General features: G+C 41.1%; 5 protein-coding genes across 5 annotated transcripts; all 5 read right to left on the bottom strand.

Moving 5' to 3' along the window:
* Window positions 1-26,486: 26,486 nt before the first annotated feature.
* Window positions 26,487-76,013, bottom strand: LOC148024876 (E3 ubiquitin-protein ligase BIG BROTHER-like). The gene is made up of 7 exons (XM_087694546.1): window positions 75,872-76,013; window positions 75,708-75,789; window positions 75,585-75,622; window positions 28,282-28,314; window positions 27,494-27,621; window positions 27,087-27,195; window positions 26,487-26,950 (listed from the first exon to the last, which is right to left on the bottom strand). Exons 1-7 carry the CDS (start codon window positions 76,007-76,009, stop codon window positions 26,903-26,905), a joined length of 576 nt encoding a protein of 191 aa, XP_087550672.1. The 5' UTR covers window positions 76,010-76,013; the 3' UTR covers window positions 26,487-26,902.
* Window positions 76,014-108,734: 32,721 nt separating this feature from the next.
* On the bottom strand, window positions 108,735-109,196 carry LOC148024875 (pentatricopeptide repeat-containing protein At2g03880, mitochondrial-like). Its single transcript, XM_087693626.1, has one exon. It carries the CDS (start codon window positions 109,194-109,196, stop codon window positions 108,735-108,737), a length of 462 nt encoding a protein of 153 aa, XP_087549752.1.
* A 315-nt stretch (window positions 109,197-109,511) lies between these two features.
* LOC148024874 (pentatricopeptide repeat-containing protein At5g56310-like) lies at window positions 109,512-110,451 on the bottom strand. Its single transcript, XM_087693625.1, has 2 exons — window positions 110,241-110,451; window positions 109,512-110,065 (listed from the first exon to the last, which is right to left on the bottom strand). The coding sequence occupies exons 1-2, from the start codon at window positions 110,449-110,451 to the stop codon at window positions 109,512-109,514; spliced, it is 765 nt and encodes a 254-aa protein (XP_087549751.1).
* A 12,740-nt stretch (window positions 110,452-123,191) lies between these two features.
* Window positions 123,192-127,672, bottom strand: LOC148024872 (pentatricopeptide repeat-containing protein At2g33760-like). The gene is made up of 3 exons (XM_087694545.1): window positions 127,083-127,672; window positions 124,028-126,522; window positions 123,192-123,934 (listed from the first exon to the last, which is right to left on the bottom strand). Exons 1-2 carry the CDS (start codon window positions 127,102-127,104, stop codon window positions 126,212-126,214), a joined length of 333 nt encoding a protein of 110 aa, XP_087550671.1. The 5' UTR covers window positions 127,105-127,672; the 3' UTR covers window positions 123,192-123,934; window positions 124,028-126,211.
* On the bottom strand, window positions 124,207-124,581 carry LOC148024873 (pentatricopeptide repeat-containing protein At1g08070, chloroplastic-like). The gene has a single exon (XM_087693624.1). It carries the CDS (start codon window positions 124,579-124,581, stop codon window positions 124,207-124,209), a length of 375 nt encoding a protein of 124 aa, XP_087549750.1.
* Window positions 127,673-144,179: the final 16,507 nt, after the last annotated feature.

Below are 144,179 nucleotides of genomic sequence, written 5' to 3'. Positions count from 1 at the left end.
GTTAACTCCAGTGCATGACAATAAAAAGAAAAGCAAAAATAAATCCAAGAAAATTCTGAAATGTGGACCCAATGAAGTCAACAAGAAGGAGAAAAGGCAAAAGGCACAAAGACAACCTCAGAAAAATGCAAAAGACAGAAGGTGCATTTTTAAATGAAAGACATCCCTAAACTTTTGTAAAAGAGCACCATGCTCCCTCCTATGCAAATTGTAAAATCTAGATAGGCATAGGTGAAGGGATAAGGTAAATAGAAGGGAATAGGAAAAGAGGACCTTGGCAAGATGCCCAGTTATGTAAAAAAGGGGATGGGTGCCCAAAGGATTTAGGGCTTGTATATAAACTCAAAAAGTAAATGGGAAGCTCATTCTTGGTGGGTGGCAAAAGTAGTTCTCTTCTTCATTTCTTCTCTTCCTCTTGCTTGTGCGAGAGGGAGTGTGAGAGTCTGAGGGTGAGGGACCATGGTGGAGAAGCTCTCCATCTTCTCCTCTCTTCTTTTCATCTCTTGTCTTGCGTGCACGACTATGGTGGATGCTTAAAGGTAGAGGTTGATCTTTCTTGAGCTCACATCAGAGATCGTGGGGCTATCGGAGTGCTTGAGGGAGGAGGCTACTCATTATGGCATCAAGGTAAGCTCACTACACTCGTAGGATCGGAAGTCTATTAGCTAGGTGAGAGATAGCCGTTAGAGTCGCTTGAAATGCTTGAAACAATAAGTAGTCCGTGGGTCTCCGCAGTCAAGTGTGAGCTTCCATTTCATTTTGGCTCCGTGCCGAGACCAATGGATTCAAGCTTGAGCACTTGCACACTTCAAATCGAGCCTCAAAGTAGGGTTTCATCCCCGAACTAGTGCTTGATGTAGGTAGGAGATTTGGGAGTTTAATCTTCGAAACAAGTAAGTATTTTGAGTTTTTAACGATTAGGCAAGTAGGATAAATCATTTTAGTACTTGAGCTTTGATTTTTGTTGCATTTAGAGTAGGATAGGACCAAGAAAATGAAGCGAATCGCTTTAGGGTTTCTACTGTAAACATGCCCAAAATAGGGCAAAAACAAGGGGAAAAAGGGGCGGGAATCCATTGACAAGGCAAAAGCACGAACGGGGCAACATTGGGGCACTAGAATGAGGGTTTAAAACCCAAGGAAGTGGGGGTAAAGGCTCAATTTCAGTTGTAGCAGAGTGTGAGTGAGAGAGAGAGAGAGAGATATTAAGAGAGTCCTAGGGAAAATCACAGATCGATTGTCACGTATGGGTGTTTTCCAGCCATGCGAGGTATATACGAACCTTGCCCCTTGTTTATTCTTGCATTCTAGAAGTTTGTGTAGTCTTGCACGCCCAAAATCATTGCCATCAATTCGATTTTCATCTTGTCTGGAACCACGACTGTCGAAATCGGATGTGCCTGACAGAGTTTGATTCTCAAAATTGGACTCGGACGTCCATTTTTGGATAATTGAACGATCTAATTTTGGAAATTGGACCACTCCCGACTTGTTTGATCGGACATGTGACTTGTCTGATTCAGACAATCGGATGATTGAGAATTGGACAATTGGACCAACCCACATTTGGACATGCAAGCAATTAGATTCAAACCTTCATAATCAAACACATTAGGATCAGAACACCCATAATTGGACCACTCGGACTCAGACCGTCTGAGTGGGCCACGATTGGACAAATCGAACAATTTGATTCTAATAATCGGATGCATGCAAATCAGACACCTGTAAGCTGACATGAAAAATTTGCCAGATTTAGCACATCTCAGGCTAGGATAGAGCACCTCTCACAGTAGGGAAACCTTCCAACACTCTTCTAGATGCATCAGATGGCTCATAGAGCCTTCTGACTGTGGAAAGTGCGATTTGACGACCTAACAATGACAATTACCAAACCTTTAGCTATCCGCCCATTTAGAGCCCTAAATTGACCCACAGATCTTGATTACACCCTGACCAAGCTAAGAGATGCAATAGAGGCCCTAGTGAACCCATAAGAGTGGCCAACAATTGCGCTTAGAGCCATATTTGGCCAAAAATGGAATGAGGGGAGAGCGACAACTGCATTCATCATCCTGCATTCACACCCCACATTGTTTGTCACTTGAAATGCACTTGAAAGCTGAAAGCTTGATTTCACACTGTATACAAAAAGATCACCACGCACACATTGAGTGAACGTAAGTCGAGGGTTGTTTGTAATAAGAAGGAACACACTCACATAATAAGTGGAACAAACCCACTAATAGGAGACGACCCTCAGACTTAAACAAATGATTGAGAACCCAGCCAGTAGGACCAAGAGAGAGGCAACACAGAATGCCAGAGGCATTGAAGGACTGACACCATTGGAGGCACAAAACTGCCCAACCTAATCATCCTCATTGATAGCCTAGTGGAGTAAGAAGCTGTAGAGATGTTAGGATCCAGCTCCAACCGTACGAATGACAAGCTTGACTTAGGATATTTCCCAGTCCACATCCAATAGATGGTGAATACATATGACTTACAAACTAGGATGGACCACCACGGTAAGCCATCTAAAGACATCATAGTAGACCTCGAGAAGGAGAGGATATTAGCATGGCAAGTGCTACAAAAGATAATAGCTTACAACCACAAGCAGTAGACTAGGAAGTTGCAACAAGAATTGAGATGTGGGAAGTCTAGCGTGTTTTAGCTCTAGCCAATAGGAATCATACAGGACCTAACACAGAAAGAGAGAGAGCGCTAGAGGTAGACTTGACAATGAGCAAGCTTCTCTTGAAGCAGATCATAGACAATACGTCTACAGAGAGCAAAGTGCAACAACCCTAGCAACCTCGTTGCTTGCAGGGTTAGGAGTCACCCAGGGCTCCAAGAGCCAGTCAAAAATTCGTGTAGTCGTCGCAAAGCAGCTAGACAAATACCAGTCAGGCAATGACCCATACAGTTTTGTAGAGCAGTTTGGGCAAGTCTATGAGGCTAATGGCCTCAAAGATCTTGCCCAATGCTTGCAAGCCTTTGGCCTTTGCCTAGGTGACAAGAGTAGGACATGGTGCACCCCTAGCTTAGATGCGGCACAATGCAACAACTTCAACAACCTCAAGAATCTCTTCATCAAGAGGTTCTCCGAGGCTAGATATTTCAACAATCTCATAGTTAGGATGATGAACACCAAGCAGAAGGACAAGGAGGACATCAGGGATTACATTAACCGCGTGTAGAGTCTCTTTAAGAGAATCCCGACTTATGAATGACCCACTGAGAGAGCGGTCTCCACAATCTTTATACACAAGATTCGCACAGTGAGGAACTCTACAAGGCCTTGGCAGGCAACTCGAGCTTGCGGAGAGACATACTAGCTAGGGTCTTCGAAGAGGCCCTACGAGTGGATGATTAGCTCAAAGAGAGAAGCTCTAGGAACTCAAACCAAGACAATGCTAACTCGAGATCCTTAGAGAGAGCCACAACATCTAGTGAATTGTCAGTGTCCCAGGCATCCAAGATAAAGGGAAAAGCGTGGACCAAAGCTAAGAGCTAGCAGAGATGAAGATGGAGCCAGCAAGGTTGCAAAAGATAGTGAGGTGACCTACATGCCCACATGTCCAATGCATACATTGCGGTGGAAATCACCTTCCAATAGAATGTTAAGACCCTAGGTCCCGATCTTGCACCAATTGCGGTAGGTTTGGCCATGACACAATGCATTGCAATCTACCAAGGAGGCTTCCATACTTGCAACTATACAACCAGCCATACCTAGGGAATAGACCGCCAAACTTCTTCAGAAGGGGAGGCCCATTGGCTCTTCCAACACCTAATGACGTAAAACTAGCAATCCCTAGAATGGAGATTAATCCCATAGGCATCCCTAGGCCACCTAGACCTTTTGTAACCCACCCACCGAGCAATGCTCTAGTCCATTACGTGGAGGAACCAAATGATGAGGAGACATATATAAACCCTTACATTTCATATGATGAAAAGGACAACCCCATTCTCATGGACTATCGACCATTGTTATCGGTGATGGCATTTGGCAGAGTTAGAGGTAGAGGCCTAGGAGGGTAGAACCAATAGCTAATCCAATGTTGGACTTGTGGTCACCTAGGGCACATTTCTTCGTTGCACTAAGAGGGAGCAAGCCAATAGAGAGAAGGCTAACCTTAGATGCCCAGAGTGTGGAATCACCCATATGTTTGTCGATATACCTAGAAGGAAACCATCCTCTAGTTTGGCAATCATGCCATCAATTCCATTGGAACTATTCGGAGTTGAAACACTAAACGAAGAGGCTACATCCATCCCATTGCATGTTATGACTCGAGCACAGATGAAGCAAGCCGGCATATCATTTCCAAGGTCTAGTAACCTAGATGCAACCTCAATAGGAAAAACGAGCCGTAGGGTGAAAACACAATATTAGTGAGTTTGCGAATCTCCCAATTCCCATTTTTTGAATACTAAAAAGGTGGCACCCGGATAACATGCCCATAAAATTCTCAAAACCATATGATGTGACCTATCATTGGAAAGTGCTTGAAAAATGGAATCTATTGAGCTATAGAGCGCTTGATTTGGAGTTATAGTGTTCAAGTTATGACAAATCCGAAGATTTGACCACATGTCCCAAACTTATGGGAATTTCCCATATTTTCCAATATGGTGTTTGAAGGAAGAAGAGAATTGAGGCAAAGGTCATGCTTAAGATGGAGAGTGCTACGACACTATCCAGAGGAAAAAGAGTCACGATTGCAGAGGCAGAAGCATCTACTCCAAAGACTGTAGAAAAAGGGAGTGCTAAGGTTAGGGAGTACCCTAACCTAAAGCACCAGCTTGAAGCCATAGATAAGGTCAAGGAGTGGATGAGAGAAGCCCAAGAGCACTTAAAGGACATATAGCCTATCTTAGAAGATGAAATTGATGAGCTCTCTAGTGTGAGCACATCAGTCTTAGCGACTAGATTGAAGTCAAGAGATGCATTTGCACCATGAGTAGTACGCATAGACAAAGCTTAAGCACCACAACCCAGCAAACTAGCCAAGACCATTGGCCAAGAAGCATGAAATTAGGAGGGAAGCAGGCAGTTGACAACCTTCTTACAATGCCACTATCAACCCTTGTGACTTTACGATTAGGAGACCTGCTTAGGCAGCACCCAACGCTGTGACAAGAGTTGAAGCAATGGGTAGAAGGACCAATTGAGTAGGGGGCAGCTGACCTGCATGACCTCGATGCAATGACTCACTTATTGAGCTTGATGCTGCACTGAGTACCCAAGTCCTTACATGTTAATGCTTTTAGGCACTGAGATGCATGCAGTCTTGCCCATCTTAGTGCTAGGAGATGCTATAAGGAAAGGAATCGTAGACATGGGGGCAGGAGTCAGTGTACTTAGCCACACAGTGTTCCAGGCTTCGGGTAACCCGCCTATCGAGAATGCTAGGTTCAATGTCACACTGTCAACACCTAGATAAACTCGACACAATCTTTGAACAATGCAAATTGTATTGTCTCTCGTTAACCCTCTTAAGTACCAATTTTGGGTGAAGCAGGGATGCATCCTAGGGCAGTGGCGTCCAAGAATGGCATTGCCACCAACTTCTTGAAAGTCAAGGTTATTGTCAACCTTCTATTGCCAACCAACTGCTGCAAGGGAGTTTAGTGCTTCCTAGGACATACCGGATACTATCTACAATTCGTGTTGAACTATGTGTTCGCTAGACCACTCTGCAAATTGCTGATAATATTCAAATGGACCGAGGAATGCCAACATGCATATGAAAAGTTGAAAAAGGATCTGACAACTGCACCCATTCTATGAGCCCCAGAAGAGTGGACCATCACCTTCCACATACACATTGACTCCTGGAAGTTTGCCATGGGAGCTATTTTGTGTCAACCTGGAGAACACAACTTAGGCTATCTTGCAAGTTTTGCTAGCAGACAGCTCACAGATATACTAAGATGAACAATTCCACGATTGAGAGAGAGGGTTAGGCCATCGTTTTTTTTTTGTAAAGAAATTTTGATATTATCTTCTGGCTACGCCTTTCACCTTCTTTGTTGACCATCAAGCCTTGCTTTATCTTGTGAATGAACCTTGCGCTATAGGATTCTTTGCTTGATGGTTACTTCTGCTTTTATAATTTGACTTCTCTGTGGTTATACGCAAAGGGAAGTAGCACTACATGGCTGATCACATGTTCCACATACCCACAGGAGAAGCCGCTGTGGATAGGGTATAGTAGACGACTTACCAGATGCATATCTTTCCAACCTATCTAGCAAAAAGGACTTGTTTAGAGCTGGCTTGATGCCATATTAGGAAGATGACATAGTCCAAGTACTAGAGCATAGACTATCTGAAAGACCTATTGAGAGAAGGCTGGCTAAGGCGACTTGTCCTCAAGTTACAACCCTATCAGTTGATAGCCGGTCAACTCTATAGGTTAGGACATGATGGCTTACTATACGATGATGTGTGTGCAAACATGAGATGCATGATGTAGTTGTAGAGGCACATTGCGGAATTGTGAGAGGACACTTTAGCAGAGACATGATAACATGCAAGGTGCTGCAGTCTCAACTCTGGTGACCCACATTTTTTCGTGATGTAGCACGATTCATGAAGCACTTTGATGAGTGCCAATGAACCAAGGTCCTTGTTTGCAAAAGGACAAGATGAATCTCACCCCAATCATGGCAAGACAACCGTTCAAAAAATAGGGGATTGACTTCATTGGGCTGATTAGTCCTGCAGCACAATACTCTTAGAGGCCAAGTACATCATAGTCGCCATAGACTACCTCACAAAGTGGGCTGAAGCATGAGCCACTAGAAAAAATGATGCTAGGACAATGGCCAAGTTCCTTTGGGAGCAAGTAATCTCAGGATTCAGCTGCCCCATTAAACTAGTCAGTGATCAAGGGATGCACTTCATCAACAAAGTTATTGCCTATCTCATGTCTATCTTCCTGATCATCCATAGGAAATCTTCATCCTACTAATCTCAAGCTAACGGTCAGAATGAATTCAAAAATTAGATCTTAGTGAATGTCTTGACCAAGGTAGTCTTTGCTTCTTGCAACGACTAGGACAACAAGCTGATGGCAGCTTTATGGGCCTATTGAATAGCCTATAGAACGACTGTGGGGGTAGACTCTCTTTAAGCTGACTTATGTAATTGAAGCCATTCTATCGGTAGAATTATTTATCCCTTAGCCTGAGAATGGCCATCCAAGAGAGATGGGATGGAAAGGAGGCATGGATATAACGCCTAATTGAGCTAGAACCCCTATAAGAGAATTCTAGCCACCCATGCACTGATTTGCAAAAAGGCATGATGTAAGAGCTAGTTTAACAAGCATGTCAAGGAGCGAGACTTTGACCATGGCAACCTAGTGTTGTTATACTCAATGAAAGGCCATAAACATAGAAGATGAAGTTTAGGGGATTAGGGCCTTTCAAAGTCTGCACCATCAGCCAAACTGACAATGTAGAGCTCGAGACCCTAGACGGAGAGGGCATATGCTTCTTCAACGATAGCCGAATAAAGAAGTACTACCCTCCTACGCATCCATTGCATGAACCTCTGATGTTAGAGTCCCCACCAATGATGAACGTACGGGTTACCACAATCACAGAGATTGAGGATGAAGATGAGGAAGCAATAGCACCTGCTTACCTATGCATAATGGTCACTGCTCAACGCAAATGATGTGGTAAGGAATCGCTGTTAGGATGCACATTTAAGAAGAAAACACATTAAATGTTGATTACAAGTCACAACAGATTCACTTGCCATCGATAATGTATGCATATAGTGATAGCTTTCAGCAAGGCAATGTTGACACACCAAAGCCCACAAAGCCATCGATAGAGAAACCTACAATCAAGACTAAGGAGGGGGGTCGTGACTTGTCACAACCCACTAAGTCTCAATGCCAACACGTGAGCGAGAGTGCAACCAAAGCCAATAATCCCAAATTCAAATGTGTACCTAAACACTGAGGACTACCACCTAAAAATAAGTAGACAGGATTTCACAATGCTAGAAACTCATACTTAAGACCTAGGAGGTAAAAAAGGCACTATAGGAATTGATGCAGGTCAAGTCGCGATGGGTTCCCAAAACCCTATTGCAAGCACAAGGCTAATATGAGGAAAATGCATGGATATGGGTGCCTAAAGCCAAGATTGCCAAGGACACTACTCAAGCGCAACCCTTGAACTTGGCTAAATAGGATATCACAACAGTTAAGGAGCTGAAGCCACATATAAGACTCAAGCTGTGAAGCCCATAGAGTCCAAATCTAGTAAGCTTGTAGAGCCTCAACAAGTCTATCAACCAAACATGTAGCGTGCTGCCTCCAAATCACCTCAATCTAGCACTGTTAGCATTCCAAGAGCCTCACAAGCATCTAGCAGCACAACAACAAAATTGCAAACCATGCCTATCACACAAGAATCTAAACCGACCCCTCTAGATCCACAGAAGTCGCGCACATCAGCTGTGCTACTGCTGAGCATTATACTCTAGTCAAACCCCAACCTCTTGCAGGCCTTAAACCCTCTTACGAGCGGTAATCTATCCTTGCCTTGGCCTTAGACTTAGTTGAGAATATGGGGGATGACTTGGTCACTTGCATTTGATTCTTAGATGCTACAATCACCATGCTTGCTAAAAGCTATGATTGATTAGGCTTAGGTATTTTAGAAGAGCCTTTAGCAATTGAAGTGCGTATGCTACCTTGCTCTTGGGAGGAATTTGAATTCGCATTCATTAAGGCTCCCACAATAGCTTGAAGTGTCAAAAGCCCTAACCAACACTAAGTCTACATTCTTACGTAAATGATATGCTCTCCGACTCCAATGGGAACAAGAGGGCTACCACATTATGACCAACACCGGCCAAAGATGTGCAATCAAAACCTAAGAGTATGATCCAACTTATGCGGCTCCTACCTCATTCAGAGTCTTAGCCATCACTCGTAGTCGGACTTTAGATGATCATGAACTTGCCCATCCCTACCTAGACGGCATCGTGATTGAGGAGGAACTACATATTGTTAGTTGGATCACCTCTGGTGACTTTCTAACGGATGTCCTAACATACATAACACACGTCGACATTCGATCTTTTGACATGGACTACCACACCTACTTGGAATACAACCTACAATTCTACACTTGGCTTATACAGAAGTAAAGCACCATGAATGTGCACAAACTGCCCTTAACCCTTCAACCTCTAATCCTAGGAAGGATTCTTCTCATTTCCAAGGGGGGAGGGGTAAGGTGGAAAAACATACTTTAAGGAAAATTGGAAAACCATACTTTAAGGGAAATTTTCATGGATTGTGTGGATTGCTTCTTGAAGAAAAATTCTCTTTCTATACTTAAGCATTTCATTTTTCTATAAACGCACAATCATTCTCTACTCAACTTCCTATAAGGAACTATCTTAAGAAAACTAATGGTAAGCTGTGGTATTATGACAGGGACCCACAATAATAGGTAAGGAGAAAATCAACAAAATTCCATTCTCAGAATAGGAATAAGAAAAGTATGGGCTATTAGTAGAGACAAGGGCCTTCAATCAGTTCAAGTTTAGGCACATCCTGAACTTGGAAGATGTAGCCATGGAAGAACGTGCCGTGAAACAGATTGTGGAACAATGCAATCTACAAAATTATGTGGAGAAAGTCGGGCAAGCAGTGGACTATGGAAAGTGTGCAGAATTCCTTCGAACCTTTAACAAGAACTAGGGCACTATAACTATGCAGCAAGGAGAGGAAACCCACCATGAGCTAGGCCCCGAGTTGGTGGAGAGAGCATTGGGTCTGGCCAACAAAGTCGAGAGATGGCCCAAAAGGGATGTGTATAACATGTTGGGAATGGACAAGATTCTGGTCCACACCAATGATGGAATCAGCCTTGCTAATATCCCAGATTAGGAAGTTAAGCTAAAAGCAAAGAAGGTGTATGCCTTGTTCTCGAGTCAAAGGTACAATGTACTAATGAGATTGATCAATGTACTGATGTTGGAAAGCGTTGTAGTTAAATCCATAGACGAAGTGAACTTGAATGACTTCATGCGAAAAACAATTGAAACCTTAGCAAAAGCATTGGCCATAGGTGGATGCCCAACAAGTGGAGAGTCCTCGACCTTCAAGGCCTCAACCATAGGATTTGGTGGGGTATTGATAGCCATCATCCAGGAGGCAGTAGGAGAGGTGCAAGGAAAAGAACAAGTTGGAGAGACACCCAACATGTCACCTTTCCATGAGTAGGAATAATCTAGCGAGAGAACTATGAGTGAGAAAGGAGAGCAGGAGCCAACCAAGGAGGGGCTAGGAAGCAAAAGAAGAAGACTCCCAAAAGAAGGCTGAAGAAGAGAGAAGGAAGAAAGAAAAAACAGACTTGCTAAAGGTGCAAAAAGAGTCAAAGAAGACTGAAGAAGAAAGAAGGAAGAAGAAAAAAGTTGAATTGGAGAAGATAGAAGAGGAGTCCAAGAGAGGCGAAGAGGAGAGAAAAAGAAAGGCATATGAAGAGGCCAAAGAGCTTAGGAAGAAAGAAGATAGGGACATGGCTAGTGCCATCCGCATGTAGAGCAACGCTCCAGGGAGGAGGAGTTGGCTTCCATGCGCCCTTTTAGAGGAGAAGGCCCAGGAACTAGTGCTCAAGTGCTAGACATCATACCATCCCCAGTGATGATAGAAGGCAAGGGCAAGGGCTTGCTTCATCCAATCTCACCCGCTCTCATGTCGACTACCCCAGCTACCAAAACTATCCAAAGCACTACACCCAAGGTAGATGCTAGCAATCTCATGGCTTGGGTGTAGTTCTTGGTGGACAGGCATAGGAGAGAGCCCTGGATATAAGAGCAGGAACCCCACTGACTGGAACTAAGAGACCATTGGCTTTAGATGCCGATTTGAGACAATATCCCAAAAGGAAATATATAGAGGCCTCTTCCACTTCCATCCCACCGTCGGCCGCCTTCCATAGGATATGATAAATACATCAAATATCTTCTCTCATAGCTAGAGAAAGCAAAGGATGATAATAAGATAGCAGTAGCCAAGTTAAAGGTTGAGAAGGAGACACTAGTAGCCTACCAACTCGAGAGAACTCGCCAAGTGACTGCTGGCTATCAAAAAGAGATAAGTGAGATGAAGGCAAAGCTCAACGCGAAAGAAGGAGAAGAAGATAAGTGGTGAGAAAGGCTTGAGGAAGAGCATTAAGGACTGATTGGCCTACAAAGACAGTACAAACTCCTCATTGTGCAAAATGAAGAGCTAACAAGCCATATGGATAGAATCCAAGAAGCCATGGATCAACTCATAGTAGAAGAAGCAGAGAAAGCTCAAGAAGGAGAAGAGTATCAAAGACATATAGATGATTGATAGGTAGGCTATTGATGGAGATGGAAGAGCAAGGGAGATTAGAGAGAGAGATTGAATGCTTGGAGAAGGAGAAGGAGAAAATAAATAAAAAGTGGAAAGAGCAAGAACCAACAATAGTGGACTTAGCTCAAAGACAGAATGAAAGCTTAGAGGAAATGAAATAGAGAGCCAAAGAATGGGTGACGAAGAGTGAAAGGAGAGTAAAAGACCTGGCTAGCCGCTTGGCCCTTGTAGAAGGGAACAAAGTGTTAGCAGAAAGCAGGGCAGGCAGAGGCCACATGTACAAGATTGGAAGCCCAAGAACATGCATTGCTCAGTACTATCTTGGATGTCACACAATTAGAAGAGGAGGCCGTTGAGACACTAAAGAAAAAGTTGGAGATCACCTGCAAAGCCATAAGGCATGGGTTGTGTGCTCAACCACAAGGAGAAGGGACCAGCATAAGCCAACAAGAACAAATACATTATTTGCTAAGGGTAGGGCTAACGGGCCAAGATGTGGACCTGCTAGGATTCAAGGAAGGAGAACCACAAAAGCCCATGAGAGAAGATGAAATGGAGAGGCCACTTTTAGAAGCAGGACTAGAATTTGAAATGGGGCAGCCAGACGAGGAGCTAGTCCCGCAACCTCCCTCTCCACGACCAGAAACACAGCAAGAGGTGGACACCACTTCCGAGAGAAAAGAAGAGAATGAGGATGTTGGAGCAGGCAAGGAGAAGATTAAAAGCCCAACCAATATTAGTCTTAGAAGCGCCCATTCCACTACAAGAAGATTGTCTTCTAGTGAATTGGAATGCGGAGCTCATAGTGTGGGAGCAGAAAGAGAATGCCCAACTTCACTTTCAAATTCCCCTCTACACTATGCAGAGTACTATCAACCAAAGTGGTGGAGGAGGTGATAAGCATGGAAGGAAAGCTCGGTGATAGATGGAACCAAGAGAGGGAGAAGAATCCAATGCAATGAGGAATGGAAGCACTTGATTATTGGAAAAACAAAGTCATGGAGATGCCCGTGACAATGAAAGGCTACAAGTCCCAACCAAAGTGGAGGAGGAGAATTTGGGATGGCAACATGGATGACTGGATGTCATTTTGCAACACACTACCCTTCGAGAGAAACAACCACACATTCATGCCACATCCGAGAAGGGTAGGGGTGGACATCAACCCCGACACATCCACGGCAGATATGATTTCCCTAGAATATACAATGTAAATGCCACCAAGCTGGATGACGGCTTGACCTTCTCTAAGAATGACTTACAGGATTCGATTTTCCATTGAACCAACTGTTCAACCACTTGATCCAATTTAGAAACTAATTCCATGTGTTTGATAGAATGCCTAGTCTCATGGTTACAAAAAGAGTGGCATTAAGAGTACTATATGTATCATATTTTTGAGAATCTTCATCATCACAACATGCCTTATGTAATGCCTCATGTGCTTTCCTAATTTGTTACTAAACATTATCATTAGGCTTGTTCTTGCCCTTGTTTTCAGCCACTCTACTCACTAGTACAGTGCAGTCCTAGTAGACACCCTGATATAAAAATGGCTATAACTTTTGGCTCCGATATCAAAATCAAAAACTTTTTAATGGAAAACGAAGGTGACAGATATCTCTTCAAGATGAGCTATAATACTAAATTTTATATTCAAAATATAATATTTTAAAAATATTATTTTACTACTATCCAAAATAATCATGCACCCTATAAAAGCACTGTTTTAGTGTATCCGCCTCCCCTAAGTCCAAGATAAGGTCTCCCAACCCTGTGGTACTATGTATATTATTTTTGGGAGCTAAATACAACATGAAATATCTTGTATAGGTCCTAGAAATTATCTGAATTACTTTGTAGCACTTGTAACCAAGTAAAAAGTCTCCCAAAAGTGGTCCCAATTCACTGTTTGAGTAAAATACTCTATGTATGACTTGTAACCAATCTGGGATAACCTATAACACCTATAGATGACTAAGAACTCATCCAAATGAAGGTCTCGATGCCTTGTCACCCCATTGAATACACATGCACCCTACTATAAGGAGTATAATGATTGAAATTTCTCTTATGGTAAACCTGTAACAACTTGTATAATCCCTATAACTAATCAATGGAGTCCTAATCAATGCTATCTAGCTAAAGTCTTTAGATCTTCAATGACTCCACTCATGGTACATGTGGTGAGGGATATAATGGCATGATAGACTCCCTACATGGGCTCCAAATCACTGGGAGGTAGGCAAAGTTTCCCTTGAGTCGGTTGGTTGCACCCCTTCGGGATCTTTAATAGTGGGGATGAATCACCTCTCTATTGTCCCACTATCTTCCCTGACATCCACATTTTTCCTCGGTGGGAATATCAACCCATGCAAGAGCATTCTGATTAAGCAAATAGGAATGAGATCCATAATTGAAAATTTCTTTCAGCCTTCAATGATATGCATGATTGATCAATCATGAAAGATTGGAATCAAGAAATAAAGGTTGACTGAGGGTCTTACCTAATGTAATTCAGTGACTCACTGATTGCAAGTACTTACCCTTTTACAATATTTCTTTCTTAGGCAAAGAGAATCATACAACCAAATCAGGGTTATGCATCAAGACAATCTGAATGATATCCATGATGAAATAGGTCTAAAGTGAATGTTGAATTTCAATAAGAATAAATCAATCAATAATCTCCCACCATCAACAAGTAGACAAACTTTAAAACAAGTGGATATTGAGAGATTTCAAAGATTAAGCAAGTAAAATACCTTGATCAAGCTTGAAGAAGATGATTGATTCACTTGGAATCAAACTTCAATCCAATGGTTGAAGAAACTTCTATAATCCATCATGAAGCTCCAATAATCCATAAAATTCAATCCATACATGCTTGAAGAAGATCAAATTCGTGAAGAATCAAAGCCCCAAGCTTGCTTGAACACTTGAATATGGAAGATTCAAGCTCTTTGAACAAAAGCCCCAAAATATAATTGCATTATGAGCTTCAAGAGGCTCAATGTGCTAAAATCTTTGAAATGTCTTCCATCTTGAAGCCAATCTTGCTCCCAAATGGTAGTAGAGAAGCCTTGGAGGTTGGAAAGAGCTAGATAGTGAAGAAATTGAAGCTTCCAGGTCTGTGGCTATGGTTGCCCTGCTATGTTCTAGGGTCTTTAGAGATCCTTGAGCAATAGAATGAAGATGGAGGTTAAAGATCACTTGCAAGAGGTTGCTACTGACTGTTTGAAGCCTTGAGAAGTTGGAGCCAAAGGATCAATGGTTGGAAAAGGCATTGCAGACATTAGGCCCAACAGTGCATTTTTTGTTGCAAATTGTGGGCCTTCTCCTAGGGCCATTTCAATAAGAATAAATCAATCAATAATCTCCCACCATCAACAAGTAGACAAACTTTAAAACAAGTGGACATTGAGAGATTTCAAAGATTAAGCAAGTAAAATACCTTGATCAAGCTTGAAGAAGATGATTGATTCACTTGGAATCAAACTTCAATCCAATGGTTGAAGAAACTTCTATAATCCATCATGAAGCTCCAATAATCCATAAAATTCAATCCATACATGCTTGAAGAAGATTCAATTCGTGAAGAATCAAAGCCCCAAGCTTGCTTGAACACTTGAATATGGAATATTCAAGCTCTTTGAACAAAAGCCCCAAAATATAACTGCATTATGAGCTTCAAGAGGCTCAATGTGCTAAAATCTTTGAAATGTCTTCCATCTTGAAGCCAATCTTGCTCCCAAATGGTAGTAGAGAAGCCTTGGAGGTTGGAAAGAGCTAGATAGTGAAGAAATTGAAGCTTCCAGGTCTGTGGCTATGATTACCCTGCTATGTTCTAGGGTCTTTAGAGATCCTTGAGCAATAGAATGAAGATGGAGGTTAAAGATCACTTGCAAGAGGTTGCTACTGAACTGTTTGAAGCCTTGAGAAGTTGGAGCCAAACGATCAATGGTTGGAAAAAGCATTGCAGACATTAGGCCCAGCAGTGCATTTTGTGTTGCAAATTGTGGGCCTTCTCCTAGGGCCAATCCTCTGTCAATGGTTGCTATTATGGTGCTCTATTTGTTGCTTAGGAGGTCTAGAATCCTTGTCCCACAGTCAGAGAGTGAGAAGAGATCACTGAAGAGCAAGAGATTGGATTTCTTGGCAGCCACCATGAAAGCTTCGGTCAAAATCTTCAAAGAGAGAGGAAAGAGAAAGCTTGCTTGAAAAATAAATGGACTTCTAACCAAAACTAACTCTATTCTCCCTGTCTTTAACCATTTTACCGCTAAAATGGCTTGTTATGGATGCACGACCTGCTATTTTGTCCGAAATGCCTCCAACTTTGTCTTCAAGTACTCCAGTTAGATCTGACTAGCTATCCTTGGTTTCCTTAGTCATTGCACTTGTCCATAAGTTCCTAAACTGGCAGCCTATCCTTAAGTAACCAGGGAGTTACAAGCTTGTGGAAGAAATCCAAGAAAAAATTGAACCAAATGGATCAAAGACCAATTCTTTGATACCACTTGTCAAGGAAAGGATTGGGAGGTGAGAAAAAGAAGAGTAGAAGAGAGAGAATGAGTGATGAGGAGAGAGAAATACTAGAAAGATAGAAAAGTAGAGAGAAAAGCCATGAAAATTGAGTGGAAGCAGGTGAGATGAGAGACCGTAATTGTATTATGATAAAAGATGTCAAAAATGATATGACTCACACCTTTTATACATATGTTAGTGTGATAATGTATTATTAATGACTCTCTCACTAAAACATGTCTTTCCAACTTTTTATACTTATATGGTTCATTTTATTTTTTTACAAATTATTATCTAATATCGTTTGTTGTTCATTGTTTAATAATCTAAATTTATTAAAATATCATTTTTTAAAGAAAATATGATTTTTCTAAATTTTAGTTAATGAAAAATCTTTAAAATCTATTAGAATATCATACTTTTTCTTGCTTTGTAGTTTTATTTTACTATATATATCTGAATTGAATTCCTCAATTCCTTCATCTGTATAATTTCAATATCTTTTTCATTTTTAGAAGTCTATTTGGAATACTTTTAAAAATTTATTAGTATTAATGGTTTTTTATTATTATATGCATTTCGCCAATTTTCATGTTCTTGTAACTACTCATATTCATAGTTATTAAAAAAATACGAATCCTTATGTTTATTATATTTCCTAAATTTTATTACCCTTTATTTTTTGAAACTTCTTTTCATACTTTATATAAAGTAAGAAATTTAGGAGTATATATTTTGGAAAAATTAAAACATTAAATATATTTATAATTGATTTGTACATTATATTTGTAGAGTAACATGGTAAAATTTGCAAATCTCTTTTAGGTGTCAAAATATAAGTTTGTTGACCAAAAGGAGATGTATTTATAAAAACAAAATTCCTACTTACTTGAGATATTGGTAAACTTAATACTATATAACTAGCTAATTAAGAACTCATTTCTTGTGTATTAAAAAAATAAATTTCAAGATATTTTAATCTTTCATAAACATTAGTTTTTGATTCATATGTTTATCGATAATTTTATTGACTACTATACTTAATGTATTATCATTTTTAATTAAATAAAAAGAGCAATAATAAGTAGCATAAAATGGATTAAGATTGTATTGTATATTTGTACTTTCAAATTAGAACATACTAATTTTTTGGATTGAAGAAATTTGTATATATATCTTTAATTAACTTTTAAAAAAAAGTATATTGTATAATTGAAGGTCTTATTACTAATGTATACTCTGTTTTATTGCATTTTATATATTATTAGCCACTATTTGAAGTTTATATCAGTACTTAATGTTTTTAATTTATTTATGATATCTTAATATCTCAATTTATATTGATGTATTTGAGATGTATTTTTATTTATAAGTTTTGTTAATATAATAGTTTTTCCATAAGTAAATGTGAAAAAGAAAATCTGCAATTTTTAAATTATGCGTATGGCTATATTTATGAGTTTGTACTAGTTTAATATTAAAAGATATTAAATTAGAATTAGAAATAATATTTGGATTACCAAAGAATATATTTTATTATGGTTATTTACATTATATATTGGTACTTCTTTAATCCATATTAATCTATGGTAAAGTTTACTTTCTCTATTTTGATGTTTTATTACAATTTTTTGTATTAGAAATTTATATTTTAAAATAAAAATTATTTAAATAATTAAATTATGATCACAATATATTACACATATTGATGAATTTCATTGTATAAGATTTTTCATGTCTTCATTTATTTTATAATATTTATTGTTTGTTTTTTATATCTTAAACAATTTATTAGAGGTTCTCTGAATCATTCTACACATGAAAAAGTAACAAAAAATATTGGTTGTCCTAATTATCTAATCATTTTAAAAACTTCTTTCTTTAATGATATCTTATAATTTGATGATGTTTGGTTTTTTTCAAAATTTTTGAATCTAATATCCAATTTTAATATTTTGTTTTTATTTGTATTATTTTGAATATCTTTGTCATGAAGAGGACAGGAGAGAGAGAGAGAGAGAGAGAGAGAGAGAGAGAGAGAGAGAGAGAGAGAGAGAGAGAGAGAGAGAGAGAGAGAGTGCAAAAGAGAGAGAAATACTACAAGAAGAGAGAGAGAGAGACTGTGACGAGGAGAGAGAAAGACTAGAAAAGGAGAGACAAAGACAGAAAGAGAGAGAAAGAAGCCATGAAAGCTGGGAGAGAGAGAGAGATGAAGATGAAAGGAGACTTATATTATAATTTGATGCCAAAAATCAAGTCCCTAACACCTTATATACCATACCGATTATTAAATCCCCCTCTCTTACATTCTATCCCCACCTGAAGGTTTTTGCCCTCAAAAACAATTTGGATACTTATGATAACTGGGTAGGAGCAGATCAGAGTACTACTCTATTGCATTATTACAGGGGTATATAAATGAATGAAGAGGTATTATTGCATATGATAGGTCATTGGGGTATGTACGATACATGGGCCTTATTGGGGAATTATAAAAATGAATTTTGACCCAAGTATCTTGAGTAAATGCGGGCTACAGACAGTGGATAACAAATTGTTTACTCCATGGCCATGATGTAGTAAACAATCGGGGTGTGCCATATATCAGGACGGAGCTCTCGAGTAGTACTTTCAGCCCATGTATGATGTCCATTTCTGTAGGAGACTCCGATCGGGGTGTGCCATATATCAAGACAGAGCTCTCGAGTAGTACTTTCAGCCCATGTATGATCAGCCCATGTATGATGTCCATTGCTGTCCATAGTATAGAATAAAATGTGCTTTGAAACAGAGAGATATCTGCAGGTCAATCTGAGAGAAAATAGGGCCATAGTTAGCTAGATTTCAGCCAAATCTGCTTCTGATAGGTATGGAAACTCTTCCAAAACTGAAGCTGGCCTCCAAGAAGCTTCCTCAAGTGGTAAACCTTGCCACTTAATCAAGTATTCCATGATGGAGGGAGAGCAAAGCTTCTTTTCCCTTTGTCCTATGATTTGCTCGGGTATGTATTGAATGATGCCTTCTTCATCTATCGGTGGTAACTCCTCAACATAATCCACTGATGATCCAATGAAGGGCTTCAATTGACTCACATGGAAGACATTATGAATATTTGTGGATGGGGGCAATGCTAACCGATATGCCAAGTCTTCCACTCTTTTGACAATCTGGTATGGCCCATAGAACCTGTGAGCTAACTTATTGCTAGACCCATCCTTAAGGGTGGCATATCTAGACGTGTACCTTCAAAAGCACCAAATCCCCTTCTTGGAATTCAACATACCTTCTTTTGTCATCAGCATAAAGCTTCATTTAATCCTGAGCTTTCTTCAAGTTGACTTTACACTGCTAAAATAAGGCCTGCATTCTATCCATTTCCTCCTTGCTTTGTGGATTTATTTTATCATTGAAGATAATCGTGGGAAGGGGCACCTTATAGCCGTACAATGCCTCAAAGGGTGAAACTCCAATGCTAGAGTGTGTAGAGTTATTATAGGCAAAATCAGCCAAATGCAACCATAAGTCCCAAGCATTTTGCACATCATAACAGAAATGCCTCAAGTAAGTTTCCAGCCACTTGTTAACCCTCTCTGTCTAGCCATTGGTCTGTGGATGGTAAGTAGTGGAAGGGGCTAACTGAGTGCCAATAGAGCTGAAAACTCCCAACCAAAAGTTACTCATACATCCTTCCATAGGCCCTTCCAATGAAAGCTTTTAGCAATCTTGTCATAGGTTTTAAATATGCCCAAGTGACCAGCTGTAGGTGAGGAATGCATCTCTTGCATGATCTTTTGCTTGAATGGAGAAGTGTATGGGATGGAAATCCTGCCTTGAAACCATAAGAGACCATTCTTAAGCTGATATGGAGAGTTTTCTTCTACATACCCTTGCTGTAATTTTTGGAAAATGTGGCTGAAATCAGCATCTAACAAACAGGCCTCGTGAAGCTCTTCTATCCAATCATTATGAAGTTCCATGATGACTCAAACTTTACAAGCCCACATTATAGATAATGAATCAACAACTACGTTGTCTTTTCCCCGCGTATGTGTAATGTCAAAGTCATAGTTCTGCAATGTAGCTACCCATTTGCGTTGTTCGGGGGTAAGATTAGACTAAGAGAGGAAATATTTGAGGACCCTATGGTCGCTCTTGACCCTAAATTTGCTGCTATACAAGTAGTGGTGCCATTTCTTAATGGCATGAAGGATGGCCAGCATTTCTTGGTCATATACATTCATGGTCATCTCATTTTTAGCAAGTTTGCGGCTCTCAAACGCTATAGCCCCATGCTCTTGTAACAATATAGTCCCTATGCCTCTACCACTGGCATCACACTGAATGGTGAATTCTTTCAAAAAATCTGGGCAAACCAAGATGGGCGCTGAGGTAAGCAATTCCTTGAGCTGATTAAAGCTCTTATCAGCTATGGCATCCCAGAAAAAGGCCTCTTTCTTAAGCCTATCCGTCAAGGGAGCTGCAATAGTGGAATAATGCCTAATGAATCTGTGATAGAATGATGAGAGACCAAGAAATCCTCTAAGTGAAGTCATATTTGCAGGTGTGGGCTAGTCTTTTATACACTGCACTTTCTTAGGATCAGCCCTAATTCCATCTTCACTAATAATGTGCCCCAATTATTTCAGCTCCGTCTGCATGAAAGAACATTTTGTCTCCTTGGCAAAGAGTCTATGCTGCCTCAATACATCAAACACCTGCCTCATGTGCCAAAGGTGATCCTTCAGTGATCTACTATAGATGAGGATGTCATCAAAGAAGACCAACACAAATTTGAAAAGAAATGGCTAAAGTATTTTGTTCATTAAGCTCTGAAAGGTGGCCAGTGCATTAGTTAACCCGAAAGACATAACCACGAAATGATAAATCCCCCAATCAGTTCGAAATGCTGTTTTGACCTCATCCCCTATCCTCATGCGGATCTGGTGATAGCCTGACCTCAAATCTATCTTCGTAAAGTACTTAGCCCCCTTGAGTTCATCCAGCAAGTCATCTATGCATGGAATGGGGTACCTGTTCTTCACGGTGATCTTATTAAGATCCCTGTAGTCTATGCACATCCTGAAAGATCCATCCTTCTTTTTGACCAATAGCACAGGGGAAGCATATGGTGAAGAACTGGGCTCAATAAATCCCATGTCCTTTTGACTTGTTTGGCAACTTCTTCTCTTTCACACCTAGACAATCTACAAGGTGGCTTGGTCATAGGCTTTGAATGAGGCTCTAGATCTATGGGATGATCAACTACCCTAGTAGGGGGTAGTACTGTAGGTACTTGGAAGAGGTCCTTGTACTCTTCTAAAAGAGTTCTCAATGCTGAATTATTTACTATTTTAGTGGACTGATCTGAATTTTCTTTATTTAACTACAATACAAAGATTTGGGACCGTTTCTTGAACTCTTTCTTGAGTTGTTTGCTAGTTATGAGCTGAAATTCACTGTTATTTTGAATTCCCTGCAGTGAATGAGCTGTCCCATACTGACAAACTCCATAAACAGCAAGGAAACTTCCATAGTTATAGTGCCCAAAGTTTTCAACCAATCACAACCCAAGACAACATCTATAGGCCCCATTTCCAATGCAATTAAATCCAATTATTGTCCAAAATTTTCAGCAAGCTGAATATAAACAGTAGGGCATACTTGTGTGCTAATTTCTTCATCCCCATTGGCAACTTGCACCTTCAACGGCTATTGTAAATGAATGGGAAAACACTTCAGCCTGTCCATGACTGCTCTGTTAATGAAACTATGAGGGCTACCACTGTCTACAAGTATAAACACATCCTTCCCATGAATTTGGCCCTTAATACACAATGTATTAGGGCTTCTGAATCATGTCCAAGCATCCATAGATATGGTATAAATAGTGACATCATGTATTTCAGCATGTGGTTCATTTCTTTTATCCATATCTCGTAATACATGGCCACTAGGGTCAAAAGGAAAAGAGTCAGCAAGGTCAAAGAACTCTTCTTGACCAAACTCTTCATCAGCATCATCCGTTTTAGCAGTCATCATAAAAGCATGTGTATCCTCTGGGTCCTCCTCTGAGTCCTCAAAAATACCAACATGCTGTGAACACGTACCTTAGCATTTCTAAAAGTGCATTTTGAGGCATGATCAACTGTATACTTCTCACCACACTTAAAACAAAGCCCTTTTTCCTTTCTTTCTTTATACAAATCCATGGGAATGGACTTTGGACTGCCAAAGGCTGAAGTAGTTTTATTTTTGTTGTCCCCTTCCCTATTATCCATTCTTGGATTGTTTGCTGTCCTTAAATTACTTTGTGGTCTTGAGGCATTAAAAGTGTCAAGGAGAGGGACTGGAGAGAGAAAGAAGAGAGAGAAGACAGCAGAGAAGAAGAAGAAGAAGAATAGAAGAGAGAGAAAGACAGATACGAGGAGAGAGAAAGACTAGAAATGGAGAGAGAAAGACATGAAGAAAAAATCCCCCCTCCCCCTCTAAAAACTATATAAGGGACCGGTCATACTCCATGGACTCACCTCGTGCCAGTCTCCCTTTCACTCTTGTCACCTTTGTCTACACTTCTTCTTTCCATTCCCTCAATCCACTCTCTTTGAGGAGTCTTAATGCTCGTGTACCTCGCAACAACGGCCTTGAAGAGGAAGAGTGCAACCATTACAGAGCAACAACAAGAGTGGAGCAAGTGGCCATGACACAACAAGCAATTGCAATGAGTATAGCCCCTCTTCCACCTCCACCGCCAATTTATCAAGTGAATTTAGATAAGTTTTTGTTTCATTAGAAACTCTTCTCCTTCTCTAGATAACCATGGGATTGAATCTACTAGCTTATTAGTCAATCTCTTAGTTTTTTAAAGAAATAACATAGTATGTTTTTGCAGTTGATGAGTATCTAAAATAATGTTTGCTTTATTATCAATTCTATATACATAATTGATAAAATCTTTGTTTAGAAAAAATGTATTCTTTGTCTAGGTATGTTTGCTTTATGTTTGTTCTTGTGAAGTAATAAGAAAGCTAATCATGAATGGAAAGTGGGTGTGATTATCCCCAAGTACATCAAGATGGGTTAGGCCCATAGATAAGAGGCCCCTCCACAAGGTGCAACTAATCATCTAAGACCATGATAACTAGCAAGGCTCTAAAGAGACTTTCATGGGTCCAAGATAGGATCAGTGACTTACAAGCCCGGATGCGTTCCAAAAGGTCCCTACACTAGTTAGAGGACATGATGAAGGCCTAGTACCGATATATCCATTCTAAGGTGATTTGCTTGGTAACAGATGGTCTATCTATATTAATACTTAGTATTGATAGTTCTAGTCTACAGCAGTTTGCTCAATATCAAATGGAATATCTATATTGATTTTTTTGACTCCATACAAAGCAGTTTCTTCTAAAGTTAGTTTTTGTTTACTTGTTTGAAATAAGTGATTGCTAAGACATGTAACAAATATGTACCAAAGGATTAATCAAGGAAGTTGATTTTAAATATCCAAACGAATATGCTAGGATCCTAATTTTAAAAACTAAAGACATTTTGCGTGTATGCGTGAGAAGTGGATAAATGACTTTACCAATAGGAGATGTCATATAACTAGGTAGACTCGATTTGTTGAGTGGCTTCTCAATAACTAGGTTTAGAGCTAAATGTTGGCTTTGGGCTTACAACTCAACATAGTACCATTTTAGGAGGTCGGTGTGAGACTATGCCTTATGGATAGAGAGATCGACATTCTACTCTTCCTCATTTCTCACTCTCATTGAACCAAGTATGGTACTTGTTTGCTTTAAGTTTTAATTGAACACAAATACCTTTCTTAATTTGATGCTAGAACGTTGTTACCGACTATAGTTGAGTCATTAAAAACCTCAAGTCGATCCTCTAGCTCAAGCCGGACACTCCCCTATGAGATAGACCAAAAAAAAATCTATCCATCTAAGCCCCTGTATATATCATGGGATCCACATGGTAACACTTAGGATGAGCAATTGTGCGACTACTTAATGTTACTCCCTAGGATTTCCAAGCGAGTATGTTATAAATTTAGAATAGTATCGATCATATGAATGCATTTGATTGTTTTTGTGAATTAAATGATAGAAATTAAAAAGTAGATGCAAACGAAAATGATAATAAGAAAAAGTTGTCTCAAAATAGCTCTCTAAGTGAGTTGATCAAAATATTTTCTCAAAAAATTAGCACAATAAAATGTTCACAAATAGACTTTAAACTTATCAAAAATTACATTTTTAAAACCTATTCTTCAAGAACTTTTTTGTAATATATAGATTGATGAGATTTGAAAGTGAACCAATGAAGTTACAACCAATATTCATTTTTTTCTATGGAATATTATCATAATGGAAACTTTTAAAATGAAAAAATAATATTTATGAAATCCAACCACGTCTAATCTTGAAACCCCATCCTACTCTGTTTCATCAAAAAGCTCTTAAAAATTAGATTCTAAAAATGCAATATCCAATTAGTTTGATGTTCATTTGTAAAAGACCTTGCTATAAAATATTTTGATTAAGCTCCCTAAGCAAACTATTTCAAGATCTCAAGCTTCCCCTAATGAGATGAAATAATAGCAACAAATTGACTATGAGAAGCAAAACTCAAAGAAAGAAAGCTAAAACAAGAAGTGTCTAATATGTTCTTATATCCACCTCTACGTATGTTAACATAACAAACCAATCCTCTTCAAGAGTGATCACATCGTCCACAAAATAAAGCTTATCTTTTTAATAACCCAATCCAAAATCTTGCATAGATGTAAGAGTTTAAAAAGAAAAAGCGACAAAAGCAAAAACTTGTGTAGCTTGCATTGAAGTTAGTGGATTAAGTTGGAAGAATAATATATACTCAATGTTTTTATCTCCAACTTTGTATGAAGGAAGGGACAAAAGTAAAAACTTGTGTAGCTTGCATTGAAGTTAGTGGATTAAGTTGAAAGAATAATATATACTCGATGTTTTTATCTCCAACTTTGTGTGAAGGAAGGGACAAAAGTAAAAACTTGTGTAGCTTGCATTGAAGTTAGTGAATTAAGTTAGGAGAATAATATATACTAAATGTTTTTATCTCCAACTTTGTGTGAAGGAAGGGAAGGGACACACACACACACACACACACACACACACACACAAACACAAATCCTTGATAGAATCTTTGACGATCTTGCAATAACTTTATATTTATGTATAACATCCAAAAGAAAAAAGTCATATTTACCTTCAATGGCTTGCTAAGCTCGATATATGATAATCAAGTCATATCCAACTTATGAACTCTCAAACGACTGGTAAGAGCTGTGATAGTGAGAGAGTTCTCTTGACAATGTCAAACTCTCACAAACCAACCTATAAAGCCCACTCTAGTTCAATTCTCAACACGAGCTACTTTGGAGACTAAAGTGGAGAGGAAGTGCTTGATGTCATCTTCACTTTGAGAGTTTGTGTCGAATGCGTAACTTTCTAGTCTAGAGCTATGTTTCATCAAAGAGTTCAAGCTCTAATACAATGTAAAGAAATACTCAAACACAAAAGATAAATACAATTGTAAAACAAAGCACAAAGTGATAATAAAACTCAAAGGTGAAAAGTAGCTTAGAGATAACAAACTACAAACTTAGATCCATGTATCTAGATTAGTTTGAACAAGATATAGCAACTCAAAAACAATGATCAACAAGCCATAACTCATGAGAAAAATTAAAGTGATAACTAAGATTGTAGAACCCAACCTTTTGGTTAACCCTAGAAAATAGATGAAAATTATAGATTGCAAAAACAAGTTAAGTGGGAGTTGTATGCAACAAAAGACAAGTGTTTAAAGGCCCAAAGATGAAGGCAACTACTAGTAATCTACAAAGTCAATTGGAAAATAAGTCTCCAACAATAGACATAGCAATCTAGGCTAAAATGACTAATCATTATGAGACGAACATTAGAGCTAACAATACCACAAACTAAGTTAGTTACCACAAAGGGATGTTGAGAACAATGGAAAGAAAGTTTCAAATGATGGATAACCTGCAATTATGAGAATGGACTGAGCGTAAGGACATCCTTCTATTTTTAGATGTGGATCTTCCAATATTAGAATTTGGCTATGAGACACAATCACTCACTAGAAACATATGATAAGCATGTTTTGAGACTTCTTAAAAAGTAGCACAACTTTTAGCTCAACAAATTATTAAGCAAAAAAAATAGTGAAATGTCAACCCCATTGCATCTTAGACTTTAGCAAGACATTGGTTTATGTTTAACGTTTTGCAAGGTAGCCTTTATCAAGAAAACACCTCAAGTTGTACAATATGTTTTCAACCAAATCTTCTTAGCTTCAAAAAGCTTGTGACTATTGTTCATCTCATGCATAGTTTAAAAGACACATTCAATTTGCCTAAATATAGCTAAAAGTAGCTTCGTTTGATTTTAATGCTTTCTACACTAGCTACCAAAAAGTTTTTTTAAAAACTTTTTTATTTGTCAAAATTATAAGTCAAGAATGAAGAAGAGAGAGACAAAAAAGAAGAGGGAGGAGGAAAAGAAAGCAAAAATATATATTGTTAGATTGGTGGATAAAATAACAAACACTATGGCCTTATAGAATAAGGGCAAGTTCTTATTGATCCTGAAAAGTACAGATTAATATAGCATGTAAGTCAATATAAACATCTTGTGATTATGACTTCTATACTCTAGAACTAGTGTACAAAGCTGCTCTGTATCAAGGAATATCTTGTGAGTTATGCTCAACATGATGACTTCTATACTCTAGAACTGGCGTACAAAGCGGCTCCATGCTAGAGTTTATTCAGAGAAAGATCATTATTGTGGTTTCTCATTATGGAGCTTTCATGAGCATCTTCACTTGCATTTTCTACTGGCACAGTCGGTCAATACGCTCTGCATTGTTTGTGCATAGGCTTTGGCACAGCACATCAGCAGCTTACACTGCTACTTGCAAGTTGCAACTTTGACCTCAATGCAGCACACAGGACAGACCTGTAAAATGTAGTTCAAGGCACCTCTCAAGATGCAAAGATTCTTGTAGACTATACACAGTGCTATTCAATGCTTGCACACTTTCTATCTAGCTTAGCTTTCTCAATGGTTGTCTAGCTAATATTGCCCACCTTACCTTACTCATCTCTAGCCACCTTTGGATGCAAAGGGCATGATATGTATGATTACATGGGAGAGTAGTAATGTAGCATCCTCTTTCGTACTCTTCATAGCAGATCACACAGCTGCATGTTTGTTCATAGGAAAAAGTTAGTCAAGTTCATACAGAAAAGTTAAAACACTAAAGCAGTGCATTTAAAGGACAGTAATCAAGCAACAGTGTGACTAAGTTCCATCAGGGTAGCAACAATAATTAAACAAATTAACAGTTTTTGCTTTGACAGAAAACTCTTAGGAATAGGGTCCTTGATTGAAACATCGGGGAATAAATGGAGTGCACTAAACTGTTCGTTTAACACTTGCTTCTGGTTCTCTGAGAACTTAACATTTGCACAAGGGTTATAGAGAAGGAAAAGCTCTCACCGTTGATTTGTTTTTCTGCTTCCAAAACAACACTTTGCTTTATACTTTCTAATTGGCAAGGCGCCAATTTCTTCAGAGCTTAGACCCTTATTTTGAGAGCCTACTGCTTCTTCCAGTTCCAACAAAGCCTAGAAAGTTTTTTGAAGAAAAACCTCAACACCAGTAACATATGAAACACCCTGGTATCCTTAAACAACAGCTTTCATTTAGTGATTTTATGTTTCGAAAGCTTCGAAGTGTAAATTACTCCATCAGAGTGGATGGACGAGTCTGTAAACAACTTCACAAGTACCACTCCTACTCAAGTTCGCTTTGTTTCTGAGTACATTACCTTTTCTAGTAACTAACAGAAATATATAAACAAAACACCAATCATCACCTCAGAAGATCGTGTTAAAACAGCAACCCCAGTAAGGGTAAACCTGCACTTCTTATATGTATCAAAAGAACTCAACTGCTGGATTAACCTCTATTCAAGAAGAAAGTTTATCTTCTGCACTGGCTTATGCTTGGGACAATTAGGACTTCTTCATAGTTTAATAATAAGCTTATCAAGCCACCATTGAACAACATATGTGACTAGAAATTATGCTCTTGTCACTTGTGAATTGTGATGCAGCTGTACTAAGAATTGCTTTAGTAGAGACTATTCAGCATGTGCCTACAACCAATTATTTACCATGTGCCCAGCGCAACCACTCAGGTCATGTCAAGGCAATCAAAATGCTACACAATTTTTTATGTATTGCAAGCAATCAATGCCTAAAGATAGCAGAAAGCAAGCGTACCTCATAAGACATAGAATCTGGGTCAACATCATCCTACAAAGACATCAGAACCTCATTGTGAGATGATGCTACAAAACCCTTAAAAACAATACCCTGTGCTGTATCAAAGACAATCTAAATCATGCATTACTTTTCTGTCAAACAGAAAATAGTGGTACAAAGAGAAACAGTAACTTGAATCATTTGAGTTTTCTTCTTGAATTGTTCCTAACAAAATGTTATTTTACTCCAGAACTACGAATGTGTACAGGCCAAGCTTGTTTAGTAGTGTTCTATAGAAAGATCTCTAATATTAATGTCTTACTGTTGTTTGCAAGAACTCAAGCTTCCAATTATCCAATTTCTGCTGTGCTTAAGTGGGTATAGGTTAGTCAATTCTAGGAAATAAGAGTTGAGGGCAAGATCACAGATCTATGGCAGAGGAAATCCTAAGAGATGGGAGTCAAGGGCATATTGAATGCACAGCTGTTGACATCACAAGCATGGCCTCTCTTGGAAACACTGGTAAAACTGGTGGAGCTTTGAGTACAGAATTATCACTCCTCATAATCCCAACTTACTGAACACAAGCAACTTACATGATAAATAGAATCGAGCAATACTAGCACCTGGGAAAGGCTCTAACAATCTTCATAAAAGCAGAGGAAATTCTAGTAAAAGTCTGGCAAGCCTGGATTCTTGCACATGAAAACAATAATTTTCCAAATCTTTCTAACATGGACCACCAGATCTTCACTCAATGTGATCTTCTTGTCCCAAGCCTTTCCCCAGCCCGCTAGTTCCCAACCATGGCTTCAAAGAACTGCAATGAAATAACTTAGGCCCTTGTAGAGAAAAATTGTGACACCTGCAAGTATTGTCCTCTGGATTTTGGCTTTCACTCTTCCACATCATCGCCAAAATGGTGTGAAATTGAAGGATGAGGACATATAATCCTATGACTAAGGCCCCTTTTCATACAAACCAAGATGCACAACCACTAGCTTTATTCAAACCACCTGATGTGTTAGTCGGAAGTACAACCGTGGTGGTTTATGAGATGAGGAAGTAAATGAATGATTTCAGCACTCGTGTAGAACAAAATTCGTTTTAAGTGCATGTAGCCATCGATGACAATACAGAGTATGATAGATGATGAAACAAATCATATTGAGATCAAGGCTTACCAAAAAACTGGAAACTTTGGTCAAGGAAGAGCCTTCGTGAAGAGATCTGCCACATTTTCTTCAATATGTATGTAAGGCAATTGTATATCTCTAGCTAACATCTATTCACAAACACAATGATAATGGGTTCCACACAGTAGTTAGAAGAACTCTGGCTATCAGTGTAGAGAGGCATTGAAGACATCTAGTGCACATGGAGTTCTGCAAGCAGCTTGCAAAGCCAAACACACTTCACTATGGTTGTGAATGTTGCTCTATATGCAACCTCACAACTGCAAGTAGCAACTAGAGTCCATTTCTTGGTGAACCAAGAAACAGGAGATGTATCCAAGAAGCAATGGTTGCCACTACGAGAGACGCAGGCATTTGAGCATCCAGTCCAATCACTACTCAAATATCCTTGCAAAGAAAGTGAAGGATCAGCCTTATAGGAAAGGCGTATATTCTAGGTGCCTTTAAGATATTGAAAGGCACGCTTCACTACCTACCAATGAAGTAATGAAGGGTTGTGCATAAGCCTACTTAACTGGGAAACAGCAAACTAAAGATTTGGCCCAATGTAACATAACTAAATCAAGCATCCAACAGGCTATTGACATAAAGTAGTATAGAACAATCCACTACCATCATTAGAAGAGAGTATGGAACCATGCTGAAAGGAAGTAGACATGGGCTTGCACTCCTCAAACTCAAAGCCTTGAAGAAGTTGAAACTAGCCTTCAAAGCAAAGACAATTCCTGATTCCATTTAATGTGTCGAGGATCACATGACAATTCGCAAAAGCTTCAATCATTAGACGAAGAACGCGCAAGAATGAGCATGATATTGAGTAAGTTAAGTATCAAAGAGTATGACATGACTTTATATACTAGATAAGTCATGAAGTAACTAGACTAAAAACCACCAGATGAAGTCATTTTAAAAAGAAAAAGACATTTTTGAAAAAATAAGTCAAAATATATGACGTTTTTTATGCCTGGAAAGAGGGAAAGCATTAAATAATCATCCCCATGCCACCATCCAACAGGTAGGCAATCAAAATGAATATTTAATAAAACTCAATTGGCTCTTGACAAGTAGCCAAAAGAATCAGTTAACTGCATACTCCCCCTCATGCCTATAAATACACCCCCGCTCCTTCATAAAAAAAGCAAAAAGGAAGACCTCCTAATGATAGAAAAATTTCTCGACTTCTCTTATCCATTGAAGCTCGAGCCTTGAAAGAGACAAATACCCCCCTTCCATCTCATTTTCATTTTCTCTACCCCGTCTTACGCCTTCGCCCCATAAGACCATATCGCTAAGCGAAACGCTAGCAAAATTTTTCTAGACAAACCTCCAGCTCTCCTTATACCAGGCCAATTTCGTCTGACATCCGATGGCTCCAGAGGTCGCAAAAATTCAAAAAGCACATTTGAAGCAAGGAAAGCAAGAAACGCGGCCGATGGAGAAAATAATGCGATAGGAATTGGCGATGCATAACAGAGAAAATGCAGATGTGCGGTTGATGCTTTGAGCACAAAATTTTGGGGCTTTTGACCGTTCGTGTCAAATTTCATGCCCGTGGATACATGTACAACAGAAATTGCAGCTGAAATTTTGGGATTTCTCATGTAATGTGATGCATATGCCCTTGGAATGGCTATTATCAATTGTGGAATGCTATAGCACATGGTTTGGTGCTTCTTAAAATTTAATTATAGATCTGAAATCTGTGCTTCTACATGGTCACTTATTGCTGATTGGTACTTGTTTATACCTTGGTCACTTGGGTGACAGTTTTGGGCCTGCATTTGCTGTTTTTCTGTCACATTTGGGCTGAAAATCATGGCTGGCAGCAATGACAGCAGTAATCTGATGCACATAAAGAAGCTTAAAGGCGCACATAACTTTGCAATTTGGCAAAAGCAATGTTACAATATCCTGTAGCAAAAGAAGCAGGCAAAGCCGATCAAAACCAAAGGGGCAAAGCCCACGGACATGGAACAGGACGATTGGGATGAGTTAAATGAGCTTGCACACTCAACCATAGAGCTATCGATTTCTAATGCCTTGCTATTCAACATTGAAGGTTTGGATTCTGCATATGCTATATGGACTAGACTGGAAGAACTGTATGCACAAAAGAGTGTTGCAAGCAAAGTGTATTGGCTGAAAAAGTTTATGGATTTGCGTATGAAAGAGGGTACAGCAATGTCTACTCACTTGAGTGAGTTTAACTCCATTTTCAGCCAGCTGGTTGCCTTCAAGTTCATGATTGATGAGGAATTTAAGGCTACTTTCTTGCTTTGCACTCTACCAGAGAGTTGGCATACATTCAGGACTGCTATGAGCAATTCTAATGTAATCCTTTTGTATGCTGATGTAGAGAGTGCTCTACTTATGGAAAAGATGAATCGGCAGAACAATGCATCCAGTAAGTCTTCCAGTGCTTTCCATACTAGGGGCAGATCACAGCAAAAGGGAAAGTATGATAGCAAGGGACGCAATAAATCACGTGGCAAAGATGTTGAATGTCATCATTGTGGCAAGAAAGGTCACTTTAAACGTGATTGCTACAAATGGAAGAAAGAGAAAGGAAAAGGCAAGAAGACAGATGATAGCAAGGAAGAGAAGGACAATCAGCCTGTTAACCGTCAGACGAACAAGGTGGAAAATCTGGAAAAGCTAAAACCAGAAGACAAAGGCCAAGGCAAAGTGAAACGGAAGACAAAGGCGCGCCAAGAAAAATCTAGAAACACAAGAAGCGTAGAAAAGTCCCAAATAAGGGAAAATGCGCACAAAGAAAAGCGCAAGTCAATGCTTTGGTAAAAGAGCGCAAGCGCATCATAATTTAATTTAAGGAGCGTCAAACTCTCACCCCTGCAATTTGTAAATGTAGACGGGCGGTGGAAAGGAAGCTAGAAAGATAGGAGGACAATGGGAAAAAGGGCCTAGGCCACGGCCGGCCATGTAAAAAAGGGAATAAGGGAATGACCGCCCAAAAGGGATTTAGGATTTTGTATATAAAGTTGAAAAGTAAATGAGAAGCTCATTCTTGTGTGTGGCCAAAGCTTCTTCTTCTTCTTCTCTTGTTCCTTGCCTTCTTGCTTGTGCTCGAGTGAGGGATTGAGAGAGTGTGAGGGAGTGAATGTGTGAGAGTGAGGGATCGTGGAGAAGAAGCTCCCCATCTTCTCTCTTCATCTTCTCTTCTTCTCTTCTCTTCTCTTTTCTTATGCGGCTATGGAGGATGGAGCTTGACGGAGAGGGCTTGAGGTTGCTTGAGCTTGCCACAAGGATCGTGGAGCTACCGGAGTGCAAGAGAGAAGAGGGAACTCGATCGAGCATCAAGGTAAGCTCACTACACTCGTAAGGTAGGCATTGCGCGTCGGCTATGTGAGAGGTAGCCACGGCCACTCGGCTTGAAACGCTTGATCAATAAGCGGTCTGTAGGTCTCGGGGTAGAGCTCCGTAGCTTCCCTTCATTTTGGTTCCGTTGCCGGGACGGACGGAATCGAGCCTCGAGCGCCGCACGCATCGAATCGAGCATAGAAGTAGGATTTACAGCCCAAACCGATGCTCGAGATAGTTAGGAGATTTAGAAGGTTTTAATCCTTGGAGCAAGTAAGTATTTTGATTTATTGTTGAATATTAGAGTAGGACCATCCATCTCCATCTCTGTTTTTTATTTTTGTTGCATTAGGTTAAGATTAGGATAGGAAAAAGAGAGAAAACAGAAAGGGTTCTGCTGCTGCTGGAAACAGGGAAATAGGGGCACAAATTCAAATTTCCGGTTGGAAGAGCGTGAGGGATTAGCTTCTGAGGTTACAGCAAGCTGGGATGGGGCAATAAGAGACCCAGGAAACCAAGAAAGACCACATTTGACATTCTGCTTTGTGAGAGAGAGTGAGCTTGAGAGCCAAGGAGAGAGAGACCTGCAAGGAGATCCTTGGAGTGCCGTTTGATTCGAGCACCACAATGATTCCAGGTATGTCTGGCATTTCCTTGTAGTGTTTTGCACCTATCTGGAAGGCACTGGATGATTCCGTGGAGTAGGCGCTGAGCTTGAATCATCACGCGCAATCCACGGGCCGTCGTCTACGTAGCGTGACCAGCCCGTCCAAGTCCCAGAATCGAACCACCCAATTTTCGGACCGTCCGACTGCTAGAATCGGACCCAGTGTCAAAATCGGACCACGTGTCCTAGTCTCAAAATCGAACCACGTGTCCTAGTCTCAAAATCAGATGAACTGCAAGGATCGGACCACTTTTCCTAGTGTGAGAATCGGACCATTGATCCTAGCGCCACAATCGAACCACTCGCAGGAGTCGGACCACCCTATCCGACTAGGAAAATCAGACCAAAGTAGAAATCGGACTGCCCGATTTTCACAATCGGACCAGCCCGTCCGATTCTCAAAATCGGACCAGTCCGTCCGATTCTCAAAATCGAGCCAGCCCGTCCGATTCTCAAAATCGGACCAGCCTGTCCGATTCCCAGAATCGGACCATTAGCCCTTAGAGGCCAGAGACCAGACAGGATAACCGAGGATTCACCCCAAACAGCTAGACACTGAGCGGACCGAATTTAGAACTTGACTTGACTTTCGGTAACCAACCAACCAACCCTGAAGCAGAATAGAGAACGCAGCATGAACTTTCAGTAAGACCTTAGATCAGCCAGAACCTGCGCTTAGAGCCATATCACGCTACAAACGTGAGGGGAAGAGTGGAGTTTGCATTGAGCATTTCCTGCATCCACACCTCATTTTTTATTTTATCACCAAAGGTGCACTACAAGAAAAGAAAAAGCCTATTTTCGCATTGAGCACTAGAAAGCACGAAGCACAACTTGTGAATAAGATTGACAACTGCTTTCAATAACAAGGAACTCATCAGGAGATATAATAACATCAAGGAACCCACTATTAGGAGAAGATCCCAAAACATAGTTGGGTGCCTGAGAGCCCCATTAGCAGGACCTTAAGAGGACACGAAGATCCAGAAGGCGACAACATAGAGGATCAGACGCTGCCGAAGCTACTCAAACTGATCGACGACCTTGTGGGGCTGGAAGTGGGAGCAATGCCAGGATCACGAGGCGGACAAGGAGAGGACCGACTGGACTTGGAAGAATTCCCAGTCTTAGTGCAGGAGTTAGTCAATGAGTACGACTTGTTGACTAGGACGGTAGTTCAGGGCAGACTAGTAGAGGAAGTGGTAGCAAGCCTAGAAGAGGAAAGAAAGGCGATTAGAAAGGCGCTAGAGAGCATAATTGCATATAACCACGAGCAGAAGGCTAGGAAACTCAAACAAGATGTAGACATGTACGAGGCCCGGAGTGTGCTAGCCTTGGCTGGTGCAGCCAAAGCAGGGTCAAATGCAGAGAGAGAACGAGCAACAGAGGCTGACTTATCATTGAGTGAACTCGTAGCCAAGCGGCTCATGGACAATACGTTCGCTGAGCAGAGCGCAACAGCCTTAGCCACCGCATTACTCTCGGGATTAGGGGTCACGCAAGGGGCAAAGGGGCAATCTAGAATTCCTATTGTAGCAAAGCAGCTAGACAAGTATGAATCTAGCAATGACCCATATAGCTTTGTGGAGCAATTTGAACAAGTTTGCGAAGCAAACGGTCTCAACCTTGCACAACGCTCTCAAGCTTTCGGTCTGTGCTTAGATGATAATGGGAGAATTTGGTACACTAGTCTAGATGCAGCTGAGCGCACGAACTTTGCCCATCTTAAGGACCTCTTTATCAAGAGATTCTCTGAGGCAGGGTACTCTGACAATCTCATCGTCCGGTTGATGAATGTCAGTCCGAGGGAAAAGGAAGACGTAAGGGACTATGTCACTCATGTGCGTAGCCTCTTCAAGAGGATCCCTGCAAATGAGCGACCTAACAAGAAGGTTGTGTCTACCGTATTTATAAATGGGATTCGAAAGTGGAGCTCTACAAGGCTTTGGCTAGTAACTCCACTCTACACCGAGACGTGTGGGCTAGAGTCTTTGAAGAGGCAATAAGGGTGGACGATCAGCTTAGGGAGCGAAGCATAAGAAACACCACTCGGGACAGTACAAGTCAGAGAGCTCCAAAGCGGTCAACAGTTTCAGGAGAGAGAGAGAACTCTAGCATACAGGATAAGGGAAAGAGTGTTGACCAAGGCCAGGAGCTGGCTGAGATGAGAATGGAGCTTACACGATTGCAAGACCAAATGAGGAAACCTGTGCGGTCGCATGTGCAGTGTATACACTGTGGCGGTAACCACCCCCCAGCCGAGTGCCAAGATCCTAGATCTAGGCCGTGCTCGAACTGCGGTAGGTTCGATCATGACGCATTACATTGCAGACTACCAAGGAGAGTCCCATATGCGCAGCAATACAACCCTCCATACTTAGGCAACAGGCCACCTAACCTCTTTAGCAGGGGAGCCCAGTTGGCGCTTCCAGCACCAAATGACGCAAGACCGGCCATTCCTAGGCTAGAGATAAACCCAACAGGCATACCCAGACCATCAGGGCCCTATGTAACCCATCCACCGAGTGACGCTCCTGTTCCGTATATGAAAGAACCTAGTGAAGAGGAGACCTACGTGAACCCATACATATCCTATAATGAGGAAGACAATCCAATCCTGATGGACTACCGACCAGTACCGATGATGGCGCTAGGTAGAGGAAGAGATAGAGACTTTGGAGGACCAAGCCAAGATCCAATCTCATGCTGGACTTGCGATCAGGACTTGCGATCATCCAGGCCATGTTTCATCACGCTGCCCGGAAAGGGAACAGGCAAACAAGGACAAAGCTAATCTTCGATGCACCGAGTGTGGAATCACACACCTATTTCCTCACTGTCCTAGACAGAAGCCACAACTAGTTCTGCCAATGTACCCTCAATACCCTTGGGGCTGTTCGGTGTGGAGACCTTTGACAGTGAGGATGCGCCCATCCCACTATATGTCATGACGCAAGCAGAGACAAAACAGGCAGGCATCTCATTGCCTGGGCCAAGTAACCTCGATGCAGCCTCGTTGGGAAAGAAAAGCCAGAGAAGAATGAGAAAGAGAGCAGACGCAAAGATTACCCTTAAGACTGAGGACGCTACAACGCTAGTGACAGGAAAGAGGGTCACTGATGCAAAGGCAGAGACCTCAGCTCCTAAGATAGCAGAACTAGGGAGTGCCAAGGTAGGGGAATACCCCCACCCCAAACGGCAACTTGAGGCTATAGCCAAAGTCAAGGAGTGGGTCGACGCCTAGGAACACCTTAAGAATGTAGAGCCCATACTGGAAGACCAAATTGAAGATCTCTCTAGTGTGAGTACACCTGTTTCACCGCCGCGACCTCAATCGGGAAACGCACCCACACCACATGAGATGCCACAGAGGCAAGAATAGGAAGAAGCATGTCAGCAAGCTAACCAAGACATATGGCCAAAGAGTGCTAACCAAGGAGGAAGGCAACCACCCAACAACCTCCTCACCACTTTAGTAACCACGCCAGTAACCTTGAGCCTAGGAGATCTGCTTTGGCAGCACCCTTCCTTATGGCAAGAATTAAAGCACTAGGTGGAGGAAAAAAAGGAGCACACTGCCGCTGACTTGCAAGGGCAGGACGCAATCACGCAGATTCCAAGCCTGACGCTACACTCAGTTCCAAGGTCACTGCACGTCAATGCTTTCTGAGAAGGCACTGAGATGCATGCAGTCTTACCTATCTTAGTCTTGGGGGATGTAACACGAAAAGGAATCGTAGATATAGGCCCCGGTGTCAGTGTCTTGAGCCACGCAATTCTACAAGCCTGGGGAAACCCACCCGTGGAAACGGCTAGGTTCAATGTCACATTGGTCAACGGAATGAAGGTCAGACCATTCGGAGTCCTAAAGAACTGGCCAGTGAAGGTCGCAGGGGTGCAGTTTTCCGTGAACTTCATTGTCATGAAGGGAGTGGATTACGACATTCTGCTAGGCCAACCCTGAATGAGGAACGCTCGAGTCATTGAAGATTGGGGTAACAATCTCATCTTCTTGGGGAATAGAACAGAAGCGGTAAGGGTTGAGATGGATACCTGGAAAACTACCCCAACCGACCTTGATGCTATCTCAACCATGCTAAAAGGTGATGCACAGGCAAGCACACCGTTCTCAGATGAGGAAGAGCTATATAGACAAGCTGCTAAATCCCCAAGCATGCCAGCAAGGGAGCCCATCGTGCCACTCTGCATGATGGCAAGAAGCTCACGTAACCCAGGGAAACCGGTCTCGTTCCATATCCCCACCAACAAGCTCGAGCTTCAGGAAATCATAGAGTACCTGACCAATAAACTGAAGGGCAACATGGCTGCCAATCTAAAACCCCTAAGTGATCTTCTGGCTAAGCCTGAGTGGAAATGGACCAAAATTCACGATTTGAACCTATTATACAATTGGGCTTTAGTCACTAACGAAAAAGAGACTGGAGAGGAAAGCCTGGGGGATGACGAGCAGTCAGAGGGACAAGACTCTGATGATGAGGAGTACGAGGACTGCCGCTCTATTGGAGACAAGAGTGAAAAAGGGTTAGACACGATAGAATATGACACTGAAGAGAGAATGATCGAACAGATCAAGGCAGACTCTAGGCCTAGAAGGGAAAGGGCAGGCTGGAATGAAAGAGAAGTCATGCGGATGGAGTGCGATAGATCCTGGTTGGAGCACATAGGAGCCATGGATTACAAAGCAAGCAGGAGTGGCACAACCATTGGTAATTCCAGTGCTTAAGACGGATACACCTACTGAATTAAGACCCCCTGGCGAAACTCCTTCCTCAAGCGAGGAATGTGAGTTTAACTCGGAGTCAGAAGTCAGTATGGAGAGTGATCCCGAAATACCTCAACCCTCTAAGGTCAGACGCACCAAAGGGGACTTGCCTGTCCACCTAAGGCGCAGACGGCTAAAGGAGGAGGCCAGGAAGCAAACTAAGGACTCAGAAGCAGAGAGGCAAAAGAAGCCGCAGGATCTCCCCAAACGCTTCACAAAGTTTAAGAAGGGTGATAGAGTGGTGATTCTGCCAGGAGCAAAGAGACAAGGGCAAACAAGTGAGCCAATTGAGGGACCCGCCAAGGTCAAGGAAATCAACTTGGCAGGGGAAGGCGAGAAGCCTTGACCTGTGTTCATTGCTGACGACTTAACCAGGGATGAGGAGGCTAAACTTGTTGCTCTCCTACGAGAGTATGTCGACGCGTTTGCCTGGTCCTTGGAGGAACTTAAAGAAGTCGATCCTAGGGTTGTGACCCATAATATCCCAATGGTTCCAGATGCGGTGCCAACAAAGCAACGACCTTACCCTATGAATCCCAAACACGCTTATGCAGTGAAAGAGGAGATCAATAAGCTCATGAAGACGGGATTTATATATGAGATTAAGCACACGGATTGGGTATCACCTATAGTGATCGTTATGAAAAAGAATGGTAAAATTCGAGTGTGCGTGAATTACAAGAAAGTTAATGCCGCTATGAAGAGGGACAACTACCCCTTACCGTATACCGAGCACATGCTGGAGAGGGTAGCAGGCAAAGAAGCCTACAGCTTCCTGGATGGCTTCTCTGGCTATAATCAAGTGCAAGTGCACCCTGACGACAGGCACAAGACTGCCTTCGCCACGGAGTGGGGTGTATTCGCCTACATCGTTATGCCCTTTGGGCTAATGAATGCGCCTGCGACCTTTCAACATTGATGTGCACCATCTTCAAGAACATGCTTAGACACGAGCTAGAGGTGTTCGTAGACGACTTATGCGTACACTCTAGTTAGGCCGAACACTTAGAAAAGTTGAGAGCTGTCTTTGAACGGTGTAGGTTATACAACCTCTCATTGAACCCCTTAAAGTGCCACTTCTGGGTGAAGCACGGATGTGTCCTAGGGCACGTAGTGTCAAGGAAAGGCATTGCCACTGACTTCTCAAAAGTCAAGGTCATTGTCGACCTACCACCACCCATTAACTACAAGGGCGTTCAGTGTTTCTTAGGCCATACGGGATACTATCGACGCTTTGTACTGAATTACGCACTGATTGCTAGACCATTGTACAAGCTGTTGATCGTATTCGAGTGAACTGAGAAATGCCAGCGTGCATATGAAGAGTTGAAGAAGGTTCTCACCACTGCACCAATCTTACGAGCCCCAAACTGGAGCATAACGTTTCATGTACACATAGATTGTTGGAGCGCGAGGGTAGCGGAAGCGTGAAGATTTGCAGCAGAGGAAGTGAACAGGTGAGTGAGAGTGAGAGTAAGAGTGACGAACAGATTTGGGTGTACCAACAATGTGTTGGTACACAAAGAATAAAATGTATTTATACTTAGGGCCCGTAAGGGTGCATTCACATGTACAACATAACAATACACGTGTAAAATACACGGAGGTGAATAAAGGACCTTTACCTCCCACTTAAAGGTCCGAAGTGAACCTTTAACCAACTCCCACTAGTCGTATGCAATGCTCATGCTGAGCCTTGCCTAGACTTTTAGTGAGAACATCTGCAAGGTTGTCCTGTGTTTTGATCTTGGTCAAATGTGGTTTGCCAGGATTTGACATAAACCTGCTAACTACTCCCACTGCATGAGCAATGTCTGGACGAGTAGCCGCCATAGCATACATAAGAGAGCCACAAGCTGATGCATAAGGGACTCCCTTCATAGCATTGGCTTCCATGTTATCTTTTGGGCTGTTGGCTTTACTAAGCTTAAGGTATGGAGGTAAGGGTACTCCGAGAGGCTTAGCTTCAGCCATGTTAAATCTGTCCAGTACCTTTTCAATGTACTTTTCTTGAGATAAGAATAGCAATTTCTGTGTTCTATCCCTACGAATCCTCATGCCCAATATATGCTCTGCATTCCCTAAATCTTTCATGGAAAAAGCTGATTTCGGCTGATCTTTGAGAGCATCCAAGCTAGTCTTTCTCTTCCCAGCTAGCAACATATCATCCACATACAAAACAAGTATGATAGGGCTGCCATCTGTATCCTTTTTCATATACAAACAATGATCTGCATGGCTGCGTGTAAACCCATGTGAGAGCATAAAAGTGTCAAACTTTTTGCACCACTGCCGTGGTGCTTGTTTCAGCCCATATAAGCTGCGTTTTAGTTTACACACCAACTGCTCTTTTCCAGGAACTACAAAACCCTCGGGTTGTTTCATGTAGATCTCCTCATCAATGTCACCATGCAGAAAAGTTGTTTTCACATCCATTTGGTACAGCTCTAAATCCAATACAGCAGTGAGAGCAAAAAGCACACGTAGTGTGGTCATCTTCACGACAGGTGAGAAGACCTCCTGGAAGTCAATCCCTTCCTTCTGTGCATACCCTTTGGCAACCAATCTTGCCTTGTACTTGGGTTTCCCATCAACTGTCTTTACTTTGTAAACCCATTTGTTTGGAAGAGGCTTTCTTCCTTTGGGCAACGACACAAGATCCCAAGTATCATTAGCATACAGAGATTTAATCTCTTCCTGCATAGCTAGCTCCCACTTATTGCTGAATTTGCATGACTTAGCCTCTTTATATGTCAGAGGCTCACCCTCATCAGTAAGCATCACATAATGCAAAGAGGGGTCATACCTATGTGGCTGCCTTCTTAGGCGTGTAGACCTGCGTACCCAATGATCTACATTCTCAGGAATCGGATCTACATCTGGAGGCATGTTATTTTCAGCATTTATTGGCTGCTGTAAGCCATTTTCAGCATGCTGTTCATGTTGTACAGCACCTTCATTTTCATTTCCAACACCTGCATTTTCATAATCAGCAAGTCTATCTTGCTGTCCATGACCTCCCTGTGCTTCTATTTGCTGTCCATCATCATCTGGCTCAAAGATAACCGGCTGATCATCAGTTTCAGCCTGTGGTACAGCACCATGAGGCTCATCATTTGAAATAATAGGTGGCTGCGAATTCTGAAATTTGACCTTTTTCATGTCTTTATCAGAGGCTAAAGTTCTTTTCAGCAACTTTGCCTCATTAAACACAACATTACAGCTGCGAACAATTTTCTTGGACTAAGGTAGCCACACTCTATAGCCAAATTCACCCTCATCACCATAGCCCATGAAAATGCCTTTGGTGGATTTCGGGTCAAGTTTATTCCTCAGCTCATTTCTAACATGCACAAAAGCATCACAGCCAAATATTCGTAAATGGTCATATGAGGCCGGTTTGCCAGACCAAACCTCCTCAGGAATGCCATTATTTAGGGACCTGTTTGAAGAGCAGTTGCAAATGTGAACTGCAGTTTTAAGTGCCTCTCCCCAAAATTCATGAGGGAGATTAGCAATGGACAGCATGCACCGCACTCTCTCACATAGAGTCCTATTGTATCTTTCAGCCACACCATTTGAAGAAGGGCTGTAAGGGGCTGTAAGCTCCCTCTTGATCCCATGCAAGTCACAAAAGGACTTAAATTCATTAGACGTGAACTCACCCCCATTATCAGTTCTCAAGCATTTCAACTTTCTACCTGTCTGAGTGGTCACGAATGCATGAAAAGTTTTAAAAACAGCAAACACTTCACTTTTCTTTTTCAACAAATAAACCCAAATCTTCCTGGAACAGTCATCAATAAAAGAGGCAAAGTATGCAGCACCACCCAACGATTTCAAAGGCATGCTACATACATCAGAATGCAGTAAGTCCAATACATTTGACTTACGGGAGACACCAGAGTAAAAGGAATTTTTCATTTGCTTTCCAAACTCACAGTCATTACAAAAATCAAGTTTAGAGCCTTTTCCATCAACCCTCTTCAAAGAGGTAAGAACATCAAGACCTTTCTGGCTCATATGGCCTAATCTCTTATGCCATAACTCCAAATGACAGCCAATTTCAGCAACTGCAAGAAACTTGCCATTCAAAGCTTTACAGTGCAGACAATACAAAGTGCCCTTCTTGGTCCCTTTAGCAATCAGCATGGAACCCCTTTTTAATTTCCATAAGCCACCACCAAACAGTGTGGTGTAACCATGCAAGTCAAGCTGTCCAACAAATAGTAAACTCTTCTTGATGCCAGGCACATATCTGACATCTTTCAACACAAGTTCTTGCCCATTATCCAAAGACAAGTGTATGGTGCCAATCCCATCAATGCTGCAAGCATGATTATTTCCAAGGTAAACCTTGCCATAACAGCCTGCATCAAAAGTAGCAAAACACTCCAGGCATGGAGTCACATGGAAAGAGGCACCAGAGTCTACAATCCAAGTCTGAGTGACACAATCATCAACTGACAAAAGTGCATCAATCACATCAGCCTTGGTGATCTGCATATCCTGCATGTGACATACAAGGGCATCATAATCCACTGCACATAATACATCAGCCTCTGCATCTGAGAGCTCCTCTATGACAACACTAGAGGCCACATTGGCATTTTCCTTGCCTTTACCTGCCTCAGATGCATCTGTCTTTTCCTCTTTCTTCTTTTTGTCTCCTGCATTCTTCTTTCTCTCTTGTTCCTTCTTGTAATACCTGCAATCAGGCTTCTTGTGGCCCTTCCGACCACACTGATAGCATGTAACATCACTCTTTTCTTTTCCTTTGCTCTTGCTCCTGCTTCTCTGTCCAGCATTTGCATTTTTCTTTTCAGCCCTGCCTCTAACATTATAAGCTGAGTTGATGCCTTCTCCACTAGACTTACGTCTAATTTCTTCATTCAAGATCGAACCCCTCACACCATCATATGTGAGATTGGGGTTATTGCTGAGAGAAACAACCAAAGTCTCCCAAGAGTCAGGCAATGTCATGATCAAAAAGATCGCCCTCAACTTATCATCAAAATCCAAACTTGCATCCTTGAGCTGATTTAAAATGCCAGTAAATGCACTCAAGTGCTCAGCTGCATGCTTGGACTCATCCAGCCGCATATTCACCAACTTACGCATTAAATGCACCTGATTGACAGGTGTGGTGATCTCATAGGTAGTCTTCAACTTCTCCCATATTGCATGACCAGTGTCTAAACCCTTAATGTTTGTCAAAATGTCATCAGTGACACCTATCTTTATATAAGCCACATCCCTTTTATTGACTTTGGCCCAATCCGCCTCAGACATTTGTGCGGGTTTATCCATTTGCAAAGCATCCTCACAATCCTTTAAGAACAGTATGCCCTGCATACGATCTTTCCAAAGATCAAAGCCCTGACCATCAAATCGCTTGAATTCCATCAAACTTTTAATGTCAGAACTGGAAGAAGTTGCAGCCATTTTTTACCAAGTACAAGTGTAAAAGCACTGAACTGCAAGAGCACAAGCTAAATCAGCAAATACACTGCTGTTATTGCATAACCAGCAATAATCCTCTGCTGTTTTGACATAAACCAGCCACTGCACAGGCAAATAATGCAGAGATTTATGAAATTCTGCACAAAATCCCAAATTTCCAGGTCCAAATGTGCGCAAATGTCAGCCAAACGGACTCAGCTGAGCAAAATTGCATCAATACATGAAAAGCCCCAATTTTCCTTGGTCCAATGCCAAGAAATTTTACTCGGATGAGCAAAATTCCAACAAATTTTGAAAAATCCCCAAATTAATTGAGGTCAATGCGCACAATGTCTGCAATTTCTGACACAGATGTCACTGTCAAGCATAAACAGCATCAAATCTGGGAAAAGCCCCAAATTTCCAGGTTCAAATTTGACCAAATCTGAGAACTGTGCTTGCGCGCGCGAACTCCCGTCAGTGGCAAAGAGGTTGCTTGCATTAGAAAAATGTAAAGATTTCTGGAAGAAAAAATGTGTCGAACTGCAGCCGTTGATTGTCGCACTGCCCGTCAGATGCCACGCAGCCTTGCGTGAGCTGTCGCCTGCTCAGAAAAATGCCAAAACTGCATCACGTGACTGTGCAGCCTGCGCCTGGTGCCACGCAGCCTGTCGCTGCAGTTTTTGTGACCAGCATTGACCTGTGCAGCCTGCGCCTGGCTGCTCGTGACCTGTTCTTGACTGCCTGCCTGGTCAAAAACGACCTGTCCTGGCTGCTCGTGACCTGTTTGACTGCCGCCTGATCAAAAAACGACATGTCCCTGCCTGCCAGGTCAAAAACGACCCGTCGCTTGTCTATCAGGCTGTCGCTTGCACAAAACGTGACCTGCAACACTGTTGCCTGACTGTCCAGCACATACACGTGCCTGGAAACAGTGACGACCTGACCTGTATGAGAGACGACTTACTGATTTCTCGCGAGCGAAGAGCTGGTGTTGTCTCACACGGACTTCGAGGAGCGCGAGCACCTTAACCTCAGCTCTGATACCAGTTGTTGGAGCGCGAGGGTAGCGGAAGCGTGAAGATTTGCAACAGAGGAAGTGAACAGGTAAGTGAGAGTGAGAGTAAGAGTGACGAACAGATTTGGGTATACCAACAATGTGTTGGTACACAAAGAATAAAATGTATTTATACTTAGGGCCCGTAAGGATGCATTCACATGTATTGTTATGTGTAAAATACACGGAGGTGAATAAAGGACCTTTACATCCCAACATAGATGCCTCTAAGTTTGCTATTGGAGCTGTTCTATGCCAGCCTGGTGAGCATAACCTAGATTACCCCGTGAGTTTTGCCAACAGGCAGCTCACTGAAACGGAGATGAACTATTCCACTACAGAAAGGGAAGGGTTAGCCATGGTGTTTGCTGTAAAGAAATTTAGGCATTATCTGTTGGTCACCCCCTTCATCTTTCTTGTTGACCATCAAGCCTTGCTTTATCTCGTGAACAAGCCGTGCGCTACAGGTCGCATAGCTAGATGGTTACTTCTCTTGTTGGAGTTCGATTTCTCTGTGGTTGTACGTAAGGGAAAGCAGCACTACATGGCTGATCACGTGTCCCGCATACCCACAGGAGAAGCTGCTGGACAAGGCATACCTGATGACCTACCGGACGCTCACCTCTTTGGCCTGTCTAGCGAATGGGACTTGTTTAGAGCCGATCTGACGCCATATTGGACCGATGATGTAGTTCAAGTGCTAGAGAACGGTCTACCTGAGAGACCTATTGAGAAAGCCGGGCTAAGGAGACTTATCTTGAAGATCCAGCCATACCAACTCATCGCCGGCCAACTCTATAGGCTATGACAAGACAGTTTGTTGCGTAGATATGTGTGTGAGCACGAGATGCACGATGTATTGAGAGAAGCGCATGGTGGAATAGCTAGAGGACACTTTAGTGGGGATACAACAGCCCGTAAGGTGCTACAATACCAACTATGATGGCCCACCCTATTCCGTGATGCTGCTAAATTTGTAAAACATTGCGATCAGTGCCAGAGGACTAAGGTGTCTGTGCTTAAGGATAAGATGGAGTTGACCCCCGTAATAGCACGACAGCCCTTCGAAAAATGGGGCATTGACTTCATTGGACCTATCAGTCCTGTGGCACAGTACTCCTAGGCACGCTACATCATTGTGGCAACTGATTACCTGACGAAGTGGGCAGAGGCAAGAACCACTAGGAAGAACGACGCTAAAACCACTGCGAAGTTCTTGTGAGAGCACGTCATTTCACGTTTTGGTTGTCCAATTGAACTAGTAAGTGATCAGGGCACGCACTTCATTAATGAAGTGATATCCCACCTGCTCTCGACCTTCCTAATCATTCATAGAAGGTCCTCACCCTACTACCCTCAAGCAAATGGCCAAGTAGAATCCACGAATAAAATCCTAGTCAACGTGCTTACGAAGGTGGTATCCACATCACGAAGTGACTAGGATAACAAATTAATGGCGGCCTTGTGGGCCTATCGTACAGTTTATAAGACGGCTGTAGGACAGACGCCCTTTAGGCTGACTTATGGAACGAAGGCCATTCTACCCTTAGAGTTCTTTGTCCCTAGCTTAAGGATAGCAGCCCAGGAGCGTTGGGAGGGAAGAGAGGCTTGGACCAACCGCTTAGTGGAGTTAGAGCGTCTCACGGAGACTCGACTCTTAGCCGCCCATGCTCTGATTTGTGAGAAGGCACGCAGAAAGATGTGGTTTGACAAGCATGTCAAACAGCGCAACTTTGATCAAGGGGACCTCGTTCTACTATACTCTGTGAAGGGTCACAAACAGAAAATGAAATTTTGAGGACTAGGACCTTTCTGAGTACGTACAATTAGTAGAACAGGCAATGTTGAATTGGAGACGCTCAAAGGTGAGGGAATAGGCTTTTTCAATAGCAATCGCATGAAAAAATACTATGCTTCTTCCCATCCATTGCACGAGCCACCTATGCTTGAAGCCCCTATCAACGTTTGCGTGGCCACTATTACCGAACTGACAGATCCAGATGAAGAAGCAGTAGCACCCACCTACCTACGAATCACGACCACTGCAGAACGGACGTATTCTTTTGATGTCTTGATCGACGAAGGTGCCGACTATAATATCTTGACGCATGACCATTGGACACGCATTGGTCAACCTGAATTACAACCCACAAACGCTAAACTCGGCCCATTTGGAGGCACCACTTACTCACTCTTAGGAAAATGCAAAGTAGCTGTCTCTATCGAGTCTGAAAGTATACCAGTCTTCTTTTATGTGTTGCCAAACACTAAAGGGGCCAATAATAAGTCACTACTAGGTCGCTCTTTTAAAAAGCACACGAACTGCAATGTGGACTATAACCTAGATCGCATCCATCTTGCTATAGGCAATGTGCGCATAGTGACTACTTTCAGCAAGGGTTATCTTGATCCTTCTACAATTGCAAAGCCACTGATAGAGACCCCTATGACCACGCCTATGACCAAGCCTAGGGAGAAGGGCTGTGATATCTCACCCCACGCTCAAACTGCTAGAACCAAGCCCACCAAGGCCATTCACAAGGCCAAGGAGTCCACGCTCATATGGGTGCCAAAACGACAAGGGTCACCTCCTTGTAAACCGCAGAAACGTGCTTCTTAACGCAAAAACTATCAATCACCGCCTAAGAGACAGCTCAGACGCTATCGACATAGACGCACGACCATGCCGCGATGGACCCCCAAAGATCTCTTGCGAGCACAAGGATACTATGAGGGCAACCCCTGGATATGGGTGCCTAAGAGTGGACATTCAAGAGACTCAACTCTAAGCAACCTCACTCCAACTAGAGAGGCTTGCACATACGGAGCCCAGGCTACAAAGCAAGCTGGACCAACACCGATTGTGATCAATGAATCCCAACACATTTATCATCCAAAGCTAGATGCCCTAGAATTATCCAAGTCACAGGAGTTGAGCACCCCCATGCCGGCTCAAATAGAATGCAGCACACCTCCTATGCCACTAGAGCCCCCCTGCAACATCTCAAAGTGCTTCTGAGTGTAAATTCCCATCTATGACGCCATCAATGGAGTCACTACTGTCCAGCCCAATTGCACCATCACCACCAGCAAGTCTTAGGCCTCAGGATCTTGCTGAGACCTCGGGAGATGACATAGTGACATGCATCAAGGAGTTAGATAGCACATTCACCACATTCGCTAGGAGCTATGAGAGGCTTGACCTAGGACTTCTCGATGAACCCCTTGCTTCTAATGTTCGTGCATTGCCATGCACTTGAAAAGACTACGAATTTATAACCGTCAAATTCCCCAAAATTGCCACCGAATTAATCGCTAATGGAGAAATCTCAAAGGAGCAAGCCATTCTCAGAAGACTAATTACCTCGTACCGCAAGCCTGCTTGCTCTACACCTGAACAAGAACTGGAGGAGCTCACACAGCTTGCCAGCTCTAATTCTTTGTTCTTACAACTGTGATATGCCTTGCGACTCCAATGGGAAAAAAAAGGCTGCCACATCATGACTAATGCCGAGCAAAGAAGGGCAATCAAAACAATAGAACACGACCCTACTTATGTGGCACCTCTTTCGTTTAGGGTTTTGGCCATTACATGCAACATACACTTAGATGACCATGTGTTAGCCCACCCTTACATTGACCAATTCCTTACGGAAAAAGAATTGCACGTTGCTAGCTGCCTCAACTCCAGGGACATCTTTCATGATGTCTTGACCTATATCACCCAAGCTTCCATACGACGATGTGAACTTGATCGTCATGCCCAGCTTGAATATAACCCTAACCTCGTTGGCCAAGTAACTCACCTCACAAAGTCCACGTGAGTCCTCATTCTTCCCTTGCTAATCCTAGAAAGGATTCCTTTAAAACTTAAGGAAGAGGGGGGAGCAAAGTGAGAGCCAAGTGATGTAGCAAGGTATAGTGATGGATGAAAATGATCAACTGAATTTAAATAGGAAAGAATGCAAGGAGAAAATAGATGCTACTTTGGAATTATTTCCAAGTTTTATACCTCTGAAGCAGCACGGCAAATTGTCACACGCATTCTTTCTTGGGTTTTTGTTAGTGATGAGTTAATTTTATAACGCTAATATTGGCATGGTGTAATGACAAGCATCTACCATGGCAGGACAAGAAAAGGGGGGTAAACTTCCATTCACTGAAGAGGAGCTGACAAAGTATGGGATCAGTGTTGAGGCACATGGATTTAGCCAGTTCACGTTAAAACATCCCCTGAATTTGGACAAGGCCATCCTGGAAGAGCCGGCAGTGAAGGAGTTGGTGGATAAATGCAAACTCCGAAAGTATGTGGAAAAGGTCGGACAGGCTGTAGATTACAACATGTGCGTTGACTTTTTAAGGAGCTCTGATGAAGGTAGGAGCTGTGGCACGGTCACAGTAAGGACTGGTGACCAGGAAAGAAGGGTGCAAGTGCCCCTTAATGCAGCTATCGTCGAGAAAGTTCTGGGGCTTGTGTCCAAGAAGGAGAGGCGCCCAAGAAGAGATGTATATACCATGATGGGAGTCAAAAAAGATGACATGCACACAGTGGATGAAATCAGTTTGGCTCATATTCCAGACCCCGCAAGAAAGATGCAAGCTAAAATGGTCCACGCCCTTTTCTCAGGACAGAGATACAACGCTTTAATGAATAGAATCGGGGTGCCATTACTAGAGAGCATCGTTGCAAGAGTTCTAGAGGAGGTGGATTGGAACGGTTTTATGCAGAAAACTATCAAGAGTTAGCCGCGCTCCTGGCTCCAGCCGCAACACCAACTAGTGGGGAGTCTCCTACTTCTACTGCACAATCCGCAAGGAAAAAGCCTGTCTCGAAAGCCTCCACAATCAGATATGGCGGTGTCCTGACGGCAATCATCCATGAGGCTATCAAGGATACTGGTGTTCATAAAGAGCAAGCTATGCATCAAAGCTCACCTCACCGCGAGGAAGAAGGCTCGAGTGAAAGGACAATAAGCAACAAAGGAAAGCTGGAGGTACCACCTACTCAAGCGGCTAAACCACGGAAGCAAAAGAAGAGTGACAAGAGCCAAAAGGAAAAGAACGAAAGGCTGAGCAAAGAAGAGCGAGTCGAGATGAAGAGAGCTCAAAGAAAGTCAAGAAGGGTGAAGGAGGAAAAAAAGAAGAGGAAGAACTCGAAAAAATTAGAGAAGAATCAAAGAGGACAGAAAAAGAGAGGCAAAGAAGGGCAGAGGAGGAAGCAGAAGAACTAAGAATGAAAGAACTTGCTGAGTTGGCAGAGGCCACTCGTAGATCTATCGAAGAAACCCATGGGGGAGGAGAGATCGATCCTTTGAGTCCCCGCCATGAAGTTGAAGCAAGTGGCAATGTGAAAACGGCCCCAGTAATTGTAGACAAGGGTAAGTCCCTGCTGCACTCCCTGCCTTCCTCCTTTGTGCCAGAACCAACCGACACCACAACCACAACCACCCCGCAACCCACGCCCTCTCTAGACACGGCCCAATTGATGAACATGATGCAGCTACTTGGCAGTAAAGTGGCTGAAATAATACCAGAAGCGGGGCCATGACAGAAATATGATTCGTAGTAGACGGAGAGGAACACAGCAGTAATACACCGGCTAGCAAGGGTGTAAGGCTCTTGATGATGATGATGATGGTTATTGCAAGATTTGATGATGAAAGCCTCGCGAATGGTTCTTCTCATTTCATGGAGAGAAATACTTCTCTCTCTCCTAGGAAAGTAAAGGTAAGAACAAGAGTGACTCTTTCTTTAGTATAGAGCAAGAGCGAGAGAATAGGTATGATCTCTTTCTATCTAGTAGATGGAGTAGGGACAAGAGTAGAGGTATGACTTCTAACTAGATTGATAGAATAGGATAGAGTTCTTCAATGTCTCCTCTTCTCGGATTAGAGTAGAAGAGGATGAGAGACCTTCAGCATATCCCCTCCTTGGGTTGAATGGAATAATGTCTCCTTGTCTCATAAGTAGAGCCTCCTCCTCTCGAATTGATGGAGTGGAGTCTCCTCGTCTTGAGCAAAAAGGCCCGCTGCCGCAAATGCGGAGTCTAGGCAAGATCCAAAACGACAGAAGCTAGAGGCATCAACCACTACAGCCCCTACTCCCATGCCATCTGGTGCCGACTATGACGCTTATGTGGCTGAGCTTCTAGCACAATTGGACAAGGCAAAAGAAAAAAAGAAGATAGCCCTGGTGGAGTTAGAAAGAAAAAGAAACTTCGGCAACCTTAAGGCTAGAAGTTTCAAAGCAAGGAGCCGACCGAAGAAGGGAAGTGAAAACTCTACAAGATCAGCTGGAAGCAAAGACCAAGGAAGCCTAGGACAATGAGAACCGCCTAAGACAAAGGCTGGAAAATGAAGAGCAAAACCAGGTGGCAGAACAGCGAAGCTTGAAGTTACTAGTGCAGCAGTATGCTGACTTGGAACAGAGAACTGCCGAACTGAAAAGGTACAGACAGATAGAAGCTCAGGAGGGCGAGCCAAGTGAGCAACAAGAAGATGCCATAGCTTTCCGGCTATGGTATGAACTTGAAGAACAAGACAGACTGGAGAGGGAAATAGAGTTCTTAAAACAAGAAAGGCCGAGAGTTCCCGCAGCAGGAGCACAAAGACTGCAGAATGAGGCACAACGACTGCAAGATGCATTGGAGATTACCAAGGGAGACATAGACGCCCTCATGGCCATGGCCTTCACCCAAAGAAGACTGCACTTTGCAGAGATCCAAAGTCACGAGCAGCTTGTGCAAGAAAAGTCAGAGCTATTGACTGAGGCAGAAAAAAGATTTAGCATTGCAAATCAAGCAAAAGAAATGGCTGAAGAACAGCTGGCTCGAAAATCTAGGGAAAGGAATCAACTCTGGTTCTTAACGAATGAGCAGCAGCAAGTTGTGACAACCTTGGCAAGTGAGCTGGAGGAGGGAAGAAAGAAGATGGACGAGAGAGCCAGTGAGTGGGAAAGAAACAATTTCGAAAGAGTTAGGGATTTAACAGAACGCTTGGCGGTGACTGAGTGCGAGAGAGTGCTTACGGAGTCCAGGGCAGAAGCTGCTGATGTATGTGCCAACACACAAAGGCAAGCCTTCCTCAGCACAGTACTACTTGTCACCCAGGCGGAGGGCAATGATTCAGTGGAGAAGGTAAGAAGGAAGCTAGAACTGACCACCCGAGTACTAAAATATGGCCCTCAAGAACGGGAGCTTCCAACAGGCACAGGAATCACAAAAGAGCAACAATTTCACTACCTACGCCGTGCCGGCCTCTCCACTGTTGAGCTTAAGGAACTTCGGTTTGAAGAGCATGAGCAGCCACCACCACCACCACAAGCGGTTCCATCAGTTGTCGAGCAGAATGTCGAAAACGGTCCAGACTTTGAGCAGGATGCTGAAGAAGAGCAACAAAGAATGCCCAGTCCGTCTCTACCAGACCTCCCGCCTAAAGAGCCCGAAGACGCCCAAATGCCCGAGCGCATTGTGGCAGCCAAAAGAAAAAGACAAGAACTAGCAGAGAAAGCCCAACGCAGAGCACGATCACTACCAAGACAATTCCTTGAAAAGCCTGTGCCACTACGAGGGGATCCCCTTCCTGTCGATTAGCCTCAGGAATTGGTCATATGGCGTCAACGGGAGTTTCAGACGAGGCCGTTTGAACTTTCATTTGCTTATCTGCGCTCTCTGGACTGTGCTTTGCCTCTAGGTATTCTAGCCAAGATCAAGGATCTGGCTAATGATCTTGCAAACAGGTGGATAGAGGAAAGAAGCCTCATAATAACCAGATGGAGGCAAGAGCCTGAAGATTACTGGCAAGACAAGGTAAACAAGATTCCCAAAACCGTCAAAGGCTACGAGGCACAGCCGAAGTGGCGGAGGAGGATTTGGAATACTAATTTTTTCGCCTAGACCGCCTTCTGCAGCTTGCTCCCTAAAGAACGCAACGACCCCATCTACATGCCTTATCCCCGTAGGCATGGAGTTGACTACGATCGAAGTATTCATGGGGATTTTGACTTTCATAAGATATATAATGTTAATGCCCGGAGCCCCGAGGAATGCCTAGTCTTTAGGTTAGAGGATCTCCTCCCATCTATCAACCGCTTCCTCGCTGATTTTTCTTCTTGCCCAGATCCAGCCTTCTTAACTACCTGTAATTATCTTAGGCTTATCAAGTTCCTACTGATGCAGAGACCCACAACCGAGAAAGCCCACCTCCCTCCACTCTTTTTTGACATCAACCTAGGGATAGAAAGTAGAGCCATGACTAGACTAATGATGAGGGCAACCCTACTTCCCTCCTTTTGCCTAGAAATCTTAGAGAATATGAGTGATACCCGCTTCACGAGGTGCAATCATCCTTTCTTGTCATCCACACCTCTGAAGGCCGGAGCCGGTATTAAAGAATATCTACAAAGTCGCCCATTCCTATCCCAATGCTTGCGACCGCCTCGTAATCCAGCTGAAGGTGATAGGCATTAGCCAAGACATCTTCCTTGTATGTAATTTTTCAACAAAAAAAAACAAAGAGAAAAAAAAAAGCACGAGAGCTCACTTCACTCGCTACACCTAGGGTTTACACCTAGCCCCTCCCCCACTTCACGCTTAGGACACATCAAGGGCAAGACTTCCAGACCTATCACCCTAAGTTTTGCACTGCACCTCCAACAACACACGAACTGGGTCCTCAAGTGTGGGACATTACCAAGGGCTTACCCAAGGTTAGACCCATCTCCCAATTCCACTACACATGCACTTACACCACACCGTGAGACAGACACACCCCTTAGGGAGTACACAACTTTCTCTTGCAGGCTATGATCGTGAGTCAGTGAATGGCTACCCAGCTAAAGAAGATCATCCGCTAATAACCAGGAATTTTTCCATGAGTCGGACAGGACACCACTACAACAGCTTCAGGAGCTTTTGCATACTCCGATGGTTGGATGGACCAACATGCTTGATATAGCCGACCATCTACCTATTGAGGGCTACCATGACTGAACCAAATCAAGCAGAAGGAAAACTCAGTGATGGACCCACCATTGGCATAGATTTTGGAACCTCATATTCTCCAAATGATTAGAGATGCCGATGCAAAACCTTTATCAGCCGTCGCAGAATGAGAGCTACAACTGTGTGAGAAATGCCGAGCATCTTCATGAAGTCTAAAGCACGCCGGAATCTCTCCCGGTCATCGTAATCACACTCCATCACCTCTCATTCACAACAGCACCTTTTGATTGTGGTTATCTATCCACCAGTTCCACTTAGCAACAACCCCAACTATCCCACTACTCCCCACCACAGCGCCATGGGACTGGCACTCGTCTAGGAGGGGGATAATGTTAACCGTCAGACGAACAAGGTGAAAAATCTGGAAAAGCTAAAGCAGAAGACAAAGGCCAAGGCAAAGTGAAACGGAAGACAAAGGTGCGCCAAGAAAAATCTAGAAACACAGAAAGCGCAGAAAAGTCCCAAATAAGGAAAAAATGCGCACAAGGAAAAGCGCAAGTCAATACTTTGGTAAAAGAGCGCAAGCGCATCATAATTTAATTTAAGGAGCACCGGACTCTCACCCGTGCAATTTGTAAATGTAGACGGGCGGTGGAAATGAAGCTAGGAAGATAGGAGGACAATGGGAAAAAGGGCCTAGGCCACGGCCGGCCATGTAAAAAAGGGGATAAGGGGATGACCACCCAAAAGGGATTTAGGATTTTGTATATAAAGTTGAAAAGTAAATGAGAAGCTCATTCTTGTGTGTGGCCAAAGCTTCTTCTTCTTCTTCTCTTGTTCCTTGCCTTCTTGCTTGTGCTTGAGTGAGGGATTGAGAGAGTGTGAGGGAGCGAGGGAGTGAGTGTGTGAGAGTGAGGGATCGTGGAGAAGAAGCTCCCCATCTTCTCTCTTCATCTTCTCTTCTTCTCTTCTCTTCTCTTTTCTCGTACGGCTATGGAAGATGGAGCTTGACGGAGAGGGCTTGAGGTTGCTTGAGCTTGCCGCAAGGATCGTGGAGCTACCGGAGTGCAAGAGAGAGGAGGGAACTCGATCGAGCATCGAGGTAAGCTCACTATTCTCGTAAGGTAGGCATTGCGCGTCGGCTATGTGAGAGGTAGCCACGGCCACTCGGCTTGAAACGCTTGATCAATAAGCAGTCCGTAGGTCTCGGGGTAGAGCTCCGTAGCTCCCCTTCACAGCCTAAGAAGAGCAATGTAAAAATTGAAGAGGTGAATGTAGTCACTTATGACAGTGATAATGGAAGTGATATACTCTTCGTCTCTTCACATTTTGGTGTACATGCTTTACTTGCAAATACAGATGATGACATACATACATGGATTCTCGATTCATGTGCTTCCTTTCATGCCACCCCTCATCGTGAGTGGTTCACCGCCTATACAAGGGGTCGACATGGTGTTGTCCATCTTGGGGACAACTATACATGTGACATTTCAGGTATTGGCAGTGTGCAATTACAATTTCAGCATGCCTGTCTTTACACTCCAATATGTACGGCATGTATCTCAGCTCAAGAAGAGCTTGATTAACACAAGGCAGCTAGATGATGATGGTTTTTATACCACCTTTGGTGATGGAAAATGAAAGATCTGTAAGGGATCTAGGGTTATTGCCAGAGGTTGCAAAAGTGATACTTTGTATCCATTTCATGTATCTAGTGTGCGTGACCATGTTGTTGTCATGACCGAGCATCCAAGCGTTTCTTTGTGGCATGGCTGGTTGGGACACATGAGTCAAACAGGAATGAAAGTGCTTTCTCCTTTAGGTTACTCACCTTGTCTTCGTTATGCTAATTTTGAGCATTGTAATCATTGTATTTATGGCAAACATGCACAAACGTCTCATAAAAAGTCTCTTTCTTTAAAATCTTCTCCTCTAGAGTTAGTACATTCGGATTATGTCAAATGCCAAGATTATCTTTAGGGGAAAAGAAATATTTTGTCACCTTTGTCGATGATGCTACACGAGAGGTATGGGTTTACCCTATTCATAGCAAGAATAAAGTGCTTAACAAGTTTAAAAAATTATTGGCATTGGCTGAAAATCAAACAGATAAGTCAGTTAAGTGTCTTCGCTCTGACAATGGTGGGGAATATGTGTCCAAGGCCTTTCAGGCATTTTGTGACAGCAAAGGGATAAAGAGGGAGCTCATTGCCCCTCATAATCCGCCCCAAAATGGAATTGCAGAGCGTATGAATCGGACCATACACGATAAGGTCCGTACAATACTATCTCATGCTGCATTACCCCATGGTTTTTGGGCAAAGACTGTTATGACAGCCGTTCACATAATTAATCGGTCACCAAACAGGTCTTTGGGGAGGGAAGTTTCCCAAGAAGCGTGGTCGAGCAAGCCACCTTCATATGCTCATCTGAAAGTGTTTGCCTACAAGGCTTTTGTGCACATTTGTAAAGAAAAACACAGCAAACTTGAGTCAAAGTCCTGTAAATGCATTTTCCTAAGATATGGTGACGAGGGTGAAATGGGGTATAAATTGTGGGATCCCGAGAAAAGGAAAGTAGTACGCAGCAATGACGTTATCTTCCGGGTAGATCGCATGCGCAAATAGCTCGAAAAGACTGAGGAGGTCCGTAGGGTTGTATTCCGGGAAGAAATACCTTTTGGACAACAAAATGTGCCCATTGTATAGCAGCAAATACCTGCTGTAAATGATCCTATAAATGTTGGAAATGATCAGCCAGCTATTGCCCATGAAAATGAGCCATTACATGTGCAGGAACAACAAGGACAGCAAGCTGTTAATGCTGATTTGCAGGCTGAAATGCCAGGACAGCATGCTGAAAATGGAAATTTGCAAAAACAGCGAGCAAACAATGACCATTGGGTTAGGAGATCATCTAGGGCTGCTAGACAACCTGACAAATTTGTTTCCTGGTGCAATTAATGTGGCTAATTATGTCATGTTGACAGACAATGGTGAATCGTCTTGCTTCAAGGAAGCAATGAACAGACAGGACAGCAAGAAATGGTATAAAGCCATGTTGTCAGAGATGGAACTCTTGAAAAAACTAGCACTTGGGACTTGGTGCAATTGCCTAAAGGGCAAAAAAACCCTTCTATGCAAATGGGTTTACAAGACGAAGGTCACTTCTAGTTCCTCACCAAAGTACAAAGTAAGATTGGTTGCAAAGGGATACAAGCAGGAGCATGGAATTGACTTTGATGAGATTTTCTCTCCTGTAGTCAAGATGACTACATTGAGAACCATTTTGGGCTAAGTTGCAGTTGAGGATATGGAGCTAATACAGATGGATGTAAAGACTGCATTTTTACATGGTGATTTGCATGAGGACATATATATGCAGCAGCCTGAAGGGTTTGTTGAACAAGGGAAAGAAAATATGGTATATAAACTCAAAAGGAGTTTGTATGGGCTGAAACAAGCACCAAGAGAATGGTATCATAAGTTTAATACATTCATGCAGTCCCAAGGCTTTCATAGAAGTCAAGTGGATCACTGCTTGTACACCAAGAAGGCAGCAGATGGCAGCCTGATTATCTTGGTTTTGTATGTTGATGACATGCTGATTGCTGGCAGGGATACTCATGCCTTGGATTCATTGAAGCAAAGTCTTCATGGCAGCTTTGACATGAAGGATCTTGGTGATGCAAATTACATTCTTGGCATGTGAATACTCAGAGATAGATCGAAAGGCTTACTCTATCTATCTCAGCAGGAGTATATCTCCAAAGTTCTGCAGCGTTTTAGTATGGAGGGAGGGAAAACAATTGGGGTTCCATTGCCTCCATATGTGAAACTTAGTGCAAAGGACAGCCCTACATCTGATGATGAGAAGGCTGAAATGGCCAAGATACCATATGCTTCAATTGTTGGCAATTTGATGTATGCTATGGTTGCTACTCGTACTGACATTGCCTTTGCAGTGGGAGTGGTTAGCAGATACATGTTAACCCCTAGCAAGAAGCATTGGGATGCAGTGAAAGGTATTATGAGATACCTCAAAGGCACAAAGGAATTGTGCATCTGCTTTGGAAAGTAAAAGGCACCTGTTGTTGGCTTTACAGAAGCAAACTATGCTGGTCATGCGGACTGCAAGAAGTCCACTTCTGGGTATGTGTTTACTTTCATAGGAGGAGCAATCTCTTGGATCTCCACGCTACAAAAGTGTGTTGCATTGTCTACTATAGAGGCAGAGTATGTGACTGCCACTGAGGCATGCAAAGAGGCTTTATGGCTTTCACGCCTGGTAGGAGAGCTTGGCATCTCAGAGTTACCTGTTCTCCATTGTGATAGTCAGAGTGCTATCATGCTAGCACGGAATCCTATCTTTCATGCAAAGACAAAGCACATACAGGTGAAGTACCACTTCATTAGAGATGTACTTGACAGCAAGCTTGTCAAAGTGCATACGGATGATAACCTTGCAGACCTTCTCACGAAGGGTCTTCCAACAGAGCAGTTTGCTCATTGCCGACAGATGATGGGAGTTGGATAGATATATGTATTTCAGCTTTGTACATACCTAGACTTAGCTAATTCTTTTCTCCTCTTAAGCCACATTGCCTTTAGGTGGGAGGTTGTTGGGAATAAAGGCCTCGTGCCTTTTAAATGTGCTCGAATGTGAACACACCCTTAGTACTTGTACTTACACATATATATCTATCTAATCTCTTTGTCTCTCACTACACGTAACGACTGTCTGTCTTGACTTCCGTGCCTAGCCCGTCACTACAAGGTAGAGCCTCCAAACCGACCACTGCGCATGACCCTGCCTCGATAATGAATATCGTGTCATGTATCCTAGCCTCATACAGAAGGTGACGGCCTTGGTTGACTGCTTGCCAACAGAAAGCTCCCCATGAGATACATCCAAGGCTGAGTGCTATGCGGCGAAAGATGCGGCATGCTCCTCTCCACACAAGCTACGCCTCCTCACATGACCAAAGGCAGTGCTTTGGCGTTTCCAGAGGCTGCTGTGTGCAGCGCTTACAACCTCCCTCCTGCTGCATCTAGGCAAGCCAACTTCCCACCGCCAAGCCTCCATGTGCCACCAGCCACAAGAAATACGACACCCTCCTTGGCCTCCAACTATCCCATAAGCGGCGCCAAAAGGTCCGTCGGAAAGGCTCCGTGATGCTGTGCTCTGCCTAATGCCTGCTACATGACAGCGCCCAATCCATATCCTTCTGCATCAATACGTGTCTACCAATTCTAGCAGTGTACTCTAGAAACCTAGGTGGCTTCTTGGTGACCGCAGTGGCCGGCCATAGCCACTCTCCTGGATCCCACTCCAGCTCATCGAGTGGTCTGCCCTCCCAGATCCAAAGGTGCCATTCCCTGAGCTCCGTCCAAAAAGGGGTCTAGTCGCCATGTCTTCCCCTAAAGGCCCACCACTCGAATCCTCCTCCACGAGAGAGCAGCTATCCCCTTATCTTACTGCCCTCTGTCGTCAAGGGCCACACGCCCCCCCTCTTGAACGGCGAAGAAAGACCCTTGCAGGGCACCGCCTACTCTACTTGCCACCTGTAGGGGGAAGCCTGCTAGTGAAAACCTAGCTGCCCATACCTCCCCGAGCTCTATCGGCTCTCGTATCAGGGGAGCAAGGCACTCCAATGGCTGCAACTATCTCCCTTCTCCTCAACTCCACTCCTCTAGCAGCCTAATACTCACTACAACACCTCCTCATCCGCAGTCCTACACAGCTCCCGCCATGTCCTGATGGTACGAGCCAAGCCGGCCTCCCAACCAGCCCATTGGATGTGGTGGCGCTCACCGATCTATACCCCTTCTCAATATTTAACCTGGGGGTTCCAAATCACCGGCTAACGGTCTATCTCCTCCTGGCAGCCTGGGGAGCTCTGGATTAGGGCCTTCCGGAGGCCTTGCCACACGCGGAGTAAGCTATGTAGGAAAGGTGATCTGGGGGGGTGATCTGGGCTGATGTGAAAATCCATCTCAGGGACGGCCTCCACTCATCGTCAAGCCTCGTTCTACAGTCCTGAAGGCCCTCCTGCAATAAGACCTTCCAGGTCTGCCTGCCTGGTGTGAGGCCACAGACAACTAGCTTGCCCAAGAGGGCCATACTCTGATACTCTGGGTCTATGATCCCAAGCCCTCCCTCTGACCGATGCCATATGATGGTCACCCACGCCACCTTGGCCCTGGAATCCCTAGAACCATTTGACCCTGACCAAAGGAAATTCCGCACTAGGCGGAAAAGTTGCACTACGCATAATGAGAAGAAGCACCAATGCGAGGCGATATACCAGGCCGTCGCTAGGAGGACCTGGTTAACCACAAGGGCTCAGCTGGCTAGTGAGAGGCGAGCTGTGCTCTAGTAGGTCAGTTTTCTGCGAATAGAGTCAAGGACAGGAAGAAACTGCTGGGCAGGAGTGATGTCGAGTCCCACCTGGAACCCTAGGTAGCGGACGGTCTGTGCTCACCCATCTAAATCCCAGGTGGACGCCCCACTCCATGCTAGAGTCCAGGTCTGTGAGAAAACCGACTCACTTTCGCTAGTTGATTTTCGCTCCCCCTGCAGAACAGAACACGTCAATAGCCAGTCTCACTCTCTCCAGCATCAACTCATCATCCTCAATGTAGAGTGTTGTATCATCTACATACTCTGAGTCTAACAACTCAATCTCCTCTCTTATTGGAAGTCGAAGGCCGCATAATCCGCTCACATGTGACCTGAGGAAGTGAGACATCGCCTCTGCAAAGAGTAGAAACAGGTATGGGGCCAGGGGGCAGCCCTTTTGAACCAATCTCTCCAGCCGAAACTCCTCCCCTTGCCTTCCACCTATGAGAACCTTGCTGGTGGCCGATCTGTAAAGGGCGGAGACCTCGCGAATCCAAACCTGGGGGAATCCCAACCTCACCATGGTGCCCTCTAGGAAATCCCAGTCCACCCTGTCATAAGCTTTCTCGAAATCCAAGAGTAGTACAGCCAGTCTCTGCCCACTGTGCTGAGCCCACTCTCTCGCCTCAAAGAAGGTAAATACATTGTCTAGGATGCTCCTATCCTGGAGGACAAAGCTTGTCTGTGTGTCATGGATGATGTCTGGAAGCACGGGCGTAGTCTCCTACCAATCATCTTTGCCAATGCCTTATAGGTCACTGACAATAAGGTGATCGGTATCCACTAGAAAAGCTCCAACCGATCTCCTCCTTTGGGGAGAAGACTGATAAGGCCTGCCAAAAGATTCCCTGGCATCTGTCCTGAAGTGAAAATCTCCTGGAAGGCCATCAATAGGAGGTCCTTCACCACTTCCCAGTAGGTAGTAAAAAAGGCCTTAGAGAGGTCATCCTCTCCCGGGCATTTCTGCCCATCCTGTTTATGGAAAACCTCCTCTAGATCCTTCTCTGTGAAGGGGGCTAGGAGGGAGCGTCCCATCTCTGTGACGAGGGACGGGATGCGATCCCAGACCTGCTGTCTACATCTCTATCCTCTAGTTGAAGTTGTCTCCTGCTGGAAAAGGTGCGTGTAATAGTCGGTGGCAATCTCCACCTCGTCTGGGCTAGAATGAGTCCTCCCATACTGATCCCGAAGGCTGCGTATCTGCTCTCCTGTGGTTCAAGGCTAGTGCACCTGGAAGAACTCCCTGCACATCGTGTCCCCCTTCGAAAAGAGACCTCCGAGCGCATGTCCTCTGTGCCAGCAATGGCTGCTCGCACACGCACCTTTTGTGAGTGGAGGGTGGATCCCCTGGTGCCTGCTATAATAATCTCTGCGTGGCTGCAAGGTCTCGCCGCAATGCTCTCTCCTTCTCCCAGCTCAGCTACGTGGCCTGTATGGCTGCCTCTTGGCAAATTCTGCTCGACTCGGCTAGGACCTCTGCAACCTCCTCTGTTATCCAGTCCCTCCTGTCCCACTCTCTGGTTCAAATCTGCTCTATCTGTCTTGTCACCTCCTCCCTCCTATAGATCGAGTCAGGGATCCGACAAGATCATGTGTGTAGGGCGAATGCTGGGGGATCAAGTGTCAGGAGAACCGGGCAAACAACATGGTGCCTGCCAACTGCTCAATCTGGCCTCGACGAGAGCCTCCCAACTCTCCCACATAAAACCTATCCAATCGCTTCAGCAGGACTCCACCTAGCCGCCTGTATCCCCAAGAGAAGTCCAACGACCTCTCCCTCCTGTGGAAGGCAGGGTCTTTCCATGCATCCCGTGCTCCTACTGCCAGCAGAAAAACCTCCCATGCCTTCTCCTCCTCCCCAGACATGCCATAGTAGTTTCTACCTCTGCCTTGCCGGTCCTCCAAAGCCTCTAGGTTGTTGAAGTCACCTCCAACGATCCAAGAATCTACCTCTGGGAGTCCATCCACGATCTCCACCCAAAACCTGCAGCATGCCCTAACCTCCGTAGGGGCATAGACATTGAGGACTCCAAGGCACGAGTCTCCAATATCCAATCTGATCCATAGAACCCTCCCTGCCACTATCATCCCGTGGTCCCGTACACAGGCAATGAGACTCGGGCCAATAGATGTGCATACGCCTCAACTCCTGCCGTGGGCACCTATGGCATGCTCCCAATAAGTGTGCGAGCTACCCGGAAGTACCTTCCCTATCCGCTGGGCCTAGGTAGGGGTGAGCTTGTGCTCCTGTAGAAGTAAGATGTCGATCCGTCCGGCAAGGGCAGGCTGCAGCTCCTGCAGAACAATCAACTTCCTGGAACCACGTGCCCCACTGTAGTGGAGACTATTCACATTCCAGGATGCAAGGTGTAAGCTCATAGGAAAACCTGTGACTGACTGAACAGGCATCTGTTCGGTGTGGAGGCTGCTGATGAGGAGGAGAAACTATGAGGCATACAAGTATGCTTTGCCACCGGTCTAGATGGCGAACTCCAATCCCCCGTGGTGGCCCTCGGCCGGACCAAAAAGGGGTAATAGATGCTCCAGGTGGTACTATCAATGCATCTATCAGCCATGCTGAGAGTCGTGACTCTATACACTAGTAGAAACGGGCCGCTTGTGCCATGGGCCACTCGATCACATCCCTCAAGGCTCTCCACTGTGGAGGGGCTTGAAACATAATGCTCAAGTGTAGGACCTCGGCACCAGCCCACTAGTTAATGTCCATCATGCAACCAGGCCACTATTGTGCAAACAATGCTAGTCCTTCTTCCCCCATCCACTTGGAGATGTGGTCCGCCACCTAACTCTTCAACTCCTCTATCTATGTAGTCATTCACTCCCCTAAGTGAGAGGACTGAAGAAAGAAGGCGTAGTTTGGTCCATTCGGTGGTGCTAGTAGATGGACCTTGCCCCTCCTTGACTTATGAACCACGAAGATCCCCATCTCTAGAGATAGTGGGAACTCTCCACGCTCCGCAACTCTCAGGTAGGACCACGGGCCACTGCGGAAGAACTCCTATGGCAACAACTATGCCTGTCTCGGGAAAGTATGACAGGCAGCAAGGGCAGATGAGCTGGTGGCTATATGGAAGGGGGAAAACTGTTGGTGCGAGAAGGATGTAGGCGTGTGTGGCTCATCACCTCCTGTGGGAGGAGGGAGGGTGGGTCTGAGGTGGATCACCTGAACTGGGTGCAGATCAGGGGGGGTGCTCAGTAGGGGAGATAGTGGGGGGGAAGAGGATTGAGGGATTGTGAGATGGACGGAGGTGCATGGCGGGGGGGTGTGTGTGTGTGTGTGGGGTGCTGGTGGCCTTGGAAAGGGGGGGTGTGGGCCAGGGTGAGTGGGGGGGGGGGGAGGGGTTGGGGGGTTTTTGTGGGGTTGTGGGATCTCAAGTGAGATAGTCTGTGGCGCGGGTGGTGGATGTGGGGGGCTGCGGTCCTGCCTGGTGGGACGGGTAGGGGGGGCTGTGGAGTGCTCTACCGAGGGGGTGTCGCTCGCCCACCTGCTCCCTGTTGTCGAGGCTCGATCTGAGGAGCTGGCTGCGCCCCCCTTGCCGACTCCCTCTCAATTGACTCTGGACCCGTGTGAAGCCGTCAACGTCCACCAGCAGGCCTATCGACGAAGCAGCCTTGGCTCCAAAACACGTACAAATTGCTGCCTAATGCCCAAAATCGTGGCAGCATAAGCACTGCCCTGGTTGCCCAGTCACAATGACCTGCTGCCGAAAGGAGTGCCCGCCCGCCTCAATCTCTAGGAGCTGTGGGATATTCTTGACCTCTTTCACTGCCACCCGTACCTTTGGGACTCCTGCTATTGTCACTGCATCCGCGAAAGACGCGAGAACGACGGTGTTGAAGAGCCGTCCAAAGTCTTTCACCAACTGGCGATACTCTATCGCCATGCCGGGGAAAAGAAGGGTGACCGGGTGCCGAAGAAACCTGTTGTGGAGTGCAAATGCCTCCACAGTAAAGCCACTGTACCAAGGGACCATGTATATAACCCCCTTCGTGGACACATATGGTGAACTGGCAAGTAACTTGCAAGCTGCGTCTACCGAACTGAGCCGAACCATGAAGATCCCTTGGTCCATTAGGACCGCCTCCACGATCTGCGCTGTGCCAATATGCAGCGTGGAGTGAAGCCAGTTCCAAAGCTGAGCCCTGGCTGGGGAATGTCCTACTACCTAACCATAAATCGTTGTTTCCTTTAGCTCCAGCTCCTTAGCTCGAACAGCTAAGAGCTGCTCCTCAGAGAGGACAACGCGCAAGGTGTTTGACTAGGAGGTACTCGCTAAGTGAGCCAGCGCCTGACGAGAGGTTTCCATTGCGCATCCCTTTTGAGAGAACTACCAATCACGTCGCGGTGCTACCTTGGGGGGGGGGGGGGGGGGGGGGGGAGGGAAGCCGTTGTTTTTGGTAGTGGAGGGGAGGGGGGTATTGTACGCTGCGGATGGAGCCAAGATTGCGAACGGAAGCAGCGCTGCGGGGGGGGAGTCTGGAGCGGAGGGTAGCCTAGCAAGGGGGGGGGGAAACAGCAGGGCGCGGGTGGGGGGGAGACAATAGGGCAGGCAAGGGAAGACAGCAGGGCGGGCGGGGAGGGACAACACGGCGGCGGGAGACAGCAAGGCGGGTAGGGGAGGGGACAACAAGGCAGACCAAGGGGGAGGGGCAGCGAGCTGTCTCGGGAGGGGGGGGCGGGGGATCAATCTAGGAAACGGGCGTGATCAGACGGAGCAAGAGGGGAGTTTGCGGCATGACGGGTAGCTTAAGCGGTCTCTCCTTTTAGGAATGGAAATCCCTACATCTGAGTGGCTATTAGTAGATGTCTAAGAGGAGTGGAGGAGGTACCCAACACAACCAACCCAAGATGGCTTTAAACAATTATAAACATATTATAATGAAAATACATATAAACTACCGCTTAGGAAAATAAACTAAGTAATATAATAATTAGCTATTCAATGAAAAGACTCTTTCACTTGGAAAATGATTATATGTCTATCATTAAGAAAATATCTTAATTATGATTTATTTCGCAATATTTATTGTTATTTCATTAATGACGCATGTGATCATAATAACAAAAAAATGGTAGACGTTAGGGAAGGAAATATTTTATATTTTTTCTCTGAAAACAACTATCTCTATTTCATTTTGCTTATGATAAACACACACATATGAATTTTATAAAAATTTGTAAAAAATCATTTAGATAATATCATAAAATAATCAATGCATTAAATCAGCGAAAAATTGCATAGGAAAATATATACTAGACGTGCATAAATTAGGTGCGTGAAAATATAAAAAATTGGTCTTTCTAGATAACGTTGAAAGTTCGACAAATGATCAAACATCGTTGATTAAACCATAGAATATGAGTAGAATAAAATGAAAATTATTTTCTTGCTGAAAACGCATATTAATATTAATGATTATATTAGCGAGTGTCAATATCATGAGTTGACCGACGTATGAATCACCGAGAAAACCTAACCTAAAATATCGAGAATGTTGAAGCGAAAACAACTATGAAATACTCGACAACCCTGAAACTATCAGTATCAAAAATTAAATAAATATTGGAAGTCTGTACGACTTGTTGGACATTGATAAGAATTTGTGGTACAAATTTTGAAGTCTAAACAGACTTGGAAAAGCATTTGAAATTCTGCTAAGCGTGGGTTAGGGCAAGGCAACGCATGAATTGCTTACCATAGGCATAAATGCCCCATATTATCTTTAAGGGCGGAAATAACAAATTTTTCATATGGATAAAATAGACTTCTCACAATTAATCAAATTCACGAAATAACTTACGGATCCCGAAAAAGAGTTACAAGTAGAAAACGGAACCCTAAGAATAAGGTGGGACCTTAAAAGACAAACCCTAGATTTGGGTGGGACAGCTTCCTATGCTAAAAACACTTGCTGCTGTTTCGTTTTTATTTGTGCACGCATTGATAGTTGCACAAGAAAGATTGATTATGCTTATAGCAGTTAGATCTTATTGTAAATATATAATCACGATAATAAGAGGAAGATTGCGCTATGCCTTCCCTATGGCTAAACACGGAACCCTGCTCCAAGGGGGATTGTTTTGTACTGCTGCGAGGAGCTTTGGACCGGCCCCGACGGCGAGAGGTCGCTCGGTGAGGAATCCGTTAGGCAGGAGGAGGCGGCAGTGCCAAGGAAGGCTCTAGCCGTAAATCTCTCAATCGCTCCTACAAACTACCTAACCCTCATACGAATCAAGATGAAATCCTAAAGTCCTCGGTACTAGTGAAGAGACAGAAATCTTGGAGGGTTTCTTTTCTTCTGCGCAGACAGAAGGGATTTTCCGGTGAAGGAAGGTTTATGTTCTACATAGGCAGAAGGGGAAAATCATTGTAAATAACTTTACGAAATAATAAATAAATATGCTTTGCCAAAAGACGATTTTCTCTATCTTTGTGTTGTGCGGTAAAATTATGTGAAGGAATCTGTGATAATGTATTAATTAATGAAGTTGCTTTTATATGCCATAACTTAATGTGATAGGTAATTAGAAAACTAAAGAAAACCAATTATGGGAAGCGGATAGGCGAGATTCCTAACGAATCCGTCCTACGATGGGTGGTCCCAATAAGCAAGGAGCTTCTCTCAAGAGATTGAACGAAACATTAGTTAGGAAAAATTAGGCAGAGCCAAGTGTTGACTTACCTAGGGTCAAGTCTTAAAACCTTGATCATAAATTATCTTAGGGGAGAGGTGCGGAAGCTGTGCCAGAACTCTGTTAAGAATTACTAAGCATTGCACTTCATGAACCAAGGATAACTATGATCGCTCCAGTTGGACGAGAAGCCCTTGTGGGACACCTCTGATGGAGCTAGCTGATGTATTAAGACCTCAGTTGTCAAATTAGGACCTCGAGCTTACAAGTTGATCCTTGTGGGGACGGCCGATACCTTCCATTATGGGGTGGACTCTGGGAAACCTACACGATAGACCCCGTGCATTCTCGCGAGTGCAGGGCAAAACCGTCTAGGATAGTTCCCCGATGAACCACTAAAACGTGCTACCAGGGAATTGTTAGGTAGGCACGTGACAGCCTCTTCCTCGAGCCTCTTCCTAACACCATCACCGGCACTAGTCGATAGTCCATGAGAATTGGAATGCCCTCTTTGTTGTATGAGATGTAGGGTTTCACATAAGGCTCCTCATCGTTTGGTTCCTCCACGTAGTGGACTCGAGCGTCGCTCGGTGGATGGGTCACATAAGGTCCAAGCGGCCTGGGTATGCCTATGGGAATGATCTCTATCCTAGGGATGGCTGGCTTTGCATCGTTAGGTGCTAGGAGGGCCAATGGGGATTCTCTCCCCAAGAAATTTGGAGGCCTATTCCCTAGGTAAGGCTGGTTGTAAGACTGTGAGTATGAGAGTCTTCACAGCAGTCTGTAGTGCATGGCATCGTTGCCAAGAACCTTCCGCAATTAGAGCAAGATAAGGACCTAGGGTCCTGACACTCAGCTGGAAGGTGGTTTCCACCACAATACACACATTGGACGTGTGACCACGTAGGTCTTCTCATCATCTCCTGCAGCTTAGCCAACTCTAACTTCACATCTACCAACTCCTGGTTTTGATCGACATTCTTTCCCTCGTCTTGGGTGCTTTGGTTGGATCCTTCACTAGCAGTCGGAGTTCTTTCTGAGACTCTAGGGATAGTGATATCTCGGGTTGTGGGTCTTAAGCTCCTCTCTTTGAGCAGATCATCCACTCGTATGGCTTCTTTGAAGACCCTAGCTAGCACATCCCTTTGCAGGTTTAAGTTGCTCACCAAGGCTTTGTAAAGCTCTTCACTTCGGATTCCACTTATGAACACAGTGGAGACCGCTCGTTCACTAGGTCTCTCTGCGGCAAGGATTCTCTCTAAGAGACTCTGCACATGGGGGACGTACTCTCGGATATCCTCCTTGTCCTTCTGACTGACATTCATCAATCTAACAATGAGGTTGTCAAAGTATCCCACCTCAAAGAATCTCTTGATGAAGAGACTCTTGAGGGTGTTAAAGTCATTGCATTGAGCATTGTCTAAACTAGTGTACCACATCCATCCTTTGTCTCCTAGGCAAAGTCCAAAAGCTTACGAGCGTTGAGCGAGATTTGTGAGGCCGTTAGCCTCGTAGACCTGCTCGAACTACTCTACAAAACTGTACAAGTCGTTGCTCGGCTGGTACTTATCTAGTTGTTTCGCAACTACAAGGATCCTCAATTGGCTCTTGGAGCCCTGGGTAACTCCTAATCTTGTAAGCACCGATGTTGCTAGTACTACCGCGCTTTGCTCTACCGACGTGTCGTCTATTAGTCGCTTCATGCAAAGCTCGCTCAGCGTTAAGTCTGCCTCTAGCACTCTTTCCCTCTCTGCGTGCGATCCTGTTCGATATTTATTCGCTAGGGCTAGCACGCGTTGGACCTCTCGCATCTCAATCTCCCGCCGCAATCTCCTAGTCATCTACTGCTGGTTGTATGCCACTATGCTCTGCAAGGCCTTCTGCGCCACCTTCCTTTCCTCCTTGAGTTCCACTATGATGTCTTGTGATGGTCTGCCATGGTGATCCAGCTTGGTTTGTAAATCATATTCATTCACCATTCGCTGGATTTTGACCGGAAAATCTCCCAGGTCAAGCCTCCTCGTTTTCGCGGCTTACACTAGGCTCTGCCATATCTACTATCTCCTGATCCACTAAATTGTCAAATGAGGTTGATCAAGTCGAGCAGTGTCGCGCTCCCAATGGTATTGCTCCCTCGATGCATTTGGCCTTCCGTGTTGTCTGTAACTTGGTCCTACCAACTGGGATTGCTTGATTCCCCATCTGGTTTGAGAGTCATCTCCTATTAGTAGGTTCGATCAACCTATCTTATTTTGGGCGCAAGTGTCTTGTTATTTAAGGCAATCCTAAATGTTACGGGCACTCAAATACTAGTGGTGTACGTGGTGCTCTTTTCCATGCACTGTGCGAAATCAGGCTTTCGGTTTTTCCAAGTGCACTTCAAGTGTTGAAAACAATGTGGATGCGAACACAAGATAATGAATGCAACTTCCCCACTCCGGTCTAAGTTCTCGGCCAAATAGGACTTTATACTCAATCACCGGCCGCTCTCTCTGGTCTCTAGGGTTTGTGCTACACTATCAGCTCAATCAGGGTCAAATGAAAGTATGGGGGTCAATTTCACGGCTCTAATAGGAACTAAAAGCTGGCATGACTGTCACGGTCGTGTCTAGCCGTCTGACTGCGATTTCTAGGGTTAATTTCGTCCATAAGGCTTTCGAAGCCTTCCCCGATTGCCGGAGGTGTTTTGCTTCGCCCGGGATGCGCTAGGTTTGTCAATTTCTGCTGTCAGAACTTTGGTCCAATTTGACAATGTCCGATTCTCATAATCGAACGTCCGAGTGAGGATGATTCAATTCTACCAAGTTCAATTTTCGCCGAGTCCGATTTAGACTGATTCAATTCTTTATGTCCGATTCCCAGGTAATCCGATTTTGGGGAGTCCGAGTTGCGTGAATCCGATCTCCGAATCGGACGGGTCACGTGTCTGATCGGACAGGTCAAGTGTCCGATTGGACGGGTTAGGTGATGTCTAAGTGATCCGATTTCCCAAAATCGAACCGTCATTATGATGCGTCCAATTGTGCAAATGGACAAAATCGGCCATCCGATTGTCCGATTATAGGAATGGGACCCAGTGAAACATGTCCGATTCCGGTGGCACACAGACAACGATGACAAAAATTCGATTCGTGGCAACGATTTTGGTCAGACAAACATGCAAGGAGCTCTAGAACCCAAGGATAAATACAAAAAAAGATTTCTACATACTTGATCCGAGCGAAAAACTCCTGTGGAAGCCGATCAATTCGCCCAAAGCTCTCTCTCTCTCTCTCTCTCTCTCTCTCTCTCTCTCTCTCTCTCTCTCTCTCTACTATAGAAGCTAAAAATGAGCCTTCCACCCCCCCTTCCTTGGATCTTAAACCCTTGTCCTAATGCCCAAGTGTTGCCCCGTTAGTGCTTATGCCTTGTCAATGGATTGCAAGCCCATTTTCCCCTTGATTTTGCCCTGTTTTGGGTCTATTTATAGTAGAAACACTCAAATGACTTGCTTTGATTTCTTGATTCTATTCTACTCTAAATGCAGCAAAAATCAAAACCCAAATGCTGAAATGATTTATCCTACTTGTCTACTCATCAAAAACTCCAAATACTTACTTGTTTTGAAGATTAAAAACCCCAAATCTCCTACCTATCTCAAGCACCGGTTCGAGGATGCAACCCTACTTCAACGCTCGATTTGAGGTGTGCAAGTGCTCAAGCTTGAATCCGTTGGTCTTGGCAACGGAACCAAAATGTAGTGGGAGTTCACGCTCAACCGTCAAGTGTAACTAACCTTCCTTCCATGGATGGGTGGTAAATCCCTGATTACAACTTAATTACAGCAGCAAACAATTAATGCAATTCTGAAAAATACAAATTTACCTACTGATCTTGGACAATGCACATCCGATTGGCCCCAAAATTGGTGCACCTTTCGGTATTTCTTTAGTTTTATTGAAGAAAAAGTTGATTTACAATGGGATTCTCCTGATCCCCTTCGCAATCCAAACTCTCCTTGGTATCCAAAGTGACCAACAAGTCTTCAAATTGATTTGCCCCTTGATTCGGACGCTTAATTGGCATTCACCCACTTCATGGACAATGGAACTGCCCCAAATTCAATGGCTAACTAGTCCTCCACCTGAATTTAGATGAAATTCACCTTCAACCCTGAAAAATCCAAGTCTTGGAGCTTCCAACTTCTAGCACGCTTCCCGAGACTGCTGCTAAACCCTAGCTTTTGCTGTAAATTAGGGTTTACAGCAAAGAAATTTGCAATTTCTCAGCCTCCAAGGGTCCAAATGCTGAGATCTTCGAAGCAAGGTTGTGAAATGGCTGGGAAATGAGAGAGAAAGCTGTAGAGAGAGAAAATTCAGAGTTTTGTCGCGAAGAATGACTAAAAATCAGTCAAATGCAGCTGCTGCCCTGCCACAACAGCTTGTAGATGCAAAGAGCCGAAGAAAATCAGTCATTTACTGCTGCTGCCTTGTCTCAACAACCTGTACATGCTGCCACTTGTTGTTGATTGGTTTTCTTCTGCCCCTAGCTACCTCAGAAGCTCCTCCAATGGCTACAAATCAGACCAGCAGCATCTCCTCCCTCTCTCTTGCAGGTTGAATATACTAAAAATGCCTCTCTCCAGCTTCTAAAGACGTTTTTCAGCCTTGCATGGGCATTTTTGACAAGTGGCAACCTTTTCAAATGGTTTTTTCAGCATTATCCATATTTAAATATTAATTTTCAGTCTTTAAATGCTGAAAATTAATCTAATAATTATTTCGATGCTCTGAAAAATAATCTGATTGGCCAATAATTAAATTGGCTAGGCAACTTCCATTCCCAAGTGTCTCTACACCATCTTTGAACATCAGATTGGCGTTAGGTACCATTAAATGCCACTTCTCTAGTGTCGCCAACTGACACTTATGGCCAAATGAATGACCTAGGCTAACAACTAGCACCAAATACCACCAAGTACATGTGCGACAGAACTTAAAGCAACTTTTGCCTTTGATATCCCGTGATTTTCTCGGATCCCGGGCTCATAAATTTACTCTAACCCCAGTTGCACCTCACATGTGCAACATTTACTTAATCATGTGATTAAAAATTGATCCACGTGTTAAGTGAGGTTTCAAAAATACATGTCCTCATGACACCAAGACCCGCGGACCGCTTATTGCTTCAAGCATTTCAAGTGAGCACAAATGGCTATCTCTCACCTAGCCGACGCATCTTCAATCTTACAGAGTGTAGTGAGCTTACCTTGATGCCCGAATGAGTAGCATCCTCCCTCAAGCAAGCCGGTAGCTCCACGATTCAAGATGCAAGCTCAAGCAACCTCAAGCCTCCTCTTTCAAGCTCCATCCTTCATAGCCGCGTGCAAGACAAGAGGAGAAGAAAAGAGAAGAAGAAGAAGAGAGGAGATGATGGACAACTTCTTCTCCAAGATCCCTCACCCTCACATACTCCCTCACTCACTCACACTTTCTCTCAAGCACACACAAGCAAGCAAGAAGAAGAGAAGAAGAGAAGAAGAAAAGAAGAAGAGACCACTTTTGCCACACATCAAGAATGAGCTCCTCATTCACTTTTCAGGTTTATATACAAGCCCTATATCCCTTCGACACCCATCCCCTTTTTTACATGACCGGGCACCTTGCAAAGGTCCTCTTTCCCTATTCCCTTCTACCTTCACCTATGTCCGTTTAGACTTTACAATTTGCACAAGAGGGAGTCTACCGCTCTTATAAAATGAATTATATTGCGCTCCGCACTTTCCTTGTGAGAGCCTTCCAAGGTTCTCCTTGATCCTTGAGAGAGCCCTTGATCCTTGAGGGGACCTTCTTCATCCTTAAGAGAGCCTTGCTAGAATATTCGATGCTCTCCCACCTTTTTTTTTAGCTTGCCTTCTCCTCCACTTTTCCTGCCTTGGTAGAATGAGCTTCTTCATTTACTTTTTGACTTGGGCTTCCTTGGTCTTCTTCTGCTTCTTTTTGGCTACATGGTCGATGTCCATGACATATCTTGTAACAGGCTTCCTCAGGGTAGGAAGATAGTATACAACCAAAACGTAGTATTTAACGAGGCAAAGTTGTTGAAACATGCTACACAAGAAGGTGACCTTGACAAAAAGAAGGTCAAATTTCAGCATGAACAACCAGCCATTAGCTGAAGATTTTGTTTCTTTTGATCCTCAAAATGAGTAGCAACCTATTGTGCTACAGCCAAAAGATAATGGACAGCAAATAGATGCACGGGATGGAATAGGACATCAAGAAGAACATGCTGAAAATAGGTTACAGCAACAAGAAAATGCTGAAAATCAGCCACCAGGTAATGGTGTGCACATACCTAAGGATGTAGGCCCATTGCCTAACAATACAAATCATTGGGTAAGAAGGTCTACATGTGTCAGAAGGCAGCCACAGAGGTTTTAGCCATCTTTGGATTACATTTTATTAACTGATAAAGGTGAGCCTCTGACATCTAGAGAGACACAATCATGTGAAAACAAGAGAAAGTGGAAGCTTGCTATGCAAGAAGAGATGAAGTCTCTGTATGCAAATAACACATGGGAGCTTGTATCTTTCTCCAAGTGATATCTCGAGATCCTAGGTCCCACTGTGAAATAATTGACGTGCGCCTCACATGTGCAAGTCACATTTGCATATTTGATTAACTTGAAATGAAATGCTAAACAAAGCAATGGAATTCCACGTCCTCTTTTAACACTTTTATTGCAACAAATGGCTGAATATTGTTGTTGACTGGTGAAAACAGTCTGAAGATCGTTCACCTACAACCAACTAGAAGCTGTTGCCAAGCAAAATTCTCCTTGCCCAAGTTGTCGTCTACTGCACAAGCACTTGGAACCACTATCGCCAAGGTTGCTGCTCCTACTAGCTGAAAAAGTCTCAAATCAGTTGGCAATGTGCTTCAACAGTCTATTCTCCAACTCGAACCAACCACAATGACTCTTTCTCCTCCACCAACCTCCTCTCACTTGCATGGGCAAGTTCTGCCAAGCAACAGTCTTCTAATTGCATTTCCAGCTACTTTCAGCCAAATTAAATTACTTTTCAAAAATTTAATTCTGAAAATTAATGTAATTATTATTTCTAGTTCAAAAAATTTAATGTATCAATCAAGTTTCAACAATTAAATTGGCTAGGCAAATTATCATCCAAACAATCCTAAGCATTAATTAGCCCTTGAACTAGCATTAATTAATCAATTAATGCCTAGTTCCTAATGTCACCACGCCAAAATATGTCACACAAGCACCACCTAGTACCTAACCCGTACAACCTATTACAACTTTTACCTTTGGCACAAACCGATATCTGAGGGTCCTTGGCCAAACATTTTGAAATGACTAACTTGCACATCACATATGCAGCTCACATTTGCACATTTGATTAACAACTTAATCAAATGCTAGCAAAGCATCAAATTTCACATCCTTGTGATGACTTCACTAATCTTTTTTGGGTGCCTCTCTCCCTTTCCTCCTTGTGGATAAAAGGAGATAAGTTTTACATCCCCATGACAACTCCTTTAATCTTCTTTAGGTGCTTCTCCCCCTCCCCTCCCCCCCCCCCCAACCAAGCATCAATATGTCTGAGCAAGAGGAGGTGCTTACTTCTCCTTTCCATCATCTAATGGTGAGAGGGGTTGGTATCATTCTCTTACTACTTACAAGATCTTGGTCATTGTGTTGACTTACTCATACCTTTGTATCATCATGCATTTGCATCTTAACGATCATTCTTAGCAAAGGACATTTGGGCAAGTGAGCAAATCCCCCACGAGGGCATCGCTCAAGTGGTACCACTCCATGGTGAACAGCATTCGTGTTTTCAGTTTTCAGCTACCATCCTACTGGTTTAGGACTCTACTCAGCTGCCCACATGATCATCTCACTTTGTGACCTGTTCCAGCCTGTGTTTTACTGATTGGAGGTCTTCAACTATCCCCATACATGTGTTTTGCTGCCAGGCAGGCCACCTTGGTGCCGCACAGTCCTTCAAAGCTGGCAAACAGCTGACATCACCATCCCTCCAGCCTAATCTGCATTTACAGCCTTCTGAGTGGACTACACTACTGCCACCTTCTTCATCAAACAAATTCATATTGTTGCTGCATTTCAGGATCCATTTGAGTATGACAGACTTCAACACCCAATCCTTCAGCCACCTCCACCCTGGCCCTAGAGGCAAGGATGTTCAAAGCCCTCACATCAAGCCTGCATCCAAGAGCAAAACCTTGGAGAGGCAAGCATGGCAATAACTTGCAAATCATCCTATTCTATATGCACCATTGAACTCAGGGATTTTCTACTAGTCTTCAGGTCCCATGGACTGTGTCGCATCCCCATGCTACCTATGTCACAAGCATACCACGGTAGACTCCATACAGATGTAACGTGGATAAAATTGCCATACTGGTACATAAGATTCATATGCCACAGGCTAGGCAGGAATTTACTCACAGGCCGGGTGGAAATGAGTCGTAGCGTGCGTTTCATATCACATAGAATTGCAGAGTGAAGAAGGCAGCACGGAAAGCAACACTTAGGTAAATTCAACATACAATAAATCGGCTCCTAAGTAGCCATGGCTAAGAAGAATCGAAATAAAAAGAAACTCTTAGAGAGTTTGAACGCACAATAAATCAGCTGTTAGCAGCCATGCCTCAGGAGAATCAAGGTTCGACTAATAAAGGCAAGCCTATCAATCTTTAAGATGAGGGTGTGACCTTCTGTGAAAACAGGTGCATGCTTAAGCTTCGGTTACTACATCAATCAATGAGAGGTTACGCTTTCGATTCCCCCCCCAAGTATGTAAATATCTGGAAGCATTCTACCACATACCAGTCTAGAGCTGCTTCCTCCCCGGTGCTCCTCCGCCGCTGCAGAATTCAATGGTGAAAATCCCGCTTAGAATTTCGATTATGCCATCGCATAGAATCTACAAGCAGCAACATCATATCTGACCCTTAGAGTCCCGAGAAGTCATCATCGAGATGATTTGTTCTTCATCTTGCAAGGTCCTAGCGAGCACTGCATCTCTTCTCACCTGTGTGGCAAGCAACAAAGGTAAGCCAAGACTGTTGCAGGTCTGGCTTGATAAAAGAGAGAACCGCGAGCAGATTTCTTACCTGCTCTTGCACGGAAGTGTTGCCACCGTCCAGCCACGCATGGTGAGCCATGATAAGCTGCAGACCCCCCGATTCGAAGGCAAAGAACATTTCCTGGTTTATAACCAGTTCATCTTCTGATGAATATGGTCCTGCCATTACGTTTTTAGGATTTTTTTAGATAAATTTATTTTCTTTACAACAATCAAAAAAAAATACTTTGCGCTATTATTTTTAATAAGTTTTTGCAAGTGTATTCTTGAAAACTTTCTCTATCTAGAATAATGATATGTATATCAAACCAATCTTTTGATATTCAATCTTAGAAATTCATGTGTATTTTTCATGGTTTGTAATGATAGTTTATGTTGCAAAGTCTTGAATGTCACAACATGCTATAATGCAAAGCATCGAATCTCAAAAACATATTATGAAGAAAAGATAGATATTAATAGTAAATATGATATCCACCTGATATGCGTTATATAGATATCGAATATAATAAAGCTTTGAAGATTTTAAAGTCTACTAGAAATTTGAACATATATATTTAAGTCTAAGAAACTTTTTGGAGATAGCAAACTTGACATGTATAGATATTAATAATGCATCTATACTAATATCAACCTAGGGGAGGCACGTGGCGCACGCGGAGCCCTTCCCACACTACCCATCCAAGTCACCACATGGTGCACGGTGCGCCTCTTGACTTTTGCATCTGTGCAATATAATATAAATTAATATTAATATACACTACAATATATAGGCCTTATACCGACGTTTAAAGCGACGAAAATGCAAATAACAAAATTTGAAATTATATATTCAAGTCTAAGAAACTTTTTTGAGATAGCAAACTTGACATGTATAGATATTAATAATGCATCTACACTAATATTAACCTAGGGGAGGCACGTGCCGCACGCGGAGCCCTTCCCACACTACCCATCCAAGTCACCACATGGTGCACGGTGCGCCCCTTGACTTTTGCATCTGTGTAAAAGGTAGACATCGATAGTACATTGGTGCTTCAAAGTTTGGTGTGAAGCATCTAACTTAAGCTATTGTGTAGCGCCAACCTTCGCATGAAGTACTAGGAGAAAACTAAGTGCACGGAGCGCCTAGTATTTGGATTATAGAAGCTATTGTAACCTTTACTACATCAAGATTGAAACTTTTATCACATTTCATATTGTAAAATTTACAAATAGTATTCACGGTTTGCAATGATAATTTATACCACAAAGCATAAAATATCACAATATGTTATATTATAAAGCATTAAATCTCACAAATACATTGCAACATAAAAAGTAGACATCAATACTAAATGTAGTAACTACTTGAGCTTTATTATGTACATATGGAATGCAATAAAGCTTCAAATATTTAAAAGTCTATTTGAAAATTGAAAAGATATAGTTGAGTTGGAGGAATGCTTTTGAGATGGTAAAATTGGCATGTATGGGTGTCGATAATACAAAACATTACTATATCAAGATTGAAGCTTTTGTTTATATTTTGTTTCAAAGATCTACAAAAAGATTACATCTATTGGATAATCATTCAAATGAATATCTTTTAGCTGGCAATTTTCAATTTCTTTTTTATCCAACTCATTGAATTCTAGCTTCATAATACTATAGAGGGGAAGAAAGTTGGCTTTAAAGTCTTCAAAATCCATTTGCTTCAAAATTTGTATCGTACTATTATGATAATAATGATAGCTTTTTGAGATCCCAATAGTAAGTTGTAAATATAGTGGTTCATCAACTTTCAATGAGTTGCTAATTAGATGAATAGAAGGTTACCAGTACATTGAGTTTTATCCTTAATTTGAACTTCGATCGACTAGGATTCCTCGAGTTTTTTTCAGTATATCCCATTTTATATTATTTGTTAGTTCTTCAACAAGTGTCAGATCATCCATTATCGATTTTTATAATAAATTGATCGTTTGCATATTTCCTAGTCATATTAGTATATATAATTTCTTGAAGTATCTGTTGATCGCAATAATCCTTAACTATCTATAAACAACATAGAGTTTTTGAAAAATGATTGTAATAAGTAAAAAATATTTTAATTTAAAAATTAGTTACAAATATTTATATTCACATCAATTTTAAAATATAATATTAATTTTATATTACATTTAGAATATCATAATTAAATATATTAAATTTTTATGTATTTATTATTATAGATATATAATTATGAGTTAAAATCAATTATAAAAATTAAATTGATGTTAATAAAAATCTAGAAATATAGTATAATTGTATGTGTGTGTGTGTGTGTGTGTGTGTGTGTGTGTGTGTGTGTGTGTATGTGTGTGTGTGTGTGTGATGAAGGGACCTGAGAGGAGATAGAAGACTGCAAGAACGAGAGAACAAGAGTACAGAGGAGAGAGAAATTCTAGACAAGGAGAGAGAAAGACTAGAAATGGAGAGAGAAAGGGAATAAGAAGAGACATGGATAGAAGCCATGAAAGGATAGGAGCTAGAGAGAGAAGGACGAAGTTGTATTCTTGTGTAAAAATTTGATATCTTGTACATGTGTCATTTGCCCTTATATATGCCCTTGATTCTACTCTTTAAACTCCATCCCCACTGAGATGTTTTTGTCCTCAAAAACAAAAATGGGTCTTATTACAAATTGCCAAGTGGTGGAAAGGGGCAAAGTACTTTGCATGGACTAAAAATAAATTGGCCTAATCTTCAAGGATTTACAAAGGTACAACTAGAGTGTTGAGAATCAAGTATAAAGCATTGATAGCCATTTAGAAATATCAAAATGAAATCTTGGACCAAAATGTTGCCATTAAGAGCTCCTCCCAGATGGAGACTCTATGTTGTCCACTACAGACCTTGCTGTACTAAATCTATAATAACTTTGGATTGGCTTATTTGAATCAAACATGCTATAACTCCAGACGAAGTTCTTTTTAAGTAATTTCAGCCCATATGACTCACGCATCTTTGACATTAATTAGCATTAAAGCTGGCCCAAAACAGAGATCTATTTTGCAAGGAAACAAAGCCCACTAGTTAGGATGATATTGTCTCAAAATTCTGAAAGTAAGGACATCTTTCCCAAAGTAATGCTAGTCCATGCAAAGAGTTAAGTCTAGTCCTTAGCCTCTTAGGTCAAAAGGAAAGGTGACATCCTGTCCATGCATTAAAATCATGACCACCAAATCAGAGATATCATCACTCATGAAATAATATGCATGTACTAATGAATCCACGAAAGCATAAGCAATTGAATCAAATAGAAGCCCATGGTCATGGTCTTCCTCATCGGAAGCTTCACAGGCTGTAGCTTTAAACCCTTTATCTTCCTCTTAATCAACATCAAAATTTTCTTTAGCATGACTTCTTTATCCTCTTCATATGAATATTCAAGTACCACAAATATCCTTGCATTCTTTGCTCTGCACATATCTTTGTGATTAAAATACATCGGTTCAACACATCTATAACATTACCCTTGAGCATGCAATTCTCTAATTTGATCGTTGGTTAGTTGTTGAGCTTTACGGGTTCTAGACACAATGTTGCCCACATCATCACTATATAGATCAGCAATAGAATAATTATATTGTTGTCCAAGGTATTCATGAGAAGCATATGGCTGAGAAGGACATGACTACTACTCATAGTCATATTGATGCCCATATAGATAATGGTATCCATGAGAGGGTGATTGGCTATACTCATTGATGTACATATTTAGCAATGATTGCAATAAGTCTTGTTGAGTTATTGTATCAACCATATCAATTGATACAACCAACATATGCTTTTCATGTACATGCACCAAACCCTCTTGCAAAATAACATTACCATAAAGATTGATGAGAGCTTCCAAGATGCATGGCTGTACCAATTGATCCATATGAGAAACCAAGTATTTGACAAGTGCTCATTCTATTCGGACGGCATCTACTTCAACTGCCATCGTGATTGCATCAAAATCCATGATTGCATATGCCAATACATCAATCATGTCAACCATGTGAACAACTAACTTATTGCATTCCATTTCTCGATTGATACCCATAATATTTCTACTACTCATTTCTTGATTTGTTGGCCCACCCCCAAGTGCAACACCAACTACTGCATCAGGGTATGCAAGACCTTGGAAATTAGTCAATGCCTTAGGGTATGCAAGATCCTAGAAGCCTTGATTCGCTAGGAAATCCCATTTCTGAATGTTGTTGTGCAGGTTACTTTGCATATTATATGCAAGTTGCTCTTTGCACAATATATGAAGAAGAAAGCCTACACCCTCTTAGCTAAGTACCAGTATATGGAGGCATGGCCCCATAGGAGGCTCAGAATATACATCACTTCTCTGACTTCAGTCTTGACTCGCTTTTACTGTTGCTACTATTGCTTGGCTTAGTTAAGCTACTGTTGCTATCTGCTTGACTCAGGTCTCCTCAGATTTACTGTTGTTGTTACATGCTTGACTTAGTTCTACTATTGCTACTGCCACACAACCACACATAATAGCAATTGATTGCTAGAATTTCCTTGCATGACAATGCAGATTCTACTAACAAATCATGGTGCCAAGATTGCTTGAACCCCTTGAACTTAGTGATAATAAGACTAAATTTCAATGGAAGTACATGGACTAATGCATTCAAATGGTCTTATCTTGAATCTGAAGTATTGATGGCTTGCTAGAGGATACAACTCAGCTTGAGTGAATTGGCAAAATAGCTTGACAGCTTATAAATCTACTCCTCTTATATTCAAGAATCTCCCTTTTTTTAAAAGAATCTCAACAAAGATTTGCAACTCCTTTATGATAATCAACAAAGACTTGAATTCCAATAGTTTGTTACTCTCTTTTGAGCAATCTCCTACAAAACATTGACAGAATTTGGGGATTCTTATTCCAAGAGCTGCTCTTATCTAAGAATTGCTAGAATTTGAAATGTTTGACAATGGTAGTTCAACTTTCTTTGGAAGTACATGCCCTTAAGCTTCTACAAAATTCATTTGCCTGTCCTATTTCCTTTGAATGCAGTAAAAGTTGCAACGCTCCATCCTATGTCCTTTGAAAGCAACAAAAATTACAAGGTTGATGAAGAGCTTGGTGCACCAAAGAAGACTGGGTTTACTTTTGGTAGGAAAGCTCACTCTGAGATCCCTATGTGATAATTTTGGGCTTAGGAAGGTGGCTAATCAACTGCAATCTACCATGTGAAATTTGATTAATAGTAAGGTGGTTGATCAATTGCAATCTGCAATGAATTCTGAAATAAATTGCACCATCTTTCTAAATGGTCTAGATTCAATATAAAAGATCTCATGGAACATTGATACTTGATGCTCTATCATCTTTTGGTATAAAGCTCAAACATCTCAATTCAAATTCTATCTCCATAGGCCATGTTGTTGTCATGCTACAACCAATTAGCTAGAATTTGATTATCATTGTAGACGGAGCAAATGTATCCTGTCATAATGGATGCAAGTGATGCAAAAGCACTGATTCATGAGGATCTTCTTTAGTGCATTGTAGTACTCAGTCCAAATGAAAAAAAACTTGCATGTTTAATAGGAACAATAATCGAAATTGTTGATGATGCTATCCATGCTACATATATGGCTCTAATTGCCCTTGATACTACATGTGATGGTGACAAGTTTATTGTTGCATACAGTGTGGCTTTTGTGGAAGGTCAATCATTGTCTAATCACCTCTAGTCTGCAATTGATGCAATATCTCTATGTGTTCGTGAAAAGGAAGCCATCCCAAGCATTATGACATCACTATTAGATTCATCACCCTGCCTCAACAATGTTAAGACTCCCTCAGGCCCTTATGAAAACCTGAAGAAGTCCTTCTCATTGCTAATTTCTACATCAAGTTCTCAACTGTGCTGCAATTATATGTTAGTCTCAATCATTCTTATGCATATGTCATGTCTTGCTCAAGCTCTAAGATCTCTATAATCATGCTCTCAACACGATTTGGATCAACAGAAACTTCTTGATTGTGAGGCATGTCTATGATGAAGCTTGAAGTAGAAGCACAATTTGACCAACTAGACCCTTCAAGATGAACTAGGGTCAATGCTAGTGAAGGTACTGACTGTCAAACTCTTGAAGCCCCCCTTACTTTGCGTCAATAATTGTGTCTTCCTTAGTTATGCTACCACCATGAATATGTGCTCCAATGTTCATACTTTGATAGAGAAAATGCAGACCTAGCTTGTGATGTAGGCCCAGCTTGTGACCACAACTCAAGCTCAACAGCACGGGTTTGTACAACTTCCCTACTCTCTATAGACCTTGCACCCTTAGTAAGGCCCGAGAGAAACAATGTGTATGTGACTTACCAAGCCAAGAACAAGCAGACCATGTATCACATCCATTGCAAAGGCAAATGAGCTTTGAGCTCGCAAAATGTTTGAAGAATCCGTCACAGAAGATCGTGGGAGTCTGTGGCTCTTGCCTCATTGAGCGCCTCTCCCTCCTGACTTCTGTCAATGTCGATTGTCTCGGTTGTCAACCTTCCTCTCCTAATCTTGCAGTAGATGTCTCCAGCTCCGCATAGGTGGAGCACAACAATGGCCATGTCCATCAAGAAATTGCCTATATTCCTCCTCATAATGAAAAAAGAACACCGATTTTGTAGGTAGAGGATTAGGAAAGATTCTGAAATCGCAATGAGGAAGAAATTCAACCAGTTTTGAAGGTGGACCAGAAGAATAGATGAAGTGATCACAATGAAATGAAGAAGAAATTGCACCATCTTTGCAGAGAGGCAGAAGCAGCGATCATAAAAGGAGACATTGCACCAGTTGTGCTGAGAGACAAATGCAACAGTCATAAAGAGGTCGAAATTACACCGGTTCTTTAGAGAGGCATTAGGAGGAAAGAGGGCAAGGCAAAAGGGGAGTAGTAATGAAGGGGAGGAAACAATGAATAAACACAAGAAGAAGAAGAAGAAGATGGAGATGGAGGAGAAGAAGGCACAAACCTGTCTTGGAATGATACCTGGGATGGTTAGAAAGCTTTGACAATGTCCCTTTGACCTTTGGGAGAAGATAGAAGGAAGCATGGGTTGATCTCCTCCTTGTAAGCCTAAGAGGAGCTTGAAAAGAAAGAGAGAAAAAGACTCTCCCCTTAAAGTAACAGTAGCTATTTCCCTTCTAACTCCTATTACCTCTGCTTAAAGAGAAACACCTTAAAAAATGGTATGAAATGACCAATGAGCTGCTAACTTTAGCTTTCTTGCCACAAAACTTGGTCCAAGACTCCATTAATGCTCCAGGCTTGCTATCTTTTAGTCTATGGACCTCTGATCACTTCATTGCAGCTCCTTGTCTATGTTTGTACCTGTGTACCAGAAAGTTTCTTGGATTTGTGTGACTTAAAGGGGAGAACTAAAAGAGATATGACTAACTGGATCAAGAACCTGAGAAGCTCTGATACCACTTGTCATGAAGGGACCTGAGAGGAGAGAGAAGACTACAAGAAAGAGAGAAGAAGAGTGTAGAGGAGAGAGAGAGTCTAGATGAGGAGAGAGAAATACTAGAAATGGAAAAAGAAAGACATGAAAGAAGAAGAGAGATGATTGGAAGCCATGAAAGGACAGGAGGAGCTAGAGAGAGAAGAAGGACAAAGTTGTATTCTTGTGTAAAAAATTGATATCCCATACATGTATCCTTTGCCCTTTTATATGCCCGTGATTCTACTATTTACATGAGAGGAAAGAGAAAGAGGAGAGAGAAGACTGTAGGAAAGAGAAGAAGAGTGCAGAGGAGAGAGAAAGTTTAGACGAGGAGAGAGAAATACTAGAAATGGAGTAAGAAAGACAAGGAAGAAAAGAGAGATGGCTAGAAGCCATGAAAGGTGAAAGGGAGCGAAGGATCGAAGGTTGGACTCGAGAGCTATGGCGGGAGAGCAAGAGCAAGAAAGGGAGAGACTAGAAATGGGAACTCCAACAGTCACAATGTGTGACCGGGCCTTCCTTTATTCAAATTGTCACTAAAAGAATAAAGAATAAAGTGATGGTGACGGACACCCGCCACCTGTAGTGTGCAGTGGCGGTGACTGTCAATGTAGTAATACACGGGCAGCTAGGCAGAGGCGCCTTTACCCCCAACAAAAGGACATGAGCCAGAGAGAGAATAAGAACAAAGTTATATTATTGTGTAAAAAGTTGATATCCTATACATGTGTCCTTTGCCCTTTTATATGTCCCAAATTCTACTCTTTATTGTGTGTGTGTGTGTGTGTGTGTATAATAAATTATTTACTCATATATTCTTATATAGATTATTAACATGTATAAAAGTGTATAATCTTTTTAAATGTATGTATGTGTGTGCTATTTATTTATCATAAATAATTTTATATGTATAAAAGTAAATTATTACATAAATTATTGAACCCATGCATTGGAATTAAACTGATTTTAATCAAGTTTTCATTTATGTTTGTTCATAAAATGATATATTTGTATTAAATATATAATTATTTTTTATGTAATTGATCTAATACTTTATATTTTTTAAATTACAAAAATTAATATCGTATTACTATTGATATGGTCAAATGTTAAATTAATATTTTTAATAAAATAACATTAATTTCAAAATCTTTTGAAAGATAATGATTAAGACCTTAATAAAGTATTGATAAGTTTACACTTAGTTTTTAATATATATTTATTATTTTATAAAGATGATATTTTATTATTTGAATGATTAAATAAATCAAAATTATAAAATCATTATTTGAATATTATATAGTATTTTATATTTTTATTTCTTGAAAAAAATATATCACTATTTATTAAGTAGCAACAACTACTGACTTTTAGTATATGTTTATTTAGTGAACATGTATTCAAAGAACATAATTTTAAATCTATATTTTGTATATCAAAATTTGAAATTTTAAGATTTTATTTTCTTATTTTAAGTAGTTTATCAATGATATATTTATTAATATTAATATTATCATTTTAATTTATGATAATAATATTAAAATGATTACATCTTTTATTCATGATAATACTGTATATTAGATACCATGTCCTTTAATATTATTTGAATCAAATGCAAGTTTATTTATTATTAAACCTTGTGATTGATGTACGATTCAAGTTGCACATGGTCTAATTGGAAAGTGTTTTCTAACAACTTTATGTCGAGGATTATTATTAACTTAAATTTCTTTACTTAGTTGAAAAATTGGCATCTATTATTTATTTATTTCATTCTTATATAAGTTTTTATCTTTACGTCTTGTTATTTTTCCAACCTTATCATTGTTAAATTCTATCCATAAATTTTTTATATTATTGTTAGTATTTATAGTTTTAAAAATCTCATTTGTTCCATTTACATATTATTGTCTATATTAATATTTGTAGCGCAAATTTCACTTCACATATATATATTTAACAAATATTTCTTTTAATAAACCTCTCATTTTTTAAATGGTCTCACCAAGATTAATATTTTTAGGCATATCGAAAGATAGAATATCTTTAGTTTCTAAAACAAAATTTTGTGTTTCTAAACAATCATATACTTTTTGCATTAATATATCATCTTCATTTCGTTCTAATATTTATTTGTCCTTTATATGTCCAATTTGATATAAGTCTCCACATATTCAACACATCACAATACCTCCAAAATGTTGATTGTAATGGTGTTTAATAGATTTCATTTTATTGTTAGTAGAGTTAAATATTCTTTTTTAATTAATGAGATTTTATCAAATAACTCTTTTAAACCTAGTTGATTTAAAGAAGTCATTTCTTTATTGTTTATTAGAATACATAATGTTGAATATATTGTTGTTTCACCAATGTTATAACTAGCTTTTCTAGTATAAGCCATAACTAAACTAAATGGAAGATCAAAATCATATTCTTCTTTAAATATATGTACATAAAATCTTGTTAAAGCTTCAACTAATAGCAATAATAAACGTGTTTTACCAATTCTTGTTAAACCACTTAAAATATATATATATATTGGGCTTATTGTCAAGGAGAGGGCTAATAGGTGAGAGAAAGAAGAGCAAAAGAGTGAAAAAGAGGAGAGAGAAAGACTAGAATGATAGAAAAGAAGAGAGAGAAGCCATGAAAACTGAGTGTAAGCAAGTGAGATGAGAGGCAATAATTGTATTATGATCAAAGATGCCAAATTTTATATGTCTCACACATTTTTTACCTATGTCAATGTGACAAGGTATTATTAATAACTCTTTCTCACTAATACATGTATTTCCAACTTCTTACAATCCATCCTTGCTCAAAGGTTTTTGCCCACAAAAATAAATTTACAATGGCAAAGAAGGATGGATGAAATAGAGTACTACTATGATTTCAGCTATACAAAAAGATGTGATAGAAATCATATAGGGAATACATATTTGCTGAAATAAAGACATAAAGGAAAGCCTCTGCCATATACATTATCTAGATGTCTTCAAAAGGAATTGAAGCCTTCAAATATTCAAGAAATAGCCTATGTAAAGAATAGATAACTTGATGTAAAAAAAAATGTCTGATAGAAGTATCCAAATAGGGCGTGCCACATATCAAAACATATCTATTAAAGAGTAATTTGATCCTATGTAGGTGGTTGAATGCTAAAAATTAGGAAGGGTAAAATCTATTCTAAAATAGGATGCTATCCAGACCATGTTTAGAGTACAACTGTCTCCCATGTGACTATGTCTCAACCACCAATGCATCCCATAGATAGGAAACTTATCCAAAATAGAATTTGGCCTCCAAAGAGCTTCCTCAAGTGGTAAACCCTTCCACTTGATCAAATACTCAATGATGGAGCAAGAGCAAAGCTTCTTTTCACGCTAACCTATACCTCCTCAAGAATGTACTGAATAAGTCCTTTTTCATCTATAGAAGGTAGCTTATCAACTATTTCCACTTGGATACCATAAAAGGGTTTGAGTTAACTAACGTGAAATACATTATGAAAGAGGGAAGTTCCAATCGATATGCCAAGTCTCCAATCCGCTTTAAGATCCTGTAGGGTCCATAAAACACGTGAACAAGTTTATTGCTAGATCCATCCTTTAAAGTAGAATATCGAGACTTGGTACTTTCAATAGAACTAACTCTCCCTCTTAGAACTCCAAGGGGTCTCGCCTCTTCTCATCAGTATATGCCTTCATTTGATCTTGAGCTTTTCTAAGATTCATCTTACATTATTGAAGAAGGACCTACATTCTTTCCAATTCTTCCTTTCCATGAGGATTAATCTTCTCACTGAAAACAATTGTGGGTAGGGGTATCTTGTAGCCATACATAGCCATAAAAAGGGTGAAACTCCAATGCTAGCCATGTAGCCTGTCCACAACTAACTTATTTACAAAACTATGTGTATTGGCACTCTCTATCAGGATAAACATATCCTTTCCATGAATGGTACCCTTCATACAAAGTGTATTAGGGATCTTTGAACCAGTCATCAAATGGAAATCCATCCACAACCTCATAAGACTGACTGTGATCAAGATCCTCATCATGCTCTTTAAATTTATTTTGTGCACTTACTGTTGGTTCATCAATAACCTCATCATCCACATCCTCAAGTACTATCATATTGTAATTCTTAGCCTTGGCATTCTTGAAAGTGCACTTAGATGCATGATCTGTCGTATACGTTTCACCACATTTGAAACATAGACCTGTTTCTTTTCTTTCCTTGAAAAGATCCATAGGTATGAACATGCCATTGTTTGCTTGATTATTTTGGGATCTATTGTCACCTTGCTTAGGCTCCACTTTATGGGGCTGATTGTGGCTTTGAAGCACTTTGTTGTCTTGAAGCATTGAAAGTAGGGTATGTAGGGACTTTGGGACTGCTAAATGAAGTGTTGGATACTCCATAATTGCCACCAAAGTTGCCTTATTTAGCAACAGCTATTTGCTATCCAAAAGAAGCATGCATAGGAATGTTCCTTCTATACTTACGAGTATATCTCTCCACTAGCTCAATGGCATAAAATAGTATAGTGGGTTTTTGGGCCATAACATCAACTGAAAATTTAGGCTCTAGATCATAGATATACTTATGCAACTTTGCATCATTGCTCACACTCTTTACATACATGGTAAAAGTCAAAAATTGATTTGTATACTTTCTAACTAATAGGCTTTTTTTGTCCAACTGATACCATATTCTAGCCAACTTTTCTTTCTCAACGGGAGATACAAACACTTGAGCTATCTTAGCTTTAAATTCCTCCCAACTATCTACCTGCTAATTTTCCCTCTTTATGTACCTTCACCATGTATGAGCAAAGCCCTCAAGGTGAAGTGTAGCAAAATGAATCTTTTGGTCATTTAACCCAAGGAAAATGTCAAAGTAGGACTCTAACTTTGAAGTCCACTCCTCCAGATCAGCCAGTGATAACAAATGGCCACTATATTTGGTTAACACAATCTTATCATAGAGTTCCCTCTCTCAACAAAGCCCTTGCTATTCATTAGTTACTTGGGGTTGCATGTCCATGTAATTGGCATTGGAATTTGAAAGATTAGAGGCACTCCTATGATAGTTGGCTTGAAACTTGCCTGGAGGAATAGGTGGCTAGCTTCTAGTGGTTTGAGGAGGATTTGACCCATGAATGCTCAAAATAGGCTCATCATCCCTAAAAGAAGTCTCCCCAATCTTAGGTGTTGTGTGGTATCCCCTTCTTCCCAATAATACCTAGCTAAGGATTATTATTTGATGACTAAAAGGATTGCTTATCTCTATTGTCTTTGTTTGCCATTTGTGATGCCACTTACCCCCTTTTGATTCCCCAGTTCACGCTTAGGGCACATCAAGGGCAAGACATACCTAGGGAGGTCACAGTTGCCTATGGTTAGACCTATCGCCCTAAGCTTCACCCATTGCACCTCCCTTATGCACAAACTGGGTCCTCAAGTGTGGGACAACACCCACGCTTCCTATGGTTTGACCCAGCTCCTAGTTCCACTAGCACGAGCACATTAGACTACAAAGTAAAGTAGACACACCCCCTAGGCAGCGCACTTTTCTTTTCCTTTCAGGTAAAGACAAAGGTGACCAACCACAGACCTCAGAGGCCCTATCATCCACTCGACATACCCTCGGTGTCCACCACCTCAATCATTCGATAAGCTTCTCTTCCATGACCAATCCCCACAAGGCAAACTAGCTCTCTTCTTCTTTTCTTCTCTTCCTCTTGCTTGTGCTTGTGGTTGTGCTGGTGGAGAGAGGGAGTGTGAGAGTGTGAGGGAGTGAGTGTGTGAGGGTGAGGGACCATGGTGGAGAAGCTCTCCATCTTCTACTCTCTTCTTCTCTTTTCTTCTCTTCTCTTGTCTCGCACGTGTGGCTATAGTGGATGGAGCTTGAAGGTAGAGGGTTGAGCTTGCTTGAGCTCGTATCACAGATTATGGAGCTACTGGAGTGCTTGAGGGAGGAGGCTACTCATTTGCACATTAAGGTAAGCTCACTACACTCATAGGATCGGAAGTGCGTCGCGGCTAGGTGAGAGATAGCAATTAGAAATCACTTGAAACACTTGAAATAATAAGTGGTCCATGGGTCTTGGCGGTCAAGAGCATGAGCTCACACTTCAACAAATAAAAATAACATTTATCACAATAAAACCTAATACCAAGTTTAATAAAAGAAAAGCATTGAGAATGAAATACTTATAATTTGGCAGATGAATTGGAAGACTTGAAGCTCTAGGTTCTAAATGTAACTCTCAATGCATAAATATATGTTGTACTAAAATCTCTTTTATGCTTTTCTTATTTGCTTCAAGCTTGAAACCTTTGATCTTACCCTTCCAAGTAGAGATGAAGGAGCTCTTACATCGATGTCTTTTTCTATATTTTGCTTGTTGCATGGTAATCCAACTACCTTTGCAAATAATGGTAGGAAAAGATCTTCCATTTGTTTGGAATGAATTAAACAGAGATATGGATGTGATTTTAGAGCTTAAGCACCTTGTTGAAAGTTGAATTTTTGTATTCATGGTGGCAGAGATAGGGGAGAGAGAGAAACAATCTACTACCAAGGAAGGAAAGAGATGAGAGCATCGAAACAAGGGAGAGAAAAAATATGAACATTAAGCTTTTTTATAATTTGAATTTAGTTTCAATTTTCATTATTATACAATCCTAGATATGCCATTAATACAAGGTAGTTTTCTCTACATTCTTAAAGGTATTGTTAAGATCTCAAAGCTCCCATAATACATTCTTTTCAATATTAGGCATATTGTTTAATTGAATTTGAGTCAAAAACACTCTCACTTTAAGAGAAAAAGCATAAAATATATTAACACCAAGGCCCTACCATCCTCCTTTGATTAAGAAAACAAAAATCTCTCTCTAATCAAATCTTTATGAGGCCCTCTTAGGTTGATATTTTTTTTCTAATGGTTTAGGTATTCGGGTCTTTGTATTTCAAGCAATCATTTACTTAGGCATGGATTTTTCAAGCATAGGCAAGCTTCTTCATGTTTTGAAAGCTCAAATGTAGGAAAACTTGTCTGAATGTAAATTGAAAATTAACAAGAGGGGAGAGAGGTGAAGAGACCAAGAACACTCACACAAAAATGACTAATATGAAAGTATCACAATGTATATACACTCGATCACTAAGTGTGGATCCACTAAGGAAAGAAGAGATGGCATAATAAATGTGCCATAACCAAGGATGGAACACATGGGTGTGGTTTAGTTATAGAATCATTGACGTATCCTTATGTCGGTCACCTAACATGCTAATGAAGAATATCCTGCCATATCACTAAGATGTGTAGTGGATGCCAGCTCATGTAGAGTTTAACATCTCAACACTCCCCCTTGAGTTCAATATGAGCTCGTGAACTCCAAGCACAATCCTAAAGCATTGAAGTTTCTAAGATCTAAAGCCTTGGTAAAAATGTCAGTAACTTGATCCTCTTTGTTGATGTAAACTAGGTCAATATTACCTATCATAACCTACTCCCGAATCAAATGGTAATGGATCTCTATGTGTTTGGTCCGTGTATGATATACTAGGCTCTTAGCCAATTGAACGCTACTAAGGTTATCAAAGTAAATGATAACCTTATTGTCCACATGCATCTCAAATCACCAAGTAGCTTGCGTAACCAAGTTACCCCATATGCTACAATTGTAGTACCTCTGTACTTTGCCTTTATACTAGATAAGGCAATTGTTAGCTATTTCTTGCTGCTCTAAGTAACAACACAACTGCCAAAGGAAAACATAAAGCCACTGGTAAACCTCTTGTTTGAAATACTACCAACCCAATCTGCATTTGTGTAACCATATAAGTCCAATGGTGTACCTGCACCATAGAATAAGGCATTATCCAATGTAGACGAAACATAGTGCACTACACTCCACGTAGAATCCAAATGTGGCTTCCATAAAAGCTGAGTGAACTGACTCTCTAAAAAAAAATTAGTTTAGATCTAGTCTAATGATCATCAAATAGATAAGGCCACCTACAATCTTTTGATACATAGTGACATCCTCAATCAAGTCACCCTCATGTGCACTAAGCTTAGCATTAACATCCAAATGTGTAGAAATAGGCTTGCAATCATCCATAACATACTTCTGCAACATATCTGATGTATACTATCTTTGTGAAAACCATTCATCCTTGGAGTCTTGGTTATCTCTATGTTGAGAAAATAGCGTAGCTCTCCCAAATCCTTCATCTTAAATTTAGTCTTGAGGAGACCCTTCACATAGTCAATCTCTGTCTCACTATCATCGACAATGATCAAATCATCCACATATAAAGTAATAACCACAATATCTGTATCTCTCATAGACATAAAGTGAGTGATCAGCCTATGCTCTGCAAAATCCACTACTGATAAGGTATTCTTCAATCCTATTATACCATGCCCTAGCTGCTTGTTTTAGCCCATTCAAGGCCTTACGAAGCCTACATACATAATATGGATGATTCTTATCCACATAACTAGGTGGCTACTCCACATAAACTTCCTCTTGCAACTCCCCCTGCAATAAGGAGTTCTTAACATCCATTGGATGCATGATCCAACCTTTTGATGCAGCCACTGCTATGACAATCCTTATAGTGGCCATTTTAGCTATTGGAGCAAAGGTATCTTCATAATCAATACCATGAGTTTACACATACCCTTTGACAACAACCAGTCATGCGTTATAGCACTCAATAGATCCATCTAGCTTATACTTGACATTGTAAACCCATTTGTAGCCAATAGCTTTCTTGCCTTTAGGTAAATACACCAACTCCCATGTGTTATTATCCATAAGTATAGCTATTTCTTCATCCATAGCACAATCCTAATACTCATTACCCAGTGCATCCTCAAAACAAGTGGGTTCCACATCTTGCATAATCTTAGCCATGTATGCATATTGATGAGCTACATAGCTATCATATGTCAATCATTGTATTGGCTTTCTTACTCTACTTGATCTACATGGACCTAGATCACTACTAGGTGCTTTAGCCTCCTCTCGTGCCATTCGCACACTAGGTATTTTAATAGGTAGAATCCCAAACTCCTAATCCAAGCTTTGCTCAAAGCCAATTGAATTCACATCAACATGAGAGAAACTTAATGATACATCTATCATAATAGGTGAGTCCCCAACTTTCTCTTTATCTTTTTTTGACATCTGTGATGTACTTGGTGGAGTAACTTGTGACCTCAATCTACCACTCCAAGGTTTATAAAACAAAACCATGACTAGGAGACTCTTGTGGTCCACTCAATGTCTGTGACTATTGACCTGTTTTTTTCATAGCCATACTATTATGCTCATCAATCCCAACTGCATTTTGCAAATTATTGTACCAACTACTCATTTCATTAAATTCATCCTACGAACTCTCATCTCACATATAATAGGATTATAACATCTATATTCCTTCTGCTAAAGAGAATATCCAACAAATATACATTTTTCTACTTTGGGATATAATTTATTGTGCAACTCATCAAGAATATACACATAAGAAATATATCCAAGTATTCTCAGATGAGATAGATTTGACTTTTTACATGTAAACTTCTCTTTGGTGTCATACCATGTACAACAATAGTGGATGCCCTGTTCATAGTGTATACATCAATAGCAACTGCTTCAGCCCAATAGTAAAGAGGCAAGTTTCTTTCTAACATCAATGCACAAGCCACCTCTACAATATGCTTGTTTTTATGCTTAACAACTCTATTTTACTCCGAGGAGTATATCTACAAGTATACTATCTCTATATACAAATTTTCTACAAAAAATCTCCCCCTCCATCCAACCTTAAGCATTTAATATACAACCATGTCTCCTTATCAACCAACGCCTTAAGGCTTTTGAATTGAGTGAACACCTCACTTTTCTCACGTATAAAGTAAACTCATACTTTGTGAGTATTATCATCAATGAAGAAAACATAATCCTTGTAACCACTCAAAGTTGTGGTCTTTTTAGGACCCCACACATCAATATCTATCCATTCAAGTGGCTTCTAGCATACATGCTTTTCATGTGAAAATGCATACCTTGCTTGCTTCCCATCAATCCTAAACTTGGGCAAGCCATCCACAATCTATTTTGATTACATGTCTTTCAGTCACCACAAATTCACATAACCAATTCTTTTACATCGAATTTCAATATTATCCACCACACTTGAACCTTGTGCAAACATGGTGGCATCCATTTTAGTTAGATTTACATCAAGAGTAAACAATCTACTAACACTTTTTCCTTTTGCAACCAACTTACAATCATTTTTGAGATCTTCTATAAAATAACCATCAGATGTGAACCGAACACGCAATCCTTATTTTACCATCATCTGACCAACAGAAACCAAGTTTTTTGCAATATTTGGTACATACAACACCTTAGCCAAGTACTTGGATTTACCATCCTACATACTCAAAGGAACATTTTTAACATGAGTAATGGGGTGAGATAGATCATCCCCTATCTCCACACAGCTTGGAGACTTTGGACTACACATCTCTCTAAAGTACTCTCCATGAGAAGTCATGTGGTTAGAGACACTTGAGCCTACATGCCATAACCTCTTAGGCTTGTTCTTGCTTTGAGAATAAGAGAAATCCAAGCCAAGGTTCTTCTCCTCAAGTATCAACATTAGAAATTAAGTTTACAAAATTAGGATATCATCCCTTATATTTATAGATGACTTGAACCTCTTGTATTCATCTTTAAGTCCATCTAAGCATGCGTGCACATCATTATCATCAACTACTACACTAACAGATCCAAGAACTTCTACAATACTATTGATCTTCAAGGCATAATCATTAATGGACACATTTCTTTTTTTCACTTGCTTTAGCTTTGACTTGAGCTGCAGCTTTTTGGCCTTTGTGTTTACTTCGAATAGCCTTGTAAGATTCTTTCATGCAATAGAAAGGGTATCAGCAAATAGCCCACCACGTTATCTGTGACACTGTGATAGACATTCAATACATGATTTTACTCTGTGTCTGCTTTCAATCTTTCTTAGCCTTTACTTGTTCTGTAGTAGCATTTTGTATAGAAACTTCAAGTGCTACTACCATGTCTCCTTCAATTTAATTCCAAACGCCTTCATCCTTCAAGAAATTTGTCATCCTGAACTTTCATACAAGATAATTATTCTTATCAAGCTTCTTCTTGACAATCTCATTAAAATTGTCAAATATTTTGACAAAACAGACAACCTTGCAAAAAATACTACAATTTGTAAGTAAACTAATACTATGTGTACTATAACTAAACATGCCACCTTTTTCACTGATTGCACAACAATGACCACAATCTGCAATTTGTATGCAGACGCCTTTTGTGTTTGCAACCTAGCAAATACATGAAATCTTACATGTTTGAGATCTGTAACTTGTCCATATGTAAATGATCGATAAAGCCAAAATTGTAGTATACCCAAAAACTATTGTCTAGACCACTTGCATTTCTAGAATGGAGATCGAAGTAACCTCAAATGCCAAAAATCACAGCAGCAAGACCTAAAGGGCTTATTTGTAGTATATACACTCTTCTCTTTCTTACCAAGTTTCATTGGAATTGGAGGCTGCAACCCTACTAGCCTCAGGAGCCTCATGCGACTATAGCCCAAGGAAAATCGAGCAATGTGGAAGAGCTTCTTATTTGTTACTTGCTTCCTTACTTTCATGCTCCAACACCTTCGACTTAGCCTTCAATCAAGCTCCCTGTAAGCCTAGGGATGGCTCTAATGCCATGAAGACAAATTATAAGACGGGGAGAGAGGTGAAGAGACCAAGAGCACTCACACAAAATAAATGGAGACTTGAGGACACATAGAGATATGCATAAAATCTTCTTCTTCTTCTTTCTTCTTCTTTCACACAAAAGAACTAAGCCTACAACACGATAAAGGACTAATATGAAAGTATCACAACATATATACATGAGGTCACTAAGTGTGAACCTGCTAAGGAAAGAAGAGGTGGCACAATGAATGTGACATAACCAAGGATGGACTATATGGGTGTGGTCCCAACTATAGAATCATTGGTGTATCCTCCTATTGGTCACCTAACATGCCAGTGAATAATATCCTACCACATCATCAAGATGCATAGTGGATGCTAGCTCATGTAGAGCTCGACATCTCAACATAAATAAGTGTTGATGTAGGTAAGCTCAGATGGATAAGTGTAGACTAGATATACTCTTAGGCTATAGTCACAGATAGGTGAAAATGCAACACTTAGGCAAGGGAGAGGGAGAGAGTCTTAGCCTAGTTTGAGCAAGGGATAGATGAGATAATGACAACATAGAATTGATAGACTAGTCATTAATGTATGGTAGATAGCACTTGCAAATTGTTAAGTTGCATGTGAGTCGATTCTACAATCCTTCATTGTTATGATACCTAGTCTCAATCAACAAATGAAGCCATGGAATGGGATTGGAAGAGTGAGAGAGTTAGTATAGGAGAAATAGAGAGGTAGAGAGAAAGAAAACTAAATATACTAATTTTTTTGTTTGTATAGGTTGCTACCACACTTATTGGTATAAGTTATCATATGACAAGTGAGCAAATATGTCACTTCATGGTGGCTAGCATGGATTCCAAGACCACATAACGATTCTTTAATGTGGCATTGGAGTCTTTGTCACAATTGATGTCACATGTAGAGTCATTATAATTGTCTCATTTGGTCCCTTTTTCCATTAGGTCATTGGGCCTCCTCCTATGATGACCTCTCAAAAACCACCTTCACCCACTCTTGTACTAGTGAGAGCAATGTTAGAGACTTGCCTTCGAGATTTGCTAATCAGCACCTTAGATTGAGCTGTTACTCCCCCTCCCCCATTAATGTTTAAACATGTATAAAACCCCATCAAAGTATGCAAACAAATGTGATGCTTATTGTAACAAATCCAAACAATGTACTTAGACTTTATAAAACAACAAATACAATACTGAGCTTTCAATGAAACTAGTTGAAAATAAAAGTGATAGAACAATAACAAATGAATATATTTAAATCCCAATGATAGAAATATTAGTGGCATAACTAAATCTACGTAAGAAACTAAGAATTCTAATGGTATAATTAAATGTATGTCTATATACAAACGAAAAAGTGATCATATCCTTAATCGAAGATCTCATCCTTGTGTAATCCATCCTTCACCCAATGTTGCAAACAAGAAAGAGCAATAGACTATAGGATATCTTGAAGGGAATGTAAAATTCTAGTATGTTACTATATAATATATGAGTACATCTTCTCGCTACAGCTATAGCCTATCCAAGAGTGACATCCCATGGTGTGTCACATAATCCTCATTTTTAGTTATCGAATGATCACTTTTTCATACTAGAAAGACAACAAACACACAATAGATATTAGAGGAAATGGATAGATGATTGAAATGAACTTTAAAATCTAAATTTAGATTTAAAAAAAATGGAGAAACACACTTACAAAGTTGTCTTGAAGAGGCCAACCATCATTGCTAAGATATATATGATAATAAGCCAGTTGCAATTCACTCATGTGCCACTCCTTTGCTACCTCCGCCTATTGCAATTTTCTTGTATTTCTTTTTTATCTTCTTTTAGTGCCTCTAATCAAGCTAGCTAAGTTTTTGTATCCCATTGTTATATTCAATAAGATAGTAGATATGGATAGTAGGGATTTGGCCCCTTGCCCTCCTAAATGTTTTTTTCTCTATAACTATCAATATATCCACTAGTACATATTCCTACAATTGTTGAAATATGTATTAGTATGTATCCCTCCTACTATTAGAATATGTATCAACACAAGTGTTGCTATATAGTGATAGTCATTTTAACATTTATTCCAATTATTATTTCTACATTGTTACTGACGAATACCAAAGTTATTACCATCCCACATTTTGAAGGTGGGGCCTAATATTTCAACACATTTTCACATATATTTTGCCTTAAATTTCATTGCTATACTTGCCATCTATTGTAGTGAAGGTGATGAAATTTAAAGAGAAGTTTAAGAGTTAGAGCTCTAAACTTAAAAATTAGAGAACAAGAGAAAAGGGAAAAAAGGGAGAAAAAATAGTCACATAAAATAAAGCAAGCAATAACTATCAACATAAAAGTTTCATAGAGCAAAATTAGAAAGGAACTCGTAGACTTGTAATTAAGTGATAACACGACTAGTGAGAACTAGGATACAATCTAAAGTTAACCATTCAATTTCTTCTTTTGAGAATTGATTCTTATTGCATGAATAAAGTAAGTGAAGTAGCTTTCTGGTTTATAAGTCATTGTCTTGAAAATAATGACTATTTGATTAGATGTAGCATTGGTTTTGCTAACTTTAGGAGAAGGATTGATATTCTAATTAAATATGTGCTTCCAACCACGAGACAAGAGCAATGAGTGATGCATTTTGCCAAGGGCCTCACTATGGCTCTATCATGTGAAGCCAAAAAGACTGCCTAGAGTGTTGACCAAAGCCTAGAGCAGAGGCTTGGTAAAGGTCCCATAGTGGAAGATTCCTCCTTGTGGTGGTGTAAGGACGAGTGGGGCTCTTGTTAAGAGGGCAGCTCTCACAATTGTTCCTATGATAGGGGAGATGCGCTAAGAGCTCAATGTTGTGGATATTGAAAAGCCCAAGCTAGATAAGGGCAAGGTGTTTCCCTTGGGTGGGATTGGTTTTTCTATTGGTTGTGGCTCTTTTGTGAGTGGTTGAGTAAACCTATGTAAACATTCAATATAACAAAAAACTATTTGGAAAAGATTGATTTTGTGTATGTACCTAAAGGAAGACATGTAATGAACCTTGTTTAAAGGTTAATTAAGGAGGATATTTTTATGTCTGACTCATCCCGAGTAGAATATTTGTTTAGAAAACCAAAGATGATTGGATACATGTGTGGAAAGTGGGTGAGTCTCCCACCTCAGATGGAAACACTATATGACTAGGTGGACCTAATTAGTTAGGTGCTTTCTAGAGGAATGAATAGATAGACATTATGATTGCCTAGGGTGGAGTCTTAGTTTTTCTTGATTAACACCATTATAGGGGGCCAAAAATGTGACTATGCTATGGTAGAGGGGTTGATGCTAAATTGTCCTTCATTGCACATTTCTTTGAACCAAGTGTAGTGTTGGCTTGCTCTCATCCTTGATAGGTTGTGAAGTGACCTATCTTTGTGAGTGTTAGAATACTAATAGAAGATTGTAGAAGTACAAGAAGCTTTAGGTCGATCCTTGTTGATAGAAGCCATGGTGCTTCATTTAAAATAGACTCATTGATAACCCAATAGGTAAGTCTACAAATTCCACAAGATTCAAATGATACTGATTGTGTTAGGGTTCCAAGTGACTACAAATGTTACTCTCCTTGTTGACATTGGCAAAGGGTGTGTACATTACACATCAGGTGAGCAAAATATTTCCAAATGACCAAGTTCCTCAAAATGAGTGCAATGAAAAGTTGTTTCCTTTTGATATTAGTAGTTTTAGGGTTGAAATTGATACTTGTATCTAATGAGCATGAATGCTCTATTATTAGGTGAGTAAAATATATCCAAATGACCTAAGTGGTGAGTTACAAGTTCCTCAAAAGGAGTGCAATGCAAAGTTGTTTCCTTTTGATATTAGTAGTTTTAGGGTTGAAATTTATACTTGTATCTAATGAGCATGAATGCTCTATTATCAGGTGAGTAAAATATTTCCAAATGACCCAAGTGCTGAGTTACAAGTTCCTTGAAGGAGTGTAATGCAAAGTTGTTTCCTTTTGATATTAGTAGCTTTAGGGTTGAAGTTGATACTTGTATCTAATAAGCATGAATGCTCTATTACAATTAAGGGTATCTATCTATGCAAGACTTTCCCCAAATTTTGAAACTCAACTTGCTTTATGGGAGTGCAACTAGAGTTTTGTGCTTTCAATAAGAGAGTGCTCTTTGCTTTTTCTCATGACTAGCAGGGTTTTAATGAGTGTGTTATTTTTGTGAGCTTTCGATGTCATGCTTTTGCAATTGAAACTGAATTTTCCAAATTTTTGAAACAACCTTGAATTTTTTCTACAAATGACAAAAGAAAACCAATACTAAGTTTGGGATGACCCCTCAAAAACCATCACACGTCAAAAATTTTCCTACACGGAGGGTGCAAAAAAGTCGATGTGAACCCAAGTTGGTCCAATACAAATCTATTCCTAGAGATAAGTAATTCCTATGGTAACTTCATAGAATTGACACGTAGCTATTGTGCCAACATAAAAAGGAGACTTGACATTCTCACATAATTGGGTGGATCTTTTGTGGTTGTTCAAGCACAAAGACAATGCTTGTGGATGTGAGTATTGGCTAATGTATGATCATATTCTCATTTGGTTTGAGACCAAGAATGTGCACATACACACAATACATGTGTTTGCAACCAATGAAATATTTTTGTGTACTCTCTCTTTTCTTAAAATCAAGATAGGTGTGCAACTAGGATCTTCTTTAATGTGAACATCATATGAACTCTCTATGAGTACCCGAAAATACTACATGCTATTTGTGTACTTTACATAGCATGGGCTCCTTGTAAACTTGAAAATTTAAAGTTGTTAATAGTCAGACCTATAGCCACCATATCACAATTCTCAATCTCATATATAGGGAATAGAGTATTCTTCCAGGTTGATGCAATCTTCTAGCAATGATTGTGTCCATTTATACTCATATGTGTATGCTGAAACCTTTTAACTATAGACTTGCTAGTTGTATGATATACTTAATTGCTATACTTTAAGCCCAAACACATGGCATGGACCAAATTCCTAATTGGTCTGATGCTCAGTAGGCATACTCATCTTTTAAAGATTTGCTCAGCACAGTTTCGGTGTTGTATTACTATTTTGATGAATCTATGTTGACATGACCTTCCCAAAAGTTTGAGTTTACATAGACGTTGGACATCAAAACATATGCAACTGTGGGATCAATCTCATCTATATCCAACATTACAAAATTAAAAATTTCTTACCAAGATCCACATCACCCCACTTTTGACAAGCCCCAAAAATTGTATTCCATGCAACAGATTATTCAGAAGTTAGTTGCAGACTTTCAGCATTGCAAAAGCTTCACTAAGTTGGCCCACTCGACACATGAGATCAAGCATACAATTGTAATGCTCAACAGATTTCGCAAAGCCATAGCTTTGACAAAGAGTGTCAAAGCATGTCCAGCCTTACTTTATAAGGCTAGCATGGCTACATACTGAGAGCACATTAAGAAACATGATTCCATCAGGTTTTATGCCTTCATGTTTCATGCTTTCAAACAAATTCAAGACTACTGTAGCCTCTCCTTGACAAGTATATCCTGAGATAACTGCAGTATGATACCATATCTCGCACTAACAGATCATAAAAAATGAAATGTGCATCACTGAGTGAGTCAAATTTGGCATACATACTTACCAAAGCATTTCCAACCAACTCCTCCTATTCAAACCCATCCTTAACAATATTAGCATGCAAATCTTAACCTCTGTCTAATGCTCCAGCACTGCCACAAGCTTTTTGATGCCAGGAGGCATATTCCACAGTGGATTCCGTGCCACGGTGGATTCCGTGAGGTTTTACGGTGGATTCCGCAAACTTTGATGACCAGGGCTCATACACAAAGTGGATTCTTTGTGCGAGAAGTTGATGGGGATGCCTGTCCTTTTCGGGCGTTTCATTAATTTAGTGTGTACATGGGTGATTCCATAGCGGGTGATTCCGTAAAATGCATATTAAATTAATAAACGTTTATGAGTTTAGAGTGCGCACTCGTAATAAATTAAGGTTAGGATTTATTTCTAACCAGTTGGTTTATTTATGTAGCTGAAGACTGCTAGATATTCACTTTTGTCAGTTTAATTGTATTATTTTACTAACGATTATGAATGCTTCAGTTGATGTGTAGAGATAGCAGCAGTGGCGGAGGAAAGTATTGGAGGATAGCGAGTATTTGATCTATGGATTATATTTTGATAGGCGCCATGCCTATATTTTGTCATGTCTATTGAGGCATCGATTATTTATTATTATTTTGTATGCGCCCTTGCGCATGGTTATGTTATTTCTATTTGGACATTGTATTGGGCGTGCCAGACTCTATGGGCACCATCCATTAGCTTTATTCCTATTTTTGTAAAAGCAAACTCAAAAGCTAAAAGCTTGATATATTTTTGTAAATTGGGCTATTATTGAGCATGAAGAAGAAATATACATAAAATACATGCTTTGTGAAGCGCTCACATAAGGCATGGGGGGAGATTGCACCCAATTGGTCTCTTGCTCTTGTCGTTCATGCTTTTTACCTTGTAACTTGTGCAAAAAGTAGAGTTCATTGTTCTTGGGGACCTTTCGGCATTCACTATGTGAGCATACAGTGTCCGATCTGTGCACCAGTGGTATCAGAGCGGAGCTGAGATCAAGAGCTTCCAATCGCTACCCATCTCGTGCGAAGGCGGAGCTCCTGGAACGATCGGGCTCTACGGTCAATCTCGTCGCGAACCGTCGATACAGGCAGACTTCTGGCGATCAAGAACCCCTGTTTCTGTCATTGGATCGCGAAGGACCGGGCTATACAGGCGGAGGACCACTCCTTCATCTCCTTCATCAAATCGTGGATAAACAGAGAAAAGAGTAACTCCTCTCTCACCAAGCTTCAAAGCTTAAGGTTAAAAGTTAATAAGCTTGGTTAGAAGCTTAAAGAAGCTTCAATAATCGAATCGTTGCAAAACGGCGTGAGGATCTACTGGGCGGCGAAAATTCCACCGAGGACATACTCATGTCCTCAAAATCCACGGCGGATCAAGAAGCCTAAAGCTTCTTAATCTCCTAAGCCACCTAAAGCTTCCCAATCAATCAAGTTACTACAAACTCCAGGACACACCACAGAAGTCAAGTTCTTCAAGTAATTTCTGATCAAGTTCTGCAAGTTCCTTAAGTCGACTAAGTTCTGCAAGTCTGCAACTCTGCAAGTCACATAAGTCTGCAACTCTGCAAGTCAGACTAGTCAACTGGAGTCAAAACTGACTTGTGCTTAAAACTCCTAGAAGGACTGTTCCTGCGCAGAAACTCCGAACTGCAAAGTTGTTCATTGGAAGGTACTCTACCCATACGCAGGTTTGCTGAAGTATTTTCAGCATATGAAGAAGGATAAATCGCAAAATTTCTGAAGATTGAGAAAGATATATCCCAAAACACATAAGCCTTGTATCCCCGAACTTGAGCTATGCTCATCCCGCTAACCTGATTTTGAGTGAGAAAGGTCTTTTGAGTTTTACAGGATGACGCAACCACATATGGATGATCTTATGGCTGAAGGCGACTTACCTGAGCCTACGATGGAGCAAAAGCTGGACTTAATCATGATGCAATTGGAAGAAGAACGAAGATCTAGGCAAGCATTGCAAGCTCAACTGGCAAATTTACAAAGAGCGTCTATCGACAAAGAAGAACCTCAAGCTGAAGATCTGATTCGACGTACCATCGACGCAACTCTTGAAGCACAAACCATCCGCAAGGAATCCAAGATAAGTAAACGAAGTTTCAAATTCCGTACTTTCAATGGCATACGAGAAGGGAAAACTGTTCTAGCATTCATTAGTCAGTTTGACGACTATTTCCATGAGGAAACCTATGCAGAAAAAGATAAAATCAAGTGTGTTACTAATCATTTAGTAGAAAGAGCATCACTTTGGTGGACTGTAGTACGCAAGAGCATAGATTGTCCTGCTACTTGGGAAGATTTCAAGAAGAAGTTCATGCAGAATTTCCTTCCACCACAATTTCATGAGAAAGCTATCAAGCAATGGGATCTTCTCCAGCAACGGGATCGTGAGCCTATTCCTCAGTATACAAAGCGTTTTTGGAATGCATTACTCCAGCTATGCATGCTTGAAGACGTACCAGAAGCGACACATAAGCACAAGTATATGTCTGGACTTCTTGGACATTACTACGCTGAAGTTAACATGTTCAAGCCTGCTACCCTTGAAGACGCTATTTCACTAGCTCACGACACTGAAGATAAGCTACGCGGTAGAGACAGACGACCACAGCAATTCCAAGCCAATGGTAACTATGGATCTAAACAATTCAATTCCAATTTTAGAAGATTTAATCCAGGTCGTTTCTCTTCATCATCTTTCCGTAAAAATTGGGCAAAACCACCTACATTACCATCCAATGTCAATCAAAAAGCTAAGCCTATTCCACAGCCAAATCCTAATGTACCTAGACTTCCCGCCATTGCAAACAATGTAACCAAAGCCAAGCCAATAGTATGCTATAAATGCCACCAGCCTGGACATCTAGCAGCAAATTGTCATTCAAAGAAGCCACCAGCTCATATCAACTACCTTGGAGCAATGGACGAAGACGAAAATGAAGATATGCCTAACTTCACTGAAGATGAGAACGACACTACTACTACTTCCGATACTTTACCAGGTATGCCTACTCCACATTCATTATTGACTATGAAATGTTTGGTGCATGGAAAGGAAAAGACTATTTTAAATGATGACGGTAGTACTCATGATTTTATTTCAGCAAAATTAGTAAAGGAATTGAAGATACAGACTGTACCTACGCATTATCGCATCAAAGCTGCATTTTTAGGCACTAGGTATAATGGTACACAGGAAGTGCAAGACTTAGAGATTCAAATTGGTCAATACACTGAAGAAAGAAATTTCTTAGTTGTTCCATTACAGTCGAGTGATATTATTTTAGGTATGCCTTGGCGTCACCAGCATAATCCAGATATAGATTATTCCACACACACAATGAATATCAATTTTCAAGGAAAATCTATTACATTATATGGTATGCATGCATCTAATGTTTTTCCACTGCTTTCGCATACTCAAGCTAAACGTGCATTACGCAAGAGTAGTAAATCTTATCTTATTTGGGTGAATGAATTGCAAGTAAAAGAAAATCATATGCACCCTAGGCATAAAGAATTTCTTGCATATTTTAAGGACTGTTTTGCAGAAGACCTACCACCTGGTTTACCTCCTTCACGTCCAGAAGACCATAAGATAGATTTGATCCCTGGCACCCAACCACCTTGCAAAGCACCATATAGGCATAACCAGATAGAGCAAAAAGAAATCCAGAGTCAAGTTGAGGAATTACTAAATAGAGGATTGATTAGACCTAGCAGTTCTCCATTCGGTGCACCTGTTCTGTTAGTCAAGAAAAAGAATAATATCTATCGTATGTGCATTGACTATCGAGCTTTAAATAAGATCACTATAAAGAATAGGTATCCTATTCCTAGAGTTGATGACCTTATGGACAAACTGCAAGGATCTGCTATATTTAGTAAAATTGACCTTAAGTCTGGTTATCATCAGGTGAGACTAGATAAGTTTGACATATTCAAGACTGCATTCAGAACACAGTTTGGTCATTACGAATTTTTAGTCATGCCATTTGGATTGACTAATGCACCTACTACGTTTAGTAGAATGATGAACCGTATCTTTTTGAAATATCAGTATTGTGTAATTGTCTTCTTTGATGATATTTTGGTGTTTAGTCAAAATGAGAAAGAACATTATGAGAATTTGTCATTGGTTTTTCAGTTATTAAAAGAAAATCAACTGTATGCAAATCCTGAAAAGAGTGAATTTTTTAAAACAGAAATTGAGTATTTAGGTCATATTGTATCATCTGATGGAATTAAAGTTGATCCTAAGAAAATTGATGCAATATTGAATTGGCCTCTACCTAAAAACGTGCATGAGTTACGCTCATTCCTTGGTCTTGCTAGTTTCTATAGGAAGTTTGTACGTAATTTTTCATTACTTGCTTTACCATTAACCAAACTTCTGAAGAAAGGAATTGTTTATCATTGGACCGAAAATCAACAGAAATCCTTTGACTTACTGAAACATGCATTAACCCATGCCCCTGTTCTACAGTTGCCTGACTTTAATAGACCATTCTTTCTAGTAGTGATGACTGATGCTAGTGGATCAGGAATAGGAGCTGTACTTATGCAAGACAATCATCCTATAGCCTATTCTAGTTGTAAGCTGAAACCCTCTGAGCTGAAATATTCCACATATGACAAAGAACTATTAGCGGTTGTACAAGCATTAAGACAGTGGAAACACTACTTAATGGGTTCAGAATTTATGATTAAGACCGATCAGCAAAGTATTAGACATTTACTTAGCCAACCCCAAATCTCTGACCGTCATATCAAATGGGCCTCCTTTATTCAAAGTTTTTATCCTATCATTCAATACCAACCTGGAAAAGCAAAATGTAGTGGCTGATGCATTGAGTAGAAGACCTGCCATTCATAATATTTCTGTTATATCTTTTGATTCTTTGATTGCTATGAAAGATACATATCATCAGGATATTACTTTTCATGTTGATTGGAATAAATTAGTTCAAAATAATTTCATTCCTGTTGATTCATTGTCATATAATGATGGATTTATGTTTTATGAAAAGAGATTGTGTGTTACAATTCCATTCCGATCTTTTGTTTTGAATGAAATTCATTGTCCCCCATATCAAGGTCATAGAGGTATCATATCTACCTTACGTACATTAACTGAAGATTTTTATTGGCCGCATATGGATGCTGATGTATCTAACTTTGTTTCTGAATGTTTGATTTGTCAAAGAGTTAAGAGACATCATGGTAAATAGTATGGATTACTTATGCCTTTGTCTATTCCATCTAAACCTTGGGAACAAATTTCTATGGATTTCATTACTGGTTTACGTAATACTAAATCTAACCATGATATGATTTGGACAGTTGTAGATAGATTTAGTAAACAAGCATATTTCATTCCATGTAAGAAAACTTTAACAGCATCACAAGCAGCACAATTGTTTTTGAAAACTGCGCCTCTAAATGGTCTCAATAAACTAATGTGAAATGTGTTGTGGATTTTCCAGTGAGGTGGTAATTCTAACTTGAATGCATTATCATTAATTTTATGAATGATCCTAAATGGTCCATAGAATCTAGGGGCTAATTTGACAACTGGGTGTCTATCTACACTTTGTAGTCTACGTTTTTCTATTCTCAGCCAAACATAATCATCAACTTTGAAATTCATGGCTTGTCTTTTCTTATTGGCTTGTTTAGTATATGATTGCTGGGCTTTAGCAATCATATCTTTAACCTCATCAAAAATACTGTTATGCATACTAGCAATATCATCAGCACTTTGAATTCTATTTGACAAAGATGCAACAGGTGTAGATAATCTATATCCATAAATCACTTTAAACGGTGCTTTTTTTGTAGATGTGTGTGGTGTATTGTTATATGCAAACTGTAATAAATGCAAATGTGTGTCCCATGTCTGTGGTTTAGAAATAGTATATGCACGTAAAAGATCTAGAATTGTGCTGTTAGTGGCTTCTGTTTGTCCATTAGTTTCTGGATGAAATGCAGATGAGAAATCAATCTTTGTGCCTAGGTTAGCAAACAGAGTAATCCAAAAATTGTTACAAAATCTAGAATCACGATCTGAAATAATAACTTTTGGCAATCCATGGTTAGTACTGTACATCCTGTTTATGAAAACCCACCTTTATTAGAGGAAGAGACTGAAATACTTGAACTAGAAGCTATCATAGACACTGACTTTATGACCACTAGAACTGGCCAAAGATATTCTACATATCTAGTTAAATTTAAGAACCATCCTGTAGAGGAAGCACAATGGATGCACGCTAGAGACTTAAATGCTTTCCCCACTCTGTTAGCTCCACATTGAGCTAATAGCAATTGAGGTCAATTGCTATCCCACCCCGGGGGTATGATGCCAGGAGGCATATTCCACGGTGGATTCCATGCCACGGTGGATTCTGTGAGGTTTTACGATGGATTCCGTAAACTTTGATGACCGGGGCTCATACACAAAGTGGATTCTTTGTGGGAGAAGTTGATGGGGATGCCTGTCCTTTTCGGGCGTTTCATTAATTTAGTGTGTACATGGGTGATTCCGTAAAATGCATATTAAATTAATAAACGTTTATGAGTTTAGAGTGCGTACTCGTAATAAATTAAGGTTAGGATTTATTTCTAACCAGTTGATTTATTTATGTAGCTGAAGACTGCTAGGTATTCACTTTTGTCGGTTTAATTGTATTATTTTACTAACGATTGTGAATGCTTCAGTTGATGTGTAGAGATAGCAGCAGTGGCGGAGGAAAGTATTGGAGGATAGCGAGTATTCGATCTATGGATTATATTTTGATAGGCGCCACGCCTATATTTTGTCATGTCTATTGAGGCATCGATTATTTATTATTATTTTGTATGCACCCTTGCGCACGGTTATGTTATTTCTATTTGGACATTGTATTGGGCGTGCCAGACTCTATGGGCACCGTCCATGAGCTTTATTCCTATTTTTGTAAAAGCAAACTCAAAAGCTAAAAGCTTGATATATTTTTGTAAATTGTATTATTGAGCATGAAGAAGAAATATACATAAAATACATGCTTTGTGAAGCGCTCACACAAGGCATGGGGGGTGATTGCACCCAATTGGTCTCTTGCTCTTGTCGTTCATGCTTTTTACCTTGTAACTTGTGCAAAAAGTAGAGTTCATTGTTCTTGGGGACCTTCTGCATTCAGTACGCGAGCATACAGCGTCCGATCTGCGCACTACTTTTAAGATACAAATTCTTGTGACTGCATTTGGATACGTATCCTCCACCTCCATCTCTGAAAGAAGATCTAAAGCTAACTCAGGAAGTCCATTTTCAACAGGCCCTGAAATGAGTGTATTCCACAAGCTAGTTTCTTTGACTGGTTGTTCATAAAAAATGTCTCGTGCTTCCTCAATGAAGCCACATTTTAGGTATAAATTAACCAAAGATTTGACAACCAAAGGATCCAAATCAAACCCTTCTTTAATGATCTGCATGTGAATTTCTTGGCCCTTAGCTATGGCTCCCATTGTGGTACATGTCCCTAAATTGCAAATAAATGTGCAAGAATCTGGAAATATTCATTTTAACAACATTTGATCAAAACAATCCAGTGCTCTTCCACACTGCCCATGTTGACAATACCTTGTGATTAATGCATTCCACGAGACAACTATTTTAACTGCTAGATCATTATGCAATCTCCCAGCTTTTGCAAATAAACTAGCTCTTGCATAAGCATCTACCAGCGCATTGGCAACAAATTCATCTTGCAAAAAGCCCTCTTTTACAATTTCTGTATGTATTTCTTGAACCTAGCATACAGACCCTAACCTTCCACCAACTTTCAAACTACACACATAAGTGACATCATTAAAAGGTACACTCTCAAACTGCATGTGCTTTAAGATAGCCTAAAAGTTCCTCATTTAGGCCTTGTTCCATGTACCCAATAATCAGAGCATTCCGCAAGACAACATCTTGGATGGTTGAGGTGTCAAACACATACTGTGCTTCTAGAATTGAACCTATTTTGGCGTACACATTCACCAAACTGTTGACTATGAAGGGATCACTCTCGAGCTCTTCCTTGACGACCTCTACATCATGTGTGGCATGCACCTTTTGCATGTTTCCTGATATGCTACATACTTTTAGCACACAAATATGTTTAATTATGTTTGAACCCACATCCTCCAGTTGCATCTTATTAAAACACTCTAAAGCTTCCTTTGCAATTCCATGTTCAGCATACCCAAAAATAATTGCAGTCCAATAGACAACATTTCTGAGTGGTAGGTCATCCAACACTTGATGTGCTTCTAGAAGCAGTCCACATTTCACATACATGCTATCAAGCTACTAGCAACACCGAGATTTCTTTCAAGCCCCTCAATAGTAATTTCAGCATGGAAACCTTGGCCCCTACCTTTGGCGCATATGCTTTCACAACATTTTAAAATGGATATGTAAGTAATAGCATTAGGAGAGAGACCACTTTTTATCATCTTTCCAAACAAATCAAGTACTTCCTCACTAAGTCCCTCCTCAGCATAGCCTCCTACTAATATGTTCCATGAAACTACAGATTTAACTATCAAATCATCAAATGCATCATGTGCATCTTCAAGTGAACCACATTTCATATACATATCAATCAAAGCATTACCGACCACATCCTTTCTTCACAATCAAAGCATGGGCTTTATTCCCCTCATCTAAAGCTCTCATGCTACCACAAGATTTAAAAATGCAGACAAATGAGGCACCATCCAACGAAGCATAATCTTGCACCTGCATGGCATTAAAATAATCCAAAGTTTTCTCACTCATGCCATTTTTGACAAAACCTGCAATCACTGCAATCCAAGCAACTACATTTTTAACTAGTAGGTCATCATATGCATCATGTGCTTCTGCAAATGATCCACATTGGGCATATGCATCAATCACACTATTGATAACATACTGATCCCTTCCAAACCCATGTTTCACAATCTCACAATGTACACCTAGAACCCCATCTATTGTTCCCATGATAGAGCAACATTGCAAAGAAGAAATGAAGGTAACCACATTTGGTGAAAAATCGTCCATCTTCATCCATTGCAATGTTTCTAATGCCTCATCCTCTAGACCGTGGTCAATGTATTGTGCAACCAAGGCATTCCATGAGACTGCATCTCGAGTTGGAAGCTCATCAAATACCTCAAGTGCTTCTGCCAAGCGACCCACACTTTGCATACATATCCACCAGTGTATTGCCAATATATAGATATTTTTCAAAGCCATGTTTTATGATTTCATTATGTGATTCCCGACCACTATTTATGGCTCCTATCTTAGCACATTCTTTCAAGCTATAGACATAGGTGACACCATCAATTAATATACCGTGAAGTCGCATATCTGCCAAGCACTTTAGTGTTCCCTCAGCAAGTTCATGCTCCACGTATTCTACAAGCAGAGTTGTCCACATTATAGCATCCCAGTAAGGCAACTCATCCATGAAAGCATGTGCTTCCCCAAAGAGACCACATTTGGCAGACATATCTACTAGCTGAGTACAAACAAAAACATCCTTCTCAAACCCCTCATTGACCATATCCACGTGTAGTTTTTAGCCAATATCAACAAACTTCAGCTTTGCGCAAGCTTGCAATAGTGCCTGAATTGTAAATGGGCTAGGATGGACAGAATCTACTTGCATATTTTGGAACAAAGTGAGAGCACCTTGTATATCACCAGATTCAATGTGCCCTTGCAAAAGAGAAGTCCAAGAATGCTCACTTCGTTGGACTAGCATGTGAAAAAATTGCTTGGCAGTAAATCCAAGTCCGCTTTCTACAAGCACAGGAACCAAATGGTTCCCAAGAACCTCGTGAGACTTGAGTCCATTTTTGTATATGTGCATATTCACAAAAGAAGCATATGCTGGATTCTTCTCAACCCTGAATTGCAATAGATGGGACATAAGATTGTCCATTGAAGGGAGGTTATTCTAGACTTCTAATAAGGAAAGCATGTACAATGCTTCCACACTTGCCATATATGCTTATTAGCATGCTACCAACAAAAACATCCAAAGTGAGCTCCATGTTTGAGGCATCAGCATGTAAAACTTGTACCATATTCAAACACAATATGTTGCTTAATTTCTCTTCAACAAATCCTTCTCCTTCTAAGATAGAACCAAAAGCATGAAGGGTAGTTATAATTTCCTGCTTATTGGGGCTTTCCCCTTCCTCTTGAATTTGCAAGACTACTGATTTGTTATGGTGTCTTTCCTCTAATGTTTGTCCACATTAGCAATTTTTTACCATAAAGCTTGTCAAGTTAATAATAAATAGATGTATAAGAGGTCATCTAGGCAGATGCAAAAGCCATGCACATAGCTAAAAAGACAATCTAAACTTCCATTGTGATACCAAACTCTTCAATGAATCTATAGTTCTACAAACTTGGTCAGTCTTTAATTAGCTCAACCCTTTATGCAGTACACCACCACGTAGACTGCCTGATTGCTTTCCCTTTATGGAGACCATGAAGGAAATTGAGTGGACATGGAGCACTTCAAACACTAGTAGAATGACACTTTTCCAAGAAGGCTATGTGAGAAATAAAATAATGTGCATTGAACATAGTGAGAGATTGTATAAGTGGGTGCCTGGATGTAGGAAACACTCATTGAAGGTATAGGAAATCCTAAAACTGCAAAGCTCTGCAATGGCCAAACATAAACACTACTCAAGAAGAAAAGGCCACCATGGGCAAAAAGAGGCAGGGACACTCCCAGAGGCAAGGGCACTCCAAAACACATCTGATTTATGTTTAACAACATGATTCTATTGAAGAAAAGCATAGCCTTTTCTCTTTGATTGAGTTCAAAGTAGAATTCCAGCATAATACTCCGAGAGACAAGATTGTGCTCTAATAACCCAAAAAATACATTCTCTACATCTACAATGATGCTGCACTTAACATAGAATTTCAGAAGACTGTTACCAATCGCAAGATCCAATCTGAATGCCTTCTTATGAATATCTGGATTCTCAAGCTTGAGGACAAATGTGTAGGCCGCCTTTAGAATATTCAGGGTAGCATACCTCGAGAGTATGGCTGCTACCAAACAATCACAAGATCCAATCTGAATGCACTTAGCATAGAATTTCAGAAGACTGTTACCAATCGCAAGATCTAATCTAAATGCCTTCCTATGAATATCTGCATTCTCAAGCTTGAGGACAAATGTGTATAGCCACCTTCGGAATATTCAGGGTAGCATACCTCCAGAGTCTCTCTCTCTCTCTCTCTCTCTCTCTCTCTCTCTCTCTCTCTCTCTCTCTCTCTCTCTCTCTCTCTCTCTCTCTCTCTCTCTCTCGTCAAGTACAAGTTGTCAAGCCACAGATCCTCCTCCTCATGATCATAGAGCAGCCCGCTCATCTGTGCGTGCGCAGACAACAAGGAAGCTACTACAGTTGTGGGATCCATTTTTGCAAGGTTCATTAGATGGTTCCTCATGTTGCACATTTGTGATGGTTTTGATTAATGATTCCTCATCTTGCACATTCATTGCTCATGTTCCTCATATTCCTCATGTTGCACATTTGTTGCTCATTAATGATTCCTTATGATGTGCTTCTAATTTGCTCCATTCCTACCATGCAGACTCCATGACCTTGCAACTCTACAAACCCAAGAGCCTCGGACCAACAAAATAAAAGGGGGGTGGGAGCCCCCCCATCGTCCGTGTGCACGCAGATGATGGGGGGCTCCTACCCCCCTTGACCTTGCAACTCTACAACCCAAGAGCCCTCTAACCAACAAAATAAATTGCAACTTTACAAACCCAAGAGTCTTAGACCAACAAAATAAAAGGGGGGTGGGAGCGGGACCCCCCCCCATCATCCACGTGATGGGGGGTCTCCCACCCCCCTTTTATTTTGTTGGTCCGAGGCTCTTGGGTTTGTAGAGTTGTAAGGTCATGGGGTCTCATGCGGATGATGGGGGGCTCCCACCTCCCTTTTTTTTTTTGCAAGTTAAGCCTTTTATTGTCACCTGAGACTGATTAAGACACAGACCTATGAGAGGAATCATCTTCCCCTTGCATTATCATCAAACTTCATGGTGATTAAGTCATCGACCTAGGGCTGATCAAGGCGTAGACCCTTACATCATCATCAAACCTTGCATGTTTATATGCCACTTTTACTTCCTCCCTTATCAACATCTGCAATATTTCAATCTTCTTGTTGAGATCTAACAACACATGTAGATTAGGCTATCTTATTATTAATAAATTGGATGTTTTTATATAATTGTGTAGAGACACGGCTACTTCACTTTGCTATCCATCATATGATTCTCCTTTTGATGCTATGTTGTCTATCTATAACATGCAAGATGACAAAGAAATTAGTCACTCCATCTTCTGTATACTTTAAGAATGTAGTCCGTAGTGTATACAAAAAAGTATAGTTTAAGAATGTACTCCACATAAATATGGAGCTATGAAGAAGAAATAAATGTGATTGTCCTTCCTACCAAGTATTGCAACTAGCCACCATTAGGGTTTGCTAGCATGTAGGTGTGCATGTCACCACTCACATTGCTAACATGCTTGCTAGAGGAACATGTGCACTGAATAGTTGAGATCTCCATGCTAGATTTCATATAATGATATTGTGTAGTATATAGATTAGTGGCAAAATTTGTCCACTATCAAATGGGCATACAATTAAGAGCCAATTCTACTACTACAAGTGCCCCATGGTTTGCACAAGAGCTTGCTATATTCTAGTGGTTATTGCTATGTAGTTGAGATATCTACGCGTTATAACACATATTAGTTTAATATAGCACTTGACATGGGTAGACACTTGGGACACATTCTATACCATTATAAGTGCCCCATATTTGTTAAGGGCTCTGCTAAATGCCAAATATAATTTCTTTATAGCTAAGATCTCAATGCTACATAGTAGAGGTTACCACTATATAGCACAAAGTCTATTTATGATATAATGGAAAAAGAGCTTATGAGGTATTGAATAATAGGAAGACTTGACTAATGTCCCATTTCGGCATAGGGTTTTGTGAATTCTTACTTCAGTAGCTTATCCATTTGTGTGTAGAGGAGCTCCTAGGATAACACTTTAGTCCACTATGATTTGGACCTATAGATCACAAGCTACATCATAGTTAAAGCTTTGATAGAAGATGTTTGCATGATGCACAAATGATATAGATTGTTAAGAAGTCACATTAATTCCCAGTTGATTGCAAAAGAACGATAAGGAAAGCTCACAAAAATAAAATCCCCAAATGGATCATGCTTTATTAATTTCATGGCCTTCCTGCTCAATTGTTGACTTGCATTTGGTGATCCGTGAAATTTCAAAAAAAACCATAGTTTACGCATCCTCTCTTTGGCACATTGCCACAGGTTGTGTAAGGTGATCATTTGCTACAATGTGAGATAAAATTGCTACCATGGGTCTCTTTGTTGCTTGCCAATGTCTTCTTTTAGTTTTCCTATTGCCACCAATAGTATATAATTAAAAGACCTATGCAAGTAGTGTCTTGGGATGACCATAAGGGGTTTATGCATTCCATAGTGACCTTCAACTTCCACTATTTTGAGCTACAATACAATAGGTAGATGATTAGATAAAAGACATTCAATATCCACCTCTAGGGCGGTGATTACTAGGAGGGGGCCATGAGTCATGGTCACTACAATGCCACCTATATAGTCAAGCCCAATAATTTTTATGAATGAATGAGTTCTAGGTGAAGGATGGCTAAGATATTTGCAACACCTTTACTATGTCCTCCATCCCCCAACTATGTAATACTTCCTTATAGGAATCAAGCTTAGTATCTAAGCAAACTGAAGATTAGGATGATGCATCACGCTGGTCCATGATCATGTTGAAGTCACCCCCAAAAAGTTCTATTCTTGGTGAGACATCAAGTAGTTGACCCCATTGCTTCCCCTTTGTTGTATTGTCATTAGCTCCATAGACATTGATGATGTTCATTTTTCTCTTTTCTCACCTTATAGAGATAGTCAAAATGCTACCATCTTCAAACCTATAAATGCATTCCGGGTCTCTACTTGATTTGACTATGTCATGCAGTCAAAATTACCATTTTGACTCCCTCAAAGTAGCATGAATACTGCTTGTGCTAGAACTTAGAACTACTCCATCTATGTCACTTGTGTTTCAAAGCGTTAATAACATCAAAGTCATGCTTAGTAATCCATTTCCAAAAAAGAAGTTTCTTCACCTCTCCATTCAATCTAGGCTAATTTTGATATCCCTTATCTCCATATTCATTTTAGGAGTGCTCCTTAAACCTTTTTTTTTCTAATGTCTTCCTCCCAAGCTCTAGAGTTGAGTTGAGACATGAAGCAATCTTGATTCCCTACTCCTTCATGGCAATGCCCATGTGAGGCTACCTTATTTTTGCATCCCAACCTAGAAACTCTATGTTGAGTTATTCTAGTGAAACTCCCTTAAGTTGTGAAAATGCATTGATTTGACCATGACTATCCTTTGAAATGGGAGCTTTATTCCAAATTTTTTAAATCTAAGGTAGGTTCTTAAGCATGCTATCAAGGATTGTTAATTACTTTTGAGAGATTTTCTTATCCTTTTTAGTCACAATTTTCTATCATCCTTTTTGATCCACCCCTTTAGTTGCTTCAACACTTTTATCTTTATCGTTTGCAACATTATTAAGTGTTTCCACAAAAGGTGCTCTAGCTAGCTACTTTTCATGATTATTCTCTACCTCGATTTGTGGGTATTCTTAAAAATACTCATTAATCACAATGGCAACATGAACTAGCAAATCAACTTTAGAAAAGGTTATGTTGCAGTTCTCCCAAAATAGGAATGTTAATGTCGATGAAGTTTGGCTTCTCCTCCATTATGTTCCAAAGAAGAAAATGTAATTTCTCTAAGGGTTAGCAAGAGGGGGAATGTAAAGAGGTCTACTCAAGCCTCAAGAAAAAGATTCCATAAGTAGGCTAGGAGTTCCGAGAATTAGAAGAAGACTCCAATTTTGAGTATTTTTTACATTGCACTCTTATTATTAAATACCACCTTACCCCCTACCCCTATTATAGATCTACTCAACTTGGCATTATAATTTGAGAATCATGTGAAACAAGTTAGCTAAGTCAAGAGCTTTCAAAGCTTTCCTAGTAGAGAAAACCACTAACACTCTTATGTTAAAGTGCAATGCATTGCGATTCACCCTGTTTCCATTCAAGGTGACTCGCTTGATTATGCCATCCATTCTCTTATCCCTATTTTTGTTAAGCATTATTGGAAGGATTTTTGAAACTACTTGGGCATTGGCCTCCAAGTATAGTTTGACGCCTTCTTGTGTGTTGAGTGAGGCACATCTTCCTCCTTGCTAGCCTTGCCAAAGCCTTCAATGCCTTCTACTACTCCTTCGCTCCACTTTCTTTTGTGTGGTAGTGCTAACCATTCTTGATGAGCTCACATCCCCTACATAGTCCTTCATTGCCACATTAGAGCTAGATATTTTGCTTGGTATGGCCTAAGCAAGCTTCCATGTCCCCACTTGCATGGGCACATGCAATGTGGGATAGATACTCTTGTTGCTAATAAAATGTCTTGGTTTTCAATTAAGTTTTTACATTATTAAGCAACATGGCTTTCAAACTTCCAAATCTTATTATCATGATGAATTCCAATCCTTAAATCTTTACCTATCAAACTATGAGCTTTAGGATGGTTGCAAAATGAATATTTGGCTTCCTGCATTAAGAGGGCATGTCCTAGTTAATGATATCAAGAATGAATAGCATATATTTAAATATATAAAATTGTATTCATGTAAGAAAAATATCATGAAACATTGATTGTGATGACTGTGTCATTGTAATAAGAAAAATGATAATAAAATAAAACACCATTCTTCTATGTAGTGATCACTTGTCTTATCATATCTATGGTGCATTTTTTCTACACTCCTTAATCTCCAATATCTCCACCTACCCCCTCTTTCTCTTACTTCTCCTCATTGGCTCCCCGCTCCATTGTTTATGTTATTTCCCTATCACTCCATCCTCATCACATCGTGTCCAAAGCTTTCTCATCATGTAGTGACCCCCCGTTGCCTCCATCACATCCCTACCTCAGGGTAGATGTTAATCAAGTCCTTTTGTCCTATTCACACACCGGAACATGAGGACCCCACTTTGACAAAGCATTGATGAAAACCATTTTCACTCACCCTTCTACTCATGTTTATACTCTCTCAAGGAAGACATTTGTTACATGGAGTGAAGTGGAAACTTACTCTCTCAAAGAAGACATATGTTACTTTGAGTGAAGATAACAAGATCTTCAATACTTGAAGTCCTAATGTGTATTGCCTATTTTCCCTCAATGGGTTGTTAAAAATGCTTAACTCTAGATTTTCTTGTGTATCAACTTGGGATGAGTCATTTTTTCCTCTAGCTATGTGATAGAGTTTGCTAGCGGTCCTACAGGCTCTTAGTGTTTCTTTTTTGTCTTTCCCTTCTTGGCTAGTGTATCTAAGGGTCACTATGCTACATGGATCATTCTAATGGTCTCTCTTGACTTTGGCTCTATTTAGTCTTGTATGCTTAATTGATTTTGTGTCTAAGATCTTGTCTTACATAGCTACCCTTGGAAGGTTCTAGGCAATGTGCAAATGATAGAGTTTCTCAATGCTATCTTAGGGTCAACTATTAGTACTTTGAACTAAATCACTCTATATAATTTTTGAATGGAAAATCAAGTGCTTTTGAATAATAAGACTAGGTGTGACAGTTTCACAAAAACATTAATGGAGCAATTTATGATACATGAGCATATTTATACTTTGACCATGTGCACCTTCTTTACTTGTATTATTTGGTTTTGTGAGTTTCTTTATGCTGCATATATGCACATGCACTTTTCCTAATGCTAAACAGGTGCTAGACCTCACCATTTACTTGTGGCATTACGTGGGTAAGCGAGTATTGTTTTATAACTGAGGGGTTGGTGAGGCCATTGATGTAGTTCACTTTCCAGCAGCTCATCGCAACTATGTGCTAGATGGCTTTGTCTATCCTACGAAGGTGCATGGGATTCCTACCAGGGTTGATGCGGAGAGATTGTTATTTTTTTTACAGGTGATTGTTATTGTTTACGGGGTGCGGTGGTTTGGCATGGGCCAATGCAGAGGAGATGAGACATTACATGTATCTAGAGCTAGATGATGCCCTCTATAGGGAGTGTTTGTCCACCATAGCATGTGGACTGGTACCGCGCTAAGAGGGAGAGTGTTTTTCTTGAGAGACTCTAAACATTTCATTTTGTTGCTACTCTTATATGTTTATTATGTACTTCATCATGTGACTATAGCTTTTTTTATGACTATGCCATGTGACTATGCAGTTATGTTGAGAATATACCATTTTGGTTTTGTTTTCTTGATGTGTGTTCATGTATACCATGTTGCTTTTGTTTTTGTGTTTTTTGGATAGCTTTGATCTAAATGCAAAGTGTCATAGTCTTTTAGTAATAGTGAAGAATTGTTAATCTCTTTTTGTATCCATGAAAATCATGAACTAGGATCTTTTCTATTTTGGTTGATCATGCTATGAATCTATGCATGAAATTCATGCATGACCTAGGATATTTCCATATGGGGGTATGATGCATATATATATATATATATATATATATATATATATATATATAATGGGTACATTGCACGAAAAAGCTTGAAAAAAAAGATTGGTTGCAAAAGAACGAAAAGGAAAGCTCGCAAAAATAAAATCCCCTGACTAGCAGGGTTTTAATTAGAGCCATGGGCATATATATGTGGTATCCTAGGATTTTGGTTTGGTGTAAGGGCAATGGTCAACAATGGTGTTTGATGCTTCATATCTTCAGCTTGGGAGAAAGTGCACCATTGCCAACTTAGATTCTATAGCATAAAGACTTGTTTATCAAGACTATGTTGTTTGATGTTTTGTTAAATATATTTTTTGTGTAGGATACTTGCAATTATAATGTGATTTAAGTGCAATGTGACAAAAAGAGATTGTAGATCTAAATAGAAGTGTTGTTTGCAAGTTTCAAACACTTAACACAATGAGGAAAAAATGTATTTTTCATGTAACTAGATTACATTGTCATTTATTTTTTGATAGATGCATGTGTGTTTGTTTTTTGTTAGAATTGGGTAGCATTAAGAAGTAAGAGAGAACACATACAATTGACAAGAGAAACCTGGCAAAGTTTTTGGCCATGCCATTTGGGTTTAATAGAACATTGAAAGAAATTTCAACATACTTAAGGAATATGTCATGAAAATCCCAATAATGAAATCTCTTGGCTTCACCCAAGTGTTTGAGGTGGTTGTTAATGCAGTTGGACTTACCTTTGTGGAGGAGTCTTGATATAAGAAGGAAGATCCATGGCCTACAATCCTTGGAAGTTAAAACATTCTCTAAAGCTAACTACCTACCTTGAAATTATGGGGACACTCCATTGTCTTGTATTAATTAACATATACTAGCTTAAAGTGAGGATAAATTGCTCTCTCAGATCTCTCTCAATACCTCTCTCACTTCATGTTGTTGTTGTTGTTGTTGGTGCTCATGCTGCTACTTCTTCTTCTTCTTCTCTATACTCCTCAAGTGAAAGATAAGAAAGTTAGATGAAAGCCATGTGTATAAAGTAGACAAAATGATTGATCATTGAAGCTAGAAAAGGGACATGTATACAACATAGAAGAAAATGATTCATCGTAGTGAAAGGTGGAGAGAAAGATGGAACCACAAGCCAAGAAAAGAGCAAGTGCTATGGAGGTTCAAGCAAGAAGAGAGAGATTAGTATGTGGGAACTCTAACAGTCACAATGTGTCACCTACCTTTCCTTATTCTATTGCCACTAAAAGAATAAAGAATAAAGAATAAAGTGATAATAATGGGAGCCTCGCAACCTGCAGCGTACATGTGTGCAGGTCTATATATAAGTGAATGTAAGTAGCTAGCACAAATAACCTTTAATCCCTAACAAACTCCCACTTAAAGGAAAATGTATCTTAGTGAGGAGTAAAAGAAAAAAAAGAGGAAAAAATTACAACATGTATATAGAGTACAATAGGATGAGAAAAGACATCATCTCATTCTACGCCCATAAACTTCCTAAGGAAGGCATACCATTCCACCAAGAAACTTTAACTGAGTAGATTTGTAGGATTCATATTCATAGGAATCTTGATAGGCTCAATGGACTTGTCTTCTACCACCTCTATGATGAAGTGATAGTGCACCTCAATATACTTGGTCTTCACATAGAAGATTGGATTATGGGCAAACTTGAATGGCACTCATCAAATCTGAATGCAATGTGAGAGTCATAGTCATGCCAAGATCTGGAACTTGACAGCCTACTAACCATAGAGCCTCCTTGTAAGCCTCAGTGGTGGCTGCAATGTACTTAGTCTCAATAGTAGATAAGGCTACACATTTTTGTACCTTGGACATCCAAGAGATAGAATCTCCAACAAAAGTAAAGATATACCTAGGGATAGACTTCCTACTGTCTACATATCGTACATAATCTGAGTTAGTGTAATCCACGATTCCTGTCCTGTCTACTATGGAAAATCTATATGCTTGTTTTACCTTTAAGGGGCATCTCATGATACCCTTCACGACATCCCAATCTTGCCTACAGGTGTAGCCATATAACGTGCAACAACTTCCACTTTAAATGCTACGTTAGGATGAGTGGCTATCATGATATATATCAAATTGCCCATTGTAAATGCATATGGAACCTTGGCTATCTTAGCCCTCTCACAATCTAATTGTGGACAATCCACATTACTAACCTTCACATGAGAAGGTAAAGGACAACTAATAGGTTTACCATTCTGCATATGGAATTACTCAAGTACTCTGTGAATGTACTTCTAGGATAAGTAGATAAGTCCCTTAGAGAAATTATGCATAATGTGTATACAAAGTATGTATGAGGTATATCCATGTCCTTCATCTCGAAGCTCTTCTTGAGTTGAGTCTCTAAGGCATCTAGCTCAGCATGAGGATTTTCAGCTATAAACATATCATCAACATAAAACACCAAGATAATAAGGCTACTATATCGGGCCTTCTTCATGTATAAACATAGATTCATATAATGCATGAATACCATGTGAATGCATAACAACATCAAACTTATGGTACCACTCTCTAGGTGACTACTTAAGCCGATAAAGACTCTTCTTCAATTTGTATACTAGGTACTTTGTGCCTCTTTCCACACTTAGATTGTTACATATAAATATCATCATGTAGGTCCCAATGTAGAAAAGTTGTCTTAAAATCCATATGATAAAGTTTCAAATTCAACTGAGTAACCAAGGCCAAGACCATCATAGGGTAGTTATCTTGGTCATATGAGAGAAAATCTCTTCAAAATTAATTCCCTTTTCATGCTTAAATCCCTTAACAACCAATTTGGCCTTATATGCTAACTTAGGGTGACTAGGAGTACTCTTCAATTTGTACATCCACTTGCATGGCTATGCATGCTTTTCATCAAGCAAGGAAACTAAGTTCCATGTATGGTTCTCTTGCAGAGCGAATCAAACTCAAACTGTATAGTCCTCTCCTAAGAATGAGAATCATCTCTGTGCATAGCATCCCCATAAGTAAGTGGCTTAGTAGAGTTTGTCACTATAATGTAATCCATAAAGGGTATATAATGATTTGGTAGACATGAAGCTCTAGCAAAGCATATGAAAACTAGTAGTGGGGCCTGTACAGCCTATTCTCTCTATCCAACATCATGATCTTGCAAAACAGGCGAATCTTGGGTCACTATAGCAAGTTGTCTCACTAGGACTAGCTATATTGTAATATGAGGCTTCTATTGAAAAATTCCCCTATGTATCTCAATTACTTGTTTTGGTCTCATATGCATCTTTTTCTCATGAAAAATAACATCATGGCTATGAACAAATTTCCAAGCATGTAGATCTCAAAGAAGATAGCCCATCTCACCTATATTCCCGTATCCAAGAAAAATGCATTTGATAAACTATAAATCCAAATCATTATGCATATCTTTGGGGATATAATAGAAAGCCTCACATTCAAAGACTCGTAAGTGTGCATACGAGGGAGGTTTACCATACCATAACTCCTTTGCAACTCTACTACCAACAATAGTGCATGGGGATCTATTTATGAGATGTATGGCAATAGTAATTGTGTAGCCCAAAAGTACTTTGTAACACACACACACACACACACACACACACACACACACACACACACACACACACACGATTGGCTTTTTATTTTTACAAAGCAAAAAGTACAAGATGCAAATTACATAAGTTAGATACATAACTACAATATGCCAAACCATAAGGACATCGGACCTAGATACCATGATTAGTGCAAGTATAAAAAAAGCCTTGTAATGTGGTGTAGCAAGTGAGCTTGGGACACTATAAAGTAGAAAGCACAAGCTATAAATCACTTAAGTCAAATGCATGACTACAGTAATGATGGCATCCCTTTAGTGCCAATCCACAAGGATGTGAGATCCAAACACCATGCTTAGTGTAGGCATAAGAAAAGCCTTGTATCATTGTGTGCTAAGGAAGCCTGAGACACTGACACAAAGTGAAAAGCACAAGCTATAAACCACTTAAGTCAAATTTCATGACTATACTAATCGTGGTGTCCCTTCAGTGCCAATCAATGAGAATATGGGACCTAGACACCATGCTTAGTATAAGTATGTGTGCCAAGCAAGCTTGGAACACCAACACAAAGTAGAAAGCACAAGCTATTACTACTTAAGTCAAATGCATAACTACACCAATCGTGGTGTCCCTTCAGTGCCAAGCCATGAGAACGTGGGACCCAAACACCAGGCTTAATGTAAGCATAAGGAAAGCATTGTATCATTGTGTGCCAAGCGAGCTTCTGACAGCAACACAAAGTGGAAGGTACAAGCGACAAATCACTTAAACACGTGATTGCATCAATCCATGGTGTCGTTCCTTTAGTGCCACGCCATGAGGATGTGGGACCTAGACACCATGCCTAGTGTAGGCATAAGGAAAGCCTTGTAAGGATATTGACACCAAGTAGAAAGCACAAGTTACAAATCACTCAAGTCAGATACATGACTACACTAATCATGATATCCGTTCAGTGCCAAGCCACAAGGATGTGAGGCCCTAGATACAATGCTTAGCCAAGCCACAATGATGTGGGCCCCAGACACAATGCTTAGTGCAAGCATAAGGAAAGCCTTGTATCTTTGTGCCCCAAGCGAGCCTGACATAAAGTGAAAAGTACAAGCTAAAATCCACTTAAGTTAGATGCATGAATTCTACACTAATCCATGATATCCCTTTAGTACCAAGCCATGAGGACATGGGACCTATACACCATGCTTAGTGCAAGCATAAGGAAAGCCTTATATCTTTATGTGTCAAGCGAGCTTGGGAAACCGACACAAAGTGAACTCCTTGATGGGATCGACAAGAGGTCTCACTTGAAAAAAGTAGCTAAAGGAGAAAAAAATTGCTACAAGAATCAAGAACCAAAAACCTATGTATTGTCGTTTGTCACCAATGCGTTCTCACAAGCCACAAGCCATAGAGTACCTGGTTTGGAACCACCATGTCATAACACAGAAGATGTGTAGTTATGATTTTTGAACAAAGTTCCTTACCCATGGGAGGATGCAAAGGAAAAGGGCAAGCATCTTAAGCAAGATGAAGTCTGCTACTATCTCCAGAAAGTGAAAAAGCCTTAATTTAGCTTCAGTCGACCGTCGCTTGTCTACCATGATAATCCCTTTCTTACTCTTCCCATTGATGAAATCAGGGCCTTTTTTGATAAGCTGATGCGCAAGGGTATCCTTGAGATAAACATCTTGGACTTCTTCTCCTACTTATTCTCTTGTGATCATCGCACATTGGCATCATTTCCATCCTCTTCTTCAATGTCATCGAAGAACCTGGTCTCTTGTGAGTAGATGGAAGGGTCCCTGTTCTTGATTTTGCCCAGTGCTTTGAAGAACCGAGCCTCAGTTTGGGTGGGGAGGAGGCCATTGTCATCATCATCATCAGAGGATTTATACAAGGAGGCCACCATCCTCTGCTTTTTAAGCTGTTGCAGCCTGTGCAGAGCCTTTTGTTTCTTGATATGCTCAAGTTTGGCTGCATCTCTTACGATCATGGTCCATAATATGACATCTATGGCCTGTTTTATTTGACAAGCATGTAGTTTCATGGCATGCTAAACATAAATAATTTTCTTTTACAAATTCAACACATGGCACTTGTCCTCAAATAGGACATGACCAAAAAGCACATCTAAATATGGCACATAGTCTTCACTCTTCATGTGTAAGCCCACACTTTCTGACAATTTAATAGTGTTTTTGCTTTTATTGGCACCAACAACATACTGCTGTAACATTTTGTTAAACTTAGTAGATGCAATTCCAAGCTTTTTCTTTGCTCCAAAATTGTTTCTCAATTTCTCTAATCTGCTTCCATTATTCCACCTGCCTACACTGACATAAATATCTGCCATCAATAGGTAAGCAGATGCATTTTCTTGGTTTGCCTCCACAAGTTGCTGAGAGCATAATTGTTGTAATTCCACATTTCCATAAACTTTATAGGCCATGAGCAAAGGTATTACAACTACCCTAGATGAAGGATGCTATGAAACATCAATGAATTTCACAGCCTCATAAACATTCCCTGACCTCACAAAAAGGTCAACCATTAACCAAAGCTACTAAGGTTTCACTCATTGGAGGACATTGCATAGCTACAACAAATTTCCCTACCTCATATACTTCTCCTCATCTTGGCAAAAAGATAAACCATACAAACACAATGATCTACATCAAGTTTGATTCTATGTATATCTGTCATCACTTTGAAATACTCTTGGCCGTTGGGAATCAAATTGGCATGGTTGCATGCAGTAAGAAGACAACTGAAGGTGATTGAACTTTGCTTTACACTTTGCTGTTGCATTTTCTCAAAACATTGTATAGCCATGTAACCTTCATGGTTTTCACTGTATGTCTTGATCATTATGTTTCAAGCTGACCCACATTTGCCATACATGTCTATCAACATGTCCCCCACACAATGTTCTTTTTCTAAACCTGATTTTTTAGCATGAACATGTATCTCTTGCCCTTTTTCTAATGCTCCAATGTTTCTACAAGCTCTCAAACAGAGAATGAACGTGACAACATTTGTAGATACACCTTCAAAACTCATCATTTCAAAGCAGTTGAGCACTTTTGATCAAGGTCGTGGTCAACGTATCCTGAAATCAGTGTAGTTTAGGAGAATGCATTTCTGGCACGCAGCTTATCAAATATGCAATGAGCCTCTGCAAGTGAGGAGAATTTCCAAAACAAATCAACCAACATAGTTCCTACACTTCCAGATTGCCTATATTGCCACAGGCTTTCAAGCATGTGATGAACATAACGGTGTCTATATACACACCTTCTGGCTGCATTTCTCTGAAACATTGGAGTATATTCTCATCACATCCGTGTTGAGCATAGAAAGCAAAGAGTGCAGTCCACGAGATGGTATTTTGAATTGGCAACTTATCAAACACTTGTTTGGTTCCTACAATTAGTTTGCATTTGCTGTACATATACACAAGAGCTCTACCCACCATAAAAAGCTCTGTTTCTAATGCCTTTTTGGTTATTTCATGATGCATTGTCCATCCTCTATCCAAGGTTTCCAACTTTCCACAAGCTTTCAAATTGCAAGAATATGAGATATGACCAGGGGTCTTCAAGCTACATTTGTTGCAAACAAATTTCTGTTTCCTTAGCAAGCCCACATTCAGCATAACCTACTCTCAATGTGTTCCACACATGTATGTCTTGATCTGGAAGCAAGTTAACACTTTCTCACCTGCTGCAACCAAACCACATTTACACATCTACTAGTATACAGCTCACATGAAGGTCTGTTTCTAACCCTACTTCTCTATCCAGACATGTAATCTCTTGTCTATTTCTAAAGCTCCTCTGGTTGTGCAAGCTTTCAAACATGCAAGCAATGTCCTCTACATTTGGTTTGATTTGATATTGTTCTATCATTGCCTTGAAATACTCCTATCCCTTGCAGACCAAGCTAGCATGACTGCATGCAGCAAGGAGACAAGTGAATGTAACAACATTTGGCTTCACATCCTGATGTTGCATATTCTCAAAGCATTCTATAACCATGTTAACCCCATGGTTCTTACCATATGTATTAATCATTTCATCCTAAGATACCACATCTTGAACATGCAAGTTGTCAAAAACTTCAGATCCTTTAGCAATCGAGCCACACCTACCATACATATTTACCAAAATGTTACCTAGATAAAAATCTCTTTCTAAACCAAATTTATTGATCTCAGCATGTATCACCCGGCCTAATTCCAATTCTCTGGCCATGCTGTAAGCTTTCAAGTAGACTGCAAAAGTGACAGTATCTGGAAACACCCCTTTCAGCTGCATCTCCTTTAAATGGTTCAGCATTTCATCATCCAGGTTTTCTTGAGCATATCCTTCAATAAGAGCATTCCATGTAACTGCATCAAGAAATGGCAGTTGGTCGAATACCTTGCATGCTTCACCAAGATAGTCACATTTCATATACAAATCTACCAATTGCAATACCCATATAAAGCTTTCTTTCCAATCCTCATTTAATGCTTTCATCATGTATTTCAACCCCCCTCTCTACATCGATTATTGAAGCACAAGCCTTTAAGGCATAGACATATGCAGCATGGTTAGTAGTGTCCTGAAGATGCATTTGTTTTGAAAGCAGACTCTTGCTTCCTCTCACGAAGCCTATTTTCAGCATATCCTGAGATTAAAGAAGCTAGCACTGCATCTTTAACTGAGATTCAGTCAAAAACATGGTGCACTTCCAAAAGATGCCCACATTTGATGTGCATATCCACCAGTGTGCTTGCCACACATAGATCTGCTTCTAGTCCTCTTTTGACTATTTCCCCATGCAAGATTTGCCCTGTTTCGGAAATCCCTTGATGCAGAAGAGCAGGCTTTCAAGTTGCAAAGGAATGTAATAAAGCTAGGAGCTATAACTTTGTGTTGCATTTGATAAAACAAGATTTCCACTTACTTAGCAAGCCTATGCTCAGCATATCTGGAAGTTAATCCATTCTACGACACAGCGTTTTGGATGGGCAACCTGTCAAAAGCATGGTGTGTTTTGGCAAGCAAACCACATTTGCCATATGAGTCCATCAGACTATTCCCCACAAGACGACTACTAGTAAACAGATCCTTTTCTGAGGCCCTGCTGAGTGATCTCATGGTGCACTTCAAGGCCTTGCTCTGCTTCTCTGAGGCGCAAGCAAGCATTGAGCAAGGCCAAATACGTGCATCAGTTGGGTTGGGTGAGATTATTGTGCGCCATCATGCGGCAAGTCATCAGAGTCAAGATAGGTAGAGATGCGGCATGTCGAGGAGTGCTCGTTGTGGTTAGCCTGCCTGTCGATTGTTTTGCGTGCATCGAGGAGGCTACTGCAATCAGCGAGGAGGAGGACAAGATGCTTGCTAAGGATGGGGAGGGTTTCCAGCTGGTGCTCACAGTAGGCCAGCAAGATCTTTAACCCAAACTGGTAGTTTGTCAAACACGTCTAAATTGGATGCCTGCTGCTTTCACACTTGACGGACGGCGGACAGTTTATGAATGCATGAGTTCCACCTTTTATCATCGGTGGCGGATTGGCTTGATGGTTAAGGCTCCAATATAACATGATTGTTGGTGAGATTGGATCTTGGATTCCACGGTCATGCCGGATTACACACATTGACTCCACAAACCTGTAGTGAAGCTCTGTCCCGACTAGTATGAAACCTACTTCAGTTATTGGCCCACGACTTGAAGACCTTGTTGGTTTATGCTAGCTCTATATGTGTGTGTGTGTGTGTGTGTGTGTGTGTGTGTTCTAGTTGTACTCGAATTCCTAGGACGAACGAATCATTTGCCTCACCCGTATGGGGGGAGGGGCGTCTTGGCACTTGAAAAATACATCACATTGCAAAAAAATTCTCAGCTTGAGGTAGCCTGGTCTTTCACAAAAGAGCATAGCCCCTCTCCTCCACTTCTTCTTTGTAACCCAAGACAATGGACATGGAACCCCCTTCTTAGAACTTGTTCCCACCATCAAAAAGTTCCCGACCAGCTCATGCACTGGTTGAGAGCTCATAGAGCCTTGTCACCACATGTGTGAGCTTACCGACTAATAAGAAAGTAAATCAAAATTAATATCTCAAAAGCATCAAGTATTGTGTTGATCAATAGGAAAATGAGGAAACATTATGAAAAACATTTACGCATGTTAGCTGGCTTCAAACCTTTTCAAATAATTTTCTCTCATGTGGCTCATCTTGGTTATGGATTCACCTGACTTGCAAACTCAATGCCATAGGAACTTGTGGGTGCACTAAAGAGTTTCCATCTTGGTTGCTATCCAATGCCTGGTGGAAACAGGTCCTTAGTCCATTGATTGCTAAAATATGGAACTTAGTAGAGCTTGAATACCAAATCTTTAGGCTCAAGCTCTATAGACATGCACATGTACATGCATTAGAGAGAGTGTGTGCATGAGTGAGAGAACACCCTTTTTTCTTTAATTTTTAAACTAAATTGTTCTTTCTCAAAAAGCAAGGTATCCATTAATTTCAAAACTAAGTGGGCCACTTAATTGAAGTCAACAGTGGGCAATTTTTTTGGGATTTGCAGCACCCTGTCACTGCACCATTGTATAAGCATACACCCTAAAGGGCAATGCCACACATTTCAAGGCTAAGTGAGTAATTTGTTGGGGCCTACACCACCTCATCACATCACCATTGTATAAGTATATGCCCTAAAAGGCAATGCTAATAAATAATGGGAGATACTTTGAGATCATTCTTAGATACCTTTTGAACTAGAAGATCCACTCTTTTGGGATCTTTTGGATAGTGCCAAGAGGTAAACATATCCCAAGCTAAGGCATATCCAAGGATTCCATGTATTGCACCTTTTGAAGAGAGAGAAGTCTAGTTGCACTTGTAAAGGTGACCGCTAGAATTTAGAAATAAGGACATCCTTTGGATTAGAACATTACTATACCCCTCCAATCACCTAAGTTTTATTAGAGCCTTACATCTCCAAGAACATATGGGGTCTCTTGTGGGAGCACCATGTTGGTCCAAGGAACTCTCTTGGTGCATGCAACGATCTTGTGGAGGCCAACACCATGCAACCATACTAGATAGGAGAATCGTACTTCTAGAAGCACCATGGATGTTATTGCAATGAGGAGAATATCAAGTGAAGTATATCATTATACAACAAGTAATCTGAGATAGACACAACTATAGCTATGAAGGCTACCTTGTACTCAACTTCACAACTAGAGTGGCAATGATAAACTTAGTTTTGCTTAACCAAGATATACCTAAATCACCAAGGTGAAAGTAAAACTTGATATGAAAGACCCCAACTCGACCCTAAATGAGCTGAGTGGGATAGCGCAACGAAAAACCCGAGAAGCCAGCGAGAATAGCTACTAACACATGACCCTATCAAGCCAACCCGTAGACAAGGGCGCCGGAGCTGCACATACTTTATTTTCTCACTCACTCTAACTTCTAGCACTTGAAACACACTTGAGGAGAGCAAAAAGCCTGGTTATGCATAGTGCACTGAAAAGAATACACCTGCACACACACGCACGTAGTGAGGATAAGTTGAGAACTAGTTGCAATTAACAAGGAACTCACTTAGACATAAAACTTTGAAGAAACCCACCAATAGGAGAAGACCCCGTTACATAGAAGGGTGATCAAATCCCCAAAAGTAGGACAAAGCGAAGAACACAACCACAAAGCCAGACGCAACAAGGACATGCACTATCGTGAAAGTGGATCTACCCGGCCTTATCAACTTGATCGACAACTTGGCAGAACAGGAAGCTTGGGACATGGAAGAGGGCAGGCCATAGAAGCAATGAAGAGCTGGACCTATGCGATTTTCCTTAGGCCGTCCAACAATTAGTGCACAAATACAATGTTCAAACCCGGCTAGAACACCGCGATAGACCTATAGAGGACATCATAGCAGATCTCGAGGAAGAGAGGAAGCTAGCTCGTAGGGCTTTGCAAGGCCTAACTGCGTACAACCAGGACCAACAAACTAGGAGCTTGGGCTAGAGTTTGGAATGTGAGAGATCCAGAGAGTGCTAGCCCTAGCAGGCAAAAATCGATCGGAGAGTGAGAGAGCGCTAGAGGGAGACCTCACATTGAGCAAGCTTCTAATGAAGCGACTGCTAGATAACACGACAACATACCAAAGTGATGCAGTATTAGCAACACCATTGCTAGCAGGGTTAGGGGTTAACCAAGGCTCTAAGAGCCAATCGAAAATCCCTTTGGTGGCAAAGCAGCTGGACAAATACCAAGCAAATGACGATCCGTACAACTTTGTGGAACAGTTCAATTAGGTCTTAGATACATCCTAAACTGAATAACCTAAGTATGGCTTGATTGTTAGGCACCTTTTGCACCTACGAATGTTGACATGCAAGAGAAAAAATTCCTTCTCAAGCAGATTAAGCCACCCGAGTTTGGTGGAGAAGGGATAGACGTCACAGTAGAGGCGGAGATATGGATCGAGTCAATGGATGATTATTTCTCTGCTTCAGGAATAACTTTCTCCAATCAAGCAATGACAACTAATTAGCCAGGTTCATATATGGTGGAAGCAATGGTGCAAAGATCAAGGTGTTTCTGAAGCTGCCGTTACTTGGGCTCAATTGAACTTTATGCTGTACGTGGATGATACCTTCCGGCAACCTACCAGACTTTGAGGATGAATGAATTCTTCAAGGTAAAGCAGCTAGAATTAACCTTGGAAGCCTACTACTCAAAGTTTGTAACCCTACTAGAATATGCACCACCTATGGATATTGCGCAACAAGTATCCAAGTTTTGTCATGGCCTGAACACTCCTGTGAACCACCATCTTGAAGCAATGCATCCAACAGACTCGTAAGATGCATTACTTCGAGCGAAACCAATCCGCCGGAGATGTCCCTACCATCAATGCTTCCACTGCAATGAGCTAGGGCTCGTCCAAGTAGACTGCTCGAAGATATGGAGCCTCCAAGGAAACGAAGCTACACAAGTGCAGTCTTCATATATATAGAGGAATCAGATGAAGACGAAGACCTAGAACCTAAAAAACCTCTTCAGGATGATTAGAAATCTTGGAAATTTTATCGACATGAAATACAACTTGTATTGGAATAAACTTTACTCTTGTAACTATAGTTAACCTGAGCAATATGAGTTGCATCTATTTTGAGCTTAGAACTTACAGTGATTAGAGATACTTTAACAAGGATGACAGTTATAACTTGCAATAGATTTCTCTTAAATTGTTCTTCTCAACTAATATAGATTGGGTCTTACGAGAATGTCGAAGCTTGGAAGTATTCTTTAGTGCTACAAGCGAAGCCGATTGTCCATGAAGCTTAGTCCTGAACTAAGGAAATGACAATTTGGAAACAGAATCTTCGAGATAGAGGACCACTTCAGTCTACTGAAAGGATCCTATGACAATTTGGTTTAAAGAAGAAAATCCTGTCAAGGATGATTAGGAATCTTGTGACTCCAAGTGATAAAGCTTCGCACTATTTTTAGTTAGGTCATTTCAAAAGGGGATGTCCAAAGCACCCTAAACACCGATGCTCGGAGTGCCACAACATTGGACATAACTACGTCAACTGTCCCAACAGAACTCAACGAGAGCTTGAACCTACAAGGAATGAAATTGTACAAGCTCTAGTGATCCAGAATATACTAGATACATAGGAAAAACTTAGAAGATATTCATGTGATGTAACTACAATAAACTCTTCTCTTGTAATCCAAACTTGGATAGATCTAATACAATAAGATGTTGTTTCAAAAGACCGCATGCCCATGAGTGATCAGAGTAGCGTACTAGAAGTGTGGTGGGTCCTAACCCATAGGTCCTAAGCCCCACTAATGCTTGTCTTCCCCAGTTCTTTTGAGATGAGGACATTTCGAGCTCTTTAAGGGGGAGAGGATGTAATATCCCCTGCGAACCACAGAAGCCCCCCCTTTTAAATTAATTGATTTCCCCCCCTCTTCCATCGGCGACAGGTGACGAGGGGGAAGAAATTGACGTGGTGAAGGAAGAACGTGATGATGCTGGTGATAATGAGGAGGAAGACAACAGCTATGTCGATGGTGATGAAAGGGAGAAGACGAAGTGTGGAAGAAGGGAAGTCACGGCGATGTCATCAAGGTGGAGGCCACATGGACAAACATCCCCCCTAACTCCTCGATCAGTCCCCCATGTGGTGGGATAGGTGGTGGGTGGGAAGATCGCACCACCACTCCATGTTTCCCCCTCCCAAACCCCTATATAAACTCCCCCATCACAAAAGGGGGCATAGGGAGACCTTGAAGGGCTCGATGTTGCATAGGTAGAGGTACCACCTCTTGCCACCCCCTTGCTCCCGTGGGTGAGAGAGAGAGAGCCCTTTGCTAGGCCTTTGCTGCCATGAGAGAAAGAGAGCCTTGATACCAAGGTACGCTGAAGGAGAGCAAGAGGGAGGCTTGACACACAGAATAACACGTTGAAGGGAGAGGGAGAGGGTGAGAGAAGAAGAAGAAGAAGAAGAAGAAGAAGAAGAAGAAGAAGAAGAAGAAGAAGAAGAAGAAGAAGAAGAGGGAGAGTGAGAGTGAGAGGAAGAGAGAGGCTAAGAGAGAGAAAGGAGAGGGGAGATACTATTTCATTTTCCCCCCTTGCTCCCAGCTAAAGCAGAGAGAGAGAAGTGACAGAAAGAGAGGGAGAGAGAGAGAGAGGAAGAGAGAGGGAGAGAGATAGAGAAAGAGAGAAGGAGAGAACCTTCTAGAACGTTCCTTCCTCTTTCCCTCCTTAGAGGAGGTGGCCACATGCATTTCCCCTTCCTTCTTCCCCGAGTTTATTCCCTTTCCCACAAACTTAATCCCTATATTGCAAGCTTTTCCGCCCCCCCTTCTCAAGAGGCTGCTAAAATTCATGCGAAAATTACACTTAAAGCAAGGAAGATCGGGAATGGCCCCCAAGCGAAGAATGTCGAGTGCGGGTGGCAATCCCTCAACGAGCAACGGAGCCTCAGCCAAGGGTATCACCACCTATCCAACTGTGATACCGGTCGTAAGTAATGTACTTTCAATTTGATGAATGTTTCCTTGAATTCCCACATGAGATGCATTAGATCCACATTATGTCGCACAAGAAAGAAACACTGAAAGGGATAAATTTCATCTCAAGTATTTGAAAGATGGAGTTTGCAAAGTGCATGTGTGAAACATACATCGATGGTACACAAATTGATCTTGCATTAAAATCTTGCTAATATCACAAGCTATTAGCTCATTGGGATCTTGAAGTTATGCGTAGCTGGTGCAAACAACAATCATTAGGATTATAACTATGATGCCTCGAGATCCTGTCGTCTGATAGCGACTATATTTACCAATCCTATTCAGGGATTGGAATAGATACAAACAACTCTGGGCCTCAAAGGCAATTAGAGAGCTCAAGGGTTTAGGAAAACCCGAGGCAAAGGAAAGACCGATGCTCTTGTACTTGTTGGGAAGAAGTCTGGGTTATCGATCAATGTAAATGATTAATAGAACTTATGTCTTGTACAATGTTTGAAACCTTAATATAAAATCTTGCTAATATCACAAGCTATTAGTTCATTGGGATCTTGAAGTTATGCGTAGCTGGTGCAAACAACAATCATTAGGATTATAACTATGATGCCTCAAGATCCTGTCGTCTGATAGCGACTATATTTACCAATCCTATTCAGGGATTGGAATAGATACAAACAACTCTGGGCCTCAAAGGCAATTAGAGAGCTCAAGGGTTTAGGAAAACCCGAGGCAAAGGAAAGACCGATGCTCTTGTACTTGTTGGGAAGAAGTCTGGGTTATCGATCAATGTAAATGATTAATAGAACTTATGTCTTGTACAATGTTTGAAACCTTAATATATGCCTTAGTCAAAAAAAGGGTGTGTTAAGTAAATTTTACATGGAACCGCTCTTGATCCCAAGGGGGAGAGCAAATGCGCGATGGAAAGGTTATCGCGACTGTTCTTGCAATGTTGGAAAAGGATGTCATTGTTTTGCTGATTTTTCTAACATCGTCTTAAATGCTTTTTGCATTAAACTATTTGTTGGGATGTGATTTGGATGATTATTCCAAGTGCTTGTGCTTGATGGTAAATGCGTGGCAGGGGTCAGTGATGACAAGTTGCCATGGGAAAATAAAGGAATGTTTTCTTGGAAGATGATATTAGGCTGATTGCCTTGATTGTGCTTGATTCTTAATTGGATTAATTAAGGAATAATATTTTGCGTGGGTGGATCATCTCCGAGGTCACACCGCATTTCAACCCGAGAGGGCATTGCTCAATTCACAGGCCAAAGGTCGAGTGGTGAAAAGGCCAACCACGAAAGTTTTGTCTCAGTCCTAGGTCGCTTGGGGTCAGTGGAGCTCTGGACATCCCTTGCGTGGAGTTGTATATTGCTGTGAACCTAACGTCTGGGGCATTGGAAGATCCTAATTTAGAGAAAGGATATAAATTATGGTGCCATGTGATTTGGAATGGGTACTTCTTTTGGACAGAAGGGAATACACAATTTCTCCTGTATGGACAAAGATTAACTTGAAGATAAGTTAAGGAACTTGTTTGTCAAAAGGACTACTTGTTTTGTTTTTGTGTCAGTATTGTAAATTACGCGAATGACCCCTATTCCCTAAAAGGCTTAATTAAGAAAGCTGGTTCTAAATGTCACATATAATTGTGGTAGGACCTAATTAGAAAACTAAAGCTATCAAGGGAAGTGGATGGCCAGAACCCCCGACGGGTCTGTCTCCTACGGCAGTTTGGTCCCAGAGAACTAGGAGGCTTCTCACAAGGTTTTACCGTCGTTCGACCTTTAGGTAGTGCTAGGTTAGAACCTGATTCATGCCGTTTTAGGGGACTGGAATGGGACTATGCCCTACGGGCAAAGAGGTTGAGCGACACATCCCTCTCGTTTCCCATTCTTTTTGAACTAAGTGTGGTATGGATCTGCTTTGGATTGGGCATCTTTGCATAAAGTAGGATGTTCAGGACCCGACGCTAGAATGCTATCAAGAGACCTTGACCACTAGGGACTCAATTTTGAGGTCGATCCTAATGGGTTCGCGTGAATATTCCATTGCGAGGCGGACTTGGGAAACCCTAGGTGACAAACACTGTGACATTCCATGGGAGTGTTGGGCGGTGATGCTTAGATTCGTTTCTCGATGGACCGCTAAAATGTGTTTGGACAACAAATAGGCAGGCACGTTACACATGCCTAGCCCTGCCATGTGACGCAATCCTAGGAATATATTGCATTCAATTAGGTGGGGGAGGGACACCTAGAACTTAAAACAAATTCAAACTATTAAAAAAAGCCAAAAATCAAGTAGTTCATGAAATGAAAAACTAGACTTTAGTAGAAGTCAAAGAAAGCTTTTTGTAGATAAGCTAAATTTAAATTAGTTATATTAACTAAAAAATACATTTTCCTTGATATCTCACTATCATGTCATGTGTTAGGTTCTTTGAAATGGAAAATAATGAGAAAAGGTTGTTCAAGAGTGGATCATCAATTCCCAAGTGCTATTTATGAAGACCAAGCCAAATATAGTTTGAGAATGGAAATACTAGCTATTAGAAGACCAATGGAGCAACCAACAAGGGCCAAAGGAGTAGCACTCATGGGCCCTAATCTCAAAATTTTCAGAGAAGTAGACACTAGCAAAGGTGCAAGCCTGAATGCATTAGCAATCCCATAGCTTCCATCCCAATGATAGGCAAAGACAAGGCTCCTTAGGAACCCTCAACTTCCATACCTCTACTTTTTCAAAGTCCTTTCATAAGATTTTGAAGGCCTACTAAAAGAACTAGAGAATTGGGAGAGGATCAAAGTGATCAATTAGATGAGGAAAAGAAGGCCACCTTAGCTGCACTCGAAAAAAGAAAAACTAACTCATCTACCATAGCAAAAATGAAAAATTAGGATGTCTTTTAGCTTGAAATAAATAATTAACAACACAAATATTAAATCTAGGGAAGGTAAATGAAAAAGGTATGAATAACTTCATGAACAATGTGGTGGAGAGAGAGTTGGGTGTAGTTAGTGAGCCAATTTGTAATTGCCAACAAAGAGAAGGTGACTGTAAGTAGAGCTAAAATACAATGACACAAATACAACAACAATTAAAAAGGGAATTAGAGGAAGCAAAGAAAGTAAAGAACGAGGCAAAACATGGAAACAAAAATGTGGTGGAGTTGGCCAATGAAGTTACAAGGATGATAAAGGAGGATTATGTGATGCGAATATGGGAAGTGGGGCTCTCCACAAAGGACATAAGAGTGATTGGCATCCTACCTAAGGGATCATTCCTAGCCACCACAAAAGAACCTTTTCCTTCCCCTCCAATGCTTGAGGCTAGAGAATGGGAGCCAACAAAGATTAAGGGATCAAGCTCACAAGAGCTTGAATGCATGGAAGCATCCACTTCCTTGGAATTGATGATAGAATCCAAGCAAAGAAGAAAGGAAAGAATGGAGAAAATCAAAGAGTTTGTTGTATCACCCCAGGAAGTGCTAGATATACTCTTTCCACAAATGCAAGAGCCTATTCTTATGAATTGGGATAGCAAGATTTATGGTCTAGAACAATGGGGGTCCTAGGAGTCACCTATGCAATTTGCTTTCCTCTCTAAAAAAGGGACTCTAAAAAGTACTTCCTATTGGGGTAGCATAGGAAATCATTAAAAGCCATTAGATTACTAGCATGACAAGTTTAAGATGCCCAAATTAGTGCAAGGCTATGAATCCCAAATCAAAGTAGAGAAGAACCTTGAAAAATCTTTGAAGCCCCTTTGTCTAACAACATGAAATAGGGGAAAAATAGAACAAAAATAAACTAATCAATAGTCATATTTATCTTCTAAGCAATCTAACAACGGTCATCATTTAGGGACATTTGCAAGCATGTTTGGGACCAAAAAGGCAAGACCCAAAAAGGTGCATAAATGGTCAATGTAACTCATAACATCATGCTCACAAAAAGATACATGACAACTAAGAACTTAATTGACAAGCAATCATTAGTTATTTGATTAGGTGGAAAAGGCTTCACAAGCAAGAAAAATCAAGCTCTATGTGTTGGGGGTTAAAGACCGACTATACCTAGCAGTCTACATTTACTTGTATACAAACTCCCACACTCTATACACTACAGGTGGTGGGCACCTATCAATCCTAATTTATTTTTATTCTTTTAATCACAATAGAATAAGGGAAGGTATGTCACACCTTGTAATTGTTCAAATTCTTACACAACAATCTCTCTCTTATTGCTTAAACCTCCATAGTTATTGCTATCTTCTTACTTTCACTCATGCTTCCACCTTCTACTCCACCTATCAACTGATATTAGAGTTTGCATTTGAGGAGCTTCATTATCACTTGCTTTAGCCCGAGAAGAAGAGCTTCACTTCAAGATTTCATGGTAGCCACACCTCAAGGTATGCTTCAGTTCCATTGATCTTCTACTCACTCCAGCTTTTTTTCGACCATGTTCCCTACCGAGGGAGTGTGTTTGAGATTTTCTAAGAGCTCAATTGTGCCTTAGCTAACTAACAATAGTTGTAGAAGCCCCATGACAGTCAACGTGATTTGCTTCAGCTATCCTGGCTATCCTAGTTGCCCCCCATTTAGCTCCTAGCACTTACCCCTAGCTCTTAGCTTGCTAATATAGAGATTATTCACTTGGATAACCTCCCCATCAATGAACACTTGCATTTGAGTATCATTGGAGCTAAATACATCCAACCGTTGACTATTTTCTCAGGATAGGCCTACTATATTTGATGTACTTGGGCTTCCTAGATGCTATGACTCTTATGTCTTGAGCTTTGCTTGCCCACTTTACATTCCACATTTGCTTTTAGTGGGAGACACTTGTATTTACTTGGCAAATTTTGCTTCTTTAGAGATAGTGGATATTAGGGCCAAAACTTAAAAAACGACACTTTTGTTAATCCCCTGATTAAGAAAAGAGCCAAAGAGAGTATATCATGTATACAAAAATATAGTATTGTTGTATCCTTGGCTTTGGAGATAGTAGAGTCCATTTTGTAGTTCTCTCCTTTTTTATTTAAAATATCTAAAGTTTGGCATGTTTTAGTGGTCTCAATAGTCCTATTTACGAATAAAAGTTGCCAACCCACACAAAATATCCTATCCTTACTTAATCAAATTAAGAATGAGGCATAATCAAGGCAATCAGCCTAATATCATCTTCCAAGAAAACATTCATTTATCCCCTTGGAAACTTGTCATCACAGACCTCGGCCATTAATTTACCATCAATCACAAGCACTTGGAATAATCTTCCAACCACAATGCAACAAACAGTTGAATGTAAAAGCATTTAGGGTGTTGTTCGATCAACCAACAACCAATTGTATCTCTTTCAAGCAATGCAATAAAAGTCAGGATAACATTTCCATCGCATATCCGCTCTCCCCCTTGGGGTCAAAGAGCGATATTATGCAAAATTTTTAACTTGACTTTATCTTCCTTTATCCTAAGGCAAAGAATACGAGACAATTTTGTAACGATGCAAGACTATCTTCCAATGTAAAATATTCCCTAAAATTATTGTGTGAGTTGTAATCAACTCATGGTTTGGCAGCCCAAGGTAACTCCTTGACCATTTTTTATGCGAAACCTTCATAGGACGGATGCATGACTTTAATGCAAGGTCAATTCATGTACCATGGATGTATGTTTCATATAATCTTTCCCATGCATGTACCGTCTATGTGCACAACCCTTAAGGTAACCTCTTGAACCCTAAACAATATTGTCCTAGGTAAGGACTAATCAAAGACTTATCAATGATTAATACTTTAGAATGTTATATGTTGCTTATGGTATGCATGGATTTCTCGCATAGGAACTAGGGGCAATTAACTTTCCTTGATACAAGTACTTCGAAATCTTCATCCTCGAATATTTGAGATGAACTTTACCCTTTTCAGTGTCCTATTCTCATGCGGCATAGTACGGCCCTAGCGTATTTCATGCGGAAATCAAGCAAGCAACTTATTAATTTGGAAATTCATTACTTACGACCAATATCGCAGTTGGATTGGCAGTGATGCCCTCACCCAAAGCTTCGTTGCTCGTTGAGGGATTTCCATCTGTGCGCGCATATTTTCGCTTGGGGCCCATTCTGGATCTTTGTCTCCTTTAGATGCGATTTGCACAAGACTTAAGTGCCTTTTACTTAATTAATGTGCCCAATTTGGGGAGAGATAATCTCTTGGGAAAAGGTAAAGTGATTCATGGACAAAGGAGAAAGAGAGGACGCATGTGGACACCCTCTAAGGAGGGGAAGAGAAGAAGAACTCTCTCTCTCTCTCTCTCTCTCTCTCTCTCTCTTTCTCTCTCTCTCTCTCTCTCTCTCTCTCTTTGAGCATGTCATCCCTTCAAGGCTTCCTATGCCCCTTGCGATGAGGAGGGGGGTTTTACAGGGGGAGAGTGATATTATTGGGGGGGGGGGGGGGGGGGGGGGGAAACACAGGGAGAAGGTGGTGTGGTGGCGGCAGTGACCACCACCTATTCTACATGATGGTGGTGGGGGCTCGTAGCCTCCCAGTTGGCCGCGACTGGTTGAGGGAGCTAGGGGGTGGTAGGCCCGTGGCCTCCCCCCTCATCATCATCAACTTGTGTATTGTCGTCTTCTTCCCTCTCATCAACATCATCATGCCGTCTCCCCCTCGCCATCATCTTCCACTTCCTTTTCTCCCCACCACCTATTAATGACGACAGGGGGAGAAAAGATTAAAAATTCTGAATTAACTAAAAAAGGGGGAGGGGGGGGAATTCCTACATGGGCAGGGGCGTTTCATCCTCTCCCCCTTAGAGAACTCGATATGTCCCCATCTTGGAAGAACATGGGAAGACATGTATTAATGGGACTTAAGGCCTGTGGATTAGGACCCACCATGTGAATGTTGCACTACTCTTAATGACTCAAGTAGTGCAACTCATATTATTGCAATTAACTATAGGTACAAGAGTAGGACTTATTCCCAATATAAGTTGTATTACATGTCGATAAAATTCCTAGGATTTCTAATCATCCTAAAGAGATGTAGTAGGTTCTAGGACTTTGGCTTCATCTAATTCCCCTATATATCCATAGGCTGCGCCTATGTAGTTTCGTTTTCTTTGTGGCTCAATATCTTCTGGGAGGGCAAACTGCTTGGACGAGGGTCCTAGCTCATTGCAGTGGTAGCATCGGCGGCTAGGACATCTCCTATGGATGTACCCTCTCTCTTCGCACGTGTGGCATCTTTGGCCCTGATCTAGAGAATCATCATTGTCACAATTGCCCAAATTAAGTTCTTGGACGATTGGCTTCGCTGGAAGTAATGCATCTTGCAAGTCTGTTGGGCACATTGCTTCAAGATGGTGGTTTAGAGGAGTGTTCAGGCCATGGCAAAACTTGGATACTTGTTGCGCAATATCCATAGGCGGTGCGTATTTTAATAGGGTTACAAACTTTGAGTAGTAAGCTTCCCGGGTTAATTCCAGCTGCTTGAGCTTGAAGAATTCATTCAACTTCAAAGTTTGGTAGGTTGGCGGAAGGTATCATCTGCGTACAGCATCTTTCAACTGAGCCCAAGTGACAGCGGCTTCAAAGACACATTGATCTTTGCACCATTGCTTCTACTATATCCACGCAGCCAAGTAACTTAAGTTTGGCTATCATTGCTTGATTGGAAGAGGCAGTTCCCACGATAGAGAAATAGTCATCCATTGACACAATCCATATCTCCGCCTTTGCTATGACATCTATCCCTTCTCCAACAAATGCGGGTGCCTTGACTTGCTTGAGAAGGAATTTCTTCTCTTGCATGTCAGTATTCGTGGGTGCAGAAGGCGCCTAATAATCAAGCCATACCACTTTAGTTATTTTGTTTAGGATATATCTATGAACCATACATTAATCAATCACGCAACATTACAAAGTTTCCCTCTGATACCAATTTTAAGGTGTCACCTATTGGCTGTCCAAGCACGTTTTTAGCGGTCCATCGAGAGACGAATCTAAGCGACGCCACCTAACACTCCCATGGAATGTTACGGGGTTTGACACCTAGGGTTTTTGGAGTGCGCCTTGCAATGGAACGTTCGCGGCCAAACCCACTAGGGGCGACTTGAAATTTGGGTCCCTAGTGGTCAAGGTCTCCTGGCATCATAGTAGTGTCAGGTCCTAGACATCGTACTTTATGTAGAGATACCCAATGCGAAGTAGATCCATGCCGCACTTGGTTCAAAGAGAATGGGAAACGAGAGGGATGCATCGCTCAACCTCTCTGCCTGTAGAGCATAGTCCCATTCCAGTCCCCTACAACGGCATGAATCGGATTTTAGCCTAACAATACCTAAAGGTCCTACGACGGTAGAACCTTGTGAGAAGCCTCCCAATTCTCTGGGACCACCTTGTTGTAGGACGGATCCATCGGGGGTTTTGTCCACCCACTTCCCTCAATAGGCATTCTTTAGTTATCTAATTAGGTCCTATCACATTTATGTGTGACATTTAGAACTAGCTTCCTTAATTAGGACTTTTAGGAAACAAGGTTCGTTCGTGTAATTTACAGCACTGACATGAAAACAGAGCAAGCAAATCTTTTGACAAACAAGTTCCTTAACTTATTTTCCAGTTAATCTTTGTCTCCTTCCCATACAGGAGAAATTATGCATCCCTTCTGCCCTGCAAAAGTAACTAGTCCAAATCACATGGCACTACAAATTTCCATCCTTTATCTAGAATAGGATCTTCCAACGCCATAGACGTTGGGCTCACGGCAGTCTTCAACTCCGTTCTGAACTAGGCAAGGGGTGTCTAGAGCTCCACCTAACCCCAAGCGGCCTAAGAGTGAGACACAATTTCCATGGTTGGCCTTTCCACCACTCGGCCTTCGGCCCATGAATCAAGCTGTACCCTCTTCTCGAGCTAAAGCGCGGTGTAACCTTGGAGATGATCCACCCGCACAAAATATCATTTCCTTAAGAATGAGCCACACTCAAGGCAATTAGCCTAATATCATCTTCCAAGAAAACATTCCTTTATCCCCCTGGGAACTTGTCATCACAGAACTCGCCCATGAATTTACCATCAACCACAAGCACTTGGAATAATCTTCCAACCACAATGCAACAAACAGTTGAATGTAAAAGAATTTAGGGTGTTGTTCGATCAACCATCAACCCATTGTATCTCTTTCAAGCAATGCAATAAAAAGTCAGGATAACATTTCCATCGCATATCCACTCTCCCCCTTGGGGCCAGAGAGCGATATTATGCAGAATTTTTAACTTAACTTTATCTTCCTTTCTCATAAGGCAAAGAATGCGAGACAATTTTGTAACGATAAAAGACTATCTTCCAATGTAAAATATTCCCTAAAATTATTGTGCGAGTTGTAATCAATTCATGGTTTGGCAGCCCAAGGTGACTTCTTGACCATTTTTTAATGTGAAACCTTCATAGGATGGATGCATGACTTCAATGCAAGGTCAATTCGTGTACCATGGATGTACGTTTCATAAAATATTTCCCATGCATGTATCGTCTATGTGCAAAACCCTTAAGGTAATCTCTTGAACCCTAAACAATATTGTCCTAGGTAAGGACTAATCGAAGACTTATTGATGCTTAATACTTTAGAATGTTATATGCTGCTTATGATATGCATGGATTTGTCGCATAGGAACTAGGGGCAATTGACTTCCCTTGATACAAGCACTTCGCGAACTTAATCCTCAAATATTTGAGATGAAATTTACCCTATTCAGTGTCCTATTCTCGTGCGGCATAGTACGGCCCTAGCGTTTCTCAAGCAGAAATCAAGCAAGCAACTTATTAATTTGGAAATTCATTACTTACAACCAATATCGCAGTTGGATTGGCAGTGATGCCCTCGCCCGAAGCTTCGTCGCTCGTCCAGGGATTTCCATCTGTGCGCGTCAATTTTTGTTTGGGGGACTATTTTGGATCTTTGTCTCCTTTAGACGCGATTCGCACAAGACTTCAACGCCTTTTACTCGATTAACGGGCTCAATTTGGGGAGAGAATTGAGCTGCAGGTGGAGGATAAACTCGTGGGAAAAGGTAAAGTGATTCGTGGGAAAAGGGGAAAGAGAGGACACGTGTGGACACCCTCTAAGGAGGGGAAGAGAAGAAGAGCCTTCACACACACACACACACACACACACACACACACACACACACACACACACACACACACACACACAGAGTGTGTCAAGCCCTTCAAGGCCTCCTATACTCCTTGCGATGAGGGGGGGGAGTTATAGGGGGGAGAGTGGTATTATTGGGGGGGAGGGGGGAAGGAGGGGAGAAGGTGGTGTGGTGGTGGCAGTGACCACCACTTGTTTTGCGTTGTGGCGAGGGCTTGTAGCCTCCCAGTTGGCAGCAACTAGTTGAGGGAGCCAGGGGGTGGTAGGCTCGTGGCCTCCCCCTCGTCATCATCGACTTGCTTCTTGTCATCTTCTTCCCTCCCATCAACATCATCACATCGTCTCCCCCCCGCTGTCATCTTCCACTTCCTCTTCTTTCCCCCTTGCCACTTGTCAGCGACGACAGGGGGGAAATATTATTTTTTTAATTAACTAAAAAGGGGGCAGAGATTCCTATGCAGGCGGGGACGTTATAGGAGTGTGTAGTGAGAAATGTATTACATCTCCTAGAACGATTCATTAAAAGAGTGGAACATGTATCATATGTGTTCTATGTATGAGCGGTGCATCTTGGGGCCAATCCTTGAGGTGTAGGAGAGCTGCAGTAGGGCCGTGGCAATCAACCAAGGGGTGCTCCCTTGGTCAATGTTTACATGGTGTATTAGACTGATATGTGTAGGGACTCCTTATGAGGAGTGTGGGAAGGGTTATCCGTTGGATTACAATCCATACAAACGGGAAGTTCTACATCAGACGTTAGGGTAGTATACCCCTTAGACACTCTTGGCCGCGAAGCTGAGGGATGTTTTCG

This window comes from Lygodium microphyllum, chromosome 15 (assembly GCF_053477565.2).
Source record: "Lygodium microphyllum isolate KBCC chromosome 15, Lygodium_microphyllum_v1.1.10, whole genome shotgun sequence".
NCBI classification, from domain to species: domain Eukaryota; kingdom Viridiplantae; phylum Streptophyta; class Polypodiopsida; order Schizaeales; family Lygodiaceae; genus Lygodium; species Lygodium microphyllum.
This window is presented reverse-complemented; position numbering and strand designations above follow the sequence as displayed.

Excerpts from the sequence above, each read along its gene's own strand:
- LOC148024876 (XM_087694546.1), bottom strand. The coding sequence starts at position 76,009 with ATGGCAGGACCATATTCATCAGAAGATGAACTGGTTATAAACCAGGAA. Across the intron at positions 75,623-75,707 it reads GACTTCTCGGGACTCTAAGG|CGGCGGAGGAGCACCGGGGA; the intron begins GTCAGATATGAT and ends TGAATTCTGCAG. Across the intron at positions 26,951-27,086 it reads GGTGGCTAGAGATGAGTAAG|GTCTGTCCTGTGTGCTGCAT; the intron begins GTAAGGTGGGCA and ends TACATTTTACAG.
- LOC148024875 (XM_087693626.1), bottom strand. The coding sequence starts at position 109,196 with ATGTATGTGAAATGTGGACTGCTTCTAGAAGCACATCAAGTGTTGGAT.
- LOC148024874 (XM_087693625.1), bottom strand. The coding sequence starts at position 110,451 with ATGGTCAATGAGGGGTTTGAGAAGGATGTTTTTGTTTGTACTCAGCTA. Across the intron at positions 110,066-110,240 it reads GGCAGATATGCGACTTCACG|AAGCACTTGAGGTATTTGAT; the intron begins GTATATTAATTG and ends GTCGCTTGGCAG.
- LOC148024873 (XM_087693624.1), bottom strand. The coding sequence starts at position 124,581 with ATGGCCTATAAAGTTTATGGAAATGTGGAATTACAACAATTATGCTCT.
- LOC148024872 (XM_087694545.1), bottom strand. The coding sequence starts at position 127,104 with ATGCTGAGCATAGGCTTGCTAA. Across the intron at positions 126,523-127,082 it reads GCTGAGCATAGGCTTGCTAA|TTACATGGAATGCTCTTATT; the intron begins GTAAGTGGAAAT and ends TTCTTGATGCAG.